The sequence below is a fragment of the Phoenix dactylifera genome, chromosome 7, assembly GCF_051530095.1.
Source record: "Phoenix dactylifera cultivar Ajwa chromosome 7, Ajwa_hap1_PhDact_Kaust_v1.1, whole genome shotgun sequence".
Taxonomy (NCBI): Eukaryota; Viridiplantae; Streptophyta; class Magnoliopsida; order Arecales; family Arecaceae; genus Phoenix; species Phoenix dactylifera.
This window is the reverse complement of record NC_143196.1, coordinates 6,549,884-6,694,062: the sequence shown is the minus strand read 5'-3', so window position 1 is coordinate 6,694,062 and position 144,179 is coordinate 6,549,884. Positions and strand designations below refer to the sequence as shown.

General features: G+C 39.9%; 8 protein-coding genes and 1 long non-coding RNA gene across 10 annotated transcripts; 2 read left to right on the top strand and 7 right to left on the bottom strand.

The window, feature by feature from the left end:
• Window positions 1–371: 371 nt before the first annotated feature.
• Window positions 372–3,613, bottom strand: LOC120107791 (protein BZR1 homolog 1). Its single transcript, XM_039121246.3, has 2 exons — window positions 3,064–3,613; window positions 372–1,431 (listed from the first exon to the last, which is right to left on the bottom strand). The coding sequence occupies exons 1-2, from the start codon at window positions 3,280–3,282 to the stop codon at window positions 721–723; spliced, it is 930 nt and encodes a 309-aa protein (XP_038977174.1). The 5' UTR covers window positions 3,283–3,613; the 3' UTR covers window positions 372–720.
• A 30,612-nt stretch (window positions 3,614–34,225) lies between these two features.
• Window positions 34,226–35,725, bottom strand: LOC120107786 (geranylgeranyl pyrophosphate synthase, chloroplastic/chromoplastic-like). Its single transcript, XM_089924239.1, has one exon. It carries the CDS (start codon window positions 35,667–35,669, stop codon window positions 35,079–35,081), a length of 591 nt encoding a protein of 196 aa, XP_089780365.1. The 5' UTR covers window positions 35,670–35,725; the 3' UTR covers window positions 34,226–35,078.
• On the bottom strand, window positions 34,563–34,880 carry LOC149753124 (geranylgeranyl pyrophosphate synthase 7, chloroplastic-like). The gene has a single exon (XM_089924115.1). The coding sequence runs from the start codon at window positions 34,878–34,880 to the stop codon at window positions 34,563–34,565; it is 318 nt and encodes a 105-aa protein (XP_089780241.1).
• A 4,321-nt stretch (window positions 35,726–40,046) lies between the features above and the next one.
• On the bottom strand, window positions 40,047–40,591 carry LOC148702877 (uncharacterized). The gene is made up of 2 exons (XR_015967254.2): window positions 40,371–40,591; window positions 40,047–40,290 (listed from the first exon to the last, which is right to left on the bottom strand). It is a non-coding gene; the product is annotated as an uncharacterized LOC148702877 (long non-coding RNA).
• A 400-nt stretch (window positions 40,592–40,991) lies between these two features.
• On the bottom strand, window positions 40,992–49,897 carry LOC120105052 (Methyltransferase MT-A70 family protein). Its single transcript, XM_039117100.3, has 10 exons — window positions 49,501–49,897; window positions 49,103–49,307; window positions 44,735–44,874; window positions 44,474–44,507; window positions 44,236–44,311; window positions 42,895–43,072; window positions 42,618–42,707; window positions 42,416–42,512; window positions 41,613–41,767; window positions 40,992–41,404 (listed from the first exon to the last, which is right to left on the bottom strand). The coding sequence occupies exons 1-9, from the start codon at window positions 49,786–49,788 to the stop codon at window positions 41,619–41,621; spliced, it is 1,257 nt and encodes a 418-aa protein (XP_038973028.3). The 5' UTR covers window positions 49,789–49,897; the 3' UTR covers window positions 40,992–41,404; window positions 41,613–41,618.
• Window positions 49,898–51,962: 2,065 nt separating this feature from the next.
• Window positions 51,963–59,644, bottom strand: LOC103711312 (UDP-rhamnose/UDP-galactose transporter 2-like). The gene is made up of 5 exons (XM_008797411.6): window positions 59,129–59,644; window positions 58,395–58,579; window positions 58,096–58,296; window positions 53,198–53,359; window positions 51,963–52,592 (listed from the first exon to the last, which is right to left on the bottom strand). The coding sequence occupies exons 1-5, from the start codon at window positions 59,253–59,255 to the stop codon at window positions 52,233–52,235; spliced, it is 1,035 nt and encodes a 344-aa protein (XP_008795633.3). The 5' UTR covers window positions 59,256–59,644; the 3' UTR covers window positions 51,963–52,232.
• A 16,083-nt stretch (window positions 59,645–75,727) lies between these two features.
• On the top strand, window positions 75,728–95,145 carry CLT2 (CRT (chloroquine-resistance transporter)-like transporter 2). Of its 2 annotated transcripts, none has more exons than XM_088701128.2 (10): window positions 75,728–76,361; window positions 77,884–78,029; window positions 78,394–78,431; window positions 84,370–84,485; window positions 89,873–89,972; window positions 90,049–90,084; window positions 90,234–90,284; window positions 90,514–90,637; window positions 93,885–94,010; window positions 94,384–95,145. In XM_088701128.2, the coding sequence occupies exons 1-10, from the start codon at window positions 75,976–75,978 to the stop codon at window positions 94,539–94,541; spliced, it is 1,281 nt and encodes a 426-aa protein (XP_088557254.2). In that variant the 5' UTR covers window positions 75,728–75,975; the 3' UTR covers window positions 94,542–95,145. The 2 variants fall into 2 exon arrangements, with proteins under 2 accessions (XP_088557254.2, XP_089780364.1); XM_089924238.1 differs by having other exon boundaries at window positions 75,765–76,361; window positions 93,894–94,010.
• Window positions 95,146–97,936: 2,791 nt separating this feature from the next.
• LOC103696063 (uncharacterized) lies at window positions 97,937–106,572 on the top strand. Its single transcript, XM_008777576.6, has 6 exons — window positions 97,937–98,092; window positions 98,910–99,079; window positions 102,501–102,751; window positions 102,861–103,040; window positions 103,484–103,826; window positions 105,698–106,572. Exons 2-6 carry the CDS (start codon window positions 98,917–98,919, stop codon window positions 105,973–105,975), a joined length of 1,215 nt encoding a protein of 404 aa, XP_008775798.4. The 5' UTR covers window positions 97,937–98,092; window positions 98,910–98,916; the 3' UTR covers window positions 105,976–106,572.
• Window positions 106,573–120,419: 13,847 nt separating this feature from the next.
• Window positions 120,420–124,370, bottom strand: LOC148702875 (uncharacterized). Its single transcript, XM_088701123.2, has 2 exons — window positions 122,309–124,370; window positions 120,420–121,599 (listed from the first exon to the last, which is right to left on the bottom strand). Exons 1-2 carry the CDS (start codon window positions 123,392–123,394, stop codon window positions 121,045–121,047), a joined length of 1,641 nt encoding a protein of 546 aa, XP_088557249.1. The 5' UTR covers window positions 123,395–124,370; the 3' UTR covers window positions 120,420–121,044.
• Window positions 124,371–144,179: the final 19,809 nt, after the last annotated feature.

Here is a 144,179-nt window from a genome sequence, read left to right as displayed (position 1 = left end):
TCCTCCCAAGGACAGGCACAGAAATCTACTCATTTTAGTGGAAAATTAGGTTATGCAGAGCCAGACACCTACTCACATAAAAGCCATGGCCACTCCCACTGGTAGCTACAAAAAGCCTACTAATATTAACATTGGAATGCACTCATGTAATCACCCAAGGATGACATAAACCTTCATGATCTTAGAGTGCTGATGAGACACACACCTCAAACGTCTAGGTTAGCAGACAGAAAATTTTCATATCAAGATTCTGTTCTCAAAATCACTCGAGGTATTTACAGCCTTTGGAAACTAGAGGTTCGCATGAACTTCTTCCACCTGCAATCGCTGTGCCTGAAGCAAATGTCCACAACATCCCACATGGATTGTACTGATAAGAAAGAAGAAAGAACGATCTAATTCCCCATGGGTTTTTAGCATTTACAGCGACAGCAGCAACACCATCAACTACAGCCATGAAATTTACTCATCAGCTATTGCCACCAAAACCAGTAGCTCATAAAACATTTTGAGCTTAGAAGTAATGAAAGAACAAATCTTTCTGCGTTCATGACCATGTTACTGGAAGCCAACAAAAGAAAAAAATGAGGCAAGAAAACCACCGGGAAAAAAAAACACTCAGAAGAGAACCAAACACCAGCAGCCCAGCAGATACAGCTTTTGATGCAGCAACATGAACTGGAATATGCAATGTTCGCAGCAGCTAAGTCTCAAGCTCTTTCACTTGGATCCACTGCTTCCCACTCCTAATGTGAGCTCAAGATCCTCCACCCCAACCTCGTGAATTCTCTCCCCCACCCAAGGCTTCACCCTCCCGTTCCCGAATTCAAACTCCACACCACCTCGTCCCCTATCAGACATTCCTCCTCCTCCAGGGCCCACTACGGTCTCTGGCATTTGGGCGACCGGGTTAACAAGGTTGAAGGTCGGCGATGCCGGGGCTGTCATTTGGAAGCTGACCCACCGTCCAGAATCAACAGTGGAAGCATCAGACTCGTCGCACTCCGGTATGGTGGCAGGGTGCCCATGGTGGCGACCCCGTGTGGGGCTAGCAGGGGCAGAAGCAGCAAACAAAGGATGGCGGAATGCAGCATAGTCCCAGTCCGGTTTCCTGATTTTCGGAGGGCGGGAGGCAGTCGGCGAGGAGAGCGGCGGGGTAACAGGGGCGCTGTTGGAGATACGAAGAGGCGGGAGGGTGGAGAGGTTCCGGAGGAAGGGAAGGAGATAGGAGGGGTTGACACCAGGGTTGGAATTCTCGATACGGGTGGGGCTCGGGAAGGAGGACGATGATGGGCTGGCATGGTAGGAAGGGACAGGGCTAGGGAAGGAGGAGGAGGGTGGGCTCAGATGATGGGATGAGGAGCAGGGGCTTATGTTTGTCGACTGACCCCCGGCAGCCGCCTCCGGAGGCGATGGCAGTGGTTTGCATCCCTGTCAAATTAGACAAAGAGTTCAGCAGCTAAATAGATGCAACAAGAGAAAGCCCACATAGAGTGAAGGGAGAAGTGCAATTCCAGCAAGTGAAGTGATTACTGTTCAGTCTGTTGCTTTTCTGATGGCAAGGTTGTCCATCAACTTAGGTGAACAAAGGGTTTTCTCTTTTCTTTGTGAGCCACAGGAGAGAGGGGGAGAGAGAGAGAGAGAGGATTTTGTTTTCCTTATGTGATATAACAAATGCAATCAGAACAGCAACGGCCTAAAATAAATTCAGACATGCTTTGCTTTTTTGCCTCATAACTCTTTGATTTGTTTGGATATTTGGGTAACATAGTTTGTCTTGAGGGTGTTACACTTTAGATGGGGATACTTTCCTGTTTTCCTGTTACCCTTTTTCTTCTTTTAAAAGAAGAAATAGGATGGAGAAAGAACAGAAGCCAACATAAAATCAAGTATTCTTCATGAATGAGAACAAAAGGAAAGGAACAAAGTGAAGAAAGTTTGCCAGGAAAGGCACAGATCTCCACAATCCAATCAAAAGAAAAGCATCATCATCTTGGGTGAGATGAGAAAATGCACACACAGAAGACTGGCCCTAAAAAGCAGCAGTCAAAAGAGAAAAGAGAAGCCAAAATTCAGTTTTTTTTTCTTTTTAAAGTCCAAGATCAGAACTTTCAGAAAGAAAACAAAACAAATACTAATAAAAAATTACTAAGGGATTCCAAATTTCTTCAACAAAATCCACATCAAATCTGGTAGAATACTCCATCAAAGACCTCAAAACAAAGCAATCGAAGCAAAGGAAGAAGACTTATCTAAAAGAAACCTACAAACTGTTTTATGTTCTCAAAGGAAAAAAGAAGAATCTAGCTTAAAAAAAAAGGAGAATAAAGGCTATCAACCAAAGATCTCAAAAAAATAAGACCAACTACAGCAGTTCAACTGGTTCACATCACTGCTAAAAGATCTAAATAAAAACATATCCCTTTTAAAAGAAAATAAACAAAATCAGCCCAAAAAATGAATTTTAAATGAGGTATACTACCAATAAAACCATCAAGAAAACATCCTTCTTCCCATTCTCAACACAAATAAACAAAAAAATCTAAATTAAGATCCTTTTTTTTTTTAAAAAAAAAGAGAGGAAGCTTTAAGAACTTATTAAACATCATCAGAATCCATGTTCGTATATTTGATGCAGGTTGAGCTCCTTGCTTCTCTCATGGTACAACCCTCTTCGAATTAGTTCGAGTCGCAAACTCCTAATAAAATCTTTTATTTTCATAATAAACTCCTTATCAGATTAGAGAGATAGAAAGAAATAAGGATGGGAGAAGAATAATAAAATCCATTAATAAAGTGAGATCTATTTGGCATCAAAACCAAAACTTTACTGCGATCCACTAAGCACCAAGTGCTGTAACAGCCATCTCCAATCTCTTCGAATCGCAACAAACATGAAAGTCAAGGAGGGAAATAAAGGAAAATTAGAGGAAAGGATGAGATCTAACATCTAAGAGATAGAGATAGAGATAGATAGATAGATAGAGACAGAGAGAGAGAGAGAGAGAGAGAGAGAGAGAGAGCTAAAATTAAACTAAAGGTGGGATCTTTTTAGTAGCATACCTTTCGGTAGGTGGTGCCGTCGTCCTCCACGACCCAGCCGGCCTCGGAGCAGAGGGCCTTAAGGACCTCGTTGTTGTCGCAGTGCTTGGGGAGTTTGTAGTTCCCGAGCGTCCGCAGCCCCGAGAATATCTTCGCCGCGATCGCCCGCCGCCGCCGCTCCCTCCTCTTGTTGTTCTCCCTCTCCCTCCACGTCGGCAACCTCCCCCCTCCGGACGTCATCCCTCCCTCCCTCTCTCTCTCTGTTTTTCCTCTGTTTTCTTACTCCTTTTGCTTTGTTTTCGGATGGATGAGATAGAGATGGAGGTGCAGAGGAAGAGAAGAAAAGAGAGAAGCTTGGTCCGCCAGTTTTCTACCCTCTTTGCCCCGCTTTTGCTTCCTTTCCTCTCTCTCTGTTTTTTTTTTTTTTTTTTTCTTTTGGGCAGAGGAGTCTGAGATAGCTCACGAGGAGAGTACGTTTTCTTTATTGCAAGTAGATTGGATAGATTCTCTTGTGACAGGAGACACCCTCTTTTCTGTTCTCTCTCACTCTCTCCTTTTGAGGAGGGAGGGTGTTGGGCGCCCAGCGTGGGCCTCGTTAATAGAGAGAGAAAGTTGGTGCGAGCGAGAATGACATGTATATCCTCAATGTTCTACTGCTAACGTTAGCTTTGAAAAAAATAGTGGATTCCTCCGTCATTTTCCGAGTGCAAACAGGAACGCAGAAAGCAACAGAGGTTTTCTTCTTCTTTTTTTTTTTTTTTATCTCTATCTATGGGGTGGGAGGAGAGTCTTCGAGCCTGTGGTTTGACTGTACGTTACGGGAGGGGAGGAGGAAGAGAACAAACAGAGGAGGTTGGGATGCTTACACTTGATGTCGGGTGGTCTTCTTCCTCGCTCATGGCATATGGTCCCATGCATGGTGTTACCTGCATTTCATCGAGTGCCCTCCTCTGTGTGTGGGGTTCGGCTGGATTGGGGGATTGCGTCTGGTTTGTAGCAAAATTGGATTAGACCCAAAATGTTTTGATTTGATTACAAAATATGCTACCATGGATCTAATCTCTTGCCACCAAAAAAAAAAAAAAAGAGTTGTTCCATTGATGTAAGCTTTTCATTGCTCCAAGGATCTGATTTGTTTTTTTAGTGAAATTCTTAATTGCTAAATTAATTTTAGTTTGACTGTTGTATTAATCCTAGCGATTCGACATGAAGAGCACTTGGATATGATAGCAATGCTAAAATTGCTAAATCTAATTAATGTCAAATTGCTAAACTTTTGAGTCTAATGATTTAATGCAGAGAATTGGTGATCTATTGGAAGAGTAATTGATTAAAATCATTTGACCATGATTTGCTATTGAAAATTGTTATTTGCATCTCTATACTATCTGTTGAATCGATATTATTTGATAATAATTATTATAGTGAGTAGTACTGCTATTGAGTTCCTCTGTTTATGTTTGTTAATATTATGCTTTGATTTCTTAAGTTATAAAATATATATAGGATACTTTATTTTTTTGTTTGTGGTAATGTGAGTTAAATCATGTCTGTCACTATTCCACTTGGATTGAGTAGCATATGAGTGGTTAAAAACTTTCAAGCTTGCCCATTGATTGAATGGTAGATTGCAATTTGATGATACTTTTACGAAACCAAGTGCCCATTTTTACATACCTTGTTATTTATTCTACCATATTGTACATAAATTAGACTCTCGATGCAAGTTCTAGCTTCAATATTTGTATCTTTCTGTCTATTATATTAAATTGTTGAAATTTTGTAAATGTTCTTGTTGGAAAAGTAAAGAATTTACAAAGTAAATTATGTCATCAACATGGTATATAAATATATAAAAACCATGACCACCCTAATTCTCAAGGCAGGACTAAAATCAGAGGGAAAATTATATTAGATAGCTAAAAAATAGATATGTAAGGATTTTCTTCTTTAACTTTGTAAGTAAGGGTAGCCTACATTAGGGGATCTGTTTATCTTATTTGTTATACACCATATGTCAAGAGCATGTGCTTAATTCTTCATTTGGATTTCATATTGAGAATAGTAGTTATTTAAAATCTACAGTTTTAAATATTTTTTTTTGATATCTTTTCAAGATATGTTGAATGATACATATACTGATAAGAAAATGGAAAAAGCGAACCAAGTCTGATTTAAAAAGTAGACTCTTGATGTTAAAGTCCTATCTAAAAATTCAGGTTTTTAGATAAATAGGCCCAAGAGTATATAAGTATCATCAAGATTCTTAACCTATCCCAATGCGGAACTATTATTTCTCAATACTGTCTCTCACATGTAGAGCTTGAGGAACGAAATCCAGAATGAGAGGCAATATGTCGACTAGTAAGTAGGAGTGTGAAGGTTTCAGCAGACACGAAAAATCAATGGGCTCTGATACCATGTTAAGGATCAATGGGCTCTAATAGCCCCATATCGGATAAGTTAAGGACTATCGTGGTGCTTATATACTTTTGGGACTATCTAAAAAGCTCGGAATTTTAGATAAGATCTTAACTTAGTATCAGAGCATTTTTGCCTACTAAAATCTTCACATTCCCACTTACTAATCTATGTGTTTCTCTTCATTGTGGATTTTGTCCCTCGGTCTCTACACATGAGAGGAGGTATTAAGTAATCCTACATCAAATGTGAGGTCCAATAGTCCCACATCGGAAAAACTCGTTTCAGAGCCTGAGCATATGAGGCGGGTATCTCCAAATTCTGCAGACGCATTTTGGAAGAAAAACAAAACTGGAGAGGGGTGAAAGACGCTTGCGTGAAGCTACAGAACCGGACAATATCTAGCAGGAGAGCCCCGTATTTTCTCCCTTATGTGGCCCCCACGTGGGCACTGGGTGCCTCACGTGCCCCGCGGAGACAGGGGCGTGACATTTAGTATCAGAGCCGAGGACGGCTCTTGTCCGATAGTGGAAAGGTGTGAGGCCCAATGGTCCCACATTGGAAAGACTCGTTCCAGAGCCTGGGCGTATGAGGCGGGTGTTTCCAAATCCTGCAAACGCGTTTTGGGAGAAAAACAAAATCAGGAAAGGATCAAGAATGTTTGTGTGAAGCTCCGGAACCGCAGGGGAGCTCCGTGTTTCCCCCCTCATGTGGCCCCCACATGGGCACTGGGTGCCTCATATGTCCCACGGAGGCGGGGGCGTGACATCAAATAGATTATTGACTCTTGGGGTGCTTATATGCTCTTGGACTCATCGAGCTAAATATTCAGATTTTTAAATAGAATCTTAACTCTTGAAATATTTACTGATATGATATATTTTTATGCCATTTTATAAAGCTCGTTATATGTAGTTGTCATTTATCAAGTGCATCTAAGAACTAATGACTCTTATAAACAATGAAAAATAAGTAATTGTGGTGGGGGCAATACTAATAAATATCAAATTTTGTCAAGATGAATAATTTGATTGTATTTCACTTTTGTTTTCAAAATTTAAAAAAGTTAAGACACCCTAAATCCCATAACTAGCCAAATCATTTTCCAAAGTTCAAGAAATCAACTAGGATTTTATTTTCAAAAAGTCATAAAACACTAAAAATTGCACCTTCATATTTGTAGCACTACATATTTCAATACACCATCTAAGATGAAAGTGGATCCAACCAAATGTTAAAACAAATAAAAAAATTACTTAATGATCTAAAAAAATTAAATATTAATGAAGTGGAAGATGTAGATAATTTCTTTGTATATCGAAGCTGACACTTATCTCTTGAAGACTTTATTTAACTTGTGTTTAGAGTTGTGTATGGTATCTTAAAATAACTGTATTGTAGCATCATTTGGTGCAAGTACAATTATCTCAAGCATAAGATGCAATGCTAGAAACTCCAAATAAATTTATTTTCATTAGAAAAGGAAGGACAATAATTTTTGAAGCTAATTTTTGAGACCAGTGGTAGATTTGAAGTTGTAGTCCTTGATATTGGTGGTTGTCACAGTTACTTAAAGATCAGGTTTTGTTGTTACAAAAAAAATATAAGATATTTTTTAGTTATATATATTATTTACTTGATCCAGCATCTCTTTTCAATTGATTGCAAAAAAAAGCCACATGTATCTTCATGTATCTTATTATAGAGTTACATGAAATGCAGAAAAAGAAAAACAATGCAAGCGGACTTTGGAAGCTTATATTCTCTCTAGTCATTGAAATATGTGATGAAGTCCAAGGATTGTCAGCTAGTTAAGCTAAAGTAAGCTAATTGATACCATGATCAACCTCAATTTGTTTTATGATTATATAGAGCATGAACCAACACACTTGTTTGTGAGCCAAACATAAGTTGGCAGCTTGTGAGGCTCCTTAATCCCACATCGGCTAGAGAGTCGTTTGAGCCTGGGCTTATGAAGCGGATGTCCCAAATCTTGTAGACGCATTCTAGAAAAAAGCAAAATCTAGAAGGAGTTTAACTCGGAGCGTGCACGCGCGCGTGTAAACTCCAAAATCGGACAATATCTAGCAGAAGAGCCCCGTGTTCTCCCCTCATGTGGCGCTACGTGGTGGCGCGCTCGATGGCCACATATCCTGTGCAGGCGGGTCATGACATTTGGTATCAGAGCCGAGGACGACTCTAATCTGATTGTGGGTGGAATGTGAGGCTCCTTAATCCCACATCGGCTAGAGTTCTTTGAGTTTGGGTATATGAGGCGGATATCTTTAAATTCTGTAGACGTATTTTGGTGTTCTTCTCTTATATGGCGCCATGTAGCGGCGCGCTCGATGGCCACATATCTTGTGCAGGTAAGTCATGACACAGCTTGTTTAAACCATTGAGAGAGGAGAGATCACTAAGTATTTTTTAGCTACTGTGATTAAATACTTTCAATACATTATTTTTTAGGTAAACAATGTTAGATTTTTTTTTTAGCACTACGATGATGTGGAAGTCTAGCCAAATATATGAAACAATCAGAGTTGATTATATTAAGAAGTTGCACAATATATAATTTTCTACCTCATGAAATATATATTTTAATATAGTTATAAAAATATATTTATTACTTGTTTATTTAGAATTCATCTTTTTAATTGAGCCAAACATGACACTACCTTTCTCGCATACGGTGGGCACACAAGCCTTAATTCTATAAGGATTAAAGATTTTTAAGAGATCGCTAAAAGAACTACTTATCAGACGACCAGGATGGATTCAACTTTTTGGACCGCCAATAGCGAGAAGCTCATAATTGCTGTGGACCGCAAAATCGTCGTGGTCCGCAGCCGTCGATATCAGAAGAGATCTCCGTCGCCACAGCGGCGCGGCCGGGCGCTACGCACGTGCGAGGCGGGACCTACTCCGGCCACGCGTCGGCTCCGCGCCGGCGGGACCACAGACATCACACGTGCCGATAGCACTCGAGTTGGAGGAAAGTAACGGAACTCGGAGGGCTCCCGTTATGCCGACATTGGCCTTCAGCAAAGAACAGAATGACTTCCATGTCCTCCGCAAAACTGCCCTCAAGATATTTATATGATCGCTTACATGAGTTCTTAGTATTTTTGTTTGTAGACCACAATCCTTATTAAAATGGTAATTTAATAATCCCAAATATTAATTTGGTAATTTAATAACCAACCAACATCCCATGTATCTACAACTTACACTAGTCTCTTCCATCATCGTAAAAAAATCGTTCTATTTATGCTCTCTGTATATTTTTTTGGGTTTTTTCTGCCTTTTAAAAAAGAAAAAAAAATAATCTCCTCATCTGCAAGTGATAGATGATTGATAGAATTTATTGCTACCCATCCTATTTAAGCATTCATGGCTTAAATAGAGAGCTATAATTTAAGCACAAACTAAAAAACTTTCGGCCATTAAAGATGATTGATAGAATTTATTGCTACCCATCCTATTTAAGCATTCATGGCTTAAATAGAGGGCTATAATTTAAGCACAAACTAAAAAACTTTCGGCCATTAAATCTAGGGTTTATACTTTATAGCGACCGCATTGCATTATGTTAAGAAAATTAATTTATACCGTAACTACTAATGGCATACCGGGAGTTGGAATGGGATCGAGAGCCAATATAAATCCAATCATTTATATGTGAACATACATGATTATATAAAATTTATCGTGAATAAAAATTTTTGACCCATGGCTTCCACCATACGATGGACGATAAACTATATTAATTGTGATATAAAGTGTTTGATTACCGTGGCAACATCTTGTAGCACGTTACACTCAATTAGTTGTGACATCGCTGGTGAATTAATTAATTAAATTAAACTATACGAGAATAAATATATTTATGAGAGTCGGCAAAATTTTATAGAAATGTTCATGCATGCATATCGGGAGGTGGCTCCGATATGGCCACCTTGTCTCGCCACAAATCTGAAGCCGCTCGATCATAATCGGACAGCTAGGATCTTACCGACAGAGGGCCGGCGGATGCGGGAGGTAGCACACGTGTGGGTCCAGCGAAGCCGAGAGCGACGTGAGCGAGATGCCTCGCCATCATGCACATGGGAACGCGTGTCGGGAAGCGAGCGGATTCATTTGGGGAGGCGTGCTTTGTTCAGGCTTCGCAGCGACCTAAATATAAGTCGTTGAAGCAGTTGCCGAGTCGTTTGTTTGATACCAGCAATAGCGATGGATTGTTTTCTTAATGGTTTAAGAAATGTTTGGTTACTATACGGTGATGATGATGATGATGATGGAACTTTGGAGGATTATACATTAAATTATTAATGAGAGGATGCCAGCGAAATCCACCGTCTGGTTTGGGAGAGGCAAAATGCATGGTATAGTTTGATGAGTAACCATGGTTACAATATGGAGATGTCATGATGTGGATTGGTCTACTAGCAAATCTAGATATGCTTCTGTTTTGGATCTTTTGGTTTTGGAAGTGCCAAAATAGTAGCAACCAAGTTGTGACCACTTTTTTTTTTATCAATGATTGGATTTGTGGGGGGAAAGATATAAACCTGATCCATAGTCATCAGAAGCAAGTGTGGGTACCAAAGCAAATTAAGTATAGGAAAGTGAATTTTTTTAATAAGAAGGGAGATTATCTCTCTGAAACAACTATGTAATTGGAGTGATATATGTGGATTTTAATTACTCGGCAGGTTGCATCCAACAGTATAATTTAAAATATGCTGGACCATATTGAATCTGCATGACTTTATCCCATGATTTGGTATTGATATCTCTTTGGTTTGAGGAGGTGTATTGTCTTTTTATATGCTAAGGTGACAACCTAAAACACAAGCAACTTGAGACTCATATATTTTTTCTAAAAAAAAAACTTCGATATGTTTTCAACTTAGGGCCACTTTATTTAGTACCTCTCAAGTTTAAATAGTTTCAAAATAGTCATTGAAGTTAGTTAAATGGTTTAATATGATTTTGACATTCATTTTTGCTTATTTGGGCTCACTAGATTCCATTATTTAATGGCCATATAAAACTTTTAGGACTGAAATACCTTTATTTCGGTGGCACTTTCTAATGGTGTTATAGATAAAGATGGTGAAATCAAAGCCAGTGTGGTCCTTGATCTTTATGTAGAACATAACCATAGGGATAGAGCAAAAAAAGCAGAGAATGACAACAATGAAAGCGAGCATTTTAGAGGATGTTGAAATTGAAGGCAGCAGTAGAGCAGTGAAGGTGACAGTAGATAAGAGGAGCTTGGTGATGGGGGAAATGAGGGGGTGGGGGGAGAGACAATGAGGCTGTTGCCCAGATAGACAACCCAAGAGGGGGGGGTGAATTGGGTTTTTAATATAATTTGGCTAATTAAAACTTTGTGGATGATTAATTAAAAACTATAGCAAGTTATTTAATTAAAGCCTAGTGCTGTGAGTAATGTGCGGGGAAGGAGATGAGAGACAATGCACTACAAACAACAAGTTTTATAGTGGTTCGGAGCTAACCCTTGCTCCTACGTCCACTCCCCAAGTCTCACTTGGGAATTTCACTATAACCCCCTTGGATTACAGCCGGTTGTTTTACAAGCTCACAACCAAACTTGTTGTTTTACGAGCTCACAACGAACTCGGTCGGTTTTCCCAGGCTCACCGACTAGAACCAACCCCGATTGTTTTCCCGGGCTCACAATCAAACCCTTACACATGTTGGTTTTAACTTGGCTCACCAACCAACCTTAAACCCCTTGATTCAATCCCCCGATTGAATCAAGTAAATACAAGAGATAGAAGAAAACAGAAAATAGCTTCTCAAAAAGCAGATTTAAGATAATATAATCGTAAAGGAGTTAGAAGCCCTCAAACACTTTTAAGCTGGTGAAGAGGTATGGCTTCTGGAACTCCGGTCTCCTCTTGAAAGAGTGGTCGACTTGAATGCAGGAGGAGGAAGCTTTGATTGTTGGGAAGAAGTTGTTGGAGCAGTAAATGCAGATCTCCCCTTTTTCGTTTAAGAGCACTTGGAGAGCTTGAAAACTTGAATGCTTGGAGTGGAATATCTGTTCTCTACCTTGCTACAGTCCTCTGTGGCTATTTAAGCCAACCCCCACGGAAACTAGCCGTTACTCTGCTTTTTCTGGCCGTTCTGCACACTCTGCGCAGCCTGACAATATGACCGTTGGTGGGTTGGAGTCGACTCGCGCGATCAGGAGTCGACTCGGCTGTAGCAGGAGTCGACTCACGCTTTTCCGGAGTCGACTCGGCAACTGTTCCAAATTTGAATTAAAGTTGCCGTCTTGACTGGGAGTCGACTCGTCTTGACCTGGAGTCGACTCGCCAACTTCTAGAGTTGACCTGGCAATTTTTGGAGTCGGCTCATCCACTGAAGTCCGTGGATCCAAATTTGAATTTTGTCCACTCGAGTCGACTCGACTGTCCTGGGAGTCGACTCGAATCTCAGAGCCCGAACTCTCGATTCTCTGTCGTTTGGCTCATCCAGTCTTGGAGTCGACTCGAACCTCCTTGGAGTCGACTCGGCTCTCAGTTTCCGAAAGTTGGTCTTCTGCCTTTTGACGTGTAGCTTGTCTTGGAGTCGACTCGAGCTGTCTGTGAGTCGACTCGAATCTCAGAGGCAGTAACATGGTCTTCTGTCTGTTGATGGTCACTCAGTCTCGGAGTCGACTCGTGTACTGCGGGAGTCGACTCGAATCTCAGAGTCCGAAAATCGTTCTCTGACTTTTTCCTTGTGTTCCTCTGAGAGTCGACTCTTACCTTCTTTGGAGTCGACCTGCCAACCATCGGAGTCGACTCGCGTTCCACTGGAGTCGACTCGAATCTCAGACCCGAAAACTGCTCTCTGACTTTTCTGCCTGTGACTGCTTGGAGTCGACTCTTACTTCCCTGGAGTCGACTCGGTGAACATTGGAGTCGACTCGCGCACTTCAGGAGTCGACTCGTTGACAGGTTCTGAGATGAAGCTTTCTGTTCTTCTTTCTGTTCTCAGTCGGAGTCGACTCGTACTAATCTGGAGTCGACTCGAGCTCGTGCCAGTGAACTTGATACGCTTGGAGTCGACTCGTGATACTCGGGAGTCGACTCGAGTCTCAGACATTGGTTTATGCAGACTTCTTAACTTATCCAAAATACTATGAACCAAGTCTAGAAACACTTGGACAGGATTTTCACTGAAACGCTCAATTGAATTCATTAGTAATCACAAGATATACTCAATTGCTTTGAGCTCATCAAAATCAAATGGGGTTTTAATCAATCACTCCACAATCTCCCCCTTTTTGATGATGACAAAACTTTGAGTATATGTAAAATGAATTGCTCATAAAACAATGAAGTAAAATCCATAAATGAATTCAAATGTCTGATAATTTAATTTATCCAAGTTTGAAAGGAGTGAAACATTAAATTTCGGAGTTAAAGCTCCACCTTTCATTTGGAATTATATAAGCCTTCATATTATGCAATCAATTGTTTGGCTTATATGTCATTAATGTTTTAGCTTGATTAAAATTCAGATTCTCCCCCTCAACATATGCATTCAACTATATTTTGATTTTCTGAATTTCCTCTTCATGCTTTGAAGTTTTTTTTTTTTGAACTGAATTTTATCTTTTTAGAGGAAAAATCTGTCAATTTGTTCTTGAGTAGGATTCAGCTAATCTCCGAATATCCCTTGAATAGATTCTGGAGATTACTCCATTAGGAGCCCCAAAAGAGAGATAATGAGCCTCGAGGTACCGAATCCACTTAGAACAAATTTGTGTGTGTTTTTAAGAGTTTATCGTTTTATTTATTTCCATTGATTTCTTTTACATAGTTTTTTCAATATTTCTTCCCTTTTACATATTTTACCATATTTTATACATATTTCTCCCCCTTTTTGTCATTATACCAAAAGGGAGGTAATCACACACAATCAATGGCACAATCAACAAATGGCACATCAAATGGCACATAATTGAAGATAAAATGTCTACTCATTGTATTGATATGAATGTGAATACATTTGAGCATACAATAAGTAAGGTAAAACAAGACAAAACACAAAAACATCTATGGCCTCCTCGAGGATGAGGCTCCCCCTCTCGAGGATGTGGCACCTCCTCTCGAGGATGGTGCTCCTCCTCTCAATCGGCTCTGCTCCATGAGGAGGGTGACTGCATCTGTCACATGTCCGAGCTGCGTGATAATAGACGTGGTGGCTCTGCTATGTGTAGTGGAGAGCTCAGTCACCGACGCCTGAAGCCCAGTCACCGATGTCTGTAGTGCGTCCAGCTTGTCGATGAGTACATTCGACAAGCGCTCGGCCCCCTCGGTGGTGGTGTGCATGTCACGACCTATCTCCTCTCGCATCTGTCGAGTGGAGCTCGTGACCTCATTCATGCTTTGGAACTGGGCCTGGACCAAACTCCGGATATTGTAGATCTCTTCCCGTACATGAGCCGTCATGTCAGTCACGACTGTCAAGGAAGGGACCAACTGAGAAGATACGGGTGCAGGAGTGGGAGCAGGCACCGCACCTCGGAGCTCCCGAAGCAGCTCGTCCCTCAGATCTCGGACGATCTCCTGCCGCAGCTCCCGGAGCTGCTCTGGATCAATCCGAACCTCCATAGATGGTGTAGCTGAGGAGGAAGGTCCGGCAAAGGTGGTAGGAGCAGGAGGAGTGGATGGGAGGTCTGGATGGTCTGGAAGGTCTGGGTAGTCTGAATCTGGCTCAGGACTGGGTGATGGTCTGGTGGTCTGAGCAGTGAGAGTAGACTTCCTAACCCAGATCCCTTCTCTCTTCCGAAATCCCATCCTGTGCATAGTCCCCGTACACAAGCGATCAGTCCATCGCAAGGCACGAGAGGGTTCCCTCTCAGGAATGGGAATCTCGTACTGCCTAAAAAGAAGAGTGAATAACATCCCGTATGGGAGTGAGAGCCTAGGTCTATCTAGGGGCTCACACATATACCTATAAATGAGCTTTGGGAAGTTGATCGGGGTGTCCTGAAGGATATAAGACATAATAGCTAAGTCCCTCTCATTCACAAAATCAAATCTCCCTGTCTTAGGGAAGATGGACCTGGACAGAATGCTCAAAAGGATTCTCACTTCAATAGGAAGTGAGCTAGCAGATACCTCATCTAGGGGGGACTGAGGTGGATGCCCTAAGACGACCGTAAGGGCCGCAACTCTATCCTCAGGGTGTGCGGGAGCCACCCCTACTAATGGAAGGTGAAGGATATGGGCAATGAGGTCCTCTGTGACACGCAACGGGACACCTACTACCGTACCCTCGATACCTCCATCTCCCCAATGGACGGTACTGTAAAACTCTTGAACTAGGCCAGGATAGGTGGGAAGGTCCAAGGTGAGGAAGTACTCTAGGCCCTGGGCTCTAAGCCTATCGCCTATGGTGAACCCCTCCCGGGAGAGATAGTCGAAATCGACAAACCTTCCGGAGGTGACGGCCTTCCCGGCCAACGGCCTAACGAGAACCACCCTAGGCGGGGAACGATCCGGAGGTGGTTGCCTCGCGGGATCGTGCCGCGCCTTGGAGCGTCGCTCGGGACCGGCCTCGGGACGGGACCTCTTCCTAACGACGGTCTTACGAGGCATCTTGACTTAAACGGGAAGAAAAATACCTAGAGGACGGTGAAGAACCGACAGAGGAAGCTCGGGACGGACCGGAAATGACCTAGGAACGGACGGAAACTCAATGTCCGGCGAAGAATCGACGGGAAAAGGGCTTGGAGACGATCGGGGATGACCTAGGAGTCGGCTCTAGGGCTTTGTGAACAGTGGCGGCTTGAGGAAAAGTGTTTGCGAAACGACAAACCTAGGGTTAAAAAGTCGGATCCCGACTGCGAGTCGACTCCCCTGATTCGCGAGTCGACTCGACCTCGAGTCGACTCCAGAATATGCGCGAGTCGACTCTCTGTTAGCGCATGTAGACTTCGAGTCGACTCCCGACAGTGTGCGAGTCGACTCCCCCTCAGCTGCCAACTTTGCGAGTCGACTCCCGCTAATGCGCGAGTCGACTCCCCCTTAGGAGCCGGCTCTGAAACTTACTCGAGTCGTCTCTAACCTTGGCATGCACCTAAAAACCATGCCATAATCGTGCCAAATGAGGGAAAATCACCTAATTAAGGACTGATTTGATGATCACTGCATAGAAACTCTATTTTAACCTCATTCTAATCATCAAAATCAATTAATCTAGTGAAAAAACTCCCACTAGGATGGATCAATCACTCCTAATCCCCTTCTAAGCACACTAAACCTCTCTTCACTTAGGGGTTTTGTAAAAATGTCTGCTAATTGATTATCAGTACACACAAATTGGAGTGACACATCACCATTCAATACATGATCTCTTATGAAGTGATGTCTTATCTCAATGTGTTTAGTTCTTGAGTGTTGAATTGGATTTTTAGTTAGATTTATGGCACTTGTGTTATCACAATTAATGGGAATTTTATCTTGTTTAATGCCATAATCTTCTAATTGTTGTTTAATCCATAAGATTTGAGCACAACAACTCCCGGCTGCAACATATTCAGCTTCTGCAGTGGATAATGCAACCGAGTTTTGTTTCTTGCTAAACCATGAGATTAGGTTTTCTCCTAGAAATTGACAAGACCCGCTGGTACTTTTTCTATCAAGCTTACATCCAGCGAAGTCTGAATCTGTGTACCCTATTAAGTTTAGGCTAGATTCTTTAGAGTACCACAGCCCTATGTTCTTAGTTCCAATTAAGTATTTAAAGATTCTCTTAACTGCAGCTAGGTGTGATTCTTTAGGATTAGCCTGATATCTAGCACACATGCACACACTAAACATAATATCAGGCCTACTTGCAGTAAGATACAGTAAAGAACCTATCATACCTCTATAAAGTTTTTGATCTACAGATTTACCTGATTCATCTTGGTCTAACTTGCATGATGAGCTCATGGGGGTGCTGATTGACTTGTTTCCCTCCATATCAAACTTCTTGAGCATCTCCTTGATATATTTTTGATGAAGATGCCTCCTTCAGATTGTTTGATTTGAAGCCCGAGGAAATAGTTCAGCTCTCCCATCATGCTCATCTCAAACTCACTCTGCATCAAATCAGCAAATTCCTCGCAGAGGCGATTGTTAGTAGCACCGAAAATGATATCATCAACATAGATCTGTACTAATAACATATCCTTATTTTTCTTTTTCAGAAATAATGTTGTATCTACATTTCCCCTCGCAGAGGCGATTGTTAGTAGCACCGAATTCATATTCTAATAGGAATTTACTAAGTCTCTCATACCATGCTCTAGGTGCTTGTTTTAGTCCATAAAGCGCTTTGTTCAGTTTATACACATGATTAGGGTATTGATGATTTTCAAAACCAGGAGGTTGTTCTACATACACCTCCTCATTAATAAACCCATTTAGAAAAGCACTTTTTACATCCATTTGATATAGCTTGAAGTCCTTAGAGCATGCATATGCTAATAGAAGTCTAATCGCCTCAAGTCTAGCTACGGGAGCAAAGGTTTCATCAAAATCTATGCCTTCTTCTTGATTATAACCCTTTGCTACTAGTCTAGCCTTATTCCTTATAACAATTCCATTTTCATCTAGTTTATTTTTATATATCCATTTTGTACCTATTATTGGATATTCAGAAGGTCTCTCTACTAGATCCCACACTTTGTTTCTAGTAAATTGGTTTAGTTCTTCTTGCATTGCATTTATCCAATTTACATCATTTTCGGCTTCTTCTATATGTTTGGGCTCAAAGTGTGAAACAAAAGCTAGATGGTTGTTCAAATTTCTAAGAGATGCTCTAGTCCTAACCGGTTGTGATGGATCATCTAGAATTAGTTCCTTAGGATGCCCGTGAGCATACCTCCAAGCTTTAGTTAACCCATGATCCACTATAGGCTCTTGGTTTGATGATTCTCCTTCAATCAACTTTTGATTACCATCTTGTAATCCCACCTCATCTATCTTTTCTTCAAGTATTTCAATATCATCATCAAGATTGGCTTTCTTACTAGAGGAGATGTCACTAGAGTCATCAAATACAACATGTATAGATTCTTCTATAACTAGTGTTCTTTTATTAAAGACTCTATAGGCTTTACTAGTTGTAGAATAACCTAAGAATATTCCTTCATCAGATTTAGGGTCAAATTTCCCTAGATTATCTTTTCCATTATTATGTACAAAACACCTACATCCAAAAACATGAAAATAGTTAACCTTTGGTTTTCTGTTTTTCCACAGTTCATAAGGTGTTTTCTTTATGATGGGTCTTAATAGAACTCTATTTAATATATGGCAAGAAGTATTAATGGCTTCTCCCCAAAAGTACTTAGGGAGGTTACTTTCACATAACATCGTTCTAGCCATTTCCTCTAGTGTTCTATTTTTTCTTTCCACAACTCCATTTTGTTGTGGTGTCCTAGGTGCAGAAAAATTATGGGTTATCCCCTTTTTACTACAAAATTCATCAAATAATTGATTTTCGAATTCGGTACCATGGTCACTTCTAATGGCTATGACTGAAGACTCTCTAGCATTTGTTACTTCCTTATGGAACTTTTTAAACATGGAAAATGCTTGGTCCTTATGTGCTAGAAACATGACCCATGTGTACCTAGAGTAATCATCTACTATGACTAGACCATATTTATTTCCACCTAGGCTTGTTGTTCTAGTTGGACCAAATAGGTCCATGTGTAATAATTCTAGAGGCCTAGAGGTAGAGACACATTTTATGGGTTTAAAAGAATTCCTAGATTGTTTGTCAAATTGACATGCTTCACAGATTTTGTTCTTTTCAAATTTTAACTTTGGCAAACCTATCACGGAATCTCTTTTAACTAATTTAGTTATTGTGTCCATGCTTGCATGACCTAACTTACGGTGCCATAACCAACTAGCATTATTATCTTTAGTTTCATTAACAACTAAACATTGGTTATGTTTTGCAAGGTCTTCTAGGTCTACCACATATACATTTCCACGTCTAATCCCTTTAAAAACTAAACTATTATCATTAGTATTTGTTATAATGCACAGTGATGGTTTAAACATAACATCATATCCTTTGTCACATAATTGACTAATGCTTAACAAGTTATGCTTAAGACCATCAACATATCTAACATTATCTATAAAAGTAGAAGGGGTGATTTGAACTTTACCAATACCAATGATGTGACCTTGGTTGTTGTCTCCAAACGTCACAGCACCTCCCTTCTTAGCTTCAAGGGTGAAAAATTGGTCTTTATCACCCGTCATGTGCCTTGAGCAGCCACTATCCAAATACCAGCAATTTTTGTTGACCTTGGCTGCAAGACACTCCTACACAAGCAAATCATGTCATCTTAGGTACCCAAGTTTTCTTGGGTCCTTCATGGTTAGTCAAGTTGGTTCCTTTTGGAACCCATACCCTTTTAATTTTTCTTTTAGTTTTACTTTTCCTAAAATTACATACATTTGCTTTATGGCCTACTGTACCACAACAAAAGCAGGTTATTTTCTTAGTTTTTGTTTCCCCAGCTTTAACAAAGAAGTTACTAAGAAGTTTTTGCTTATTCCTTGGTTTATATCCTAAACCGGCTTTATTAAACACTGCACGTTGACTATTTAGTATCATGTTTAATTTTTCAGAACTATAGGTAAATCTTTCAACTAAGGGTTTGTATTTGTTAAGTTCTTTAGTTAGTGTCTGATTTTCGGCTTTTAGATCATTAAGTTCTTTAGTAAGATCCTTATCTAAGATTTGTTTATATTTTTTAAGTTCTGAAAATTCCTTAGTTAGTTTTTCATTTTCTTTAGTTAAGGTGTTGGTCTTTTGAGTTAAAAGTTGGTTGCTTGTTTTAAGTTCTATATTTTCTTTGGTGATTAAATCCTTATCCTTAACTAATTTATCGTATTTATGTAGGTATGATTGATTAGTTATTTTCAGTTCTTTATTCTTAAGATTTATAGCCTTATATTCTACCATTAATTCATTAAATGCATCATAAAGTTCATCAAAAGAAAAATCAGGATGCGTGTCGGAAGTTACCTCGTTTTCGTTGGCCATGAAACAGAGATTGGCCTTCTCTTCTTGTTCATCATCTGATGAGGAGGATGATGAGTCGGAGTCCGATAGGGTAGTCACAAGTGCCTTTTTCTTCTTGTACTTACTCCCCTTCTTCAGTAAGGGGCACTCTGCTCTTATGTGACCCGGCTTCTTGCACTCGTAACAACCAATCCCCTCATTTTCCCTTTCCTTATCTTTGTCCTTCCGGTAGGAATTTGAGGGGCCTCTCCTTTGATGATAGGACTTCTTGTGGTTGATGAATTTCTTGAACTTGCGCACAAGAAGAGCCTCACCACCATCTTCCTCATCTTCTTCATCTTCGCTGCTGCTGCTGCAAGACAAGTCCTTGTTAGAAGAAGTAGATTTAAGGGCTATTACCTTTTTCTTATGGGAGGACTCTTCCTCGTTGTGTTGTTTCATGGTGAGCTCGTGCGTCATGAGGGATCCAAGAAGCTCCTCAAGTAGTAGCTTGTTCAAGTCCTTAGCTTCTTGAATTGCTGTCACTTTAGCTTCCCACGACCTCGGTAGACACCGAAGGATTTTCCTGACAAGCTCACTGTTAGTATAGTTCTTGCCAAGGCTTTTTAGGCCATTGACAATATCAGTAAACCTAGTGAACATGGATGTGATTGTTTCATTTGAATCCATTTTAAATAGTTCATATTTATGAACCAAGATGTTTATTTTGGATTCCTTGACTTGATTCGTGCCCTCATGGGTCACTTCAAGTCTGTCCCAAATTTCTTTTGCTGAATTACAAGTTGAAATCCTATTGAATTCATTATGGTCTAAGGCACAATAGAAGACATTCATTGCTTTAGAGTTTAATTGTGCCTTCCTCATGTCATGTTCATCCCAGTCCATTTCAAGTTTAGGTACCTTAACACCATCTACGTATATGGATGGGATGTATGGCCCATTTACTACAATGGACCACATCTCATAGTCTTGGGCTTGGATGAATATTCTCATCCTAGCCTTCCAGTATGAGTAGTCAGATCCATTGAAGAAAGGGGGTCTTTGGGTGGACTGACCCTCAATGTGAGAAGATCCAAATGGGGTTGTCATTTTGATCTTTTAACTCTTGAGTGGAAGAGTTTTTGGCTCTGATACCACTTGTTGCCCAGATAGACAACCCAAGAGGGGGGGTGAATTGGGTTTTTAATATAATTTGGCTAATTAAAACTTTGTGGATGATTAATTAAAAACTATAGCAAGTTATTTAATTAAAGCATAGTGCTGTGAGTAATGTGCGGGGAAGGAGATGAGAGACAATGCACTACAAACAACAAGTTTTATAGTGGTTCGGAGCTAACCCTTGCTCCTACGTCCACTCCCCAAGTCTCACTTGGGAATTTCACTATAACCCCCTTGGATTACAGCCGGTTGTTTTACAAGCTCACAACCAAACTTGTTGTTTTACGAGCTCACAACGAACTCGGTCGGTTTTTCCAGGCTCACCGACTAGAACCAACCCCGATTGTTTTTCCGGGCTCACAATCAAACCCTTACACACGTTGGTTTTAACTTGGCTCACCAACCAACCTTAAACCCCTTGATTCAATCCCCCGATTGAATCAAGTAAATACAAGAGATAGAAGAAAACAGAAAATAGCTTCTCAAAAAGCAGATTTAAGACAATATAATCGTAAAAGAGTTAGAAGCCCTCAAACACTTTTAAGCTGGTGAAGAGGTATGGCTTCTGGAACTCCGGTCTCCTCTTGAAAGAGTGGTCGACTTGAATGCAGGAGGAGGAAGCTTTGATTGTTGGGAAGAAGTTGTTGGAGCAGTAAATGCAGATCTCCCCTTTTTCGTTTAAGAGCACTTGGAGAGCTTGAAAACTTGAATGCTTGGAGTGGAATATCTGTTCTCTACCTTGCTACAGTCCTCTGTGGCTATTTAAGCCAACCCCCACGGAAACTAGCCGTTACTCTGCTTTTTCTGGCCGTTCTGCACACTCTGCGCAGCCTGACAATATGACCGTTGGTGGGTTGGAGTCGACTCGCGCGATCAGGAGTCGACTCGGCTGTAGCAGGAGTCGACTCACGCTTTTCCGGAGTCGACTCGGCAACTGTTCCAAATTTGAATTAAAGTTGCCGTCTTGACTGGGAGTCGACTCGTCTTGACCTGGAGTCGACTCGCCAACTTCTGGAGTTGACCTGGCAATTTTTGGAGTCGGCTCATCCACTGAAGTCCGTGGATCCAAATTTGAATTTTGTCCACTCGAGTCGACTCGACTGTCCTGGGAGTCGACTCGAATCTCAGAGCCCGAACTCTCGATTCTCTGTCGTTTGGCTCATCCAGTCTTGGAGTCGACTCGAACCTCCTTGGAGTCGACTCGGCTCTCAGTTTTCGAAAGTTGGTCTTCTGCCTTTTGACGTGTAGCTTGTCTTGGAGTCGACTCGAGCTGTCTGTGAGTCGACTCGAATCTCAGAGGCAGTAACATGGTCTTCTGTCTGTTGATGGTCACTCAGTCTCGGAGTCGACTCGTGTACTGCGGGAGTCGACTCGAATCTCAGAGTCCGAAAATCGTTCTCTGACTTTTTCCTTGTGTTCCTCTGAGAGTCGACTCTTACCTTCTTTGGAGTCGACCTGCCAACCATCGGAGTCGACTCGCGTTCCACTGGAGTCGACTCGAATCTCAGACCCGAAAACTGCTCTCTGACTTTTCTGCCTGTGACTGCTTGGAGTCGACTCTTACTTCCCTGGAGTCGACTCGGTGAACATTGGAGTCGACTCGCGCACTTCAGGAGTCGACTCGTTGACAGGTTCTGAGATGAAGCTTTCTGTTCTTCTTTCTGTTCTCAGTCGGAGTCGACTCGTACTAATCTGGAGTCGACTCGAGCTCGTGCCAGTGAACTTGATACGCTTGAAGTCGACTCGTGATACTCGGGAGTCGACTCGAGTCTCAGACATTGGTTCATGCAGACTTCTTAACTTATCCAAAATACTATGAACCAAGTCTAGAAACACTTGGACAGGATTTTCACTGAAACACTCAATTGAATTCATTAGTAATCACAAGATATACTCAATTGCTTTGAGCTCATCAAAATCAAATGGGGTTTTAATCAATCACTCCACAGAGGCGAAGGTCGATGGAGAGGAGATGAGACAGTGGCAGAGTTTAAATAGGAGGAGAATGAGGTGTTGGAAGAGGAGGATGTAGGTGGGAGTAGGTGGGGCTCGAAACCAAGTTAGATGAAAAGGATGAATGATGTCCTTGGCAGAGTTTAGATTAGAAGAGAAGGAGGTGGTGAGAGTTTTTGGAGCTCGGGTGGGACCGAGTTAGATAGAGAGGAGACATGGAGAGGAGAAATGAGGACGACGACAAGATTTAGAGAGATGGATGAGATGGTGGTGGGAGTGAGGTGGAATAAGACAAAAGAGAAGAGATGATATTTTTTAATAAATGCACATTTCAATGAGGATAAAATTGTCATTTATGATGGTATTTTAACGATATTGGATGCTAGATGAGACTCGGGATCATTTTGAATCACTTAACTAACTTCCAAAACTATTTTGAAACTTTTAAACGGACACTAAGTTAAACTAGTGCTAAGTTGAGGGAGTATCCAAGTAATTTTTTTTTCAAGTAAAACCACCTGACATATAGTTGACAGTTGATGCTTAATAGAAGTACAAGCTTCCACAAATACTTAAGAAATTTTATGGTGTATGATGCATGTTCAACTTTAATTATAAGCAAACTTTTTTTTTTTGAGAATAAAGTTAGTTGTTAAGCAGTAGAGAGGGACCACTCAACTTCATGAGGTGTCAAGCAGAAAATGGACTTTTTTGCCTTTTCTTTCAAAAAAATATATCTTTTTTAGTGCATTGCAAGCTGGTTGTAAAGAACTCTATTTGTATACTATTTTGTGAGAAGATGTCCAACACAAAAAAAAAAAAAATTGTATAGAATGACAAGAAGAAAATAATAGTAAAAAAAATAGAAGAAAAAAATAAATTTATTCAAAAAATAAAAGCTGAAGAGTTTGACTCTTCTTACAAAAATGCTTTGTTGAAGAGGCTCCACATACAAAAAAATTCTTTCCACCTCTTCATGTAATTATTTCCCTTATGTATAACCAAACTCTATCTCCCACTACAAATACTATCCCACTTCAACTAGAAAACAAACTCAAATATATTAAGCTCAAGGCTCAACCTAACTAAAATAAGCAAATACTAAAAGAGAACGAGAAATAGAATCCTACCATAAATAGGACAGGCAATAGATTCTCAACACTCTCCCTCGTTACGAAGTTTATATCGATAACATTGGACTTGTCGATAATAACGTTTGTCATTATCATTGTAGTAACAGCAATATGTAACAATCTATCGAAACGTACAATTGAATAGCAAAACTCCTTTATTTGCTCGAACAATAATTCCTTCATTTGCTTATACTCTTCGATGCATATCTTAAAGTCGATGATATCCTGCAACACTTTTTCTTAGTATTGCCTCTATAGTCACTATACCACTATTTCATAGAACATCTAGCTTATCCAACAAACATCAAGTTACAACTGTTGCTCACTATAGTACGAGTCTTTGCTTGTACGCAAGTTAAATCAAGAGCAAAACTTTGGCTATTGAATAGCTTCATGTAACTGCATATCGTTTGCTCTTAAATAAGAAATCAAATTGTCATGCATAAAGTCTTCTAACTGTTCAAACTTTGGAGTAGCTCCAAAACTAACTGATGCGTAATGTTTGTAAGAAGAGCTAAACTCTTTGGCTTTTTTTTTTTTGAATAAATTTAAATCATATCCTCGCTAAAGAGGCTCCATGTATAAAAGAATTTTCTCCACCGCTTTACGTAATTCTCTCCCCTATTTATAAAACCAAACTCTCTCCCACTACATGATAAAGCACCACCATCTTTCATTAGATGATGAAAAATATCACTACCTCACTTCAACTAAAAAATAAACTCCAATATATATTTAACTTAAGACTCAACCTAACTAAAATGGGCCAGTACTGAAAACAAACTATCCCAACTAGAATTGAAATAGGAAATTAGGATAAACTAGGAAAAGAATCCTAGTATAAATAGGACAAGCAATAGAATCCCAAGAGAGGGGGGGTTGAAATTTTGTTTTAATTACATTTCGCTTACTGGGGCAAACTATCATCAATGAAATATGACAAAAGCAATTCCTGAATATTGAACTCTACTCACTATTAAGGTATGTTATGGATATGTACCAGATATTTGGCAAAGTAAAAATATGTGCTTTTCTTCAGTTTTGAGACCAACAAATTTAGCATATGCATGTCTACAACCAAGCATCATATGCATGCATGCAGTCCTTTGCAATTTTGGAAGCCCATCTCCTTTCACTCCTTTATGAAAGAAACTCTAGATGCTGATTATCCAAATCTGGCCTTGTGTATTTGGACAGGAGAAAAATGTAAACAATCATAACTTTAATATCCAAAATGTAATCCTTATTATTCTTAGAAATTGAGAATCCCAATTTTTTTTAAAAAAAAATCTCCAGATATGTTGCAATTCATCACAATCATGGATCACTTACAAAATGCAACTACTTTTACGAATCTTTTGAGACAAGAATACTGAATAAAGTTACAAAAATTTGATCAATGCTTGCGGTCTAGATAAAATGCCTGAATTAATTAGCTTTGATCTGTGACTTACATCTTAGCTTACTTGCAAATGGCGGGTCTCATGGATTGTTTTTTGAAACAAAAACAATGGCATTTCCATATAGCAATGCTGAGGGTGTTATATATTATATAAAGTAGATGGATGGTTGCTCTCAACTTGATGTCCCATCTTGGAGGAATCAATTTTTGGATGTTCTTATAAGGAGGGCTATTTGGTGCAAATGAAAACTAAGGATGTTCACTGTGGATTAGCTAATTAGGTTGCAACATCGGTCTTGTTTTTAAAGTTTTACTTACATATGAATTTAGAATAGGAGAATGTTGAAGAGTGTAAAATAGATGGTATGTCTTGTGTAAAAAAATTCATTGTGCTTATTCATATTAAGGCGTTTCTGCTCTTAAAGTTTCCACTAATGCCATGTCAAGTGTAAGATGGAATTAGAGAGAGATATCAACTCAAAATTAAGGGAACAAAAACCTAGAATATATAATATGGCTCATATTTTTCCAATGCTTGATGACACAGCCCACAGGGGTCTGCAAACAAACTAATTTACGTATATGGAGCGAATAAAATATTAACAAAGTAGGTTCCTTAATTTTTGTCCTATAAATGAGGGGGACTCGTATTTTCTTGGGTAAATAACTCGACATGGAATGGTTGCATGTAGAATCTTGTAAATCGGTGGAAAATTGATACACTAGCCTTGTCGCAGCTACAATTGCTAAACAATTAAGCTGCTATCAAGCTAGCTCATGTTTGTGTCCTATTTGGCTTATCCAATTTGTGAACAAGTTGAACTACCATTAGATTTGGTTGGTTTGAGCCAGGCTAGATTAAATTCAAAATACAATTATAGAAATAAATTAAATATATTATTTATTTATTTTATTTTTTAATAAAAAAAGGTTATAAAGATCGAAATTCATTCAACTCTTAAGAATAATTACATCCACTAGGTAATGCCAAACTAAAAACTCGAGGCATTGAAAGCTTTCGGAGTAAGAATATGAGCACTGTGATTTTCAAATCAAGGTATATGTTTCACCTTGTCAAGATTTTTGAAGAAGGCTTTTGCAATATGAAATGATATGAAAGATGCACCAAGGATAAGCAAGATCTAACAAAAGCCTTGCGAATTATATTTGCATCATGCTCCAAATTATTAGCATTTGAGATACTAGTTTTTTCTAATGCTAATAATCCTTTTGTGAGAGCATATGCTTCTACTTTTTTTCTTTTTTCGGTACAAATATGCTTCTACTTCTTTAGATGGACATAATAACAAAAGAATGGACATGCTAAGATTTCATTTGACATTACTTTCATTTTTTCCATTTTTGAAAAAAATAAAAAAAAATTATTTCGATTTTTTAGTAATTTGTAAAAACTATAAATATGTTTCATGTAGTCAATTATTTTTTAAAATAAATTTATTGATGGTGATGGATATGAAAATAGTTGCAGCAAAGGTAATGGAGATGGTGATGTTGTTGGTAGTAGGAGATGATTATTTATTTAATCAAGACTTCTGTCAGCATGTAAAAGTGTGCTAGCTTTCCAACCAACAGTCTTTATTGAATTCTTCAATAATAAAATGAAAACCTTTTTCTGTTTAGAAAGGCATGAAAAAGAGGCTCTCCCAAAAAAAATTTCTCTTTGTCCATTTGTCTCACTCCAAGTAAAATAAATAAATACAATCTATATAAAAAAAAAAACAAGTAGATAATTTTTTCAAAACATATGTATGAAAGCCTTTGATGAATCTTACTCTCACCGAATCTTCTAAACAAGTTGTTCATGACCAGCTAGAGCTTGATTTGAAAATCGAAAAACTTCGCTTGAACATGGTTTAATTAAAAAGAAACCTAATCTTAAGCTAAATCTAGCTCACTCGATCTTGGCTTGTAGACAAAGCAGCTGCTTGTCCATTCAAAGAAGAACATTGCAATCGAGAAAGAGAGAGAAGAAACATTGCTAAATTGATGGTCTAAGACCTTCCATATATGATTTAGTGGGTCAAGAAAGAAATCATTAGCTAATGCACCCATTGTGCCCTAAGTTTTAGCACCATTATACTTACCTGCGGATAATGTATCGTAGGTCAGTGCTATCGTAGGTCAGACGTTATCATGAGAGGCCCAAATTTGTCTTCAATTCGACCCATCTAAAGCCATCCTGTGTGCACATCAAGACAAATAATGATCCATTTCTCATCATGTCTCCTTTTGACCAGAAATTATTTGAAAATTATAGCAAAGGATTGATCCGGACAATGCAGGGCTTCCAGTGCATGCATCCAAAATTTTTCCCTGCCATGGCTTTTCTTGGATATGCTTCATTTGATGGAGGACTTGGTTTATCCCTTTCTCCCGATGGGATGGCTTTTGCTAAGATGTTTCAGAAAAAGCCAAGTGCTAATTATTGAAAGAGATGTTAGAGTTTGTAAAATTTGTGGGAGAATAGTTCCACAAGACATTCAGGCTATGGTCAGTGATGAAATAGCTTTGCAGGCAAAAAACGTGTATCGTGAGACCAAAACAACAGATTAGGTAGTCTCATATATGGCTAACTATTCTGGGGAGATCCTGTGGCCAGAAAAGAGTATCTGATGCATCCCAAGACTTGTTATCTTTTGACTTTTTTGGATGTATTCGTACACGATATGTATGATACATCCGCTTCAGTAAAAAAAAATACCATCTAACAAAAAAATTCAAAAAAAAATAAAAATAATTTGAATAAACTAAAATTTGAAGAGAAAAAAATAATAATATATGAATAGAGGTGGCATGAATTATGAGGGCATCAACAAGCTACAATTTATCAATATAAGTTTTTTTTTCTGAAATACTTAAAAAAATATATTTTTTTAAGAAATAATTTTATGAATATTTTATAAAATTGATGAATAATTCAGTATTTCTAGAGCAATGATTATTCAAGATTAGAATTATTTGATCACAAAAAAGTAATTACAAAAGCAATTCAAGATTTTTTTTTTCAGTAATTTGGAACGTACTGCTAATTTGACTCAGCCTTGGTCATTGGGTTTTCCAGGGAAAAGTGAGACTTCACGTGGGGTGGCCGGTCCACTTGCTAACACTACTCCGAGATTTGGGGCTCCACGTTATCGAATTGCTTTCCTAGGAAACAAAAAAAATATTCTTCCATGATGTTCCTCTCTTTTTTTTCTTCTATATTTTATTCACTTCAGGATCAGATGGAGCCATGGAAGGAATGGTGTTGGTTTGTTCATTTATCCGTGGGCTTCTCTAATGATGAAACCGTGTTTGGATTTCTCTAATTTTTCTAGTTTGGAGGAGCGTGAATGATGGCGTTTGGAGTTTTGGGTTGGCTTGATTGCAGTCTAACAATTGGCAACTTGGATGGGCTAGATAGACCTATTTTGCAAGCTTACGTGATCTTCTATTAGGTCGAATCTCGATGGTTCGAGCCAAATTGCAACATCTTAGACCTAAATGGAGTGGTCGCATTAGTTATGGTGGAGATTGCAAATTGCTTCCAATTTTGTTCCATCTATATGCTATCTAGTACTGTTTCTTCCTAATATGAATGGAAGATGATGTATAATTGAGAAGGAAGAATGTCCATACATGGTATATTAAAATAATTGAGAAAACGTATGCTAGGATATTCACAAGTGTTGGGATTTGCTGCAGTCCAATAAGTATTTTTCCAATTGCTTATATCAAGGATCGGCACTAAACCTCTATCTATTTGTATTAATTATGGATGAACTTACAACAAGCTATATGCTATTTGTGAACGATATAGTATTGATTGATGGAAAGAACTACATTAACTATTTAATTGAAATTATAGAGGAAAATTTCAAAAGTCCAAAGTTTTGGGCTACGATGCATGTGAAACTTGATTTAATCATTGCAAGAGAAATACTTTTACGAGGGAAATTTTATAGAAGAAATTTATGGATGATAATTAACTTTTTTATTTTTTCCTAAACTTTACAAATTGTATGGTGGCCACTATAAAAGGAGCTAATAAGAGAGTAGAACATCAAGAATGAAACATTTTTTGTGAGAGATTTATGTCAACAATGTTCTAATCACTAATATAGGATTCTATATGGTAGTTGATTTATTATAGTATACATCCAAGGACATAGCTGCAAACTTTTTAGGTTATGATCATCTTATGTTAAAGAAGATGGTTCCATGCTTAGACAAGGTGACATGATATACAAGGACAAATGCTTGAACTTGGGATTTCAAATACTCTTTGTCAGCAAATCAGATGATTAAGTTACTACAAAAAATAAAAAAAAAAAAATATGAGAGGCTTCAGTAAGTGGATATGCCTCCATTGTAATATCATCTAAAAAAATATTATACAATTGATAGTAATATTTAAATTTGACCTCACCTTTACCCTAATCCTAATTTATGATCTCATTGAATACTGAAAGAGAAGTAGTTAGAAAGTCACATACTGGTTGAGCAATTATTTATTACATTAGTATTACTCTTAGTTGCAGAGTGAATGTGAAGTATAGTTGAAGGAGTGTACAGAAAGAAAGAAAAAAGGATATAAGGATTTGGGATAAGTAAATCCCCCCGCCCCCAACAAAATCACCCAAAATAAATAATAATAATAATAATAATAATAATAATAATAATAATAATAATAATAATAATAATTGGATAATTTTCTCTATAGGGTAGAGAAGAAAAGAAATAAATGGGGTCGAGAGAGCTTGAGCATTCCTCTTATAGGATAAGTAAATCCCCTTTCAAATTTATTTATCTTACATCTAAAGTTCAAGATTTGAAATATGAGACAAACATTTCCTCAATCCTCGTATTTCTTTTCTGAGTAATGCTACACTGCTTCTCTTTAATGTATATGACAGGTCAGCTTAGATGTCGGAAAATTATGTTGTTCTAATAAGATTTTTCGGTAAGTATCTTACATTATGCAAAGATACATTTGAAGCAATAAAAAAGAAAAGGAGAGGAATGGGAGGGATTAAGCAATCTTGTGGAATTCTACTTATTCTGATCTTTGGGTTAAATTAGATCACCCTTCAATCTTAAATGGCTAAAATAAATGTGATTATGTAGACCACTTTAGAAAAATTATTTTTATGAAATTAAATAATTTTCTAAATAATACACCTCCTTAAGCTGTTAAGCATCGAAGAAAAAGGGCACTTACTGCCACTACTACTAATAATACCATTCTCATTGTCGTCGTCGTATTTAAATTTGCAGTTGCACCAATTCATTCCTGATAAAACTATTAGCATATCGTGGCTAAGAGGATACATAATTTCTTGTGCAAGAAAAGGTTAAGTTCATAGCAATTATTGAATCCTGCATCATTGTTATGAGTCACTTATTAACACATCCTTAAAATACCTCCTTTAGCATTGGCAATAGTGGGCAAATATTTAGTCTTGCAGCATGAACATCTATAGCTACCTCTAGCTCCAACTGCCCGATCATTTGTCCTTACAAAATTTGCTCTAATATACTCCCATCACCTTTCCATGGTTGAGTCTGGGCTTGGTTGATCTTATGCTCGAATCCAAGAAAACTAGTATACATTAGACTTAAACGTTCCATAAAAGTTTGAATCTAGGCGAAGAATATATGTACACTTGACCAAGTGACTTAGATTATGATGAATGGGGAAAAAATATTATTATTCAAATCTCTTTAGGGTTAAAAAAGCACGTAAAAAATTTGTAGCATGAATACTTGTCTATAGCCACAACAAATGTGATGTCCCATGATGCAATAAGCTCACCAAGAAAAAATCTAACAGCTATTAAGTTGCCCACTTACTACCACGGAAGTGATCACTCCATAATGGAGATCCCAAATCATGTCATGAAGCACTAAAAGCTTATGCAACTGATGACTGTACTTAGGATTTAACTTTAGCCATCAATCTATTATATTTTCTTTTATTTCAGATTATTTATAGCATTTAGTAAGCTATATTGAATTAAGGGAACTATTCATGGCAAAGTTCATGCTACATTAACTTGAACAAGCATATATTATGAAGGGTATTTTAAGGAGTTGAAAAGTCCTTAGGGCTTTCCTTTTCCTCAGGAAAATTGAGTTGTGTTGTGAGGTTCTTTGGTGTTACTCAAAGTAAATATACTTTGATAATCCTTATTTAGATTTCTCCTTCCTCTTCTACTTCATTGTCCTCTCACTTGATATCCTTGATTCCATATAAATGTTTGCCAAATCTGAATATCTACATCTCCATTCATTCAGAGGCCTTAGGACTTTTCTGCTGTTAACTACATTATTCCTGAAAAGTACAAACTGCACGTATTCGCTTCCTATATTCCTGTGCCAACAAGTTTCACTACTACGAGTAAACTTGGGCACTGTACATAGGAAACTAGCAACCGACCAACCAAATGCTAATCATTTACAGCAAACATGGAAATCAATCGCTCAGATCTCTCAATGCCTGCCATCCATTCATTCAGTCATAAAATATGGCAAAATCACTAGGGCAAGCATTCTCTGTGCTGTGCATTAAAAATAGGCAGAATAACTTGATTTTGGTGAAGCTGCCGGCCTGAAATGATGATAAGATTTCAAAGGTATCTTGTCTATCATTCCTAAATGTGGCAGGCATGGGCCAGTATTGAGCTTGGCATTGTTAATTACACACTATTTGTAGCAGCCTAGTTTTTTTTTGGGCTTGTGGGCCGGCCCGAGGAGGCTAGCCCAAGCTCGTCATGCCCTGTGGCACGATGAAGCGGAGTTTCGGAGTCTTCTTCCTCCTCCGCTTCCGGCGGAAAACGGGGACTCCGAGTTCAACTAGAACTCGGAGACTTCCCCTTATTAATCCCCATCCTCCTCCTTAGATCTCCGCTATCGGAATCGTCAAGAGTAGCTGCTGATTTCAAGCCCTCTCTCTTCTCCCCTCTTCTCTCTCTCTCTCTCTTTTCCCCCTACTTCTCTCTCTACTTACTCTCTATTCTCTCCACTTCCTCTTTCTCCATGGGTGCCTAGGGTCGCATACTGAACCGATCACTCGGCCTTGTCAAGATCCATAGAACCCATTGATGATGAACTATCCTGGCCCTGATCGAGTTTATACCTATAATTTGTTGACCAAATCACTCAGGCCTGACTCATCCGAAATCGTCGAATGCTCGTCCCTATTTCTTGTTACTTTAATTCGATTAAAATTATCAAATAAAAAGTAATTATATTTTTATTATTTTTATAGGATTAACTGAATTGCCTAGTAAAGTTTGACGATTTAAGACAAAAGAGGTAAGTAGATCTTACAGTTCTTATTATTTTTAAATAATTATATTTTTCGTGCATAAAATTTACTTGTGGAAATATCATGCTATTCTTAAAATTATGGATTAGTATATGTATTATGAAAATCATGTTCTATTATAAAAAATAGTTTTATGAATATGTTGATAAAAATAGCTTTGTTATAAAATATCAATCTGATCATGTCATTTAATGATTTTCACCTATTTATATGTATATTTTAAGAAAAAGATATAAGTTTTCAAAACTCTTAGATTGCTATGACCGCATTTAGATATAGGGGTCAATCGACACCCTGGAGCTAGCATCCAATGAAAACAGCCCTCTGCAAATGGGTTAAAGTTGGTAACGAATATGAATTATGAAATTTCGTCGATTACAAAACCGGCCTATCACGAGTTATAGTAACCATAGCACGAATAACTATAAGCAATCTTCTGATCCATGATAGGATTACATGACATGAAGAACGATTTACGAATTTGATTTCAAACTTGGCACTATATTTATAAAAGATGGATGATTTGTTCATGCATGATTTGCCTTATGATTTATTTTTAATTTCCTTTCAGTAAGTGGTTTAGGGCAGTCCAGTTCCGTTCAAGCGCTCCTTCAAGCGAGAAGCTAGCTCTAAAGTCAACAGGTGCAGGCTGACTGGGAGAGGCAGACGACTGGGCGAACTGTTCTATCACAGGAACATGTAGAATGCTCAGGTCCCCACGGGAGTACGTCTGCAACGGAGTTGATGGTCTGGCGGCATCGACAGAGGGATCTATGGCATCTGAGACGGCTGATGGCAAGGTAGGCGGGGCAGCCTCTGATGCTGATGAGTCGTTCTTTTACCATCAATCATGCGAAAGTTTGCCAACTTCTTGGTCAATTGTTTTTGCTCACCATCCAAGTCCCATATAGCTGAGAATTTTCGAGCAATTGAAAGCCGCTTTCGATGACGGGGCCGAAAAATGGATATTACGCAAGTACAGACTCATGGCATATTTTTTTTGTCTTTGATTAATGAAGTATAGACTCGACTTTGGGCTTCATACGATTTTCTTCATACGATGTATTATGAAACGCTTATTTTGGAATATTTGTTATTTTCTTCATACGATGTATTGACATGAAAAACTTATGTTTTATCCAGTAAGGTAGTGAAAAGTTTACTTACTGAGCTGTGTCGCTCATATACTTCTATTTTTATTTTTCTCTCTTCAAGCAAATAGGATTAGTAGGGATGAAGGTTGATCCAGTTTGCGCTAGTAAGCTTGGCGATATTTTTTAGAAGAATTTTATTATTGACTATAAATTTGTAGCTAATGATCTTTTGAATATTGAGGGCGATGGGTTTGGTATTGATGTTAGATTTAGACGCTCTGAACCAATTATAGTTTTATATAATAAATAATAAAATTAGATATTTAATTATTATATTTTGTTGTGATAGAATTCGAAAGCTAAAAATAACATTCGCTTCATGTTTTTTTGGGTTGTACCCCTTGGTAACACGGTCATATCATGTTCCGGATTTGGGGCATAATACTATTAGAATTCTTATCTAGTATCAATCCCAGGATCAACATCCCACAGCAAAATTTTTACCTCAGAAGAGAATTAAACATTACCCTTATTGCACACTCACCTAGTCTCACCAGCATTGAACACAACTTATTCATCAAGAAATAAACTACCAACTACTATGCCGCAGAGTAACAGAACCTTTGGACATCAAAAGGAATGAATTGAGATTTAAGAATTTAGAATCACAACAGAGGAATGCTGCAGAGTACACTTTAATCAGCAATTGCAGACACATGCAAATGAGCAAAGAGTAAGTTGATATGGATGTTGGATTCCAATACTGGTGGTAATCTCAGCATGCTAATCACTATGTATAAATTATCAAACTCAAAATCATCTCATAAAGAAGGTGACGAGTGATAGATATGAAGCTAAAAGAACTGCGGCGCATCGACCTGTAACCGAGAGGAGCAAGAGGACGAGGTAGCTTCCGACTTCTGCGACTCCCAACCATCTATCACTGCTTTCGAAAACTCTTAACTCTGCCGGTGGGCAATGTAATCGGCCAGATGAAGCAAAGGCGCCACCTTTACGGGATCAAACTGTGAAAGCGATTCTTTTGCATCCTTGAGAAGCTCCCGGGCGTAATCCCTCGACTCCTTCAGCCCCATGAGCTTTGGATATGTGGTCTTATCGCTGACCAGATCCTTCCCGGCCGTCTTCCCCAGCTCCTCCGACGACTGGGTCCCGTCGAGGATGTCGTCCACCACTTGGAACAGCAAACCGATACGCCTAGAAAATCGCCGGAGCAGCTCGATCTGGTCGTCGGAGCCCCCGCCGACAATCGCTCCCATGACCGCCGAGGCCTCCAGAAGGAAGGCGGTCTTGTGGAGGTGGATGAATTCGAGCCGGTCGAGGCCAACCGGGACTGCCAGCCCTGTGGACACGAGGTCGACCACCTGGCCAGCGACCAACCCCTCGGGCCCGATGGAGCGGGAGAGCTCGCTGACGGCGCGGATGATGCGGGCGGGGGCGACGGGGTCGTCGGCCGGCTAGGAGGCGGGATCGGCGAGGTGGCCGAAGGCGAGGGCGAGGAGGGCGTCGCCGGCGAGGACGGCGATGGGCTCGCCAAAGACGCGGTGGTTGGAGGGCTTGCCCCGGCGAAGGTCGTCGTTGTCCATGCAGGGGAGGTCGTCGTGCATGAGGGACATGGTTTGGACCATCTCGACGGCGACGGCAGAGGGCATGGCGTGGCTCTCGCGGCCGCCGACGAGCTCGCAGGCTGCGAGGCAGAGGATGGGGCGGACGCGCTTGCCGCCGACGAGGAGGGAGTAGCGCATCGCCTCGTGGATGCGCTCAGGGTGAGCGAGGGGGACGGCGGCGTCCATGGCCCGGTGCACGGCGTCCGCCTTCCGGAGCATGTACTCCTTGAAGTCGAACTCCACCGCCACGGCGGCGGCGGCGGCGGAGGCGTCGTTCTTCATTGCCGCCCGGGGCGGGCAGGCGAGGTGGCCCCGGGGGGTGGCGGAGGCGGAGGAGAGCGGGGGCGGGAAGGAACGAGAAGGGAAGGAGGAGGAGCGGGTGGAGGGATGGGCCGAAAAGCTCACCACCGAGCCGCAGAGGAGAGGAGCAATGGAAGCCATTTTGCTGCTCTGCTGCGTTCTTCTCCTCTGTTTTTTTTTCTTATTCTTTTCCTATTCGTAATAGGGGAAGAGTAACAGAGAAATGGGATTACATTAATACGGGGCGGAATAACAGAGGAATGGGAATTATAAAGGAATGAATTGAAAGGTTGATTGGGAAGGAGTAACGTCGGAAATTTTGGGTATTAATTATGGGATAAAAAATGGGGTCTATGGATGCAGTAACTTAAATAAAAAATCATCTAAAATATCATTAAGATTTTAAAAATAAAAGTTTTTAAATATGATACATTTACTTAAATATGTTACAATTACTTCAATATGTTGAACATATTTATATATGTTAAATTTATCTAAATATGTTAGAAGTTCTCTTTGTTAACCAAACTTTTTTTATATCAGTTGTCTAAATCTATTATACCTAATTCTATTATATTATAAATTGGAGAAGTTGATCAATCTCATTTCCATCAACAATTAAAAAAAAAAATATTTGCAAACTCCAAAATCGAATAACAATTTGATATGTTTGTACAAAAAAAATAATTTAATATGATCCAAATTTTTTAAATATGAAATCACTGCAACAAATAAAGTTGCAAGGTTACTAAAAAGTTAAAACTCCAGCAATCTCGAAAGACGCTAATAACAAACAACAATAAAAAAAAATCCTATAATAACAAGAGAAAATGGCTACAAAGAAAATAACTATTAAAAATTGCATAAAATTATCCTGGTCTCTTCACTTTCTTCAAATTTTAAGTTAATCCTTATGTTTTCTTTTATTATCATGGAAACTTTGACAAAATGAATTTGGTCTACTAATAGCCAAATGCTGCAAAATAAGAAATATTTTATTGCTATATAATCTTAAAAATCAAGATCGCTTTCTATTCTAAAATACATACAACTTCATACGAACATATATAATTTAATAATGATGCAAACATTATTTCTTATTAAAATTTTTACTTTTTATTAGGTAGGAAAGATTAGGAAAAACTCCAAGAAAATAAGAGAAAAATCAACCCACCTCTGGAGACCATATAATCCATGATTATATGCCATAATTTTGCCACATCATCTCAAGATTATTTGTTTTTAAAAATGACTTTCTGACCAATTATTTTGTTTGACCTGGACTCTGCCTACAGGCTTTCTATAAAAATAAATGTTAACGAAGAAACTTATTATTAAGGCCATGTTTGTATAAGTTCCTTAAAGGTTCATTTGGTTATGGTATGTTAAATTATGGGTAATTTGACAATTCTTAGAAATTATTAATCTAGAAAATTAATTACAATTAAAAATCAAATATACCATATTTGGTTGATAGAAAATTATTCTCACAAAAAGTACTAGAAAAAGATTAGTATCTTTGGTTGGAGATAATCTTATATAGAAAGATTATCAAATTTCTAATAATTTTCTTGAATAAATAATTTAAATAATGATATTATTTTTGTTTAGTGCATTTATTGGCCATTTATAACCCACTTACATGTAGACTGTCAATATGGACCATTTTGAATATTGAAATATATTACATGGTTTAGTAAATATTTTTAATAAATTATTCATATACCAAAATATATTTTGATTATAAATCAATATATTTTTGATATATTAATAAATCCCATGTCAAATTTATTAAAAATAATAAATATTTATTATTAATTAATTATGAAGAATTACTATTCATTACTAAATATATTAATATGTGAATTATATTATTATTTATAAATAATAATCTTAATAATTTAATATATTAATTAGAATAAATGAATTTAATATATTAATTAGAATAAATGAATTTATTATATTACTTAGAGTAAATAATTAATATCATAATAATGAAAAATTAATATATAATTAATACATTTATTGATATATTATAATTAATATATATATATATGAATTATAAATACAAATAATTAATAGAAATAAATAAGTATAATATTTAATTATATATGATAAATATAAATTACATTAATATAAATAATATATTAAATACTAAATACATATTAATATTTAGTATAATCAATATACAATAAAGAATTAATATAATATATGAATATATTTACATTATCTTAAGATAATATTAATATAATATAACTAATATAATATTAATATAATTAATATACTATTAATATAATATATTAATATAATAATATAATATTAATATAATATAAATAGGGGTATTTATATGAAGCAATGATAATTTCAGAATATCTCCACTTGGTAATCTTGCGTGAGAAAAAAGTATTCTTTGGTGGTATTTATTTTACTTTCTCTCTCAATAAATTAGGCATGAATTTCATCATTTATTTTACCATCTCTCTCATTCTATTTTCATATGAAATATAGTAATCTAATATGGGATTTATTTTTTCATGCCAAATTATCTCTAACCAAACGAACCAAATAGCTTTTTTTTTAGCATGAAAATTCCTCAACAACTAATTTTTCCCAAACATTCTTAAAATTGATGTGGGCTCATCCAAACCAATTATTTTGTTTGACCATGACTCTCCCTATAGGGTTCTTTTAGAAGAAAGAAATATTTGTGAAAAGTCTAATATTAAATTTGTGCTCTACGAGAGAATGATCATACCAGCACTAATGCACCGGATCCCATCAGAAGGCTACTTTCTACTCATTCGTTAATAGCTGGCTTTCCCTTATTTGTGAAACAATTCCATGTTCTCCATATTGTTAACCACTAGATTGTATAGTAGTTCAAACATTATTGTAGTCCATATTGTAAAACAATTCCGTGTTCTCCATATTGTTAACCACTTCCACTCAAAAAAAACTAAATCAATCTGTTAAGATTGAGGCCTACTATTTAGTAAGAAATGGAATGAAATTGCTAAGAAAATTTATGTGAAAATAGCTAAGTCCGATTATTTTTGCAGGTATAGATGTTGGGATTATATTTAAAATATTTTAGTATATGATGATTATCTGCATGGACTCTAGCTACCGATATATTTTTTTCCAAAAATCAATTACAAAGAACCTGCTATTTAATTCACCTTCTCCGCATCCTTAACTAATGGATTTTATTTAAATTCAATGTAACTTGGTCTCTTCAAAAAGAAAAGTAAAGGGTTCAAGATAAGTTTGATATGAACCGTCGGATGTAAGCCAATCTTCCTTGGAGTGATTTAAGCTCTTTTAGGTTTTTTGGAGGCGGCATCTCCTGAGTTAAATTCCTTAATAGTCACTTTTATTATATAATCATTACTTGAACTCTTCCTAGCCCATGATTAATGGATGAAAAATGGAAAAGGAAATCCATAACAACTAGCTCTTCTTAAAATCCTAAGCCCTTTAAGAATCACTTATGGCAGATCTATTAAGGATCTTAACAATCTATAGATGTTGGAGCCAAAATGATCAATAATTATTAAATACATTCCACTCATAATTTATTTTTTATTTTATTTTTGAAGAATTTATTTGTTCTTCTAATATATAAATTTATATTTAAATTTTTATCAGGGTATCATTCTCATACTATACCTATTAAACAGAAAGGAGAGAGAAAGTTAGACCCTTCTTCAAAAATTTCAGAAAAAATGGAAAGAAACTTGTAGAAAATCAGAAAAAAAAAAAAAAAAAAAAAAGAAGAGTCCTCTTACAAAAAAAAATTAAAAGAAAGGTGTCCAAGAAGCTGCAATTTTATTTGGACTCTTCAAATATCCATTAGCAAGGAGTTAGAATTTTTTCTTTAATTATTTCTGTTATTTTTTTATACAATTATTTTAATTAAGTATTAACTTCTACCGGGGATAAGAAGGGTGACGGGAAGGGGGCTAATATTCTGAGAGAGATAACAATGACTTTATGGCTATTTAGGTTTCTGTGAGAGACGATGGGTATGAATGAGCATGTGATGGTGTTACTCTTGGTATGATATAAATTTATTAAATGTATAGATTTATTTTGTGCTAAAATAGTTTTATTTTGCATTAAAATAGAATTATTTGGATGCCGAATAATATACATGTATATTATTCTCTTTAAGATTTTTTATTAATTGAATTTATAAATTTATTTATTTATTTAGATGATATATTGCTAACACATCTTATACGAAGAAGTAGCTTGCAGGGGTAATTGCTCTAATTCTGTCTTCAGATTTCTTAAACAATATGTCTATGGATCTGAGCAAGTCGGGGAGATCAATTTTTCGAGTGAAATTCGATGGAAACTTATGGTTCATATCATTCTGAGATGCCACATTGCTCGCCTCGGTGCCATCCTGGACTCCCACAGAATAGCTCCCCTCCGCAACCTATGGTGAAGCCGAAGTCATATGCCCCCACCTCAAACCGGAGTCAGCTGCTGCTCATGGTTTGGATAAAATTATTTGACAGAACAATTTAATAGCACAGGCATTACAAAATTCGAAATTAGGTGTGAATATAAAATGAAGATCCAAAGCCTAATAGAATGATACATGCTGCCATTCAAAATCCGATCTGACAGGCAGATGAGCTGACAGGCGAGCTATTCTGCTCAATTAAGTTGGAGAAGCATGGCACGACGTTTGAACTGATCTTCTACTACAAAAAAGATCAAGAAATCGTCGGAACGTGTTCGACTAGGAACCCTGCACAGTTAGGATCGGATGATTCGCAAACAAGTAGTTGAGCATTTTTCTGATGTATCATAATCGTACACTTTTCTTACCTGCCGATTAGGTCAGCAACCAATCACGCTGATTGTTCAAAGATTTAATAGGCCATTGATTTCGCTGGACATACGTCGTCATCTGATTAGCGAACTAAGTTATTGGGCGAGATTTTAGAAACGGTGAACCCGAGCCACATCAATACACATCAAGATTGCGTCCAATAGTATATCCACTCTAATTAAAACTCCCTCTTATGTACTCCATATGCTAATTGTAACTTGAAAAAAAAAAGAGCTAGTCACTGATACATGGTCCCAGACCTGAAATATTGGTTACGTAGGAATATTTTGATAAAAAAAAAGGAGAGGGAAACGGGACCAAAGCCTCTACCTTTCTTCGGGATTAGTCGATAGATGTTGCGGCAAATGAAAAAATATACTAGAAGATGCCATCAGTCCGCACATATTTGCATCTGCAGGTTAATATTAACATCATATATAATAGTTGAGCCACAGAAAAACATGAGATATGATACTAATCAGATTTAAAATGCATATTCCAACATCCAGGAATCCCCCAAAATTTCTATTTTTCTCCTCTCTTTTAACCCAAACAACCCCAAACTTCAAGCTAAAGAACTACCACACTAACAGGTCTCCAACTGCAACAAATTCGAGTTCCAAACACAACAGATTTATTGCTCCTGCTTGCAGAAGGCAAAACATGTCTACATTTTTAAATCAAACCTTCAAACAGGAAATTCCCCCTTCTATTTTAGAATTTCCTTTCCAGTATACGGGATCATTATGTTGAAGAACATTAATCTATCATGCATTAGACCTCATCATTTTCTCTGTTCCACCAACCAGCCATTTAGGTTTCATTGCATCCCCTCTTGCCTGGAGTTGCTCATTCAGGCAGGGCTCCAGGAAAGAATTGACAGAAGCTGGTTATGACTATCTTCTTCTTCCATGTAGTCTTCTTAAGAGTTGTATTTTGATGGAAAAAGCCATTGATTATCATGACAGTTCATCTCCAGAAAGTTTTCATGTTCTCATACAGCAACAGACTACATTCTTCAGATCCTCATCTGCAGAACAAAAACCACATCTTATTGCATCATAGGAAATCCAAGTATGCAATCAAATTCCAGCAGAATCAGTATTGCAACTTGCAAGGAAAAGGAACTTTACTGGGTGATTTGGGGAAGCCTCCAAATCATGTAAAGAATGAAAAATAGTTCTTTCCTATATCTTAGATCAGTTGTCCAAATGAAAAAGGGCAATAAATTCCATCACCTCAGATCATCTTTCTTGTCTCTCCATAAAGTATCTCGAGTCTTGAAAGTGAAGCGGTTCGTTGCCCCAACATGTCCAACCAGCCACCAATTCTCTAGCAAAAAGCTCAATACATTTCACAGGTTTGGTGCCTGGTATATGATCCCATAGTAGTTCTTAAGATGGTTAAGGTTTGACACAAGAAAGCAATGGGGCACACTAGATTATGTGAAGAACATAGTAACATGATATATGCTGTCTCAGATACTTCGTATGAAAAACAAAATCCACCAGCTAAATAAAGGATAGACAAATTAACATTTTTGAAGTAGATATGCTAAATAACAAGGTGAAGAGTTTTTGCAAGAGAATCAGGGGGAATTTCTATACAACTGCTATAGATGAGCAAACAGCTACTAATGGGCATTCCAAAAGCATGATTAGCTGTTGGAGAATAATATTGAATCTTTCTTTTGATAATACACTCCCTTTATGATAATAAATGTGAATTCTAACAGCATGATTAACTGGTGGGAATTGATTATGTACTTCCCTCTGTGTTGGTTCCTGCACTGCCTAAACGTGAGGAATTAATGAGCTAAATTAATAAATATTGTCAGTAAGCATGATAGAAAAACCACCTTCACATGCAGTGTATGTGGAATTCATAGACATGCTCAGGTTGCTCAAACATAGCAAGGGATTTCGTGTAGTAAATGGTGTCTTTAAGTGGTTCAAAATTAAACACATCTTCCAGCAGATTTAGAAGACCATATAGTTATACGTAACATTCGGAAATTTTGGCCAGTTACAGGCATGGATACTTCCTAAAGGGGGCTTCCTTGAGTGAACACCTGGAATGCTGATAATAACATGAGCATCTTCCAAATTAACTGCTGGTGTGCACGCTGAATTAATATTCTGCAATACATCACAAAATTTAAACAAAATGTCTCTTTACATCCATGAAATGGAACATAGAAGTAGTAACCGCCATGAATACTCATAAGTGTACAGAAAAAACACCTCCATATTAACGTAGCCGAGTAGAAGGTATTCATATGGTCTATGATGAAATAAGTCCAATTCACCAATCAAGGACCCATCTGGTTTCACCTAAATCATGTTTCAGCATTAAATCAACTTCTCAGCCACCAGAGCAGAAATATAAATGTTGTAATCTGACAGAATAAACTGCTAATTCATATCCAGAAAGCAGAAAATATCTCAATGTGTACCACTTGTAGTATAGATCAAAAAAATAACCAGCATGATAGGGGATACACCAGTACGATAAATTTACCTTCAGCCAGTAACAGAGTGTGACATTGCTTACTCCCCAAGCAGGAAACAGATCTTTCTCAACAAACATACGCAGCTTCTCTCGGTTAGTCATCCATAAAGCCACAAGGGCACCTTCAGCATGAGCAAGTTCTTTAACAGGAAGGTACAGAAAGTATCGGTTGGGTAATGTAGGAAACCTACAACAAAAAGATCTATCACAGTCTCATCTCAATACCATAGCCTGGATGTGAGATACTGTACCAATATGACCAAAAATTATGGCAGGAAAATATTCTTTGTAGTTAAGTAGAACAAATAATTGATGGTCCTATCAAGCTTCGCAGAACAATAGTCCCAAGGTTGGCCAAGTTTACATTCCACTTCAACTCTTCCAAATAAGAATCCCCAAGATAAAGCAATCAATATCTATGTATGGTAACCGTACAAAAAGATTTAAACTCAAAAATAATACTTAATAAGTGTATCGAAAGAGGTGCAACATAATTTAAAAAGTATATATATGCACATAATATTGAAAATTCAGGGTTAGACACATTAGGACATATAGCATACACTAAAGTACATTTTAATAATTATTCAAATTCCTGTTCCATCAATAAGTTATTATAAAGAAAGATATTTTGACCAACAAATAACAGGTTCCAAATACCATAAGCTGCTTGAGATTCTCTTCCTAGGAGATAGTGAACCAGGGGTTCATATCTCCATCCTGCTCTGTAGTTATCTGTGATGAAGCAGGATAATCTTAAAGAAGAAAAGAAAAAATGTATATTTAATCGTAGAAAACCTTGAATTAGATAACATGTCTTCATTGAGAACAAGAACATGTGATCAAATGATATAATCACATAAACAAGCTAGCGAACTAGAAAGATCGAAGCTTATCCATGTTAATCTGAAGATTCTGTTTTACATTTAGAAACACTTTATACTGGCTTTTATAAAATTAATGTTCTTCTTTTTTTCTTATTTATACTTTTTTTTTGCTTCTGATATATGAAACAATCAAAAAATGTTCTTTAGGATTTCAAACAAGTTAAAATTTGCATGATGCAGCACGCAGGCTACTTTTGGCACAAGTATGCAAGTACATGATGGTATTTGATTCATCTAGCAAGCACCAAAGAAATCTCGCATCTATTTTCGAAAATTAATCATAAAATTTATGAGCTTTTCGGTTCCTTAGAGATGTGTTCATACATAAAGATACATGCCTCAAGCATTAATAATCCTTTGGCAACGTAAAAGAAAACCAGAAAACAGTTCGACCAAATACATGTCATAATCTGCATGCAGAACATAAATACAAAACCATCAAGAAGGAAATGAGGGAAAATACACTGCTTTCTGGCGAACACTTCCGTTTTCCCATGGCGGATCAATGACAATGAGGTTAAAGCCCTGATCAGACTTAGCTGCATAAAAGATACGTATCCAGCATGTTATAAGGAAGTGGGGAAAAACAAGTTTGCTTTTGGTAGTGAGGAATCAAAAATATTAGAAAGCTGCAAAAGCGAATTCATTTTTAGTAGAAATACATTTGATTTACAAGCAAGACTCTGATTCATGAAAATTACCCGGGATGAGGTTGCGAATTTGTCTCAAGTCGGACTGCATGCCATTATACCATCAAAATTAACATGGATACACAGAAAAATGTATAAATGAAAATGAAAATTAAGACAATACAGACTTGACAATAAAAAAACACAACTCACATCCCAACTATTTGGGGTTTATTTTGTGGATCCCGCTAAGGTAAGAATAAAACTAGAAAAGAACTTAAAACTTCACTTTAATCAATAATCAAAAAATGAATGACAACGCCAACTTCATACCATGTAGAAGCAGCTTCTTCCAGGTAATATGTACTGGCTGTTGTTGAATTCAGCCTCCACCTCATCATTTGTTTCATTGCTAATTAAGTTATTAAAGAATGGAACCACTGTCCTCCCAACATGGTTGCCAAGCCATGAATCTGATAATTTACAAGGATAAAAAGTGTTATGGAATACTATAATATTTGGTAAAATGTCAATGTAACATGCACTCAAGGTCAGGAGTTTGAAAAGAAAACATCACTATATATGGAAAACAGAACATATCCAAGAATCATATGATAAGATTTACAAGGATATGCATTCACAAATTATAGTTATTTTCAGGGGCTCATACTCTAGATTCAAGTTGCCCTAAAGGTGGAATTGAAGCCAGTGCTATATCTGCTCAACAAAAGGCTTATTCCAACTAATTGGGTGCTGAAGTGTTACTCCAGCTTTGCTATTCCACTTATAATTGGGAAGTCAAGAATGAAAGAACAAATAAATTGATCAATCACATTCAATTTATTAGGTGCCTATTGCACATGTATTATATGAAATGAAGAAGTTCACACCTATATGAATAGGTAAGCTAAGACAGGATTAGCAGATTATATAGTTTCTCGTCCCTAGAAAGTGAAGCACATTTTGCAAAGAACAAAAATGGGAACAAAGACAATATCGAGATGGTCAGAGCAATCTTTTTTGATGATATCAGTTGGTTACTCATCTGAAGGAATATATGCAGTATGAAGACAATAAGGTTCCACTTTTTTACATTTATCAAAAAGCAAAAAAAAAGTGGACCAGCTGAATGTATATGATATATGCATATGAAATGTAATTGTGAGCATGTTAGCATGCCTAAACTCTGCAATGGAGCTTCCGGCAAAATTCAGCTTACAAGTTGGATGTTGTGGCTGCTATAGCAGTTTCGGCCAAAACGGCTATGCTTATTCTAGTGGCGCTATATAGCACTTGGATATGAAGCAGCTGATACGGTGGAAAAAACTGCTATACCAGGGAGCAAGCAATTTATTCCATAGAGGGCTGGATTAATGCCCAATTGGATCGGTCCAAGGAGTTTAAAGCATGGGCTGCTCTAGTTATTTCAGGCACTAGCCAAATGAAGAATGTGAGAGAGAAGGAGAAACAGAAGTGAGGAAGATGGCGGCCCGGCGGCCCTCTTCAACCCCTTCCCCCTTTGGTGCTCCCTTGCCAATGCATTGTAGCTGGCAGACCACCATGGACACCAAAGCAGGCTTGACCTAAAAATGCTGGATCTGTTTCATCTTCACACAGAAGGAAATCAAAGAATCAGAGCAAAACATTGATGAGATTGAGTCAGCGGAATTAGGCAAGGAGGAGGAGAACAAGGAGGCATATGATGAGATGGATGACTTGGACACCTCTAGTTCTAAAGCTCAAGGAGTAGACCACTCAGTACTAGCAGATGATGACTGATCATTAGGATAGTCAAATTTGACATTTAACTTTTTTGTCTAGATCTTAGAGAAGTCTATTATCTATTGATGATAATGTTTTGCTTGGTGAATTTGTAATATGATTGTGGAGATTTTCTTCTATAGTTGATATTATGTGATTGCAGATATTTTTATCTTATGAATGATGTTACTATGTTTAGTGGATGATGATATCTGTCATTAGATTATGGACCTTAAGTTATATGGATGTTAACATAATATTATGGTGTTAAGTGTACGATGTCTTATAGCTTTGACCTTGGTTTTTTTTTTTGAATTATTTTTCGCATGAAGTTGATGTAAAATATTGTCTTTGATACTAAGCAAGAATAGTATTCATATGTTTTAGCAGTCCATTTACATATCACTTGCTATCCACTATGAAACCCCTTGACTACTATGTGCCCGCTATCCACTTTTTGATACATTGATTAGGACTTGAATTGATGCAAGACTATCCAGAGGCGTAAAATGTAACTAGCTAAAGCATGTTACTTCAGCATAAGTGGTCTGCTTCGACATTGAATTAAGCGGTTGTTCTTTGCTTTCGAAGGATCCATGAAATGAGATGATGGACAAGAAGGTTGTAATGTCTGCTCTTAGATCCTAAAGTCAACATTGGATCAAGCGGTTGTTCTTTGCTTTCAAAGTGTCCATAAATGAGATGATAGGCAAGAAAGATGTAATGTCAGCTCTTAGATCCTAGAGCCGCTAGATCACCATTTGAATTAGCATCAATAAGATTAACAATGGAAAATTTTATCAAGTGTCAGCAAAAAGAGGGTGGCATGGGAACAACATTAAAATCACCCCCTCTCATTGATGGAGTTGTAACATCAAAAACACCTCAACACATTATGGGAACTACCTCTTCATCCTACACCTAGCTCCTCTCATATCAAATCTCTATATATGAATCATTAAGGTCCCATAGCATTATCAAGTCTGAAAAATCACTTTTTTAGTACATCAAGACAAGAACAATAGAGAGTTCCACTCTCCACTAGTTTTCAAATACATTGTGGTGCATGGAAACCTTTTATTCAACTACCCACTAGCAATCAAATCTTCCAATTTTCGTCTTTCAACTTAGTTTCAAACTGTGTTTTATACATATTCCATGTCTATCCCTTCAGCGCATGAACTGTCAAGATTGTTTTCTTGATTAGTTATCTCACTGTCTTTTCCTTCATATAACAAACTCATGATAGTCCACAAAAGGACAAAGCTTTGGCAAACAAATGTTTAGAATTTCTGCTGGGAGAAGAAAGATCTTTGTAATGACCATGACTCATGGTCATCTTGTAGGTTCAGAGGAAAAAAAAGTCATCTTTAGCATTTTTAACATACTTTTATTTAATAAACTATATTATGCTTGGGCATTTGAAGTGTCAATTTAGTTGTTTTGGTTAAAAGAATTTTTAACATGTTTCAGCTTTTTCTGACTAAAATATATTATTTAATGAGTGTGAGTTGGCAAGGAGTAGGAGGCCCACATGAATGCTTTTAAGTTTTAATTTTTGCATTTTCACACTTTCTGCATCACAGTTGAGACTTTCTCTTTGGAAGGAAACTCCAAGATAATGGAATCCTACCTCTCAAGTTCCCATATCAGGAAGGAAATATCCTTGGAGCATCCAAATACCGGCAAGAGTGGACTTGAGCACCGATCATACCTGGGAGAGGGGTGAGAAAGTCTTTTAAACACATTGATGGATGCACCAAGATTTTAATTCTTTTAAATACATCTATGGATGCACCATGATAGACAGTGAGTCACAGGTCATGATCACAAGAACCCATTTGAACTTCTATATTTTCAAACAAATACATTACGATTGATCATTTTAGTTGTTATTTATTCATTCTTTAACATTCATCCATAACAATTATGATGATTATTTTCTTTTGATACTTTGCGACTGCAGGACCGTAACTGCTTTATAGCAGTTTTAGACACTAATTTTCTGGTTTGTCATGATTGTCTCCGATACAGTTAGCTGAGCAGATACTCTTAGAACATTGGATCTATCTAAACTTAGACTGTTGAAAAAGTAACCTTATTTACTAGTTCCTTTCAAATATCTAAGGACCCTGAGTAACACAGTCCATTTGAACCAATCTTGTTGACTAACATATCCATCAAGTCTTCCTACAGGATCAGAAATGTAAGACCTAGTATACTTTCCTAAATATCTCAAGCAAAAGCAATGTAAGAGTAGTTCAGTTGAGATGCACCTCCTTTATTGTTCTTTACAAGTTTTACAGCAGGATCATGTGTGTCCAACCAATTCACACTTGAATTGATCAGGCTGTTCAAGAACCTTTTCTATGCAATGAAACTGGGTTCTGTCAAGTCCTAAAGGAGGTTCACAAATTTCAACTCCTAAGTCCTCCATAACACAGTTACTAGGAAGAAACTACATAACTTCACTTAATATGTTGGTGTTGGTTCCAAGGATCAATATATCATCTACATGAAGAAAGATTGCATCATTGTCATTTTGTAATTTACAATAGAGACATTTCTCATTTCAAATACCATAAACCCATTGGAAAGTACGATTTGGCCGACCTTTCTTTAGGTTTAAGGCCATTAAAAGATTTTATCATAATCATTAACTAGTCTAATGCTTCGTTGCTCTAATGCTTCAAATAAAAAATATGTTCTGACACTACCATCGTAACATCTGAAATAATTCGATCCCCAAATTTTAGACTGCAACAAGCTATAATTTTGCTTCATCTAAAACTTCTTTTATAAACCTCATGCTTCACAAACAATCAGAAAAACATAGCCAAATGCTTCAATGAGAAAAGAAGTCCAAGCCTTTCCACTCAAACATTAATCACCCGGACAAGATTATGCAATTCTCTTAACATTTCAATCGAAAACCCTGACCTTCTCCTTCATTTGACTTGGGAAAACAAAGAGCAATCTCATAGAGTGGCGCTTGCCAATGGCTTCCAAGCTCAATAAAATTCTTTTCTTCGGTTTCACCATCATGTGTAAATTCCTCGCACTTGACTAATTTCGGAAGAAACGCTTGAAGCCCGGCAGCTTCAAGAAAAGCTCTGTGTGCTTTGAGTAACAAAGATCTCGCTTCCTGCTAGGAATCAGAACTAAAATGAAAACTTTTCAAAAGAAATGGGAAAAAAAATATAGAGAGAAAGAGGGAAAGGCGGAGGAGGAGAGACGCTTCCTGGTAAAAATCAAAATTAAAAATGAAAACTTCACCAAAAAAATGCGACGAGAAACACAGACACACACATAACACAGAGAGAGAGGAGGCGGATTACTTGATGGCGCTTCTCCGCGGACTTTTCTCTCTCGTTTAGATCGCGAGGCCTCTTCTTTCGCTTCCTCTTCTTCTTCGAAATCGAGGGGGCATTATCTTCTTCTTCCACTCTTTCTCGATCCGTAGATTGGAAGGAACGGGAGTAGTAGGCGGAGGGAGAAACCCCAAAGCGGGAGTAGGAATCGTTGAGGAGGCGAACGGGATCTACGAAGACCACCTTCGATCCATCCAGGCGGTAGATACCAGAATCCAAGAAGGATTTGAACTCCTCAGAGATACTTTCCTCCATTTCCTTTTTCCCTCCTTTGGAAGCTAAAAGTTTCGGGGGACGCCCAAAGGAGGGTTTAAAGGTGGGAAGAACAAGAAGAAGACCGGAAGCTCAGGTTCAAACAAAGACCAGGAAGGAGGGTTTCGGTCGGATCAAACCGTCCGGGCTTGGATGCGGTCACATCCAAATTTGGGTCCAATTTGGATATTCTGAAAATCCGCACTATCAAAATTAATATTTGGTAGTTTGATGATGTATCCAATGATTCCTCCAGATAAGAGGAAAAAAACTTCAAGTGTTTGACAGGAGACATGTTCAAGTTTTTGGATGCAAACATGACTCTTTTTCAGGAATTTTTTTTGTCACACTTACAAATAATATTTATATGTTATTTTTTTGGTTAACTATATTTTTAATGTTTAATTGAAAAATAAAAAGTAATAATATGTTGGAATATGCTTAAGTACTTGTACTTAACTTTAATTATGGCACATCTTTTGATTTTAGGATCCCTTTTTGTTATATACTTAACCATCAAATACAGGATGTACATGCAAAACAAGTATTTTTTAAAAATATACATACAAAATTAAATTTGGAAGGATATTCATGTAAATTTTAATATTTAGAAGGATATGTATGCAAAAAAAATCTTTTAATTTTTGTGTAATGTATTAGATGTTTATAAATTTTTCAAAGCATGGATTGTTTAACTTGATAAACTCTTTACAATATTTAATACCCAATGGTTCCTAGACTTATCCCATCTGAGGCGAACTTGATACTTGTATTTAGTACTCAAATTTGGATCTAAGTTTTGGCTTCAATGAATATAAAACAAAAGTTAGACGTGAAACCTCAGGAGCATAGATTTGGATTTAGTAAAACTAGGAATTTGACTTGACTCAATAGCACTTATATACATGGCTAGATATGAAAACACAAAATAGTTAGACTACATATTATAAGTTAACTCTCTGTAAAAAGAGTTAATATGTTTGGAATCAATAATGGGCCAATCAAATTGAAGATTCAAATTATTGAACATAAATTGCATACAAAAAATTCTAAAACCAAAAAAGTACCTGACCTTCGCATCAAATCAGTAAAAAATTAAATTGTATCTATTACACAAGTATGATAAAATATATGATATGATATATAAATTGAAAATCCACTTCATTCATGATCTGTGCATCCTAAAATATAGATAAATTAAAAATTCATTAGATTTTATGATTAAAATATATAAAGCAAAATGCCATGCTATTAAAACAGTCCATTTTGATACATATTTGATAATTAAGTTAGCAACAACCAAAAAATATATATTTGATTTCTATGTTTTCTTGTAGCATATAGCATGTTCAATAGTTTGGATCCTTAATTTGGATAATCCATTATTAATTTTGAATTATTAACTCCTTTTGCAATGAGTTAATGTAAAATGGGTAGCCCCACTTAATTTTTTTCGTATTATAGCCCAAATTGCATACACAGATAATTCCCTCTCCTATTTCCTTTAAAGAATTTATATTTTAATGATAGAAAAATACAATTATTCATTGACAAATAGTGACCAACTAAATCAGTCCTTGATTGAAAATCATGACCTACTTTGTTTTGTCAAAAATCAGGATGCTAAATTTCCTTTTGCAAGAAGGATTGCTTTGGAATTGGGTGGGAAAAGGAGATCAATATCCTGCCATATTGTTGCTCCAAACCATATTGCATGAAATCTAAGTATTTTTTATCATCATGGTACCTGTTTGGCTGTTTGATCTCAGAACATATGGACAAAGTAATCTGATTTAATATCCATTGTTTGGGTCCTGGTCATTACCTGATGGCCTTAGGTTTAAGTTCCAGATGAGTTGTGCTTCAACATTTCCACTCTCCCAAATGCCAAATTTTGGTTCTTGATTGATAGAGCAATAAAGATATGCTGCCACCTGGAACATAAATTGCCCCAAAAATTTCAAACTAGCATAATAAGTGGGGTGCAAAAAGGGGAGCCTGGACCCAAAAACAGTATGATGTTCTATAATTTCCTAGCTTCTACATGAGGACACCATGCTGTCAACATGTTCCACAATTGAAAAACATGGTTGGGACTTCAGAACTTAAAATTTCTAGCTGAAGTTACCAAATCATCACAGGGAAATCAACATCTGATTAAAAGGGAATACAAGAAATTTTATGAAAAATGAGTCTTCCTGGGGGGGAATTATCATTACAATGGGATCGACCCTTGTTGTCTGTATAATACAAATGAACACACTGATCCTGGATAAATTGGGTATAAAAGAAAAAGTTCCCGAAAACACAGTCAACCGGGAGCTTTGATGCAAGAAAAAGAATTAAATAATTAACAAGAATTGAATAATTAGCAACACTACACAGGGGGCAAAGAAGAACCAATTTGAGTAAACAATAATGAACAAATCAAAAAATGAATAAAAGAATCAACTCTTCGTCTGTGCGAGCTCTAGATCTGACTCAGGAAGACTGTTTACTTTCTCCTTTAGGAGACTTACATCCTCCTCATCCAATCCACTAGCACTTTTGATATGTGAAGACAATTTAGCCTGTTTTTCATGCTCCACAGCCCAACTGTAAACTATCATTCCCACCACAGCAAGCAACATTCCTAGCACCTTCCTGAGAGTGAGCGCTGAGTCAAACAGTATCCATCCTAGAATGAGCACACATACAGTTTTCATGTGACCCAAGACTTGGAAGGATGTTGCAGAAAACCGGCCAATGCAAAGGTATTGGCTAATGTTGCAGAAGACTGATAGGGAACAGGAGAGGAGTATGAACAACTGCAAGAGAGTGTAAAGGAAGAAATCTGATCATGGCTGGCCCAAAAAAACTTTAATAGGGCAGCTAAAAACAGAAACAAGCAAAAAGATGCATATTTACAAGTGTGTGCACGTGTGAAAGCAGGAGCCTTTCCTATGTGTAATTATATAAGTTACTAAAGAAAACCGTAATATAAATACAAGAAATTTCCATATAAACATATTCATGATATATAGCATCGGTTGGCCTATGCAAGCAACTAGAAATCCTGTTAAATTTTCTAAGGCACCCATTTTATCCCCCAACTTGATTGCCTAATCCCTCATACATGTCTCCATCGCTAAAACTGTGTCATCTCCTCAAGAATGAATATTTCCTCTTTATGCACCTATATTTTCTGTCTATTAGTCTTGGAGACAAGTCCCATATTATGCATGCTGTTTTAAGTTACTTTTACTGGTCGTCAGTTAGTGCATGCTGGGTATTAAAAATTGATGGCATAATTATATTTTGTGAAAAATTAAAGCATAAAGTATTTAACCAGCAGCAAAAACTATCTACTTTTGGGATACAATTTCATAGGAACTCAAGCGGTCCAATTCCAAGGGAAGATTTTAGAACTTACAGTTGCTCCTGTAGAGAAATGGTACTTCAACAGGGACTTCCCGTTCAGGTAGTAGTCTGCAAAAGGGCCAAATAAAAGAAGAGAGAGAGCCTGAATTGGTGCAGTTTGGCTCAGGAGCTCAAAAGAACCAATGTTGTACTTTTTCTGAAAAGACCCGATGGTCTAGAAAGATGAAAGTAGCATTAGATTATTTATTAACATAGTGACCAGAGTATATATGAAATATCAGAAAAGCATTTCCAAAGTATCATGGTATGCAAAATCTAACATAGGCAAGAGCATGGTATGCTATACCGGTCGGTATCGGGCGTACTGTACCTATACTGATGGGTACCGGTATCGGTACGTCAATGTCGGTACGTCTGATGTACCGTATATCGTACCATACGGACACTCAGTACGCCATACTAGTGCGGCACCGGTACGGGTTCAGTACCGATACGGCAAACCTTGGGCAAGAGTATATTAAATGTATTCCAGTATGTGATAAAGAAAACAAAGATTCAACAAAAACAATAAATAGATCATCCTCTAGGTTCTGAAAAACTAAGCAGTCAACATGAGCAATATTGACCACAATAATTAAAATTAGGGGAATAAATGAAGGAAACCAGCATAGCGGTTCCCAAGGACAGTGTAAAATACAGAAGTACAACATGAAAGTATATGAAAAGATAAAGCCTTGGCTAAGGGGGAGCCATGCAAGAAAAAGAAGAAGAAGAAAACTTGGTGCAACAGCGAAGATTTCAGCTCCAAGAAAGAAGAAAAACAAAAGGTAAACAACTTGTGCTTTATGGCACAAGAAGATGAGGTAAAACCTGGATCTCATTCTGATTTTACTTTAGATAAGTTGCAAGATGCTTTTGAAAATCTTCTTTTTGAATTAGAACAATTAGGAAAGAAAAATAAAGAACTTAGAAAAATAAACTATAAACTTTCCAAAGAAAAACAACTGTTTTCGAAAAAAAAAGATCAATTGATTGTAGAAAATAATGATCTGAAATCAAAAGACTTAAATGCTAACCTGTCAAAATTCACACATATAGAGAAGAAATTAGATATAAAAATAATTAACTCTAATCACTCATTCATAAAATGTAATTACCGTAGAAGAAAGGGATACATGGCACATTCATGTTCACTTAAAAACAATACTGCTAATGGAAATAAGACAATCAGGGTTCCTAAAGGATCAATAACTACCGGTCAACAAGGATCTAAAAGAATTTAGATACCCTAATCTAAAACTTGATTTGATCAAACATAAATCAATACTAGGGTATTCTGATTTGAACTTGAAATTATTGTAAAAGCTGGAAATTAAATCATGCACATATGAAAGAAACAAAACCTTAAGATGGAACAAAATGAATTCTGAAAAATGAATGAATGAATCTGAATTTGTAAATTAGGTAGAATGGATTGATTTTGATATACTTATTTGTGATGCCTAATATGCTTTAATTTATGATATTTGTACTTAATGCCTTGATACATGTTACTATACACTGATACTTGCTGAAACTTATCAATATTAGCTCCTTATTTGATTTTAGTTCTATATTTATATTTTTTAAATGAATATGATCTAATACTTTGCAATGTGTTTTCTATATCCCGATACTCAAAATCTTAATGACCTAAGATGAGCTGCAATGCAACGAAAACATATATCTCAAATAATTAATCTGAAAGTTTCTTAAAACTATGAAACTTTAAATGGAATGATTAATTAAGGGGGAGAAAGAAAACTTGGAGGAGAGATTATATGAAACTTAATAGTATAAGTTAAAAACTTTTACGAAAAAGGGAGAAAGAATGCTAAACAATGAAAAAATAAAAAATGATTCTCTCCAATAAGCCTCTTTTGAAATTTAATTCTGAAATTTGCTCAAATACACCTTGAAGCTTGCTATTTGGTTGATATATCATGTGCTTAGATCTTAAACTAAATTGCAACTCTCATATTTGAAATTTTTTGCACCACTAAAATTGATCTTAAATAGCTCTAATTTAACGAAAAGGGGGGGAGAGAGAAAGTTAGGTATTGTTAAATCCGAAATTCTATAGAAAATTTTCTCTTGAAGCCAAAGTGGTCCGATACATTAATTTCGAATGTCTAAAAGCTCTAAATCTGATCTTTGATGCTTGCATCTTCATTACCTTGAAAAATAATTGGGATAAACTTGAAGTTGCTATAATTTTTTTGGCATTTTCTACATTTTAGAATGCAACTTTTTGTTGCTGTCAAAAAGAGGGAGAGAGTAGGTTGAGTATATGCTTAATTGATTATATATTAGCTTGGGTTAATCTGAATATTTTATGAAGTATTCATGAAGTATGCTCTTAAGGCATATATTTATTTACTTCATATTTTGCATAAATGAATTAATTATAAATAAATTCTAGAAACACAATATTCTTTATTTTGTATATACTCAAAATTTTGTCATCATCAAAAAGGGAGAGATTGTTGACCCAATAGATTGATTTGATGAGGACAAAACATTTGAGTATGATACTAATAATTTTGTATTTTTGGAGTGATTAATTTGTGGTGTAGAAAGCTCAACGAGTTTGAGAGGTCAGAGAAGCATGGAGAAGTTTTATGAAGAATTTTTGAAAGTTTCTGCAGTGGACGGGTCGACCCCAGCATAAACGAGTCAACCCCTAAATGGCCACAAAAAGAAAATAGAAAGCAGTCAAAAACAGGCCTTTTACGAGTCAACTCTTGAAGATCACGAGTCGATCTCTGAGATCACAAGTCGACCTCTGAAGAATTCGAGTCGACCCGTTTGTGCCTAACAACGGTAATGGCTAGTTTTTCTGCAAAACTAGAACAACTATATTCACTCCCAATGGCTATTTTAGCCTCTCTAACAACTAGAAAGATCCTCCAACTAGTTTTTAAAGATATTAATGCATAGAAACACCCAAGAAAGACAAGAAAAAGAGGGATCAAAGAGAGTAAGTGGATGAGGCAAAGAAAAAGGAATACAAGTAAACACCACTTCTAAAGCATCAACTAGAGCATCAATTTAAGGAGTGACCATTCAAAGCCTCCTTTCACTTCAGAGTGAGCTTCCAAAGATCCATAAAGAGAGAGCTTCAACTGTCAATCATTGAATTCCATCACAAGATCAAGATCGAGCAAAAAAAGGAAAAGGAAACAAACTGAATTCTGTTCACCAAGATCCCAACTTTCAAAGCATTCAAACTTGAGCTTTAACGACATTAATCCAATTTTTGAAGAGGTTACTTTGTATGTATTTTCTATCTTTCTTTAGTGCATGAGATTAGAAAATCTAGTGTAGGATTTTTGGTATAGATGACACCGTGGAAAAACAACTGGCTTGTATGGTTTGGTTGTACCTGTGAAACAAATAGGTTGCGGTTGATTGCCCTAGAAAACCGACTAAGTCTTGTTGAACTTGAAAATCAGCAAGGAGTTCCTAAGTGTTGGAACTCGGATTTGGTTTTGGTTGATTACCAGAAAAATCAAATGGATTTAGTTGTAAACTCGAAAAGTAATGCATCTATAATCGATTTATAAATTATAGTAAAATTTTCAAGAAGAAAGTCTTGAAAAGTGGATATAGGTGCAGAGTTGGCACCAAACCGCTATCAAATCTTAGTGTTTATTTTTTTTTGTGCTTATTCTTATCTTTTACATTTATTTATCATTCATGTTGTTGTGCAAACTTAAATTTCGTATTAGTTTTAATTAAAAATTATTTAAGTTTATAAAAAGATTTAAAAAATCCAATTCACCCCTCCCTCTTGGGTTGTCATTTTGGGCAACAAAAGGACCTGTCTTTTTTTTCTTCCTTCCTGAGGTGCTCAGGCTTCTTCCCCTACTGTCCCCACTTGTTCTCCCTACTCCCTCCCTCCCCCTACCTATCTCCGATTTGGGGTATTTGATTTTCATAGGATTATCCAAACAAGCTCTTAAATGATAGATAATTTGCAAGCACACCAATTGTCTCTCGATCAAAACACAATATGACGCCAGCATACTCGCAATTGAAATTCATGTTATTTTTTTAAAAAATGCGAGTAAACATTTTAGTAACAAATCAAAATAGGGAGGCCTATCTTCAGGTGCATTTGGATGGCACATGGATGTACTGTCATATTATTATTTTACATGTGTTTTTGAAATTGTGAGTTATGGTTTTAAAAATTTAGGTATGCATTTTCCCAACGGACATTTAGACATTTAGACATCTATGTGTTATACTATCATCAAATTATAATATGTGCATGTACATACAACCTTACAGGCATATGTATATACACACATATATAGTATTATTCTCAAATGATGTAAGCTTGTGATGTAATAGATGTTTTTTTATTTCCATATTACTAGTGAGCCTTGGTCCAATGGTAAGATTGCTCCATTGTGATATGGGTGTCACTGGTTCGAAACATAGAAGAGTCTCTTCACACATGGGAGTAAGGCTACATAGATCTGACCCTCTCCAGACCTCGTAGCGATAGGAGCTAAGCCTCCTACATGCGCAAACCAGAGAAGAAGATATCTATTGTTGACAGAGCATTCATTTTCAATAACGAAAAAGCCAGTTTTTGGACCAACCATTAGCATCTTATCTGGTCAATCAACTATTAGATAAAATAGACTGTATGAAGTTGTCTTCCCTCATTTTTCCTTAAAGGATAGGAAGCAAATTTTATATTGCAAAATGAAGTATACATCATATAAGCTATGGAATTGTTAAACGATTTAAAACAGAAGTTTCCTACATTCAATTGTGTTTAATTTTAAGTCCCCAGCATATGATACCAGCAGAAATAAATGAAAAGTGAAGTCATGATCATTTCTGATTAAATTTAAAGATATATGTTTAAAAAAGAGAGAATGCCAAGATGCTCACAATCTGCTGCAGCGATGTGCAAAACACAGCTACACATGCACAAAGAAAACCCTTGGCATTAATGTCCACATCAGTGACCGTGCAAACTCCAACACCAAAGGCTACCCCAACTACAGACATTATCACTCTCGAGGAGTAGTGTTTGCTGTTGAGTATCCATTCCATCATGCAAACCACTGGTATCATGCTCAATTTTGAGATCTGCATGTTTAACAGGAGAACGCAGGATAAGAAATATATTTCTCAAACACACACAAAAAAATCATACATTTCTAGCCAACAGGCATAAAACAACAGACCTGGTAAAACCCCACCGAGTTCAGCATGAGACTAAGGTTCATCCCTGTAATTGATAGATTAGCAACAATGGAGAACCACAAGAGCTCCCAAAAAGGAACGTGCTTGGGCACAGATAAACCAGATGCATTTGAAAGGTAGCCGATAATGCCCGTCAGGGTAAAATGAAACCCTGTTAGCGTGGTAGCTGCAGAAATTCATGTACCCTCAGTAAAGTTCAATTATATTTAAGAAAACTAATAACAAAAACAAATCCAAAATGGTATAGAAAAGCGTGGCTTTCGTGTATCCTAATTAACTCATAATTTCCAGCAATTAAAAAAAGAGGTAATTTCGACATCACCAGAAATCACCCCATGCTGCGGTTTTTATGCTCCAAATAAAATTACATCCAAGCAGACTCATTCTAAAACCTTATCAACTAACCAAATTTAAGATTTCCAACAAAGGGTTCCAGCACCAAATCTTTTTGTGCCTCACAGGTCATTTAAAGTCAAGTGAATTCCGGTAAGTCAAAGATCTTGACGGACAGGTTTACAAATAGATCCGAGATCAGTTTAATTTATCAATCCATAATAGAAACTCACATTGAGATCTATATCATCGGAAACTCTTCAAAAGAATAACACCCAGATTAATCATCTTTTCAACGTAAAAGTTGAATCTTTATACATTAATTCTGCCCTAATATACCAAGATAGAAAGACATATAAAGAGAGAGAGACGAAAAGGATACCGAAGCTGAATCCATAGCCACCGGCAGACATGAGCTGCTTGTTGGCCATGATAAGCCCCACGGAACTGACCACATTCATCGCCCACGCCCCCATATCCGAGACGACGACCTTGTTCTCCATTTCCATCGCCTATTCGCCTTCTTCCAATCCCCTCTTCTCAACGAAAACCCAATCCCTGATCCCTTCTCCCACCGCCCAAATCCCCAGTCGGCTGCAAATGAATCCTCAAGGAGACGAAATTGGGAGGGCAAGAGGGAGAAGAAATCAGCTATTGGGAGTGAGACCGAGGGTTTTGAGAGAAGAATTATATAGAGAAGACGAGGAAAGACCGAAACTTTCCCCGCCTTGACGCTGGCGCCGAAGAATAAGCATTCACACCATAGGGAAGAAAATGGAGCTCGGGGAAAACTGGGGGAGGGAATTAATAGGTCTCCGAAGGTTCCGAGATGGAGGGAAAAGGGAAGAACGCGTGCACCGACGGACAGCGCGCGTTTTAGGCGAACCGCGTTGGATGCAGCTGGAATTGTTCCGAATCAGCCATTTAGGCTATCCGGGAATCGGACAAGCGGACCATTTGGTCGTGGTTGGTGGGAGGTACTGGTCTCATGGGATGATCCCTGGTCTCAAGGTTTATTTTTTTTAATTCAATTTGGTTGTGGTTTGGAAAGTCTTGAACCAAGAAATTTAATCAGCTTCGATTTAAATTTTCAGAAAACTGATCCGAACCAATCTGGACCGACCCAACCCCGCCCATATAGATATATATTCAAAACAATTTGATCCGATCCATATATGTCTATATATAAAAATTTTAATTTTAATATATATATATAATAGAATTTTTATGTTTAGATTTATTCCATCGCATTTGGTCCAATCCATTGGATGCCAATCCTATTTAAAATAGAATTTGGGATTTGTTCTATCCCTTGACACCTCCTTGACTCACGAGGCATTGTCTAGAGCACAGGTGATTTAGGGGGATGTGCCCCCAGAAACTGAGGATTTAGGGGTTAGAGTCCCTGACTAGTTTAACCAAAATGCCTTTCTTTTCTTTCTAAACTTCTTTTTTTATTCATGAAGTTAAGTGCAACCGCATTTCGGATTGCACGAACATCCCCCGCAAAAGCTTCTTTTTGATAATCATATGCCTTTTTCAAAATCAAAAGTATAAACATGTATGCTTTTAATATAATTCTTTTGTTATAGATAATGATTGATGACCTGGCTACAGAGGATCTAAATAACATGAGCACATGAACATTTTATTCTAACTTAATTTACATGCATATTCTTATAAAAAAGCAATGGTCATCCCTAATAATATTATTTTGGCAAAATGGTGATTCATTCACCAATAATTCATTAAGAAACGAAAGAAAAAATGTTGCCAAATTTAAGAAGCAGATTCCATGTTTTGGTTAAAAAAATAAATTTTAAGATTTTGCAGAGGAATTTGTCCCGGACATGCACATGAGGAAGAAATGGCGGTGGTGTCGATGCTCCATCGGAAAATGGATGTTATCGATGATCATAAAGTTTTTGTGGCAAATAATGGTTGTGATTTATATAATGTTGTATATTTAATAAATTAGAATTTGATTATAAACTATTCAGAAGCTGTAAAATTTGATGGCTTTAAGCCTAGTGAAGTAATGAATGCATGAGAGTTACTGATATGTTATGGAAGGATGCAAGGTAAATGCAGGATCATTGTTATACTGATGAGAGAAGACTCTTTTTGATCCTAGGGCACTAACTTCTTTTACAAATGACAATAACATGGCTAACTAGCTAAGAAAGGATATAAGATTTATGTGACTAGAATTTAATTTACAAAGTGTCAATTGAATTATGTATTGGTGTAACTTTCTTTGGTTTGTCCTTCTTTCCTGTTTGTCAAAACTCTGTAATTTGTCAAAGAAATTTCCTATGGCCTTTGTAAATGTAGAAAAAGAAAATAACTATTTTAGCAGTTTCAGGACTCCACTATTACATGTCTTCGCATAAAATAATTGTGATGTATATTCTATGATCATTGTGATGCTCCTGTGTTACCTGAAGTTGGCCTTTGAGATATATAATTTAATAATTAGTAATTATTTCCTAATGTGCGATGCTTCTAATTTAATGTTATCACATGAAGATGTAACATGCTCATTGTGGGCCATGGTAACAGCTCATAAGAACCATCATAACGGCAATAATATATATCAAGTGAGTTTTTAGTGCTGGTTAAAAAGTCATTAATATTTTAGGACATCTGTAAAAATAATATTAGTTGTTTTTTTATTTAACAACAATTAATAATAGTTTCCAAAATTTTATTTATCACTCAAGACATATTGATAAGATAAATTATGGGAATAAGATAAAATTATAAGTCTCGATAAATTATGAAATAGTGCATAGAAAGATTGGTTGTCAAAATTAATAGCATAATAGAATTTTTTAACTACCTTGTTGAGAAAAAATAGTTTAGTTATTAAAAAATAGTTTAGCAGTATACATAATTATAGTCATGAACAAGTAATAGCAAACTTTATTTTAAAAAAAAACTCAAATAGAAATAACAGATTTAAGATAGCAAATGAAACCATAAAATATTTTAAACTTCGCATCCAAATCTTGAAAAGAATTGGGTTCCATTATTGTGAATAGCATCCGGAGTTGTATCTCTAACTTCTTCCATTACTTCCTGGTGACTTGGTTGCACAGTTGCATCTAGATAAAGAATATCGTCAGGAATTACTTCCTGACTTTCACAACATACTTTTCATCCTGAAATTGCTCAAACAGCTTATCATTCATGTCCTCTTAAATGATGTAGTTGTGGATAGTCATGGAAGCAACTGCAATAAACATTTGTTTCCCTTTGAAATTCATATGAAGCCATACAATGCAAGATTGGAAAATATGCTTCCAAGACAGTAAAACAAGCACAAAAAATTCTCTAGCAAGCTCTGCATGGTCAATCATATGGAGAGCATTGTCCAGATCACTGCATATGCAACAACACCAATCTAACTAAAGGCGAGTAGAAGTGGCATTTAAAATGGAGGAATAAAGAAAGCTAATGGACCCTCATCCATTAGTTCTAGGAAAAGAGAAATGCAGTTATTTTTCCTCTTTTCTATCTCTCAACTTGGTCTCTCCCTGCTCTTCTTTGCCACCAAGCAACATAGCACCATCTTGTCATTAATGTCAAGATAGTGGATGGTGCCCAAAACCGATGTAATAGTTGTTATGTAACAACATAGAACCTCACCCAAAAAAGTTAGCCAAAAGATATTATTTGATTCCTTCATTTTGTATAAGTATCCAAGATCTACTAAGTGCATAGCTGATGTGAAACTAAACATATGCTTGTACAGATCCTCACATACTTTTTCCACTTAAGTCATGGTATCCTCGCCACTCTAAGAATTCAGATCTATTCAAATCTAATCATATGCACCACGATTGGTATGGTCAGCTTTAATAGGCATATGCTGCAGTGTCCTCTAATCCACATAGGCTATAAATCGGTCCGCTCTGATACCATTTGTCAGAACACAGGACCTCGCCCAAAAAGATTAGCCAAAAGGTATTACTTGAATTTTTTAGTCCTTTATAAATATCTAAGATCTACCCAGTGCATAATCGATATGAGATTAAACACATGCCCAAATAGTTCCTCACATTATTAATGTCATAATAACTGTTATTTTATACCTTGATTGCACTTGTGCTAACAAGAAATAGCCCTACATAAAAGAAGGGGAGTACCTCCCTTGAAATTCATTAAAATAATGAAAGCCTACATGGAAGAAAGAAAAAAAGAGAGAGAGAAGCACATCATTCCAACAACTAGTAAGGCCTCAAAAAGAAAATTCAGGTAAAAAAGTACAAGGAACCTGTTGACCCCCTAATAGATTTTGATGAATACAAAACACTAGAGTAAAATTCCATTATATCTTAACAATTTAATTGAGGAATTCATGTGTCTTATTAAGAATATTGTTAAGAAATGTCTAGGCAAGTTTCCATAATTTTTATGAATTTATTGAAGAATATTTTGAGTTAAAGAAAACAGATCAGGGACAGCCGAGACGTCTCCGGATAGTTTCAGAGACGTCTCTGGCACAAACAGGAAGAACCGGCACACTTGGAGACGTCCCCGACACCTGCCGAGTCGTCTCCGCGTTAGCGGAGTCGACTCTCTCAGTAGCGGAGTCGACTCTCTCAGTGGCGGCAGAAAGGCAGTTTTCAAGAGATATGCGCGAGACGTCCCCACAGTAAGCCGAGTCGTCCCCGCAAGTAAAAAGGAGACTTCCCGAGTCGTCCCCAAGATAGCGGAGACGGCTCTCTCAGGGTTTTCCAGAGAATGGTTTTTTGGGTGATAAGGAAGCGGAGTCGACCCTGAGACAGCGGAGTCGTCCCCATGCATAAAGTGCAGACAACCCGAGACGTCCCCTGAAGGAGCGGAGTCGACTCTCTCAGGAAATACCAGAGGACATGTTCTTCGGAGATAAAGAAGCGGAGTCGTCCCCAGATCAGCGGAGTCGTCCCCATTCAAAAAGTGCAAACAAGCCGAGACGTCCCCTGAAAGTGCCGAGTCGACCCCAGACAACGGAAAAAGTAAAATCTTGTAGCCGAGACGTCTCCCGTTGAAGCGGAGACGTCCCCGGAGTGACTGGGACGCGACTGACAGCTTTTCAGGTTTGGTTTGAATTTCAAATCCTTCTTTCTTTGTCTCTAACGGCTATATTTGCTTTTTGGGCTATAAAAGGGACCTCTTAAGTGCTTCTCAACAACTCTTCACCAACCCAAAACTAGATCATTCAAGAGAGAAGTAAGAAAGAAAAGTTCAAGGGAGTGAGTGCATTCAAGTGAAGAAATCAAGTGTTTTCAAGCTTCCCAAGTGATTTCAAGCTCAATCACTCTCGTGCGCTTGGGATTCAAAGCTCACACTCAATCCTACGCGCTCCACATCGGAAGAATCAATATCTCCCACGCTTCCAACGGCAAAAGGATTCTTCCGGGTTCTATTGTTCATAATTGCAATATTTGCTTTTTAGAGCTTTTCCTTTCTTTTGTAAACTCTTTCGTTGTGGTGCTTGTTCCAGTCAAGGGACTTGGAACAAGGGAAAGGCGTCCCAAGCCTAAGTGAAATTGGGGGTTTTAGGGTTTGTTGTGAGCCCGGTGTAAAACAACGAGTTGGGTAGTGAACTCGCAAAACTACCGTACTGTAATCGTGGATTATAGTGGAAATTCCCAAAGGTGATTTGGGGAGTGGATGTAGGAGCAGTGGAAGCTCCGAACCACTATAAAACCTTGTGTTTGCGATTGACCTTTTTCATTCCTCCTTCTTTACTTTAGTGCATATATTCGTGTGTTTTATTTTTAATTAGTCAAAAATTTTTAAAACACCCAATTCACCCCCCTCTTGGGTGACCATCTCTGGGCAACAAGTGGTATCAGAGCGGGTGCTCTGTGTATTTCTTGAAAGACCTAACCGTCTTAGCCAAAGATCTAGATGGCAACACCCTTTAACAATGTCCCTGCCGAGGGGCAAGCAACCAATAGACCTCCACTCTTCAATGGGACAAATTATACCTATTGGAAGACTAGAATGAGAATCTTCATTCAAGCACAAGACTATGCCCTGTGGAGGGTTATAGTCAAGGGACCACAAGAACCATCACATGTGGTTAATGGCATTCGAGTTCCCAAACCTGAGGAGGATTGGGATGAGAATGATGATAGGATGGCTCAACTCAATTCTAGAGCCATGAACTCACTATTTTGTTCTTTAGATGTAAATGAGTTCAATAGAGTCTCTACATGTAGTTCCGCTAAGGAAATATGGGATAGGCTTGAAGTTACCCACGAGGGTACAAATCAAGTCAAAGAGTCCAAAGTGAACATTCTAGTTCACAAATATGAATTGTTTAAGATGGAACCTAATGAAACCATCACATGCATGTTTACACGTTTTACCGAAATTATTAATGGCCTAAAAAGCTTGGGCAAATCTTACACTAACCCCGAACTTGTGAGTAAAATTCTCAGGTCACTGCCAAAAGCATGGGAAGCAAAGGTCACGGCGATTGTAGAAGCCAAAGACCTCAACACTTTGGGGCTAGAACAACTCTTGGGCTCATTGATGACGCATGAGCTCACGATGAAGCAGCATGAAGAAGAGTTGCCAAAGAAAAAGACAATCGCACTCAAGGCTACCTCAAGTGTATGTGAAGAAGAGAGCAGTGAGAGTGAAGAAGAAAGTCAAGATGAGGACTTGGGTTTGATAGTAAGGAAGTTTAAAAAATTCATGAGAAGAAAGAAACCCTTCCCATGAAAGAAATTTGGAGGGAGAAATGATTGGGAAAAAGAAAAGGAAAAAGAAAGAGACCCAATCGTATGCTATGATTGCAAGAGACCGGGACATATTCGTTCCGAATACCCTCAACAAAAGAAGTATTTTGGAAAGAAGAAGAAGAAGGCATTGAAGGCAACATGGGATGATAGTGACACATCATCCTCCGAGGAAGAGAAGGAAGAGACTGCCAATCTATGCTTCATGGCGTTCGAAGACGACGAGGTATGTCAAAACCCAACCATAAATTTTACTTTAGAAGAATTATATGAGGCTTTTCAAGAACTTATGGGTGATTGTAGTATGTTAGGAGCAAAGAATAAAGAATTAAAAGCCTCCAATCAAAAACTAAAGGAAAATATTGAAAACTTATTAATTGAAAAGGAGAGCATTAAAAATATTAACACTACTAACCTAGAAATCAAAAATTCAAAACTGAGCATTGAAAATGAAAAGGCAAAAACACTAATTAAGGAATTAAATCTAAAAGTAAAATCCCTACTCGATAATAATACCTCACTTGCACAAAATGTTGAATCTCTTAAAAAGGATAAGGAAGAACTAGTCAAAGAAAATTTGAATCTTAAGAATGAGGTACATAAATACAAACCAATTATTGAAAAATTTACACAAAGCTCTGAAAAATTAAATCTTATTCTTTCAAATCAAAGAGCAGTTTTTAATAAAGCCGGATTAGGATATAAAACTAATGAGCAACAAAAGTATCTAAAGAATTTCTTTGTAAAAGCAAAAGACGTAAAAACTGAAAAACCAACATGCTTTCTTTGTGGAAAGAATGGACATAAAGCCTACTCTTGTATTCAAAGAAAAATCCAAACTAACAAGAATACATTTGTAAAAGCTAAAAGCATAACTAAAGTATGGGTGCCTAAGGGAACCAACTACACTAACCACGAAGGACCCAAGAAAACTTGGGTACCTAAGAGCTTCACATGATCATTTTGCAGGTATGCCTTGCAGCCGGAAATAAAAAGAGAATGTGGTATCTTGATAGTGGTTGCTCAAGGCATATGACCGGTGACAAGAGTCTCTTCGTCACCTTGGAATCAAAAGAAGGAGGAGTAGTCACATTTGGAGATAATGCTAAAGGCCGAATTATTGGTATGGGTAAAATCTCCATATCACCCTCCTCATTTATTGATAATGTATTGTTAGTTAATGGACTAAAACATAATTTATTAAGTATAAGTCAATTTTGTGACAAGGGCTTTAAAGTGTCATTTGAATCATCACTATGCATAATTAGTAGTCCAAATGATAATGAGATCATACTCACAGGACATAGGCATGGAAATGTTTACATGGTAGATCTTGATGATCTCACCATGAAGGATGGCCAATGTCTTGTAGCCATGAATCCCAAAGTCAATGAGACTAGTTGGTTATGGCATCGTAGGTTAGGGCATGCTAGCATGGACTTAATCTCCAAATTAATTACAAAAGATCTAGTCAAAGGACTACCAAAAATAGACTTTGAAAAGAATAAAATTTGTGCTGCATGTCAATTAGGGAAACAAACAAGAAGTTCTTTCAAGTCTAAGAACATAGTTTCAACATCAAAACCCTTAGAACTAATTCACATGGATTTGTTTGGACCCACTAGAACTGCTAGTCTAGGGGGTAAGAAATTTGGTCTTGTAATTGTTGATGATTTTTCACGTTTTACATGGGTTTCATTTCTTGCACACAAAGATGAGTCCTTTCCCGCTTTTATCAAGTTTCATAATAGGGTTTCAAATGAACTCAATCTTAAACTAAAAGCAATTAGGAGTGATCATGGTACCGAGTTTGAAAATCAGTATTTTGAAAAATTTTGTGACGAAAATGGTATCAATCACAATTTCTCGGCACCTAGGACACCCCAACAAAATGGGGTGGTAGAAAGGAAGAATTGCACACTAGCAGATATGGCTCGTACCATGTTGTGCGAATCGGATCTACCAAAGTATTTTTGGGCTGAAGCAATAAATACTTCATGTTATATCTTAAATCGTGCTTTAGTTAGATCCATCTTAACGAAAACACCGTATGAGTTGATAAAAGGTAAGAAACCAAATATAAGTTATTTTCATGTTTTCGGTTGTCGATGCTTTATTTTGAACAATGGAAAGGACAATCTCAGTAAATTTAGTGCTAAATCAGATGAGGGGATTTTCTTAGGTTACTCCTCATCTAGTAGAGCATACAGGGTCTTCAACAAGAGAACTCTCGTTGTTGAAGAATCCATTCATATTGTTTTTGATGAAACTAATGGAGATTCTTCTAGAAAAGAAGAAGATGGTGATGTAGGTATACTTGAAGACCAAATGAAGGAACTCTCCACTCAAGACAAACAACATGAGGATGAGATCAAAGAAGATACAAATCGGCAAGATGAAGAAGATCAACCTCCATCAAGAAATCAAGATCTTCCTAAAGAATGGAGGTATGCACATGGTCATCCAAAGGATCTAATCCTTGGTGATCCTTCACAAGGTATAAGAACTAGATCCTCTTTAAGAAACACTAGTAATTATCTTGCTTTCGTTTCACAAATAGAGCCTAAATCACTAGAAGAAGCTGAAAAAGATGATAATTGGATGAATGCTATGCAAGAGGAATTAAACCAATTCGAAAGAAATGAAGTTTGGACTCTAATGAAAAGACCCCCTAATGTTTCAATTATAGGCACCAAATGGGTATATAGAAATAAACTAGATGAAGATGGGATAGTAATAAGAAACAAAGCTAGGCTAGTGGCCAAAGGATATAATCAGGAGGAAGGAATAGATTTTGATGAAATTTTTGCTCCTGTTGCTAGGTTAGAGGCTATTAGACTGCTTTTAGCATATGCATGCTTCATGAATTTTAAACTCTATCAAATGGATGTAAAAAGTGCATTCTTAAATGGCTATATAATGGAGGAAGTTTATGTAGGACAACCTCCAGGTTTTGAAAATCACTTACATCCAGATTATGTGTATAAATTGCATAAAGCATTGTATGGACTTAAGCAAGCTCCTAGGGCATGGTATGAAAGATTAAGTAATTTCCTAATTGAGAACAAATTTAAGAGAGGAAATGTAGACAAAACCCTCTTTATTAAAAGAAAAGGAAATGACTTATTGCTTGTACAAATTTATGTGGATGATATAATTTTTGGTGCTACTAATGATAGTCTTTGTCAAGAGTTTGCCAAGCTTATGCAGGGAGAATTTGAAATGAGCATGATGGGTGAGCTCAACTTCTTCCTTGGGCTGCAAATAAAACAATCAGAGGAAGGCATCTTCATCAGTCAGACCAAGTATATCAAAGAAATGTTGGAGAAATTCAAGATGAAGGATGCAAAAGAAATCAGCACACCCATGGGCTCAAGTTGCAAGCTTGACAAAGATGAAAAAGGTAAAAGTATAGACTGCAAATTATACAGAGGTATGATAGGCTCTTTACTTTACCTTACTGCTAGTAGACCAGATATATTATTTAGTGTTTGTATGTGTGCTAGATACCAAGCATGTCCTAAGGAATCACACTTGCAAGCTGTTAAAAGAATATTTAGATATCTAGTAGGGACATCTAATGTAGGTTTATGGTATTCTAAACAATCTGACATAAACTTAATTGCTTATTCCGATGCTGATTTTGCCGGGTGCAAACTCGACAGAAAAAGCACAAGTGGCACATGTCAACTCTTGGGTGCCAATTTGGTTTCTTGGTTTAGCAAGAAACAAAATTCAGTTGCCTTGTCCACAGCTGAGGCTGAGTACATTGCAGCTGGAAGCTGTTGTGCCCAAGTTCTTTGGATTAAGCAACAACTTGAAGACTTCGGTATCAAAATGGATAATATACCAATTAAATGTGATAATACAAGTGCAATTAACTTAACAAAAAATCCTGTCCAACACTCTAAGTCAAAGCATATAGAGATTAGGCATCATTTTATTAGGGATCATGTGCTGAAAAATGATGTGATGATTGAATATGTATGTACTGAAAATCAATTAGCTGATATCTTTACAAAGCCCCTTTGTAAAGAAAGATTCAATTTCTTAAGGAATGCCTTGAGCTTGTATGATCCTAGCAAATGAGTTGAATTTGTATTGCATTGCTTTGCTACTCAAACTAATAATCAACCTCAAGGTAAACATAAGTGAAAACATGAATTCATCTAAGCTAAATGACGAACTGTTTGACTTTCCGGAGGATGGTTACCCTCCCTTGGACTCTTCATGGAGATATTTTCAGAGCCTATTTCATAGGTATTCGAAATTTGGTCAAACACTCCTCATTTCAATATTAATAATTCAAAAATCATTATCAAATTATTATAGGATGTATCATTAAGGGGGAGGATCACAAACAAATTCACTCTAAGTTTATCAAAAAAAAATCATGTTGATTAGGGTGATTAAACAAAAATTGGGAGAAGATAGAATTCAGTCTGAAATTTTTCAGTGCCGGAGATGTCTCTGGCAAATCGCAGAGACGTCCCCCCAGGGGAGACGTCTCGCCTTAGTCGCGGAGACGTCTCGGGGACCGAAGGAGGGCTTTTTAAATAGGTCGAAATCGCTCGAGCCGACTCGAGCTTTCTCCTTCATTCCCGACCAAAACGAAAAACCCTAGCCTCCATTTGCTCTCCACCTCAAATCCTAGCCTCCGTTTGCTCTACATCACAAACCCTAGCATCCATGGCACCAAAGAAGGCTAGGACGACCCGTGGAAGGCGACCTAGGGTAGCGGCCGACGGTGAGGAACGACGGGAAGAACCCTCCGCGCCGTCTCCTCCGGTTGCTCCGCCAACCACGACTATTTCCTGTGCAAATCGCACAGTCACGACAGGAAGGTACATAGATTTCTCCTTTTTAGATCATGAGGGGTTCTCTATTGGAGAGAGACTCCGAGCCCAAGGGTGGGAACACTTTTGTACCCTCAATACCTCGACCTACCCCGGCCTAGTTAGAGAACTTTTTAGCAATATGGCCTTAGGGGACCTAGGGTACACTGGATATGTCCAAGGGACATTAGTAGAAGTCAATGAAGATGTCCTATCCACTGTCTTACAAATTCCTAGGGACGGTGAGGCTCCAACCTCACATCCCCAAAGGGAGTCAGCCCTAAATTTACTTTTAGGAAGAGAGGACTGCGGCCCTCTTGATGTTGTCAATTCCCAGGACCTAAATGCAGAAATGAGACTTCTCTTAAGTATTGTCAACCGGGTCCTATTTCCTAAAACCGGTCGCTTCGATTTTGTTTCGGAGCGAGACTTAGTTATAATGCACCACATCCTACTAGGGATCCCTCTAAACCTCCCTAGACTCATGCTAAATTACATTGCCCTATGTCATAGGTATTCTAGGTTTAGTATACCCTATGGCATGATCTTTACCTTAATCTTTAAACACTTCAAGGTTCCCATTCCAACAAATGAACCTGCAAAGCCCTTGAGAAACACCGACTATTACAATGAGGGCACAATGAGAAGAATGGAATTTCATAAGATAGATGGATCGTGGGTCAAGGTACCAAAGAGAAAAATCCAAATCCTAGAGCCTGAGATCCCACATCATGAGTCTGACCATCACTCTCCTCCACCTAGCCACATGGATATCCCTGATATTCCCTCCAGCTCAGCTGGACCTTCCACATCCATGCCACCACCTCCTCCAGTTAGTGGGCCCTCCTTTCTGTCAGAGGATCAGATGCGCACCTTAGCATCTGCCATTTGCCAGCAGATGAGGGAGGAGATGAGATCCATGATCTCCACAGAGTTGGCCCCCATCAGAGCTTCACATGAAGGGCTTCTACAAGAGATGAAGGATATTAGAAGTCAAATTGAAGCTACAACACAAGAAATAATTGGTGTGGGTGCCACCCAAACCATCAGATCATTAGAGCTCAAGGACAGCTTGAAGAGCATTTCCAAGAGTCTTAAAGAGCTAACAAAACCAGATGGCAATGTGAGCACCTTAGTTGCCCAACTCAGAGGAAGAATTGAAATGGCAACTATAGAGTTTGAGGCACTTGTGGCAGGTTTCCACAAGTCACAGGGAGATCAATTTAAGACCCTCATGGATTCCATCAACACATTCATAGATGCAGCTTGTAAGGTTTATGAACAAAATACAGCTGGTAGGGCCCATGAGCAACGTCGCCGATGATGGATATCTTGTAGGATCTTCTTTTTGTAAATCCTAGGCTATTTTTGAAACACTTTTGTATTAGAAATCAATACTTGTAATGATTTCTTCTTTTTGACTATGTACTGACTTCAAAGGTTCACAATGATACATGAATACAATCCCTTTTGAAAACTGTGTACATTGCCAACTCTATGTATGTGTTTCTATGAATGTGAATGTGCCTCTTGATGTGTCATAAGCATCTCATAACATACATTAAGTATTCAGATTTGGCACAACGTATCAAAGCATATGAAACAGGGGGAGCACAACCTGAATATCAAAGGGGGAGTAAAATGAACACTGAATATATTGAATATAGAGATAATTTGTCCCCTTCATTGTTGATGACAAAAAGGGGGAGTAGATATTGAATGTAGAGATAGTGAAAGGGGGGAGCAGTTATATATATGGATATTGAATATGGAATGCAAAATTTATAATCATAATCCAAAGTTGATTTAGAAAAGATAAAATTGAAGAATATTGACCTTAAGATAATTGCCCTTCCGGAAAAGAAAGGGGGAGTCAAAAAGAATCTAGCTTTCAATTATCCTCAGCATCAATACTTCATTTTAACTTGATTCAAATTCAGTTGATATGCTAAAATCATTTAAGAACTATAAAGATCAATCTTATGCACAAGGAAAGAACTGAAAATTGAATACTTTGAGTGATGCACATTGTATCTAGTTCTAATCAAAACATTATACTTGTACATCTGATCAAATACTGTGTATATGTTTAAATCTCAAATTTTGCATATACTCAGTGTTTTGTCATCATCAAAAAGGGGGAGATTGTTGACCCCCTAATAGATTTTGATGAATACAAAACACTAGAGTAAAATTCCATTATATCTTAACAATTTAATTGAGGAATTCATGTGTCTTATTAAGAATATTGTTAAGAAATGTCTAGGCAAGTTTCCATAATTTTTATGAATTTATTGAAGAATATTTTGAGTTAAAGAAAACAGATCAGGGACAGCCGAGACGTCTCCGGATAGTTTCAGAGACGTCTCTGGCACAAACAGGAAGAACCGGCACACTTGGAGACGTCCCCGACACCTGCCGAGTCGTCCCCGCGTTAGCGGAGTCGACTCTCTCAGTAGCGGAGTCGACTCTCTCAGTGGCGGCAGAAAGGCAGTTTTCAAGAGATATGCGCGAGACGTCCCCACAGTAAGCCGAGTCGTCCCCGCAAGTAAAAAGGAGACTTCCCGAGTCGTCCCCAAGATAGCGGAGACGGCTCTCTCAGGGTTTTCCAGAGAATGGTTTTTTGGGTGATAAGGAAGCGGAGTCGACCCTGAGACAGCGGAGTCGTCCCCATGCATAAAGTGCAGACAACCCGAGACGTCCCCTGAAGGAGCGGAGTCGACTCTCTCAGGAAATACCAGAGGACATGTTCTTCGGAGATAAAGAAGCGGAGTCGTCCCCAGATCAGCGGAGTCGTCCCCATTCAAAAAGTGCAAACAAGCCGAGACGTCCCCTGAAAGTGCCGAGTCGACCCCAGACAACGGAAAAAGTAAAATCTTGTAGCCGAGACGTCTCCCGTTGAAGCGGAGACGTCCCCGGAGTGACTGGGACGCGACTGACAGCTTTTCAGGTTTGGTTTGAATTTCAAATCCTTCTTTCTTTGTCTCTAACGGCTATATTTGCTTTTTGGGCTATAAAAGGGACCTCTTAAGTGCTTCTCAACAACTCTTCACCAACCCAAAGCTAGATCATTCAAGAGAGAAGTAAGAAAGAAAAGTTCAAGGGAGTGAGTGCATTCAAGTGAAGAAATCAAGTGTTTTCAAGCTTTCCAAGTGATTTCAAGCTCAATCACTCTCGTGCGCTTGGGATTCAAAGCTCACACTCAATCCTACGCGCTCCACATCGGAAGAATCAATATCTCCCACGCTTCCAACGGCAAAAGGATTCTTCCGGGTTCTATTGTTCATAATTGCAATATTTGCTTTTTAGAGCTTTTCCTTTCTTTTGTAAACTCTTTCGTTGTGGTGCTTGTTCCAGTCAAGGGACTTGGAACAAGGGAAAGGCGTCCCAAGCCTAAGTGAAATTGGGGGTTTTAGGGTTTGTTGTGAGCCCGGTGTAAAACAACGAGTTGGGTAGTGAACTCGCAAAACTACCGTACTGTAATCGTGGATTATAGTGGAAATTCCCAAAGGTGATTTGGGGAGTGGATGTAGGAGCAGTGGAAGCTCCGAACCACTATAAAACCTTGTGTTTGCGATTGACCTTTTTCATTCCTCCTTCTTTACTTTAGTGCATATATTCGTGTGTTTTATTTTTAATTAGTCAAAAGTTTTTAAAACACCCAATTCACCCCCCTCTTGGGTGACCATCTCTGGGCAACAGAACCCAAATGATCTGAATTTAAAATTTGAAATTAAAAGTTGAAATTCAACATAGAGAATTTGAAGCTGCGATATACAGCAAAATACACGACTTCATGACTACCATCCAATCCCAATATCTTACCACCGCTGATATCACTTGTCATCAAGCTGAAGAGAGAGCAAGGAAGAAGAGGAGGGAAAGAGAGAGAGAGGGTGTGAGAGAGAGAAGGTGAGGAAGGAGGGGAGATACAAATGACATATGAAGTGAAAAGAATAAATGAATTTATTGACTATACTAGTAGTTTAACACCTCGTATTCAATTTAAGAACACACCATTCTGGTGTTAAATGGTTTCCCTACATTGACTGATATTTGGCATTCAATTCAGCTCTCAGATAATGAGTACAATCAATAAACTTTTGACATCCACACCACCCCAAATAAAATGAAACTAGCATCAGAGCATGATCAGGTCGATGTGCAGATGCAATCACAAAGATTTCATATCAGAAAAGTCTGAATCTAGACCAACATTTTATCTTTATCAGGCCATGGATCCACTGAAAGCCAGGGAAAGCAAATTACTACCTACTGACATTACCAAGCCAGAACAGCAAACGGAGCTGAACTGCAGCCATGAAGAGCAGAAGATAATGATGCCTGGCAGAGTGTAAGCATAAATGTTTAAGCAAATATATTCCTCTAGTTTGAGTGTAATCAGAACAGGCTGCATAATAGTAGCGATATATATACACACACACATGAAACCTAATCATGCAGGCTTGAAATCTTTGATGAAGTATCCGTAAATTTTCAAAGAAAGTGGACATCAAAGTGATTTTTATAAAAAGTTCCCTTGGATTCACATTTGAGCAAATAATTCTCCAAAACTGAAATGTAGCTCATCGATGTCTTAAAGAAGCTTTCTAGTGCATATGAACACTAGAAAAGTTACACAAGTATTAGTTTTGGGAAGACTATCAAATCCTTTAGAATTCTAAAATTTATACTGCAAGCCAACCGTTACATTACATTTCTCATGAACATGATGAAACTGAACATCAAAGGTCAGAAATTGTATGAAAAGATAAAGGGAGAATGTTCCATTCATAGTTGGTTTAAGCACAACCAACAAATTACTCGGTGTACTCTTTATAAGAATGTTCCATTCATGTTTAGAAGAAGAATCTCCTTCTAAGGCAAAGGCTTTTAGGCTACTATGATTCTCTACATCTAGTTGCAGAGAATGTGTCATAGCAAAAATCATTTTGGGCTTCACACACCAGCCTGCCCTAATTCCCACTAAAACTTGCACCAAAGCGTAGTAAAAAGAAATGATGAAATTGATGCTGCCCATTTAACTATAATTTTGTTAGCTTTGATCTGGAAACAATATCTGTTTAACTACACAAAGACATTTGGCCGTTAGACATTTTCTGTCACCCCAATTTTGGCCGAATTTTAGACCAGTGAGTTTTTTTTTTGGTACATCGGTGACTCACACACAATAGATGAGAATGTAACTCATAAAATCAGAAAAAAAATCAGAAAATACAAACAAGATGGTATAGAATGTGTCTCTTCCAGAAAACATCTATGGAGTAATGGACCGCATAAGAAGCCATCCAATCTGCAGCATTATTATTTTTTTATCCACGGCAGACTGCCTGGGATTCGGAATCAGTGGGGTTTATTATAATTCCTCTTCGTGAAAAAAAAGCCAGGGGCAATATTTACATGGAAACATCAATTCCCATGCGGGTGAAATGCGGTCGCACGCAAGCATGTAGCTGTCCTGTAGATAACTCCAGCGGCCGTACATATGAAGTTCCCCTTTCCCACCTGCCCCTGGGGGCGAATCCATGCCCACTTGCTCCTCAGAGAAGTTCCCAGTGTTCTTCTCCTCTCCTTTTCCTCCACGTACATAGCCGCTGAGCTCCAGGATTCAAATTAAAAAGCCCATCCATTCCATGGAAGCCTCTCGCTGTCATCTCCATCTCCTCCCGTCATACACTCCCCTTCTCCACAGAACCATTTCCAAAGCCAAACTGCCACCCCTCCTAAACCCTAGGACTCGTCTCGTGGTTCCCTCGGCAATGCGCTCGCGGATATGCGATTCTAGGGTTTACAGTAGCCGGAGCTGGCTGTTACCCAAATCTTCGAGGAGACCACTGGTATTTCCTCCGACTCAAGCTTCTGACAGGCAGGCAGAGCTTGCCGATGGCTTCGACGGCCGGATTTTGGTTGGATCGGGGGTCACTGTTCTCTTCGCCGTCTTGAATCGGGTTCTATATAAACTGGCCCTCGTTCCCATGAAGAATTATCCCTTCTTTCTGGCCCAAGTCACCACCTTTGGGTAAGCTTCTTTGGTAATTAGAAGACTGTACCCGTCGCTGCTTCTGTGGGCCTCGTTGTGTGATTTGATTGAAGTTAAAAGGCACGATCTTGTTCGAGTAGTGCAGATTGTTTTCCCTTGTCCCACTGTTCGTTTCAGTTGGTGTTGCACAAGAATATCTAGTGATTTTTGTAACACGACCTCGTTTATGGGTTTTTGAGTTGAGTTGATATCTTTTCTGATTTGAAATGTCTCCATACACTTCATATTGGTTGGTGATTTTTATGGAATTACTCTGCTAATGGGCTTTTGAGTACATATATGTCATGCTCTTGATATCTTTGGTATCAATCTGTCAATTTTCTGGCACCACTGTTGATGGATTTTGGGTGGACGTATGTTCTTATTACTGATATTGATTGGTGACCTGCTGTGTTTTATGTACTGGTTGTTGATCAGCTTGATGCAAATGGGCATGCTTATTTTGTTTGTCTGATGTTTACTGCGTGCTTTTCTTTATTACCAGATGACGGATGAAATTTATGTGGCTAATGTTCTTCACTTGGAACTTTCCTTGTCTTTCTCCCAAAGATAATGATAGTAGTTTCAAGATTTAGCATTTAAAATGTCTTCTATAGCAGGTGATTGGCTGTTAGAGAAAAAGAGAGAATCATATGATATCACGGGGTAGAAAACTTCTACTCAAAATAAAATTATTGATTCATTGCATTAGGGTGAATTTATGTAACAAGAAACCTATTTGTGTATCTGTGAGACCCATGTGAGCATGTGTTTAGTCCTACATCGGTTATTCGCCAGAAAGATTTTGGATACTTATACAGGACTAAGAAATTTAAAAAATACCTTTTGGTTAGCTATTTTAGGTGAGGTCCTGTGTTGTTACAAATAGTATCAGAACAGATCCAGCCCATGGCTTATATGGACTAGGAGATATTGCAATATGGACTTATTGAGGCTGACCATGAGCCGATCGTGGTGTTTGTGATTAGATTTGAATGGATTTAGATCCCTATCATGATGTGGACATCAAGTCTTAAACGGGGGCAGTATGTGAGGACCCATGCGAGCGTGTATTTAGTCTCACATCGATTATTCGCTGGGAGGATCTTGGGCACTTATACAGGACTAAGGAACCCAAAAAATACCTTTTGGCTAGCCATTTTGAATGATGTCCTGGATTGTTATAGTTGTAGCCATCAAATTCAGGAGAATATGCAAAATTACAAAGTATAACATTTTGCACGGTATACAATGGCATCCAGATGATGAATTTATGCATTATATTTGTCGATGTGATTTGTTGATTATATATTTTTAAATTTATTTTTGTCAAGAAATTAACATATTGCTTGTTGCAGTTTCTTATTATATATTGCGAATACGGGCAAATATGTTATGAATAATTGGGGAGTTTTCCATTTCTTTTTCACATGATATCTTTACTTCATTAAGCAGTTCTTCATCTATGAATTAGCAAGTTTATATTTGTATAATATGCCAGAATTAACATAGTTTATCACAGATATGTGGCGGTATATTTCTCTATTCTCTACATCAGATACCGTGCTGGGACTGTGACTAAGGAAATGCTGGCCATCCCAAAATCTCGTTTTATAGCAATTGGTTTCCTGGAAGCCCTTGGCGTTGCTTCAGGGATGTCTGCTGGAGGTAACTGTAGATTTTATCCTTTTTCCTTTTAAAATGTCTTAATTTTCTCTTTAGTTTTTCTTTTGATGCTGGATATGACCATTGATTTTTCAGTTTGCTTAATGTTAAAATTGATGCCTTTTGTATTCTTTTGGAGAATGTTGGCAGAAGGTTAACTCACGGTAGTGAATGTGTGCAAAAATAAAGTTAATCAAAGATAAGGTTCTTTAGTTTTTTGAATGTATAATCTTCTTTTTGTAATCATTAGTGCTATTTGTTTTTGATTGATCTCTTTGTACATGGACATTAGCAAAAGAAGATGAAATTGCTCTATTATATTGTAGACTGTATTTACAAATAAGACCTTCTTTCATATTCCATGCAGCTATGCTTCCTGGACCTGCCATTCCTATATTGTCTCAGGTAATGCTGGTCTTGAGTGAGCTAATTATTTCAAAAATGATAGTTTCTTTTTCCTCAATTTTCATCTGCTTGGCATATTATTTCTTGAGCTATTTGTTTTATATTTATCTACATTAATAGACTTAGCTATCATCATATATCTGGACATGTTTACAGAAAAGTTTGCATCTCAGTTATCACTCTTGAGGATACCCTTAAAAGCATTTTGCTCTGTTCTTTTTTTGGCTCAAAATAGCCCCTTGTGTTTGTAAACCCTAGGCATGAGTCAAGGACAAAATCTCCATGAGCAGTGATTTCTTGTCTTACAGAAAGAGGCATAGTATCACTCATCATCTCTAATTATTCTGCAAGACTTTTTTTTGATAAAAAACTGGGCGAACAGTTTATCAAAAACTGGGTTTTATTACATGTCATTAATGACACAAAAAATGTGTTGCCTTTGTATAATTAAACGTTTTGGCTTCTGCCAAAGGACTTTCCAGCGAGCAGTTACATCCTGCTGAAGTTAGTACTTCTGCTTAAAGTTACAAATTCTATTACTTGCTAAAATTCTGTAGGCAATCCAACTTAATACACCCCAATTATTATTTGGTAAGTAAAATCTACTTCCACCAGGAAAATCTTTTGTCCTGAGATGTCTCCTCAACCTACTGCATGAATTTCTACTTCAAGAGAATGAACTAAAACAATTTTTCCGATCTTGATAATGATGATCGGTTATCTTTTAGCACCGTCTTTTCTGGAACTCAAAAAAAATGAAGGAAAGAGAAAGAAAAAGAAAAAAAATAGAGACCTTATTGATGTTTAATTGATGGGATGGCATTGTTCCAAATAGCCTTTTCTTCTTTCCACCCAGTTATTTTAAAAAAACTATAAATAAACTATAAATACATTCTACAGTAAACACCCTTTAATGCAGAATTTTTAATACAAGTATCCAAATTTGTTTTACCTTTTAGGGCTGGTGTGGCATTTAATTTCTAATCGCAATAAAGGACAAATTAAATGTCTTATGAATTAAGTTGATGAAAGTCTAAACACATACAAATAGATAACTCCTTGATCTTCGGGTTGCTAGACTGCAATGTTAATAGATAGCATTCAAAATTAAAAGAAAGAACCCGTATGCAACGTTCACCAAATCGATACCGGAGGGTGTATTAGCCAGCGACTGGTTTGGCTTGATCAAGGTATGTACCATGCCATTCGGGGCGTATTAAAATAGGGAGAGCCAGAGAGGAAGGGGGAGAGGAAAACGAGGTGAGGGAAAGAGAGGAATAGAGAGAGAGAGGAGGGAGAGGGAGACAGACAAGCCGAGAGGTTTCGAACAACCCTCCACATTGTCGTCAAGGGGGGAGAGAGAGGGAGGGGAAGAGAGAGAGGTCGAGAGAGAGAGAGAGAGAGGCATAGTATCACTCATCATCTCTAATTATTCTGCAAGACTTTTTTTTGATAAAAAATGGGTGAACAGTTTATCAAAAACTAGGTTTTATTACATGTCATTAATGACACAAAAAATGTGTTGCATTTATATAATTGAACGTTTTGGCTTCTGCCAAAGGACTTTCCAGCGAGCAGTTACATCCTGCTGAAGTTAGTACTTCTGCTTAAAGTTACAAATTCTATTACTTGCTAAATTCTGTAGGCAATCCAACTTAATACACCCCAATTATTATCTGGTAAGTATAATCTACTTCCACCAGGAAAATCTTTTGTCCTGAGATATCTCCTCAACCTACAACATGAATTTCTACTTCAGGAGAATGAACTAAAACAATTTCTCCGATCTTGATAATGATGATCGGTTATCTTTTAGCACCGTCTTTTCTGGAACTCAAAAAAAATGAAGGAAAGAGAAAGAAAAAGAAAAAAAATGGAGACCTTATTGATGTTTAATTGATGGGATGGCATTGTTCCAAATAGCCTTTTCTTCTTTCCACCCAGTTATTTTTAAAAAACTATAAATAAACTATAAATACATTCTACAGTAAACACCCTTTAATGCAGAATTTTTAATACAAGTATCCAAATTTGTTTTACCTTTTAGGGCTGGTGTGGCATTTAATTTCTAATCGCAATAAAGGACAAATTAAATGTCTTATGAATTAAGTTGATGAAAGTCTAAACACATACAAATAGATAACTCCTTGATCTTCGGGTTGCTAGACTGCAATGTTAATGGATAGCATTCAAAATTAAAAGAAAGCACCCGTATGCAACGTTCACCAAATCGATACCGGAGGGTGTATCAGCCAGCGACTGGTTTGGCATGATCAAGGTATGTACCATGCCATTCGGGGCGTATTAAAATAGGGAGAGCCAGAGAGGAAGGGGGAGAGGAAAACGAGGAGAGGGAAAGAGAGAAAAAGAGAGAGAGAGAGGAGCGAGAGGGAGACAGACAAGCCGAGAGGTTTTGAACAACCCTCCTCATTATCGTCAAAGGGGGAGAGAGAGGGAGGGGAAGAGAGAGAGGTCGAGAGAGAGAGAGAGAGGGGGGGCTTAGGGGGAGGGGGAGAGAGAGGGAGAGGGAGAAGAGGGAGACTTACTTGGTTGGTCAAGGATGATGATAGAGAACATTCTCAAAGCGGGCAGCAAACGGGGATGATGGGGGTATTAGGGTTTCGAAGGGTGAGGAGTGAATAAAGCGAGCAATGGACAGTTTCAACCCTTGAAGGAAGTAGTGAGCCAGCTAAGCCCTCAATCCTTTTATGCCCCAAATCAAACCCTCGAACCATACCAGTAATCGACCGGTCCAATTTGCACGGTTCGACAAACTATGCTTATATGGCTTTAAGTTTGAAGGATAAGAGACCAGTCTAGGAGGATTAGATTGAAGAAAAGCTTGACTATATGATGTTACTTGGAGGATAAATTTAAATAACTATCATGCAGTTAATTTGGAGGAAAAAAAAAAGAAAAAGGAGTAATATTCATGACAAAGGATGAAGGATAATTCTTTATGCATATTACGCTAACGTCGATGGTAACAACTCATAAAAAGATAGTTTTGCGGACCCTAAACAAAAAGATAATCTAAATAAATAGATAAATTAAAGATCTTATGATTTAAGTTGAAGAAAATCTAAACAAATACAAATATATAACTCTATGATCTTCAGGTTGCTAGACTGCAATGTTAATGGCTTTAAGTTTGAAGGATAAAGGACCAGTCTAAGAGCATTAGATTGAAGAGAGGACTCCGCTTTATGATGTTACTTTAAGGATAAATTTAGATAAATATCACACAATTAATTTGGAGAAAAAAAAGAAAAATGAGTAACATTCATGACAGAGGATGAAGAATAATTCTGTATGCATATTATGCTAAGGTTGATGTAACAACTCACAGAAGATACTTTTGCAGATCTTGAAGTTATATACAGGAAAAGAGAAGACAAACTCACAGAATTCTTCCCGCTGTAACATAAGCTTTAAAATTGGATAAACAGTACTTTCTTTACCATAAATAAGCCTGAAATCAGTACCAACAACTTCAATATAGAAGTACACCATAAATGGGAGAAGCAGTTATATGGAACTCTCATATTTAGGTTGAGAAGATAAATACAAGAGAGACCAGCCCATAATTTCATTACGTGGGCAGTGACATCTTAGTATCACCTATTATTTAACTAATTATTGTAAATAATAGGTAGAGAATGAATAAAGCATTTATAGGACCCTCAGCTAAGCGAATAACTATAAATATGTTGAGCAAAGTTGGGTTAAATTTGACTTCTAGCTCAAGATTATATGATAGATCTTCAAGTGCTAACTGGTTGGATAAATCAGATTCTATGAATCTAAGATAGGTTTTGGTCAGGCTAGTTGTGATGTAGTTAGATATGATTAGTTCGATTTTGAACGGTCTTCTTTTGTTTGTGGGTGCTTTTTTTTTTTTTTTGGATTGTGTAGATTTGTTTTTGATGGATGAATTACATTTGGTCATATTTGCAACCCAGTTATGATTGATCTGAAATGGTTGGATCAAGTGGCCATTGCGAACAGTTTTATTTTAGTCATGGGTTACTCCTGTCCATGTGCCTATTTATCTGTTAAAGTGGGTTCTCAGTTTAAACTCTGTTACAAGCACTGTATGGTTATCTTTCAAAAATCATTACCTCATAGTCCTATTGCAAAAGATATGGTGAGATAGACTTGACCCATCTCTATGAAGCTGGTTTTTGTAAACCCCCATAGGATCAACTAAACTTTGGGAACACTCTGTGACCAACGTGTGACCTAACATCAGTCCTCTATACATCAATATCAAATTCATGGGCATTATATTGATGCACGATAGAAGTTGCCTTCGAATGCAGAAGGCATAGCTGGTAAAGAAACCTGCCATATCAATTGTGTAGTCTAAGCTCAAATGAATCAACCAAGAAGCAATGTACTTCAAGGTTACTCTAGACTTAGAAATGTCTAGCGAATAACTATTCTGGTGAAATAGACAGCCCATTCGATGATCGAGGAAGACAAGGAGTATCAGGGAAATGCGTGTGCTTTATTGTAGCCCCAAAAACCAGGTTATGATGCTACCCCTTTGAATTCATGGACCCAACCCATTGGTAAAACGTCACATGATAACTTGATCTCATGTTTGACCTGTCTACAAGATTATCTTGAGATGAATTGAAAACAATTTAAACTTAATAGGATGAAACATCTGAACTACCTATAGATACTACACCTCAACAGAGCCCCATAACTCTTCCCTTGCAGCTGCACCTTGCTTGCTGACTGAGACCCCGATAGAACTATGTTCCTCTTCTTCCACTTTCTTTTCTGTGCTGTGGACAAACTTTTTCTCAGGCTTCTTTCATCTTCTTTTCAATTCATTTGCACAACAACCACCCTTGTTCCTGTTCTACATGTACTAGCTTGGTGTCCAGCTAAAACCTTGATAAGGTCGCCATTGGATTTCTTTACATATAGTTTCTGGTATTTGACAGCAGTTATGAAAGGCAACTATAGCATATTTAACGATGACAAATAATGCAAACCATATTGATATGATTTCTTGGACAATGCTATATAAAATCCATACTCTTACCGATTGTCGTGATGCTATCCATTTTTTACCAATTGTCATAATGTTATCCATTTTCTAGAGAAACAAATTGCTAAAGTTGAATGCATACAAGATAACACCTGATTCTAGTGCTAAGGAAGTATTTCCATGCTTTTCTGTTAATGAATGCCTCGACTAATATTTGCATTCCTCAATTGATGCTGGATGCCCAAATCTGAGGTTTGGATATTTACCATAAAATGTTGTAACGCTGCCATGAAAACTATTATACTTACCGTTGTTTGCTTGCAGCAATTGGTGGCATGTATAGCATGCTGAAAGGTTAAAGGATATTATTTTTCCCTCCTCTTTTTCTCTTTACTGCAGATGATTTTTCAAAAATCGTGGTAATTGTTCTCTAGCATCAGTATAAATGATGAGCTTTAAAAGTTTTGACTCTTGTTTTCCTTTGTTTTTCCATCTTTAAATGCCTTCTGTTTCGCAGTAAGTTCCTGATGTTGTCTTTGGACCCCTTCTTTTTTTCACTATTTCTTTATATACCTTTTTGTCGTTTTATGGCTTTCTACAGCATCTAGTTAATGTATGGGAATCTAAATAGGTTGCACGCTCTGATTAAGTAGGATAAGATGAAGTTCTTTTTCCTATAGATTTTTCCCAAAGAAAGAATGCCACCTTCATGGTTGAGTGTAGCTGTTACCTTTTTTACCTAATTCTCTTACTGTGTAGTTTACAGTCTTTCCAGTATAGTTACAACATGCTGTCTTCATAAATGAACAGGATTTTTTTATGGAGTTAGCAAGCAATTCTATGAATACTTATTCAAAGAGTGGAGCGCTTTATTTATTTATTTTTTGTTCTAATGTTTTGTTATATCTCCATCTTCTATTATGCATGTTGCAGTCATTCTTGGTGTGGCAGCTTATCTTATCTGTCATAATTTTGGGAAGAAAATATTCATTCAACCAAATCTTTGGTTGCCTACTTGTAACTGTAGGAGTGGTTCTAGCAGTAGCAAGGTATGTTATTAGGGGAATTTGAGATCAAGCCTGATACTTATCATCTTTATTTCATTTGGTTATTCTTTATTTGCAAAGTTTAGTGCTCAATTCATTTTATTGATAAAAAACATTGTTGTAAAGACTATGATTGTATTGATTTTTTTTTCTTTTTTTTTTCGCTAATTGCTTGGGTGTTCACTTGAAGTTAATATTGGTCAGGCAATTTTCTTGATATGGTTTTTTTATGCAAATTATTGAGCTTTCATATAATGAGCTCATTATTCTCCCATAAGTTAGAGGGGAAGGTTTTAAAGCACTAGTTTATTCTCTTTCCTAGCAGGGTTATATATGTAAAGATAAGATTTTTTTTAATAGACCAAGGCTTTTTTCTAATTAAAATAAAAATAATCGAAGCCTTTATCTAGGTTCATCTCTTTGCTCTTCAAATATCTTTTAAAGCACAACTGTACCTGCTCTCATGTGAATTGTGGACTAGAAAGTGCTATAGCTCTTCTTTTTTTTTTTCAATTACATAGATGGCTTAAACCCATCTATAGCTCTTTAAGATGTACTTTTCAATGCTCATGTTGCCTTGTCACCTTAATAAGCTAACTGAAGTGTGGACCCCAGCATACCCATAGTGCACCTAGGAACTAGTTTGAGGCTTAGGATTTGACCATGAACTCAACGCAGTCTAGCCTTTGTGCGCGCTCTATTGCATCATGGGCATGAGATTATATTGCATGCATTTTGCACAATTAGTTACTAAGTATTGACTTGACACAAATTGCATGGGCTAGCATGGGGCACTGGTGTCGTGTGCTTGTTGGAGTAAAGCTTTCCTTGCTAGACTTATGCATAGGTGAGACGAAGGATTTAGGTCCCTTTGAAATGGGATCCCATCGTTGGTACCGGATAGTTCCATAGGAAACCAAGACATGGACACCTACAAGACACTGGTCTTTTAATAGGCTGGGACATCTTGCTTATCTTAACTGAAATCTGCTGGTACCATCTGGTATCAAAGCCTACTTGGCCAACACCAGGATTGATCCGACCAAGTTGCTTAATTTTGAAATAAAAATGAGAACGAGAGAAGTGGGGGGGCACATTCTCTTTCTCTTTGGCTAAGTCAAAGAAGGGAAGTGCAGATAGAGACCACACTTGTGTGTGTGTGTGTGTGAGAGAGAGAGAGAGGGAGGGAGGATAAAGAAGGGGAAGAAGGGCAAATCTGCCCTGCCCTCACACCTATTTGGCCTTCTCGACACCAAAAACTCATAGAAAGCATATCAATATTCACTTTAATACTCATTTAGGAGAAGAAAGTTTAATGAATGCATAAATATATAGAGTAAAAAATATAAAGCAAAAGATTTGGCATCCCAATATGCTATTAGGATGCAGACAATCCTAAAAGTCGATGGTGGCTCCTGATACTATCCAGACCTAGGACAAAAGCAGTACGGAGCTCGTTATTAGTATTTTAAACCTTGGGTGAGATATTCTTTTTCTTCCTTTTTAAAGTTTATTCAAAGGGTAGGGAAAACCAAGTAATTTTTTAGAAAAACTATCAAGAATATCCTAGTGCACGCCACTGCAAGGTCCGGGGAGGGTCAGATCTATGTAGCCTTACCCCCACATGCAAGAGACTATATCCATATTTCGAACATGTGACTCCGAGATCACCATGGAACAACCTTGCTGTTGCACCAAGGCATACTAGAAAAATATCAAAATTCAAAAATAAAGAGAAGAGAGGGGGAAGAAATATGAAAGCTAGAGAACACTCAAGTACTGTGGCAACTAATCTTTCTCCAGAGATATGTGACACTTGTTAGTCTCTTCTTGTTGCAGAGATTCAACCAGGCCGTTAAAAGCTTCACAGCCTTTCAAGCTAAAGCAGAAAGAGAGCTCGATTTACTGTGGAAATTTCTTCCATTCCATTTTTCCCTGTGTACTCCTGCAGATGGCAATCACCTACTGATCAAAGTTAATCTTATAATGCGATTCTCTTGTTTCACCAAACTCTCAATAGTGAAGTGAGAGATGAAGGTCTACCTTGAATGACTATAACTCGAAGATAGATGTTGGATACTTGTTGAGTAAAAGAATGGAAAATAAACAAACGATTGCCATTTCCTCTCAATGTCCACAAAGTTCAATGTCCTGTGCTTAATCATTTCTGATGCAGGTTCTTTTGTTGTCAATATTATCTTAAAGTGCCAGCCATGTGAAGATTTTAGTCCTGTTTGAGGCACTTGATTTTGGAGAGTGTTGAATAAAGGGCAATCAGTCCACCATCATTTAGAAATTTATAACAATCTCTAACATAAATGTTCAATTTTTATTCCTCTCCATGATAGCTTTATCCATGTCGCTGTTGGGCCTAATATTTGTTAGTAAACAAGAAAGACGAGTCCATCTTTCATTTTCTCTTTAGAGTTTAAAGATCTGTTCAATTTGATGTTTGAATTTCTAGTTCTTCTGTTAAACTATGAAGCTACAGTCACATCTCTCCTACTGGCTGAAGGAAAAGATTTGGAAAGAGGGAACAGGGAGGAATGCCAGCTGACATAGGGAGATAGTTGTCTTGGTTAGCTTTCGCATGTATTGGCTTACTTCGTGCTTGACCGACCTTACTCTCTTCCTAGGTCTAGTAAGAAAGAAGCCCCATCCATGTTATTTTTTTCATTGCATAAACATTCCTTACATGAGAAGTCCAACATACTTAATGAACCTCTGTTATGTTCTCATCCTTCTGAATCTAAGAAAGAGCTTTTATCCAGAGATTTTTCTTACAATAATTGTTTTAAACTTTAAATCTCCTATCTCTTCTCAACTACCTGGTTGATCTATTGTGCTGGAGTATTGTATTTTTTTTTTGTGTGCTATTGACACTAGACCAATGTCGGACCGTACTGGTTCTCTGGCAGAACGAGTCGGTACGGGCTTATGCCGTGCCGGGCCCGTACCGACACAGTAGAAGAGGCGGGGGAGAGGGAGAACAAGAGAGAAAAAGAGAGAGCGAGGGGGAAGGGTGGGCGGGAGGCCGGCGGAGGGTGGCGGCCTCCTTCACTCTCCCTATCCCACCCTTCCCCGCTTGCTTCCTCTTTTTCTCTCTTTCCTTCTCCTTCTTCGGTTCCGGTAATGGTTTTCATTTTCGTTGCCGGAACCATACTGGTGGGCCACCAGTATGGCTCGGAATGGCTGGAACCATCCGGTTCGGGATGATTTCGCCGACCCTGCACTCGAATATAATTAAAATCTAGCTTTATCTTCAACATTTTGACACTTGATAGCTCATAAAATAGAGTGTTGTTCCACCTTTTGAACTTAGATCTACTAAATTATGTGAAATCTTCCAAGGTACCAGATTGGCGCATGGTGCCCTCATTTCATTTTTGCTTTCTCAGCATGTTTGAGTGCTGGTCCTGCTGGATTGAGCCATTTGTTATGCTTATCTAAGCTGTAGACTGGCATGTGCTGAATTTAGAGTGTTGACTCTGATTATTGTCCATGCTTAGATATCAAAGTGATTCATTTAAGTTTGCCTGCTCCTAGAAAGCATCTGCTAGGAGTCAGTGTTGGTGTAGGAAAGCTAGTGAAGGTTAAAGCATGTTGTTTACCATTACTTATGCAAGACATTGCATTATATCATTTAATACTTAAAGAAGTTTTTGAACTGTTACCTATTAGTCTAGTTGGTCCTTTTCCTTAAAGGCCTAATGTTAATGTGAACTTCAAGAACTCGATCATTGATGTTTGGTCTCAGCATATCTCCATAGTGCGGAAGGTGGATACAGCTTTTCAGAAGCACTTGCTTATTGGTTCCATACATGGAAAGAGTATTTTTCTTGGCTAGTATCATGGAGCTAATTAGCCCAAAGCCCCAAACAAAGTGCACTGTGGGTCTGAAGTTTTGGAAACAGCATAGCTAGTGTGTCTCAACCGTCTACTCTGCAAATGTATCTTAGAAAATCAAAAGGTCTAGACTTGTTCGTTCTTTGGATTTTATGTTCAGAAATATAGCCCACATTGTTATCCTATGCTGACATTTTGGTATGCAAAGAAGCTTTATTTTTCCCCCTTAAATGGAACTAATGAAGACATTCCGATAACCCCATTACATCTGCTTTTTCTTGCTTTTCATGATTTTTGTTTTATCTTAAAAAATAACAATGAGATGGACAAAGTTTGGGGGTGATTCCCTTAGTGGCAAAGTAATCCAAAAATAATTCCATATTTTTGTATCTTCTTTAAAGAAACGATAAATGCATGCATCTTGAGATTGGAGTCTTTTGAAACCATATTTGACACTTATTGCTAATTTCACATATCTTTTCTGAAGAATTTTTAACTTCATCTGTATAAGTATAGTATTGAATGCAGCTAAAGATAACGTAGCATGATCATGGGCCTTGATGAAATGATATTTATTTGAAACCTGGAAGGAAGGTTCATCGTAACAGGGCACATACCGCCTCGTACTAGGAAATACCATACCCATACCAAACGAATATTCGGTATAGGGGCATGCTGAGTGTCTATACGCGAAACAACCCATATCGACACTGTACAAACATAGTACCAGTACAGGTACTGAAACTGGTATCACAAACCTTGCTTGGAAGTGACTTTCTTGAAAGAATTAAGCTTTGATGTGAATAACTTATTCTAGTACATGAACCAGTGAATGTTTTGGCTCCTTCATCGATCAACTCTGAACAAAATGTCATAGATTAAAATGAGGACATTATCATTGATATGATGAATTCATATTCACAAATTTGCCAGAGACACTCCAATTTTCATGGTTGATGAATGATTCTGCACAATGACCATAGGCATTTGCAATTGAGGATGTTCTTCTATGCTGCAGAAACTAACTTAGCAAGCATTTTTTTTTGCTTGGCCAGGATCAATATGATAAACTATATAAAGATCGTCCGACACTTCTTTTTTGGTCTAATTGATGAGTTTCCTTTTGTTTATATTGTTGCTTAGTTTTTTTAAGAGATTTGACTTGCTCCCAAACTTTGAACTTTCCTATATCATGCCTGGCCGTATGTCAAACAATTTTGGCAAGTAAATTAGTACCAACCAATTTAGGATTTTAAGATTGTAAATTGTGATATCACTAGACATTGTTAGCTTTTTTGCTTCCTTTTCATGTTACATTATTTGTCCAGATTAGTTTAGTTATGATATAATTAACTAAGCATGGTGTGCCCATGGACTCTGAAATTTGATTGCAATTATGTGTATAAGTTATCATACAGTTTATGTTATTATTGGACCTTTATTTAAGTATAAGGTCTGTTGCTGGCATCTTTTTTTCTTTCTTTTTTTTTCTTTCATGATAAAGATTATAAAGACTTCAACTTCTTGTTGCTGATTGACTGTAGTGGGGCAAATGGGGGTCAATTTCTATCTGAAGTTGAATTTCGCTGGCCAGCGCTGATGGTGGCCTCATCTGCATTTCAATCTGCCGCATCCATTCTCAAGGTTTAAGCCTCTGCTAGTTATTAGGTTTACATTAGTATTTCATATTGAAAAAACTCTAAACCACATATAATGGCAGGAGTTTGTTTTCATTGACAGTGCAAAGCGCCTTCAGGTAATTTTTGCTTGTAATTTCTTCAATTAAATATGTCATTTATTGCATTAAGACCATAGGTGAAGTGATGAACTAGTGTGGAATGGAATGTCGTTGTATTTTTTTTTTCATTTATAATTCTTTACAACCTTAAGCTTATCTTTATGCAGGGAAAGCCTCTTGACATATTCGTTGTCAATTCTTTTGGATCTGGGTTCCAGGTGAGTTTAAACCTGTATGGTTATTGTTCCCCCTTTTCTGTATTTATTTGTTTCTCAAAAACTGTAGCAAATGCAGCTGGTGTGCCTACCTGCATTTTAGTTATATCAAGTTTTGCCAAAATGCAAGGTTTGAATTTGCAGTGTTCATGTTTGTTTTCCTTCGAATATCTTATGAGCTCAATTTTAAGAGGAGGTCTAAGTTGAGGTTCCTGATCCTTCGCATATGCAGGCTCTTTTTGTGTTTCTTCTTCTTCCTTTTCTTTCAAACATGAGAGGAATTCCTTTTCCTGAACTTCCCTCATACATAAAAAGTGGAGCTGCATGTTTTTTGAATTTAGGAGGCAATATGACAGGCAAGTTTTCTTAGTACAGAAATAACTCTGCAGTTAACCTTTGCTTATGTCTATTTCTTTAATATGTTCAAGATACGGTTGAGATATGCAGGAAATGAATAAATATTTATTAATATGTTTAAACATCAGTATCCCTGTATAGGTTGTTTAGAAAATAAACTTTCTATACCATTTCCCTCCTGATCCAAATCCTTTACTGTTTTTAATTATATTGAATGTAAAACCTCAAACTTGCTAGTTAATATTATCCATACGCTAGTTATCAGATGGTTTGCACTGAAAGTTTATGAAGAACAAAGTAAAATGCAACCCAAAACAAACAGAAATATCAGGAAAAGAAATGTTGATGCAGAACGATTATGAAGTCAATCAGCCTTTTTTCCTTTTTGTTTGAACTTTTACCATCATGAAATCGACAGCAAAGATTCCGTGTATAAGTGCTCATGTGATGTGCATAATGATTTTAAAGAAACACTGGTGACATGACACTAGCGTTATAATATGGTTTTCATGCAATAAAGAATATGTTGAGCTACAAGACAGAAGTGTAATTTGAACTGATGCAAGCGAAACTCATTATCTCATTTATCACATTTTCATTTATAACTGCTACATTTTTTGTTGCATTGCATGTCTTCTACAAATTTGACTGTATGACTAGTTTTGGTTCAAGAGAATAGAGGAACAAAAATCAAACTCTTTGCTATTCATGTATGTAAAGAATTGATAGTGTTATGATCAAGGTTCACAATCTCGGTATCAGGCACTGTATCGCTATCTTGTTGGTTTGGTACAGTACGGAATGTCTCTGTGCCGAAATAGCTTTATAACCATTTTTCTTAATTTTTATTTCGGTACGCCTTGGTATGGACCGGTATGCCTTGGTACGGACTGATATGCATCTTGGTACGGGGTGGTATGCCTCGATATGGTTAGTATGGGGCTTATACCGACTTGAAGGTATTTCGTATCGGTTTTCTTCCAGTATGGTACAATATGCCCTGCATCGCTCGGTATGGGGCGGTACGGCAGACCTTGGTTGTGATACTTTCCTTTCAAGATCCTTCATTGCATCAAGACTAGCCATTTGTAGAATCCCATAAAGATGGTTGACCACATGTTATGGGATGTTGATTGTTTAAAGTTTATTTTACAACACATCAGTTGATCTAGGCAACTTAATTGAATATAATCTTATATTACCGATAATCATTATATTAAACTTAAGGATGATTAACAATCATAGGCAAAATTCAAGGTTTCTCATCTACACTAGGAATTATAGTCTCACCCATCATAAGCATTTGTATTAGAAAATTAGTATAAGGTAAGGTATGCTATATGGGCCGGTTCAGCACGTATCGGTACCGGGGCCAAACAGTACGGTTTAACGGTGGAAAACGGTTCTTGCTGCGTACCAGTGCGAACCAGTCTGGTTCACACCGGTACCACTTGGTGCTGGCGCGGGGAAGAAGAAAGAAGAACAGGAAAGACGAGGAAGAAAGAGGAAGAAAGAAGAGGAAGAAGAAGAGAAAGAGGAGAAGAAGAAGAGGAAGAAGAAGAGAAAGAGGAGACTTACGGTACCGGGCCTCGTTAAGGCGATCCTTGTTGGCGCTTACTCGCGGGAGAAGAGCGGAGGAGAGAGAAGAGTGGAAGAGAGAGAGGAGAAAAAACGAGAAGGCTCGGAAAGAAGGAAATTCCGTGCGAGAAACGCGTCCACCAGGGAAATGCGTTGCGCGGTTGCGGTTTTAAGCGGGAAAACGAGGGAAACGCGCGGAATGCGTTTCGCGTGCGGTGGGCGGCTCACCTGTGTGCCCGCGCGCTTTTGCGCGTGCTGTCCCCGAACTGGGTCGGTACGACCCAGTTTAGTTTGGTACATTACCGGTATAGGTGCCTACCGGTACGTCGGTATAGCGGACCTTAACTATAAGGCAAAAACAAAAGTCATCTTTAATAAAACAGATGCCATGTTTGATTAATCTAAGGTTATCATCTACATGTGTATCTGTTTTTCTTTTTAAGAACTTTATGAAAATCCATCACCAAATGAGGTAAATCTTTTAAAGTCTTACAAATTGGTCTTCATCTTGTAGAAATCTGTGATTAATGCAAGGAATAGTGAAAACTCATCATCATATCTGCTAATCGCATATTGTGCTTTTATTGCTAAATAACAAATATGCATAGCAGTTGGGTACTGCCAGAAAAATACATACTCAAGGGTCAAGACCTTTGCATAGTAGCTACATTTTCACTTGGAACCTCTAGTCTGATCAAGAATATTAAATTCTTTCTTTAGATGCTGTTGTATGTTTTAAACGTTAAAACAGTTATGAATCTCATGAACATAACTCAAGCTAGCAAACTGGTGGACATGGATGCTATTACTAATGTACATGACTGAAACTTGCATTCTACACCAACCCCCAAGCAACACAAATATGACACTACCACTGATATTTTCTTTAATAGGAGAACAGTTTTTAGATAGTCTGACTCTGACAAATTTCTTTTTTTTTCTTTTCCTTTCTTTTACTGGTTGGTATATATAGTTTTGCAGAATTTGTTAGGGTGTGAGACCACAACATTATCGATAGATATAGGTCTAACCTCATGATCTGTCTTCAATCTATGAAAGAGAGCGCTATGGTATTGAACTTGTCAAAAAAGAGTGGCTAAAGGGCTATGAAGAGGAAGAGATGTGCAAGAGAAGGGAAGAAGAAAGGGGAAAGATGAGGTTGAAGAGATAAGGGAAGATGTTATGGTCACTCTTCTTAATATATTATTGCTTCTATTAACTACTGCCCAGATAATGTAAATATATTTATTGTTAGATCACATAGAATGGGTCCAAAATCCACATGAAAAGAAAGCTCTATACAAAATTGAACCAAAGGTGCCGAAACACCATTACCACCTCTTAACTCCAGATCTCTCCTTCAATCATAACCTCTAAGTTCAGACCTTCAATCATGCTTTCAACTCCGTTCCCCTCCTGATGACAGGGGTGACATGCCTAAATTTTGGAGTAAATGACCTTTGTATTAGCCTTCACAGGGGTGAAAACACTTGCATTGAAGTTGATTTCACTTAATATTCTACTTGCACCGCCACATATATTTAAAGATCATGTGCTCTCTTTCTTATAGGAAAACCTAGTCTGTCAAAGATGTGGATGCAGTTAAAGTTATTATCTTTTGCTTGTCAGCAGATTTATATGAATCAGTCTGTTAACCCTGTTTTTCAGGTTGTGCAGGAGCTCCATTATTACCTCTACTTTTTATAACAATGAATATGGCTTTCAACATATCTTTGCTTGGTCTGGTGAAAATTTCATCTGCATTAGTTGCTTCTCTTGCAGCAACACTAGCAGGTTTTCTCTCTCTCTCTCTCTCTCTCTCTCACACACACACACACACACACACACACACACATGGACACATGCATGCATGCGAACAGGCACACATACCCAAGTGCATGCATGGCCCATCTGCAAAGCCAATTTACCAAATCAAAAGACTAAAGATATGTGTTTGTGCATGCATGTGCTACCCAAAGGCACGAACTGCATCACCTGCAAAATAGTGAAATTTCTTGAATCAAACAAGTATTCTCATATGGCATTTGCTTGCTGCATGTGCAAATTTCAGATGTGTCGCTCTACAATTGGCTTATTAGGCATAATATGCTATCGTAAAATGAGTTTTTTTTCTTGGACTAAAAGGTTGTTTTTCATGTTGTTTTAGTGCCCATTTCCATCTATATTCTCTCGCTGCCATTACCTTACATCCCTCAAGGCACAAGCTTGAACACATACTTCATCATTGGTGCTGCAATTGTGGTGCTGGGACTGATACTATACAATCTCCCTCAATCAGCAAATTGTTCCCATAAAATCGACTAACTTTATGCTCGAAGCAATGCTCTGAAGATCCCTGCTATTGAGTAGAATGGCATTCATGCTGCAACTAACTCTATTGACAGGCACGGTATTTATCTATTGGCAACTGTGCTTGTCCCTGCACCACATATTTTACTGCTCTGCATGAGTTGCGACCAGTCTGAGGTGCAGATGGACAGGTTAAAGCCTCATCATCAGGTGTATACATGGACTGAGGCCGGATCATATCATAGACTGTTGAACTTGCCAGCCAGGAATGGTTATGCATGCAAGTAACTCCGCAGTCTTCAGTAATATTGTTACAGCTCCAAACTGTCAATTGCTAATTTGTTGCAAATCGCAATGTAGCAAGGACTTATCATCATCCACGATCTCACAATGAAATTTATGTTGCAATATAATTAATTAATTATGAATGCTCATATTAGAAGTTGGAGCAGAACCAAGGCTTTCATAACACCAATATTCTGATAGTGACTGTTGTAACACGTATAATGCCTGATTTTGTCGCTTAATGTATGTCTTTTAAGCTTTTTAGTATTAATAATCTGTTATAATGACAATTGTAACTGTGATATAAAGCAAAACAATGATGTTGTGCTTCAAATCCCTGTTTACATAAAAGAATATCATTCCTTCTTATATGGTAACTCTTTTAATCTCTGAAATAAAAAAAATGTGTTGCAAGGTGCCTGCCTCTCCCTAGAGTCCCAAGTACCAACATCCAATTATACCATACAAGACCAGAGCATCTATAACTGGGAGAGGTTTGGTGTTAAAAATTGTTACAACGGTTGTTGCACTGTTGTAACGGTCGTCATCATAAATCTTGAACAAAAGCGGGGCGGTTTCATGTGGCGTACGGAAAGCTAAAAGAACCCGACAGAATCTCCAGGTGGATGGGGTTCCCCCGCGCACCGCCGCCCGCCGACTTGGATGGCAAGCAACGCGTAAAAGCCGTGAAATGGTCTAAAGCAGGTGTGAACAGACGAGGGCAGAAAAGTTGGGACGTCCCTTTGTCTTCGTCTACTTTATCTTAATTGTTTATCCATGTTTCTGTCTGCATGCAATGGAGGAATGGATCAGCTCGCACTGTTATTCTCATTTGCTATGCTCTCTCTCTCTCTCTCTCTCTCTCTCTCTCTCTTCTGTTTTGTGTGTGTGGCTGTCCTCTATCACTTTTAATTCTCTGATCAGCTTCTCTGTCACTCTTTCTGATGGTCTTTTCTCCATCAATGTCAAGTCTGATCTCTCTCTCACACACTCTCTGGTAGCCTTCTCTCTATCACTTTCAAGACACTATCTCTCTCTCTCTCTCTCTCTCTCTCTCTCTCTCTCTTCAACTTTTCTGTTCAACCACCTTCACTCAAGGTATTGTTCATCAGAAATTATGGTCATTATTTAGACAATTAATTCTGAATGAATTGTTTAGAAATTAAATATTGGCAATTGTTAATGATATAAGTGTCATCATATGTGATTGTAATTCTTTAAAAGAAAGAACAATAATTATTATTATGTAAACTTTTAAATGATTATTATGGATAATGTTGTGAGAGGCTTGTGAAACTACTGCAAGGCCTGTCCTCCACTGCGGTGGTAGGACCCTGGGCAGATCAAGTCATTGCTTACGGAATCCGGATGCTAGTGGAAAGTCAAAATGAAAAGCTAAGCTTATCAAGAATTGGACACCATCTTTTATTCAGGGCAAGAAGCAATACCATCCAATATAGTTAGACTCGATCATATAAAATAAAATTCATCATGTTGGTACCGAATTTTTTATGGATGCCATACTAGCACAGTATTAGTACGGCATATTATAAAAATTCTTGACATACCAAGTATCGATATGTCATTCATACTGAATATCATTACCAAACTGATGTGATACAATATTTCTGTAGCGTCCAATTTGGATTGCACGGTGTATCATGATGCAACGTGTTTGGTTTAAAATAATAAAAAACTATCCATGATGTATCATTTGGAAGAATCTTTCTGCTTAATAGTAATTATAAAATTGAGAAGCTTTTAAGTTTCCATAGACTCGATCAATGGGCAGATGAGAGGATCCTGATTGTCCGCTAGTGGAAGACTCTAGAAGCGATGAAAGAATAAAGTTAATGTCACCAAGTTGAATTCGACCCGGATCACCTAACCTCTCCACGTCGATTACCTCTTGGGGCGTCCTTTGGGTCTTCGGGTGGGTGATTCTATTTTATTTGTTTAAAGTAACACCATTGCTTATTTTATTTGTTTAAGGTAAGCCTGCCATGACACCATTATCTTCGTTCGATGGTCAAAGTCGTGTCCGGTCGGTGCAGTGGCCTAGAAGAAAAGAAGAATACAAGAACTAGTGTATTTTATTTCATTATTTGATGGGAGCCACTAATTTTAAATAGATCAAACAAATTGGAATAACAACCTCCTAGCTTTACATTTAGAATAATATGTTATATTAATTTAAACTATTAACTATCAAAAGGAATTAAATAATCTTGTAACAAAAGATAGTTCATGTTGCTAAGAATGACAATATATCAAGCTCCATGACAAGCAACATGCTTGTTGGTATATTATATACATATTTCTAGTAATGCATCTTGCAAAGTCGTAAAATTACCAACTGGTATTTTTTTCTTATATCATTAATGCCCTGCAACTTAAACTATTTTAGTAACCACAATATGTATGCAAATTACAAAACTCATGTGAGGTATTTATCTTGCCAAAGTTAAGTATCAAAAATACAATTAGACACGGTTGGATAAGAAATTTTGTTGTGGCACTTGCTATATGCCATTTTTTTCCCACTTATATACCATATCATCATCATATGTTGCATCATCAAAATAAAAATTTTCATCCATTATATCACTCATTATCTATATATACCATATCATCATCATATATTGGTGTCAGTAAAAAAAATGTCATATTTTTGTCATGTATAACTTTTTATTATTGAAAATGGTTCAAAAATGGTTGAAAGGATGACATTATAACACCAATAAAATTCTTTAGTCATTTAAAAAAAATGCGACCTAATTTTGAAGCACTGAAAACATAATTTATCTTAAAATTTGATATCCTAATTGATGTCCATAAATAGAACAAGTATTCTTAACATTGCTAATTATTAGTTATTATCAAAATTTATGCTCCAAGATTCCATCCATGGAATGCGAATAATATGATAACAACCGTAAGGACAGCCGTTACACTTTACGGGGAATGCTGATGTATAAAACGGAGGGCGAGGTTGACGTCATGGGGCGGCGGCGGTAAAATGGGCGAAATTTTAGGGGGAGTAGGCAGGGGATTGCATTAACTGTGTTCTGGCTTTGGTACGAACCGTGGTTAAGAGCCAGAGTTAGTGACTTAGTACTGGCTCCTCGCTCCATAAATACCTCGTTCACTCACTTTTTCCGTCTCGTCATTTCGGCCCCGGCGAAGCCATGGAGTGAGTCTTCCAAGCTGCGGCGGGGGAGTAGGAGTAAGAAGAGAGAGAGGAGTCGGAGGTCGCCCATTGTCGACCGATCAGCTTTGAGGTTAGATTAGAGAAAAATTGTCGAATTTCTTCGGTTTCGATTCTTTGTTTGAGATAATTCGACGGGAGGAATCCGGGAATCGTTCTCGAATATGCTCTCTCTCTTATTCTGTTTTTCGGATTTATTTGATTTTTTTTGGGTGTTGATATGGGAAAGAGGATTCGGGGTTCTTTGATTGTTTGGGATTCTCGAAGTGGATCTTTTTCTTTTGGTTGATGGGGATATTGCTTTGAATCATCGAAGTGCTGCGACAGAAAGATTCGGGCCCGAACTTGTCGTTTGTTTGCACATAATGGAGAGTTTTATAGCGAATCGTGGCAGCATATTCAAAAGTTTTGAGGAATTGATTCTTGAATCGAGCTATTTATTTGGTTTCGGGTGAATAAATTGGATGGAACCATGTCGATTTTTCTAATTCTTTTGAAAGAAATGTAGAATTTTCTTTTTTTATGTCGTGTCTTTTTTGTTTTTTGGCATAGCTTTTGAGAAGAAAAAAGTCATGATTTTGTACCCATCTACGATCATGGAATTGATTCTAATTGTAGAATTTTTTTAAAAAATTTCTCGGTTTATCTCCCTTTTCATCTTCTGGTCTTATATTAGAATTTTACTATTTAGGGCAATTGATATAACTAATGCGATAAAAAAATAATCAACTTGGGAATTGTATTATATCTAACAATGTTTAAGCAAAGAAACTTTGGATTTCCTTTTTTCGTCTTTCCTCTTTCCATGAACCTACTGATTAGATAAATTGGGGACGTACTAAATATACGACCTGTGGCTGCCCTTTATTGGGTTTCTTGTTCCAAATCAGGGTTGCCATGTGTCCTTCGGCGCCTGTCTCTGTACCACTGGATATCAATATATTTTCAACTGATGAAGAACTCGTACTGCTCTTGGGAGAAAGGAAGGTTGGGGATCCTGTCCCAGCCAACGCGATCACTGAAGTGAATCCTTTCAGCATCGAACCATGGAATTCTCCTGGTTAGCATTGGATCATACTTAAGAGTTGCCTCTTTATTTCCGTATCCTACTTTGCATTTATAGTGAAGGTACTTCAAACTTAAATAGATTGATCTATGCGCTTAGTTTTTCCTTCGTGGTGGTATTTGGTTTTGATATTGGTAGTATTTAGATCACTGTATCATTAAGGGATCATGGTTTTCGCTGTTAGAGGAGTTGGGGGGGGGGGGGGGGGGGGGGGGGAACTAAGATGTTCTTCTATTGTCTTGTGTAAATGATAGGATTTCTGGGCCTACAGGAAATCTAGAAGATGTATGGAAACAAGGTTTCTTTACAAGTGATTAAGGAGAGTTTCATCTTTCTGGTTTAATGCTTGTACTTGTTTCGTTCCTATGCTGCCAATAAATTTCTGTTATAAGAACTAAATTTGCAACTGTCTTTTAGATACTTAGGATAGTGATTGTGATCGAGGACCATCCATTAATAAGGAAATTAGGCGCACTTTTCTTAGGCGGCAATGTAGAAATTAGGAAATTATATTTTTTATGTGGATTTCAGAACTAGAATTTTGTGGGCTCTAGAATTAGAATTTTATATGGACTCTAGTTATTTATTTTTATATGGACTCTTGTTAAGGTTTTGGGTATATAAACCATTGCTATGTAAACTGAGAATACATATTAAATTATTGAGATTACAGAATATTGAGATATCCCTTTTGTCTCTTCCTCTGCCTTTGTCTCTCTTCTTCGCTTTCTCCTTCTTCTTCTCTTCTTTTCCCTCTTCTTCTTCTGCTTTCTCTGTCCTGCATCAGATTGTCAGTATATAGACTAGTTAAGGGAAATATATGAGATTCTGTGTTAGCTTAGTCATCAACTAGTAGATCTGATTGGAATGAAGTGCAAAAGGATGGAGGATCTTATGTGTTCTTCATGCATGGAGCACAATGCCTATATGCACTAGCTGTGTAATTATGTATCTGAAGTCTTTAAGGGTTTTGTGGATGCATGAATCTTGAATATGAAACTGGAATAGTTTCTTTCAAAACATTTATGGCCTTTTTTCCCCTGTGTTCAGACAGAGAAATCTTTTTCACTAATTTAATAAGCAATGATGACAGAGTCAGGTAAAGACAACGTCTATTGTAGGCTTGAAGCTTGTACCATTAAATAATTTAGATTGCTGATTTTATATTTCGTTCTTCAATTATTGGAAGGGTATCAGTTGAGAAGATTCTTTTTATAATAAAATGAAATTTCTGGTAGACAAAATTGTGGTGCATCTCAAATCAGCATCAAAGAGTTCCTTTTCTTGAGATAAAATGTCAGAATTTTGAGGAGAAATATCTTTCTTTGTTGTTTGTAGTTGCATTTTTAAATCCTCTTAATAATTGCTTTGGGATGCCAACATGTTTGGGGTCCATTGGTTGCTACCCCCCTCTCCTCATGGTTGCATTGGGGACAGTCCAGGGTTTGAACCTGCTTGACTAAGTTTAATCCATCCTTGATGATCACATTATCAAACACAGCCTGAACAGTAGATGACATTGAAAACTAAAAAGAACTGACGAGATACGTCTGGAGGGTGGACAGCTTCCTTCTTCTTGTGGGTGTGTATATAGTTCATTCTTAGATATTCTATTCATTTTTTTTTTTCGTTCATGCACCTTCGATGCAACTTTTCCTCTTAAGGCGTGATTTTTTCATGATTGCTATGTTTGTGATCTATTGGCATCAGGACATTTGCATTCACTTCAGTTTTCTGCATACTACAATTTAGGAATCAAATTCAGCGGTTGTCGAAATTGGGGACAATTCGTGTATTTGCAGATGATGTCTGCTAATTTCATAGCATTTCTAACTTAATTGTGGTAACCTTGCTTGGGATAATTTAGTGAATTTTCATGGAGTTTAAGTCTTGGGACTCTCTTCACCTCCCAAAGGACAACCTGGGGTTGATCTTAGATCGTTCATATTACATGTTTGTATCGATCTTCCTTGGGCAGATAAATAGTGCTTCGAGATTATTTCTATGATGCTCCCTCTATGATTGAAAGAGTATATGTTGTAGTTGTAAAAATTGGTCCGGACTGACTGGTCAGATCGAAAAACGATGAACCAGACCCCTGGCTGGCCCCTTTTCAACCAAGGACTGGAAATGCAGTTCAACCAGTTCAGAAACGTGGTTGAAACGCTAACCTGACTGATTTTCAGGAAATCGGGTGAAACTCAAGTGAATTGGCCCACTTCTACAGCGCTGCAAAAAGTTTTTAGCGTGTTTGGGTAGAGATTCAAACCATGGTCCAAGGGTTTGATTAGCTATATCTCAACCACTAGGACAACTTTTAGCTCATAAAAACTTGTCAAGGGACAATATCTATGTTATGTTATTCAAAAGATGTTATTTTCTCAATATTTTAATAATTAATTTTTTCAATAAATCTAATCATTTTCTTTCTTCTTTGGTGCAAAAGTAAAGTTATAACCAGTAAAGTTATTAAAATATATAGTTCATTTTATGCATTTGGATACTTTTATAACTTTACTGGTTAAAAAATAAAAAGATAATACCTTTATATGTTTTGCCACAGTATATACGACTTTGCTTACACTTTTTAAAATTGAACGAATCATTTTTTTCCATTTATGTTGCAGCTAAAGTTTAGTATTGAATGCAGATCAATGTATTTTGAAGAATAGTATTTTTATACCAAAAACAGAGTGATATTTGGAGTGAAAAATTATAAATAATTATCATAGAAAAAATACAAATAGCCAGACATATTTTTTACATGCTATCTGTTTTTTATATTTTATTTTTTTAATATTTTTTAACTATAACCCTCATTCCGATTGATTGACCCGGTGGTTGGACAGACACCCCAGTGACCCTGAGCCCTTGGTCGGGTTGGCCAGCCGTCCGGCTTTTGTAACTATTATTTATATTCATCCTCTTATGCTTGTCATCTTTTATCACACAGGGTTCAGGCTGATAAAATGTAGATGACTTTCCTCACTAGGTGCATATTGGCTGCATCATATATTGATCTGCAACTCATATCTGAGCTGTTTCTATATGTGGAGCAAAGGACAATCATTTGTAGTGAGCCTTGATCTCCTAAAACTTTAAAAATTCCTGAAATCCAATGCTACCTGATCGAAATGGCTAGATATAATGCCATTTCTAACTATCATCAGGATTGCACAATTCATAGAAAAAGAGGATAAATTTTAATATTGTCACTGGCCATCTCGCTAGTAAAATCCTGGCTGTACATGAAATACTAAAAATAAATTCTTTTTGCATAAGTCCTTTATCATGGTGAAACATATAAGCTTTAACCTCTGCTGAAATTAGAATTTTCCTCAGTTTACCTTACATTTACTAATAATAAATTATAATTAAAATAGAAATTAGCTGACTGTCAGAACTTGTTGTGCAGAAGATATATGGTACTTGTACAATCTCGAGGATCCACAATCTTTGAATGGTGAAGGAGAATTTAAAGTGACAAGAATTGGGTACTGGAAATCCATGGATGATCTCAGAATATTCACAAGTACTCCTACTGTGGTCAGAAAAACAACAAGGGAATTTTATATAGGGAAACCTCCTTATGGAAATAGAACTGGGTGGATGATGCATGAATATCAAGCAGAACAGAAGACAATCAATGGAATTAATAAAGAACAGGTATTATATATTTAGCAACCTATACTCGGTTTTGAGTTGATTCTTTTATTGTTTGGACCTTCTCACTACCTTCTGATGGACTATTGATCTGCTTTCATGATTTTTACAGGATTATAGGTCTCTGTGTAGAGTCTTCTTGCAAATTGATGAAAGGCCAAATCATGAGGAACAACATAATTCTGTGATTGCAGATGGTGTTGATGGTCATTACCTAGAATGTGCATTGCTGAACATTCTAGAACAAGAAGAAAACAATTTATCTTCAAGCGATGCTGCAAACAGATCCCAGGTAGAACTCATTTCTTTTTTTCTTGTTGATGGGCCTTTGTCTGCATTACTTGATTTTCTTATGGTGCTTTGTTCATGTACCGAATACCAATACACTTTTGAATCCTGTCAATTTTCATTCTACCTTCTTGCTTATTTTTAGGCATAGTTTTTAGTTGGTATCTCATAATTTCTAGTTTGATCGTTAGTAGCATGTCAAAGTAAGATTAGAAACTTTGTTTTGTTTGGAACATACACATGCATGATTTGTTTTTTGCCCTTTTGTCATTCTGTTTGCTCATTGTCCTATGTGGGCATTCACTTTTTGGATGATTATTAGCTTACATTGCACCATTTTAGAAGAAGGCACTGAGGCTTTTATTTTTGTCCAATCGTATGAGAGCAATGCTTGGTCAATTTCATTTTCTATATATTCACTTGGGGTTCTATATTATTTCTGTGTAGATGGTTGCTGGTGATGTGCAGGGGCAATCAGTATTATCTGGAACAAGTGTCACTGTTCCAGTAACTGATAATTGTTTTGAGGAAATGTATGCAACTTGTGATTTTTCTAAGGAAGACTACTTGGAATTGAATGACCTATATAGTCCAGAGACATCTTCATCCTGTTCTGACAACTCCAGCCTCATGTCAGTAAATTCCGATGAATACTTTGATGCTGATGCCTTGTTGAGGGATCTTAAGAATGAGCATAACCCGAGGGTGGAAGAAGGGCACGTAGATTGCAGGTACAATGTATCTGCATCCATCAAAGCAAATCGAGTGGTTATCATGCCACCAACACCAGGTATGCTTGTCCTGTTATGTAGTCACATGATTCAAATAACTATGCATTTATCTAAGAGAATTATCTATCTAAACATAGGCATGACAAGAGGCTACTGGCCTAACATGCTTTTCTATTCTGTCTGGTCGTAAATACTTCTTTGACTGTTTTATTTTGACCTCGCTTGCTATCTCTAGTATCCTAGCACATGATAATTTATGTAATTTTAGCAAGCAAACGTCATCTTGTGCCTTTTAGAGTCACTTTTGCAAATACATATAGTTATTTCTTTATATATAATGACTGCACATGGGGTTATGACTTCAACCCTTAGCGTGACTCCACTTTCGGTGTTTTCCAAAATGTCCATTCTCAAAAGTCAAGCCTCTGTTACTTTTTCACTGCTATCTGAACCAGCTTTTACATGCATTGCATGTGTCAAACTCTGAACCACCTAATGCTAACGGAAAAGATTGTTAGCTGCTATTAGATATTCTAAACGGTACTTCCACCATGTCTCCCATTTACATATCCTAGGGCCTCCCTTTCTCTTTCATAATGCTTCAATGTAAATCCAACCCCTCTCCTTACATGCCATCTCCCCAGATCCTTTGTTGCAAATACCCTATCCAGTACAGCTTTTTCTTTATCAGCAGCCTTGATAGGTGCAACTTCGACCTTTCCTCTATGATACTCATTGTCTATCCCATCCACCAGAAGTTCTCACCTTTGCCATGCTTATCGTATTTTTTTAGATGTGTTTTGTCTCACAGATATATTTTTTTAACTGAAGACATGCCAATTACATATCACCTTGAACATATGCCTCTACTTCATTCAGCTCTATTAATTTCATTTCATATCCATTTATCTTTTTTCTTTTCTTTGACAGAGTTTTGTATCCAAAACAACATTAGTGACCCCTCAATTGTATACCTTCACCATCAATCATGACTGAGGGGATCCATTTTTGGTACTAAAACTGCATCCTGTTTATATAGTAGACCCTAACTTGTGAAGGTTTTCCCTGACAAATTTCAATATTCTATCTTATCCAGTCTCTTCAACTAATATCGTCCAAAAATAAGATTATACCAAGTCGCCTCCTAGTTTTGAGCAATCTACTTTATGAAAAAGTGTAACTTTTGTATACACTTGAAATATTTTCATCGTGCCTCATCTTCTGCTAATTCTCATTATTAGCTTGGTCATGTCTTTCACAATTGTAGTATGCTATATATAATCTATATGAAACACCTAGTTTCTAATTATACCAAAGTATGTACTGGATCCTATTATTTTCCCTACTTCAAAAAATACATACATACATTCTCTTCTGCTAATTCTCGTTGTGATTTTCTAGTCATTTCATATCCATTAAATGATATCACAGTACTTCAATCAGTTCTCGCATCCCTATCTTCAATATCTCATTGAAACACTTTAAGTTTACCTGATCTATATCATTAGTTGGTCTCTTTCTTATATTAAGCTAATTTATATTCCTGTTTGATTTCCTTCTTCTTAACCAAGGCCAACCTATATCAAGATAAGCTAATCTTGTGGATTCCCTTCTTGTTTTCGCTAAGCCAATGCGTCACAAACCAAGTCTGTCTTCATTTGCTGATTTGAATATTGCCAAGGTCTTTATTTGTTCCTTTTCATTTGCTTGTTACTTCTTTTTCTTGATTGCCTTGAGATCTGTATCTTTTTTTCGGTACAAGAGATCTATATATTTTAACTGTCTAGTTTCTTTCTATCTATGGTGCTAATCTTTAGATTCTTATTACACTTGTTTGGCACTGCCTCTTGAGCCTGCTACAACCTTAGTTTGGCACGGACAGTTTAAGAAAGACTGGAATTAAATTTTGTTCATTTCTTTGTGGGTTCAGTCTGCAGTAACAGTAGCAGTAATCCCGTGGTTGAAGGGGGCACATCTGCCAATCCAATGCCTGAAGAAGCGCGGGCTTCAGACCCTTCCTCTTCCGCTGATGAGCTATCTCGTAATGGAAAGGCTGCTAATTCTGGCAAATCTCCAGACTGTCTTTCAGATCAATCTTCTTCCGATGGTTCACATGGTAGCAGAACTTCCAAAGGGCAGGGATCAAAATCTGCTGGCAGGATTAAAAAGTTGGGGAAGAAGTATTATTGCTGTTTTGGATCATTTTAGCCTGACCTTCATTCTTATTTTATATTTAGTTTAGTAGATCATAGTTGCGAGTATGAAAGGTGCAAGCAAGCATCTTCAACTTGCTGTTGGTACCAAACCAAAAACCTGGAAACCAACTGCTAACAAGAACTGAGAGGATATCAGTAATGTACACTTCATCTTCTATTGGGTGTAGAATCAAGGACATACTTCTGCGCTGAAGCACTTCAAAGTTAGCTCAACAGTTATGCAGAACAAAATAGTGGTGACAAGTGCAGTCTCTACTTCCTAGGGCAGCTGCTGGGGGAATAATTGCTGCTTGGTGACTTGGATTTTTCTACCTTAATCATATTGCCATCCATCTTATTTACAGTAATCAAATCCTGGGGATTGGACAGAGACTGCAAACATAAGAAAATTTTCAGTTTCTTTCTGTTTGTATTTGCTGCAGCCTATATAATTAAAGTATATATTATGTAAGTGATTTTACAGTTTCTTTCTGTTTGTATTTGCTGCAGCCTATGTAATTAAAGTATATATTATGTAAGTGAGTGTTCTCCTCCCTCCCCCTGCCCTCCTACAAAATATATGCTCAAAATAGATGGTTTGATTTCCTGATGTTTTTTTTTAATTTCTATGGCTATTTATTTATTTAGGGTGGGCACTGGATTTCAAGTTGTTGTTGTTGTTGTTGTTCCTTTGTGATAAAAGGGAAAACGGCCATGTATTGGCCAAGGGTACAGGTCCATGGATTGCTCGTGCTGCCTCGATCTCACTGGGACCATGGTGATAGAGTAATAGTACCAGGCGAGAGGGTACAAGCAATGGAGGTATTTCACCAATGTAAAGGTTTTTCACCTAAAAAAAAAGAAGAAGAGAGAAATGTGAGGGTGTAAGCATGGGGGTGGTGTTGTTTTCTCTCTTTCGAGTATAGAAGAGGTCCTTGACGATTCTTCTCCATGCTTTCCAATAATAAAAAAAAAATTACATGAAAGCTGTTCCTTGGGGAGGGGGATACTTACGCTACCTATTACCTCACAAGAAAAGGGGTGTTCCCATGTTTGTATGAGTCTTCCAAGTAGAAATTTGATGACTGCAGTGGCTTTCCTGGTCCATGACGGTCCAGTAACCATCTGTTTGAAGAATTCAAACAACAATTGTCTATATTTCTTTGCTCTACACTAGCCTAAGGTCTCATGTAACAAAATGCTAATGCCAAGCTAGACAAGCGGAAAAAAAAAAGAAGAGAGAGTAACCTTTGCATCATAGGGTAGATTTGATTGGGAAAAAAAAGGAAGTGGGTGGGTGAGAGAGGTTTTTTCCTCCAAAGACTCCATGTCTTCGTGATATTCAGCTTTGGCGATCTCTTGCATAACATATGGCACACTTTGTTTGATGCAGTAGTCCATCTGCCAGTTGTTTTGATTGACAGGGTTGAAAAGCTAGTTAGAAACTATTGTTTAGTTTTGTTGGTCTTGTATAAGTACCCAAGATATATCCAATGCATAACTGATATGAGACTATACACACACCTGCTTGAGTTCTCACATAATTTCTCCTTTAAGTCCTGATGTCCTCGCCACGCAAAGGATCCAAATCTATTCAAATTTAATCACCATGATCAGTTCATATGTTGTTATGTTCCCTAATCCACATAGACCACGAGTCAGATTTGCTCAGATACCATATATAACAATGCAGGGTCTCACCTAAAAAGACTAGTTAAAAGGTCTTATTTGGATTTATTGGCCCCGTTAAGTACCTAAGGCCTATCCAGTGTATCACTGATATAGATTCTCACGAGTCCTCACTATTTTGGGGGGAGAATTCTAAGTGTAGAAAGAGAGGGTGAGAGTGGATGCTCGTCAAAGGGTCGTCAGAGAAGGATTTCATTGGAGTGGAGGGTGGTTGGAGAAAGATCCTGCCGGAGTGGAGGGTCATCAAGGTTGATAATAGGTATTGGTATCTTGGTCACTTCATAGGGCATAATAAAGAGAGTTGGGATTTACCCTAATTCCTAATTTTCCTAACTAGCCCTTATATGGGGAGGGGTCGGTCATTTTGAGTATATCGTTAATGGCAAGGATTATGTTAACAAAAACCTCAAAAGTTAAGGTGCCTAATTGAAACCTTTAATGTCGAGGGGTTGTACGTGCAAGAAAGTCAAAATCAAGGAGATGTAAGTGCAATTTTTCTGAAAAAATATGTTGAGAAAGATCAATGAAACAACTTAAAGTTTTGAGGTCAAAGGAAGAGGTATTTGCTACAAAGCATGAAATCTGGTTGCTTTCTTGAGGAGACACAAGTGAGCCCGCTCAAGCTTGTGTTGTTTTCTAAGTAAGTTGGTGATCATTTCAACTTTTAGCCATATGGAAAGATGTGATGATGTGATTTCTATACTGAATATGGATAAGCGAAGTCTAAAATGAACATAAAAGTTTCTATTTGGCTGACCAAGTAAACTGCCCTTCTGTTCTATCATTACTAGATTGGCCATGGATTATTTGATGAATGACTTTGATAAAACTAGTGAGGCAGCATATTGGAGGGAAGGAATGAGCTAGGAGTAGTAGGTAGGAATTCATACCCTTGGAAACATATACAATTGATTGCTAAATTGGATTAACAAATGGTTGAAAGACATGGATGAAAAAATGTGCAAGAAATGGATAATAAGGATCATGATATCTGCGAATTCATTGACCCTATTTTTTTCCTTGCTCCGGATAACAACTCATTGACTGTATTAGAATGTTTAAGCATCTCGATTAATGCCTTGAAGGTCAAGAATCAAAGGAGTTGGATAGTCACAGTTAAGTCCTCTGCAAGGTGATTGATATATGCCTTAGGAGTGGAGTGACATCAAAGCACACATGAATATTATAAGAATTTAATTTTCCAAACGATTTTTGTTTTTGATTTTTTTTGCTCATGTACTCATGAGAAAACTTGAAGGATTGAGAAGAATTTGTTAATGCAGAAGAGAGATGATATTCTGATGCTCTTTATTTGTTATACATTTGACATGTTTAGGGATATTAGAGCTTAGTTATCTCCTTGTATATATTTTTGTGATGATGATTGTAATTGATGATCTCCTTGGATTTTATTGACATAGATAAAATTCACGATGACTTAATTATAATGACTAGGTCTTGATGCAGATGAAGTTGTATTTTGTAATGAAAGATATTTAAGGGGATATATAGATTCTTAACAAGGAATTAGCACATGATAAAAGGATTAATATTACCAAAATATTGATGGCAAACTAGTCCAATGGTCATACCTGCCTTTATTCAGCAAGAGAACAAGGGCCATGATCTTCTGCTTAACAACTAAAGATCCTGGATTGGAGACTTAGATGGTGCATCTCTATGTTTTTAGACTTCCCTCCCTTTTTTTGAAAACAAAAATGTCAACTTAAAAAATCAAGAAATCAACAAATTTGAAACAAGATACTTTAATGATATAATCCTGTATAGGTTTACCTTAATACTATAATAAATCCTCGGGATAGCATTAGAAACTTTAGTTCACAGCCAAAATTATTGGATCAAGTTCACTAATCTCCAATCTCATAATGCTAAGATAAAGAATGAATAGGAAAAAATACTATAATAGAGGTCCAACATATGAAACAACAACCATTTGTGGATTGAGATTTGCCTGTCATTTTGGATGATCATTTGACAGCTCTAACATTATTATCAAAAATTTAGATTTATATTTTTGCATGCTAGGGAAAAAAAATCTTATAATCAAGTTATCAGGGTGATTCATAATGGATAAGCTAATTTAGTGTTGCTTGGGCATTTCTCCTTGGTTGGAGTGGACGTATATAAAGTTGGCTGGATATTACCACTTTTATATTGAAAGTTTGGGAGAGATCATAGTAAGATGTCTACAAACAATTAATATTCTTACCACAACTCAAGATCTCATCCAAAAACTAGTCGAAAGATATTATTTGAATTTCTTGATCATATATAAGTACCCAGATCTACCCAATGCCTAGCCGATATGGGACTAAACATATGCCCGCACAAGCCCTCACATATTTCTTCTGTTTAAGCCCTAGCATCCTTACCAGACTAAGAGTCCAGATCTATTCAAATCTAATCACAAGCACCATAATCGATCTATGGTTGGCCCTAATAGATTAATATTGCAGTTTTTTCTTGTCTATATAGGCCATGGGCCGGGTCCATTTTGATATTATTTGCATAACCTAAAATCTCATCTAAAAAAAACTAGCTGAAAAATATTATTTTGATTTTTTAGTTCTGTATAAGTATCCAAGATCTACCTAATACATTGCCGATGTAGAATTAAACACATGTTCGCACGAGTCCTCATAATTTTGAAAAATCTAAATTGAGCTATGGAAGCAAACTATATGTTAAGTCTTGTTTAATTTGTAAGTCATGTTTAAAATAGTCCCAAATAAGATCTGTTACGGGGAAACTTAGCCACCATGCCCCACGTGACCGGTACGTGCGCCCAGGAAGACTACGGCTGCCCCTTGATCCAGCAATCCGACCTCAGGTCGGATATCTTCGGCTCCGCAGCCCGACCCCGAGTCGGCTGCCCCTTGGTCCAGCAATCCGACCCCGGGTCGGATATCTTCGGCTCCGCAGCCCGACCCCGGGTCGGCTGCCCCTTGATCCAGCAATCCGACCTCGGGTCGGATATCTTCGGCTCCGCAGCCCGACCTCGAGTCGGGTGCCCCTTGATCCAGCAATCCGACCTCGGATCGGATATCTTCGGCTCCGCAGCCCGACCCCGAGTCGGGTGCCCCTTGATCCAGCAATCCGACCCCAAGTCGGCAATCTCTTGACAACAACAGACTGTTCCCCTGAGGCACGCCGCGGCCCCCTGCTCCACTATCCCTGCAACGGCCGTATCCGGCGCTGCCCCACGATCCCCTGTAACAGCCGTACAAAGCGGAGCTCCACTACGCCCTGCCATGGCCGTACCCGGCGCTGCCCCACGACGCCCTGTAATGACCATGTCAGTGGCAACCCCATCGTGCCACACGATGACCAATCCCCAAAAAAACCCCCCAGCCTGATATATATGCGGCTGGGGGGGAAGGGGAGGGTAAGAAAGATTTTCCAGAGTATTATCTTACCTGCTACCTCTTCTTCTCCTTCGATCTCCCCTAACTTGATCGTCGGAGGGCCCCCACTACCCCAGTGGTGGTGCGAGGCTTGCTTGCAGGTCTCCCGGCGGAGGGCGGAGCGCAACCGAAGTAATTCCAAGGGAACCCCATTCGCACCGCTGTGCCAATCGTTCTCGGTTTGGACCCCCAGCAACAGTTGGCGCTAGAGGAAGGGCCCGGATCTCAGAGCGATCGTAATGGCACGGCGAGGTTGTCGTGGAGCTTCCAATGCTTCCGGTCGCGGGGCCTCTCGCGCCTCTGGCCGGGAGGCCGTTGCATCTCCAACACACTCTCAGCAACACTCCACCGCCCCACCGCCCATTCAGACGGTCGAAGCCGCCCAGTTCGACCAGCTAACCCAGCAGGTTCGCACCCTCGCGGAGGTGGTGCAGAATCTGCAGGGTGCGATGTCCCGGGCGCCGCAGCGGGCTCAGGAGCCGCCGCTGCCTGAGCGTTCGCCTGTCCTCCTCAACCCGCGCTCCTACCTCTCCCATGGGGAGGAGCGCCGGCGCGAGGAGGATTCTCGAGCACGCTCCATTCTGCCGGGACCTTCCCACCGGAGCTGCGCGGGGTATGAGAGGCGGGCCCGGGCGCGTTCCCAGACCCCCCAGTCCTCGAGGAACCCGCGCTCCAGTCGGTCCCCCTCTCGCCGCTCCTTGTCTCCCACCCACCGGTCGCGCTCCTTGGACCGGCGGGTGGACGATCTCCACCGACAACTCCAGGTCCTGAAGGGCCATTCCAAAGATCCCTTCGCCGACTTAGAGATCTCCTCCCAGCCGGCGCTTGCCTCGAGAATCCTGCGGACCCCGAATCCGCCGGGGTTCAAAATGCCGGCGATCGAGCCCTATGACGGGGCGGCGGACCCGCGGGATCACGTCGAGAGTTTCAGGACCCTTATGCTCCTCCACGGAGCATCAGATCCCCTTCTCTGCAAGGCTTTCCCGGTAACCCTCCGTGGCCCGGCGAGGGCGTGGTTCGCCGGGCTGGAGGCTGACTCAATCCGGTCCTTCGACCAGTTCACTCGCCTCTTCATCACTCATTTCGCCGTCAGTAGCCGGCGGCGACTGGTCTCCGACTCCCTCTTTGATGTCCGGCAAAACGAGGGAGAAAGCCTGCGGGATTATCTTACCTGCTTCAACAGGGCTACGCTGGAGGTCCGGAACCTGAGTCAGGAGGTAGCTCTTTCAGCCCTGAAGCGTGGCTTCCGGAAGGGCAGACTCACCTTCTCCCTGGACAAACGCCTGCCGCGGAGCTTCCCAGAGCTGTTGTCCCGGGCGAACCAGTATGCAGACGCCGAGGAGGCGGCCGCCCACCGGAGCAAGGAGGCCGCCGAGATCCCTCAAAAGCTTGGGAAGAAAAGGCGGAAAGAGGCACGCCAGAGGAGGAGCCCGACGCCTCAGCGTCGGCGCAGAAGCCCGTCGCCGGCGAAGAACCACGGCGCCCCACGCCCTCGTTCTCCGCCCCGACGTTTCAACCGGTACACCCCTCTCCTGACTCCTCGGGCCCAGATCCTTATGGAGATCAAGGGGCGAGAGGACCTCCCGGCCCCGAGACAGATGCGGAGGATCCCTGGGAAGAGGCCCTCCCGGGCATACTGTGAGTACCACCGAGACCACGGCCACGACACGGAGGACTGCTTCCAGCTTCGGGACGAGATCGAGGCTCTCATCCGCCGGGGGCGTCTCGGTCGATATGTGAGCGACCGACGTCCCCCCGCAGACCCGCGTCCGGCCGACCCGGCTCCTCCGGAGCCTCGGGAGCAGAATCGACCCGTTGCGGGGGTGATCCACACTATCACTGGGGGCTGCCCCCGGCCCGTGAGGAACGCAAGGGGCTCGACGGAGGCGTCAGGGGCGGCCGTCGCAAAGAGGCAGAGGGTCGGCAATGTAATCACCTTTTGTGATGAGGATGTAAAGGGGGTTCAGACCCCCCACGATGACGCCATGGTGATCTCCCTCACTATGGCAAACTATGATGTAAGGCGTGTTCTTGTGGATAGTGGAAGCTCAGCTGATATCTTGTTTTACGAGGCCTTCCAAAAGATGGGCTTGTCCAGACAATTGTTGCACAAAATATCCACCCCCCTCATAGGATTCACCGGTGACGCTGTCCCGGCGGAAGGTGTCGTTGAGCTGCCTGTGACTGCGGGCGTCGCACCCGCAAAAGCCACGGTGCGACTCGGGTTCTTGGTCGTCCGTGTTCCCTCGGCCTACAACGCTATCCTCGGACGACCCGGACTGAACGCCCTTCGCGCGGTGGTCTCTACGTACCACTTGCTCATGCGGTTCCCCACGGTGGTCGGGATCGGGGAGGTCCGAGGCGACCAACCGACCGCACGGCAATGTTTCCTAGCGACCCTCAAAGGGAAGAAGCCCGCAGAAGCCCTAAGCGTCGAGTCCCTTGATGCCAGAGACGAGGTGGCCTTGCGGCAGGGGGAGCCGGCCGAGGGTGTGGTCGAAGTTCCCCTCGAGGAAGGCCGCCGGGACCGGGTGGTCCGGGTCGGCGCCAATCTCGACCCGGGAGCTCGGGCCCGGTTGGTGGAATTCCTCCGAGCCAATGCCGATGTTGCCCAGATAGACAACCCAAGAGGGGGGGTGAATTGGGTTTTAAAATTAATTTAGATATTTAAAACATTATGGATGATTAATTAAAAACTATTGCAAGTTATTTAATTAATCCTAAGTGCTGTGAGTGATGTGAGAGTAAGAAGAAAAGAGCCAATCAATCACAAACACAAGGTTTTATAGTGGTTCGGAGCTAACCCTTGCTCCTACGTCCACTCCCCAAGTCTCACTTGGGAATTTCACTATAACCCCCTTGGATTACAGCCGGTTGTTTTGCAAGCTCACAACCAAACTTGTTGTTTTACGAGCTCACAACGAACTCGGTCGGTTTTCCCAGGCTCACCGACTAGAACCAACTCCGATTGTTTTCCCGGGCTCACAATCAAACCCTTACACACGTTGGTTTTTAACTTGGCTCACCAACCAACCTTAGTCCCCTTGATTCAATCCCCCGATTGAACCAAGTAAATACAAGTTCTAGAAAGAAAGGAAAATAAGCTTCTCAAAAGCAGATGTAAAACAATATAATCAAAAGAGGAGTTTAGAAGCCCTCAAACGCTTTTAAGCTGAAGTAGAGGAATGGCTTCTTGAACTCCGGTCTCCTCTCGAATGAGTAGTCGACTTGAATGCAGGAGGAGGAGGCTTTAATTGCTGGGAAGATGTAGTTGGTTGCAGTAAATGCTGATCTTCCCCTTTTTCGTTTAAGAGCACGTTGCAGAGCTTGAAAGCTTGAATGCTTGGAGTGGAATAGTTGTTCTCTGCCTTGCTACAGTCTTCTGTGGCTATTTAAGCCAACCCCCATGGAAACTAGCCGTTACACTGCTTTTTCTGTCCGTTCTGCACACTCTGCGCAGCCTGACAATATGACCGTTGGTGGGTTGGAGTCGACTCGCGCGATCAGGAGTCGACTCGGCTGTAGCGGGAGTCGACTCAAGCTTTTCCGGAGTCGACTCGGCAACTGTTCCAAATTTAAATTAGAGTTGCCGTCACGACTGGGAGTCGACTCGTCTTGACCCGGAGTCGACTCGCCAACTTCTGGAGCTGACCTGGCAATTTTGGAGTCGGCTCATCCACAGAAGTCCGTGGATCCAATTTTGAATTTTGTCCACTCGAGTCGACTCGACTGTCCTTGGAGTCGACTCGAATCTCAGAGCCCGAACTCCCGATCCTCTGTCTTTTGGCTCATCCAGTCTTGGAGTCGACTCGAACTTCCTTGGAGTCGACTCGGCTCTCAGTTTCCGAAAGTTGGTCTTCTGCCTTTTGACGTGAAGCTTGTCTTGGAGTCGACTCGAGCTGTCTGGGAGTCGACTCGAATCTCAGAGGCAGTAACATGGTTTTCTGTCTGTCGATGGTCGCGGAGTCTCGGAGTCGACTCGTGCAATGCGGGAGTCGACTCGAATCTCAGAGTCCCAAAAATGCTCTCTGACTTTTTCCTTGTGTTCCGCTGAGAGTCGACTCATGCTTTCTTTGGAGTCGACCTGCCAACCATCGGAGTCGACTCGCGTTCCACTGGAGTCGACTCGAATCTCAGACCCGAAAAACTGCTCTCTGACTTTTCTTTGTGTACCTCTTGGAGTCGACTCTTACTACCCTGGAGTCGACTCGTTGAACATTGGAGTCGACTCGCGCACTTCAGGAGTCGACTCGTTGACAGGTTCTGAGATGAGGCTTTCTGTTCTTCTTTCTGTTCTCAGTCGGAGTCGACTTGTACTAGTCTGGAGTCGACTCGAGCTCGTGCCAGTGAACTTGATACGCTTGGAGTCGACTTGTGATACTCGGGAGTCGACTCGAGTCTCAAACTTTGGTTCATGCAGACTTCTTAACTTATCCAAAATACTATGAACCAAGTCTAGAGACATTTAGACAGGATTTTCTCTAAAACACTCAATTGAATTCATTAGTAATCACAAGATATACTCAAATGCTTTGAGCTCATCAAAATCAAATGGGGTTTTAATCAATCACTCCACAATCTCCCCCTTTTTGATGATGACAAAACTTTGAGTATCTGTAAAATGACTTGCTCAATAAATAATGAAATAAAATCCATAAATGAATTCAAATGTCTGATAATTTAATTTATCCAAGTTTGAAAGGAGTGAAACAACAAATTTCGGAGTTAAAGCTCCCCCTTTCATTTGGAATTATATAAGCCTTCTTATTATGCAATCAATTGTTTGGCTTATATGTCATTAATGATTTAGCTTGATTAAAATTTAGATTCTCCCCCTCAACATATGCATTCAACTATGTTTTGATTCTCTGAATTTCCTTTTAACGCTTTGAAGTTTTTGAACTGAATTTTTTGTTTTTAGAGGGAAAATCTGTCAATTTGTTCTTGAGTAGGATTCAGCTAATCTCCGAATATCCCTTGAATAGATTCTGGAGATTACTCCATTAGGAGCCCCAAAAGAGAGATAATGAGCCTCGAGGTACCGAATCCACTTAGAACAAATTTGTGTGTGTTTTTAAGAGTTTATCTTTTTATTTATTTCCATTGATTTCTTTTACATATTTTTTTTTATATTTCTCCCCTTTTACACATTTTATACATATTTCTCCCCCTTTTTGTCATCATACCAAAAAGGAGGTAATCAACCACAATCAATGGCACAACCAATCATCAAATGGCACATAATTGAAGATAAGATGTCTACTCATTGTATTGATATGAATTGAAGTAGATTTGAGCATACAATAAGTAAAGTAAAACAATACAAAACAAAACTCAAACACATCTATGTCCTCCTCGAGGATGAAGCTCCCCCTCTCGAGGATGCATCTCCTCCTCTGGAGGATGTGGCTCCTCCTCTCGAGGATGTGGCTCCTCCTCTCGATCGGCTCTGCTCCATGAGGAGGGTGACTGCATCTGTGACATGGCCAAGCTGTGTGATGATAGACGTGGTGGCTCTGCTATGTGTAGTGGAGAGCTCTGTCACCGACGCCTGAAGCCCAGTCACCGATGTCTGAAGTGCGTCCAGCTTGTCGATGAGTACATTCGACAAGCGCTCGGCCCCCTCGGTGGTGGTGTGCATGTCACGACCTATCTCCTCTCGCATCTGTCGAGTGGAGCTCGTGACCTCACTCATGCTGTGGAACTGGGCCTGGACCAAACTCCGGACATTGTAGATCTCTTCCCGTACATGAGCCGTCATGTCAGTCACGGCTGTCAAGGAAGGGACCAACTGAGAAGATACGGGTGCAGGAGTGGGAGCAGGCACCGCACCTCGGAGCTCCCGAAGCAGCTCATCCCTCACCTCTCTGACTATCTCCTGTCGCAGCTCCCGGAGCTGCTCAGGATCAATCCGGACCGCCATAGAGGGTGGTGCCGAGGAGGAAGGTCCGGCGGAGGTGGTAGGAGCAGGAGGAGTGGATGGAAGGTCTGGATGGTCTGGAAGGTCTGGGTAGTCTGAATCGGGCTTAGGACTGGGTGAAGGTCTGGTGGTCTGAGCGGTGAGGGTAGACTTCCTAACCCATACCCCCTCTCTCTTCCGAAACCCCATCCTGTGCATGGTCCCCGTACACAAGCGATCTGTCCATCGCAATGCACGAGAGGGTTCCCTCTCAGGAATGGGAATCTCGTACTCCCTAAAGAGAAGAGTAAAAATCATGCCGTATGGGAGGGTGAGCCTAGGTCTATCTAGGGGCTCACACATATACCTATAGATGAGTTTGGGGAAGTTGACCGGGGTGTCCTGAAGAATGTAAGACATAATAGCTAGGTCCCTCTCATTTACAAAATCAAATCTTCCTGTCTTAGGGAAGATGGACCTGGACAGAATACTCAAAAGGATTCTCACTTCAATAGGAAGTGAGCTAGCAGATACCTCGTCTAGGGGGGACTGAGGTGGATGTCCTAAGACGACCGTAAGGGCCTCAACTCTATCCTCAGGGTGTGCGGGAGCCACCCCTACTAATGGAAGGTGGAGGATGTGGGCAATGAGATCCTCCGTGACACGCACAGGGACACCTACTACTGTGCCCTTGATACCTCCATCTCCCCGATGGACGGTACTATAAAACTCTTGAACAAGGCCAGGGTAAGTGGGAAGGTCCAAAGTGAGGAAGTACTCTAGGCCCTGGGCTCTAAGCCTATCACCTATGGTGAACCCTTCCCGGGAGAGATAGTTAAAGTCGACATACCTCCCGGTGGTGACGGCCTTCCCGGCCAACGGCCTTGCGGAAACCGCCCTAGGCGGGGAACGAGCCGGAGGTGGTTCCCTCGCGGGATCGTGCCGCGCCTTGGAGCACCGCTCGGGACCGGCCTCGGGACGGGACCTCTTCCTAACCACGGTCTTACGAGGCATCTTGACCTAAACGGGAAGAAACACCTAAAGGACGGAGAAAGGTCGACGGAGGAGACTCGGGACGGACAGAAGACGACCTAGGAACGGACGAAAACCCTAAGAACCGGTGAAAAATTGACCGAACAGAGGTTGGAGACGATCGGGGACAACCTAGGAGTCGGCTCTAGGGCTTTTTGAACAGTGGCGGCTTGAAAGAAAAGTGTTTGCGAAACGACAAACCTAGGGTTAAAAAGTCGGATCCCGACTGCGAGTCGACTCCCCTGAGTCGCGAGTCGACTCGACCTCGAGTCGACTCCAGAAAATGCGCGAGTCGACTCCCCCTTAGGAGCCGGCTCTGAAACTTACTCGAGTCGTCTCTAACTTTGGCACGCACCTAAAACTCATGCTATAATCGTGCCAAATGAGGGAAAATCACCTAATTATGATCTGATTTGATGATCATTGAAAAGAAACTCTATTTTAACCACATTGTAATCATCAAAATCAATTATTCTAGTGAAAACCACCACTAGGATGGATCAATCACTCCTAATCCCCTCCTAAGCACACTAAACCTCTCTTCACTTAAGGGTTTTGTAAAAATATCTGCTAATTGATTATCAGTACAAACAAATTGGAGTGTCACATCACCATTCAATACATGATCTCTTATGAAGTGATGTCTTATCTCAATGTGTTTAGTTCTTGAATGTTGAATTGGATTTTTAGTTAGATTTATGGCACTTGTATTATCACAATTAATGGAAATTTTATCTTGTTTAATGCCATAATCTTCTAATTGTTGTTTAATCCACAAGATTTGAGCACAACAACTCCCGGCTGCCACATATTCAGCTTCAGCAGTGGATAATGCAACCGAGTTTTGTTTCTTGCTAAACCATGAGATAAGGTTTTCTCCTAGAAATTGACAAGACCAGCTGGTACTTTTTCTATCAAGCTTACATCCAGCGAAGTCTGAATCTGTGTATCCTATTAAGTTTAGGCTAGATTCTTTAGAGTACCATAGCCCTATGTTCTTAGTTCCTATTAAGTATTTAAAAATTCTCTTAACTGCAGCTAGGTGTGATTCTTTAGGATTAGCCTGATATCTAGCACACATGCACACACTAAACATAATATCAGGTCTACTTGCAGTAAGATACAGTAAAGATCCTATCATACCTCTATAAAGTTTTTGATCTACAGATTTACCTGATTCATCTTGATCTAATTTGCATGATGAGCTCATGGGGGTGCTGATTGACTTGTTTCCCTCCATATCAAACTTCTTGAGCATCTCCTTGATATATTTTGCTTGATTGATGAAGATTCCTCCTTCAGATTGTTTGATTTGAAGCCCTAGGAAGTAGTTCAGCTCTCCCATCATGCTCATCTCAAACTCACTCTGCATCAAATCAGCAAACTCTTCGCAGAGGCGATTGTTAGTAGCACCGAAAATGATATCATCAACATAAATCTGTACTAATAACATATCTTTGTTTTGCTTTTTCAGAAATAATGTTGTGTCTACATTTCCCCTAGAGAATTCATGTTCTAATAGGAATTTACTAAGTCTCTCATACCATGCTCTAGGTGCTTGTTTTAATCCATAAAGTGCTTTGTTCAGTTTATACACATGATTAGGGTATTGATGATTTTCAAAATCAGGAGGTTGTTCTACATACACTTCCTCATTAATATACCCATTTAAAAATGCACTTTTTACATCCATTTGAAATAGTTTGAAATCCTTAGAGCATGCATATGCTAATAATAGTCTAATAGCCTCAAGTCTAGCTACGGGAGCAAAGGTTTCATCAAAATCTATGCCTTCTTCTTGATTATAACCCTTTGCCACTAGTCTAGCCTTATTCCTTATAACAATTCCATTTTCATCTAGCTTATTTTTATATATCCATTTTGTACCTATAATTGGATATTCAAAAGGCCTCTCTACTAGATCCCACACTTTGTTTCTAGTAAATTGGTTTAGTTCTTCTTGCATTGCATTTATCCAATTTACATCATTTTCGGCTTCTTCTATATGTTTGGGCTCAAAGTGTGAAACAAAAGCTAGATGGTTATTCAAATTTCTAAGTGAAGCTCTAGTCCTAACCGGTTGAGATGGATCATCTAGAATGAGTTCCTTAGGATGCCCGTGAGCATACCTCCAAGCTTTTGTTAGCCCATGATCCACAATAGGCTCTTGGCTTGATGATGCTTCTTCAATCAATTTTTGATTATCATCTTGTAATCCCATCTCATCTATCTTTTCTTCAAGTATTTCAACATCATCATCAAAATTAACCTTCTTACTAGATGAGATGTCACTAGAGTCATCAAAAACAATATGTATAGATTCTTCTATAACTAGGGTTCTTTTATTAAAGACTCTATAGGCTTTACTAGTTGTAGAATAACCTAAGAATATTCCTTCATCAGATTTAGGATCAAATTTCCCTAGATTATCTTTCTCATTATTATGTACAAAACACCTACATCCAAAGACATGAAAGTAATTAACTTTTGGTTTTCTGTTTTTCCAAAGTTCATAAGGTGTTTTCTTTATAATGGGTCTTAATAAAACTCTATTTAATATGTGACAAGAGGTATTAATGGCTTCTCCCCAAAAGTACTTAGGGAGGTTACTTTCACATAACATAGTCCTAGCCATTTCCTCTAGTGTTCTATTCTTCCTTTCCACAACTCCATTTTGTTGTGGTGTCCTAGGTGCAGAAAAATTATGGATTATCCCCTTTTTACTACAAAATTCGTCAAATAATTGATTTTCGAATTCGGTACCATGGTCACTTCTAATGGCTATGACTGAAGACTCTTTAGCATTTGTTACTTCCTTATGGAACTTCTTAAACATAGAAAATGCTTGATCCTTATGCGCTAGAAACATGACCCATGTGTACCTAGAGTAATCATCTACTATAACTAGACCATATTTATTTCCACCTAGGCTTGTTGTTCTAGTTGGACCAAATAGGTCCATGTGTAGTAATTCTAGAGGCCTAGAAGTAGAGACACATTTTATGGATTTAAAAGAGTTCCTAGATTGTTTGCCAAATTAACATGCTTCACATATTTTGTTCTTTTCAAATTTTAATTTTGGCAAACCTATCACGGAGTCTCTTTTAACTAGTTTAGTTATTGTGTCCATGCTTGCATGACCTAACTTACGGTGCCATGACCAACTAGCATCATTATCTTTAGTTTCATTTACAACTAGACATTGGTTATGTTTTGCAAGATCTTCTAGGTCTACAACATATACATTTCCACGTCTAATTCCTTTAAAAACTAAACTATTATCATTAGGATTTGTTATAATACATAGTGATGGTTTAAACATAACATCATATCCTTCATCACATAATTGACTAATGCTTAACAAGTTATGCTTAAGACCATCAACATATCTAACATTATCTATAAAAGTAGAAGGGGTGATTTGAACTTTACCAATACCAATGATGTGACCTTGGTTGTTGTCTCCAAAAGTCACAGCACCTCCCTTCTTAGCTTCAAGGGTGAAAAATTGATCTTTATCACCCGTCATGTGCCTTGAGCAGCCACTATCCAAATACCAGCAGTTTTTGTTGACCTTGGCTGCAAGACACTCCTACACAAACAAATCATGTCATCTTAGGTACCCAAGTTTTCTTGGGTCCTTCATGGTTAGTCAAGTTGGTTCCTTTTGGAACCCATACCCTTTTAACTTTTTTTTTAGTTATACTTTTTCTAAAATTACACACATTTGCTTTATGACCTACTGTACCACAGCAAAAGCAAGTTATTTTCTTAGTTTTAGTTTCTCCAGCTTTAACAAAGAAGTTACTAAGAAGTTTTTGTTTATTTCTTGGTTTATATCCTAAACCCACTTTATTAAATACAGCTCGTTGACTATTTAGTATCATGTTTAATTTTTCAGAGCTATATGTAAATTTTTCAACTAAGGGTTTGTATTTGTTAAGTTCTTTAGTTAGTGTTTGATTTTCAGCTTTTAGATCATTAAGTTCTTTTGTAAGATCCTTATCTAAGGTTTGTTTATATTTTTTAAGTTCTGAAAATTCCTTAGTTAGTTTTTCATTATCTTTAGTTAAGGTGTTAGTCTTTTGAGTTAAAAGTTGGTTGCTTTTTTTAAGTTCTATATTTTCTTTGGTGATTAAATCCTTATCCTTAACTAATTTATCGTATTTATGTAGGTGTGATTGATTAGCTATTTTTAGTTCTTTATTCTTAAGATTTATAGCCTTATATTCTACCATTAATTCATTAAAAGCATCATAAAGTTCATCAAAAGAAAAATCAAGATGCGTATCGGAAGTTACCTCGTTTTCGTTGGCCATGAAGCAGAAATTGGCCTTCTCTTCTTGTTCATCATCTGATGAGGAGGATGATGAGTCGGAGTCGGATAGTGTAGTGACAAGAGCCTTCTTCTTCTTGTACTTACTCCCCTTCTTCAGTAAGGGGCACTCTGCTCTTATGTGACCCGGCTTCTTGCACTCGTAACATCCTATCCCCTCATTTTCCCTTTCCTTACCCTTATCCTTTTGATAGGAATTTGAGGGGCCTCTCCTTTGATGATACGCCTTCTTGTGGTTGATGAATTTCTTGAACTTACGCACAAGAAGCGCCTCACCATCATCTTCCTCATATTCTTCTTCTTCACTGCTGCTACTGCAAGATAAGTCTTTGTTAGATGAAGTAGATTTTAAAGCTATTACCTTTTTCTTATGGAAGAACTCTTCCTCGTTGTGTTGTTTCATGGTGAGCTCGTGCGTCATAAGGGATCCAAGAAGCTCCTCAAGTGGTAACTTGTTCAAGTCCTTGGCTTCTTGGATTGCCGTCACTTTAGCTTCCCACGACCTTGGTAGACACCGAAGGATTTTCCTGACAAGCTCACTGTTAGTATAGTTCTTGCCAAGGCTTTTTAGGCCATTGACAATATCAGTAAACCTAGTGAACATGCATGTGATTGTTTCATTTGAATCCATTTTAAATAGTTCATATTTATGTACCAAGATGTTTATTTTGGATTCCTTGACTTGATTCGTGCCCTCATGGGTCACTTCAAGTCTGTCCCAAATTTCTTTTGCAGAATTGCAAGTTGAAACCCTATTGAATTCATTTCTATCTAAGGCACAATAGAGTACATTCATAGCTTTGGAATTAAGTTGTGCCTTCCTCATGTCATGTTCATCCCAATCCGTTTCTAGTTTGGGTACCTTGACACCCTCTACATATATGGATGGGATGTATGGCCCATTTACTACAATAGTCCACATCTCATAGTCTTGGGCTTGGATGAATATTCTCATCCTAGCCTTCCAATATGAGTAGTCAGACCCATTAAAGAATGGGGGTCTTTGGGTGGACTGACCCTCAATGTGGGAAGATCCAAATGGGGTTGTCATTTCGATCTTTTACTCTTGGGTGGAAGAGTTTAGGCTCTGATACCACTTGTTGCCCAGATAGACAACCCAAGAGGGGGGGTGAATTGGGTTTTAAAATTAATTTAGATATTTAAAACGTTATGGATGATTAATTAAAAACTATTGCAAGTTATTTAATTAATCCTAAGTGCTGTGAGTGATGTGAGAGTAAGAAGAAAAGAGCCAATCAATCACAAACACAAGGTTTTATAGTGGTTCGGAGCTAACCCTTGCTCCTACGTCCACTCCCCAAGTCTCACTTGGGAATTTCACTATAACCCCCTTGGATTACAGCCGGTTGTTTTGCAAGCTCACAACCAAACTTGTTGTTTTACGAGCTCACAACGAACTCGATCGGTTTTCCCAGGCTCACCGACTAGAACCAACCCCGATTGTTTTCCCGGGCTCACAATCAAACCCTTACACACGTTGGTTTTTAACTTGGCTCACCAACCAACCTTAGTCCCCTTGATTCAATCCCCCGATTGAACCAAGTAAATACAAGTTATAGAAAGAAAGGAAAATAAGCTTCTCAAAAGCAGATGTAAAACAATATAATCAAAAGAGGAGTTTAGAAGCCCTCAAACGCTTTTAAGCTGAAGTAGAGGAATGGCTTCTTGAACTCCGGTCTCCTCTCGAATGAGTAGTCGACTTGAATGCAGGAGGAGGAGGCTTTAATTGCTGGGAAGATGTAGTTGGTTGCAGTAAATGCTGATCTTCCCCTTTTTCGTTGAAGAGCACGTTGCAGAGCTTGAAAGCTTGAATGCTTGGAGTGGAATAGTTGTTCTCTGCCTTGCTACAGTCTTCTGTGGCTATTTAAGCCAACCCCCACGGAAACTAGCCGTTACACTGCTTTTTCTGTCCGTTCTGCACACTCTGCGCAGCCTGACAATATGACCGTTGGTGGGTTGGAGTCGACTCGCGCGATCAGGAGTCGACTCGGCTATAGCGGGAGTCGACTCAAGCTTTTCCGGAGTCGACTCGGCAACTGTTCCAAATTTGAATTAGAGTTGCCGTCACGACTGGGAGTCGACTCGTCTTGACCCGGAGTCGACTCGCCAACTTCTGGAGCTGACCTGGCAATTTTGGAGTCGGCTCATCCACAGAAGTCCGTGGATCCAATTTTGAATTTTGTCCACTCGAGTCGACTCGACTGTCCTTGGAGTCGACTCGAATCTCAGAGCCCGAACTCCCGATCCTCTGTCTTTTGGCTCATCCAGTCTTGGAGTCGACTCGAACTTCCTTGGAGTCGACTCGGCTCTCAGTTTCCGAAAGTTGGTCTTCTGCCTTTTGACGTGAAGCTTGTCTTGGAGTCGACTCGAGCTGTCTGGGAGTCGACTCGAATCTCAGAGGCAGTAACATGGTTTTCTGTTTGTCGATGGTCGCGGAGTCTCGGAGTCGACTCGTGCAATGCGGGAGTCGACTCGAATCTCAGAGTCCCAAAAATGCTCTCTGACTTTTTCCTTGTGTTCCGCTGAGAGTCGACTCATGCTTTCTTTGGAGTCGACCTGCCAACCATCGGAGTCGACTCGCGTTCCACTGGAGTCGACTCGAATCTCAGACCCGAAAAACTGCTCTCTGACTTTTCTTTGTGTACCTCTTGGAGTCGACTCTTACTACCCTGGAGTCGACTCGTTGAACATTGGAGTCGACTCGCGCACTTCAGGAGTCGACTCGTTGACAGGTTCTGAGATGAGGCTTTCTGTTCTTCTTTCTGTTCTCAGTCGGAGTCGACTCGTACTAGTCTGGAGTCGACTCGAGCTCGTGCCAGTGAACTTGATATGCTTGGAGTCGACTCGTGATACTCGGGAGTCGACTCGAGTCTCAGACTTTGGTTCATGCAGACTTCTTAACTTATCCAAAATACTATGAACCAAGTCTAGAGACACTTGGACAGGATTTTCTCTGAAACACTCAATTGAATTCATTAGTAATCACAAGATATACTCAAATGCTTTGAGCTCATCAAAATCAAATGGGGTTTTAATCAATCACTCCACAGCCGATGTATTTGCCTGGTCGGCGGCTGATGTACCTGGGATCGACCCGGAGGTCATTTCTCACGCCCTCAACGTCGACCCGACCCACCGGCCAGTGAAGCAGAAGAAGAGACACTGTGCCCCGGATCGGATCCGGGTGGTCGACCAGGAGGTAGACAAACTCTTGGAGGCAGGATTCATAAGGGAGGTGAGTTACCCGAGTGGCTGGCAAATGTTGTACTTGTCCGGAAGGCGAGCGGGAAGTGGAGGATGTGCGTCGACTATACCGACCTGAACAAGGCGTGCCCTAAGGATAGCTTCCCGCTTCCGCGGATAGACCAACTGGTCGACGCGACTTCCGGATATCAGCTGCTGTCTTTCATGGACGCCTTCTCCGGTTACAACCAGATAATGATGGCCCCACAGGACGAGGAAAAAACTGCCTTTATAACGGACCGGGGGCTGTACTGCTACAAGGTAATGCCCTTCGGTCTGAAGAACGCTGGCGCCACTTACCAGCGCCTTGTCAACAAAATCTTCAAAGAGCAAATCGGCCGGAACATGGAGGTGTACGTGGACGATATGCTGGTGAAGAGCCGCCAGGCAGACCAGCACATCGTGGATCTGGAGGAGACTTTCACCACCTTGCGGAAGTTTCGCATGAAGCTGAACCCAGCGAAGTGCGCCTTTGGCGCTTCGGCCGGGAGGTTCCTCGGTTTCATTGTCAACCAGCGGGGTATCGAAGCCAACCCGGACAAAATCAAGGCTATCCAAGGTATGTCCCCTCCGACCAAAGTGAAGGAGGTTCAGGAGCTCGCTGGAAGGGTCGCCGCGCTCGGACGATTTGTGGCAAAATCGGCCGAACGCTGCCAACCATTCTTCAAGGTGTTAAAACGCCCGAAAGACTTTCTCTGGACGGCCGAATGTCAAGCAGCGTTCGACCAGCTCAAGGAATACCTAGCGTCTCCTCCCCTGCTATCCAAGCCGCAGGAAGGGGAGATGCTCTACCTCTATCTGGCGGTCTCCCCAACCGCGGTCAGTGCGGTGCTGGTTCGGAAAGAGGCAAAGCTCCAGAAGCCTGTGTACTACATCAGCCGGGTCCTACGGGACGCCGAGACGCGGTATACGAAGGCTGAAAAGATCGCCTTCGCGCTGCTGACCGCGACCAGGAGGCTCCGCCCCTATTTCCAGGCCCATTCTGTCACCCTCTTAATTGATCAACCGTTACGACAGATCCTCAGCAACCCCGAGAATGCGGGACGGCTGGTGAAGTGGGCAGTAGAACTCGGTGAGTTCGACATCCGCTACCAGCCTCGACCCGCCATCAAGGCCCAGGTGCTCGCGGACTTCCTCGCTGAGTGCACGGTGCAGGAGGCGGAACCTAGACCACCGGAAACGCCCAGCCTCGACCTCCCGACCTGGACGCTTCACATCGATGGGTCGTCGAACCCCGAGGGTGGAGGGGCCGGGCTGGTCCTTACCAGTCCTGATGGAGTGATAGCCGAGTATGCCTTGAGGTTTGGATTTCCAGTTACCAACAACGAGGCGGAATACGAGGCCCTAGTCGCGGGACTCAAACTCACCGGGGAGCTCGGCATCCGGCGTTTGAAGGTCTTCACCGACTCCCAGCTGGTGGTCGGGCAGGTCCGTGGGGAGTTCGAGGCCCGGAGCCCGACCATGCAGAACTACGTCCGGAAGGCGCAAGCACTCATTCCCGACCTCGGCAGTGTCGACATCCAGCAGGTCCCCAGAAGCGAAAATGCCAGGGCCGACAGGTTGTCCCGCTTGGTGGGCGCAGAGGCGCACAACTTGTCGAGGGCAATCTACCTGGAGACCCTGGATGCCCCGAGCATCGGCGAGGCTGGAGCGGTAATGGCGATTGATCCGGAGCCGTCTTGGATGGACCCGCTCGTCGACTACCTCGCCGAAGGAATCCTCCCTGAAGACGAAGATCAAGCTCGGCGACTTGTCAAGAAGTCCGCCCACTACGTACTCTATGAAGGGAGGCTGTATCGGACCTCGTTTACCGCCCCCCTCTTAAGGTGCCTCCGCCCCTCGGAGGCGGCCTACGTCCTCGGCGAAGTCTACGAGGGCGTCTGCGGATCCCACTCGGGGGCTAGGTCCTTGGCGCACAAGATCATGAGGCAAGGCTATTATTGGCCTACCTTGTTGGAGGACTCAAAGGATTATGTACGGAAATGCGACGCCTGCCAGCGCCACGCCAACGTCCAGAGAGTCCCTTCTGTCCCCTTGGCACCAATCACCGCACCCTGGCCCTTCGCACAGTGGGGAATGGATATCCTCGGACCATTCTGAAGGAAAAATATCCCGCAAAATCCGATAAAATCGGATGCCAGGTCAGAAAATCAGTTTTAAAATTTTATCTATTTATTTATAGCAGGTATAAATAAATAACATAACTATATTATGTTTACCATACCTCGATCCCGCAGCGGAAGATGGTCAAGGTACTCAGGAACAGAATCTGGTACAGGGCCAAGTGCTGGATCAGATACTGGATCAGATGCTAGATCTGGTACTGGATCGGAAACTGGATCTGTAACTGGATCTGGTGCCGGATCTGGTACTGATGGATCTGGTGCTATGCGAGGCCCGGATGTACGGACCCTCTACTTCACACGCACGCCAAGAAATGCAGGAAGGTAGGATGATGTCTGTATAGTGCAAAAACCCTTTTGCAAATAAACCCCTGGAAGAAAAGAATTTCAAAAATTCCTTCTTCCCTTTTTCTTTTTCTTTCTTTTCCTCTTTCTTCCCGTTTCCTTTTTCTCTCTTTTACAGGCTACTCAAAAGATCATGAATCTCCCCTCTCCCCAGATAAAATCTCTAGCTCAGAATGAAGAGAAAGCTAGCCTATTTATAGGCAAAGACAAGGCTGAACCAGGGAAGAGAAAACGCCAAAAGGGAAGAGTGAACGCCAAACGTTTCATGATTTTATTGAATTTTTTGAACCGTTTGATTTCAATTAAATCAGTCCTATATTAAAGAGGTTTCAAAACCGAAGAGACACGTCTCTTCGGATCTTCAAATGGTAGCCGAAAGAGGGAAGATCAAGCGGCCTTCGATGTGTTCGGAAGAAGAAGAAGAACGCGGTCCACGGGAGAAGGTTTGCAGAAAGATTGGTCCACTGAACCGAGGAAGAAACCAGAACGTGTCATTCAATTAGAGGGGCAAACAAGTAAATTTCCATCAAATTTGACTTTTCTTAAATGGGTTAATTCAAATGGGCTGAATCAAATGGGCTTGGGTCCATCATTGGTTCTAAACCAAATTGAAGACCAATTTGAAAGATTTTGGATCCCGAAAAATTCCACATGAATCTGATTCATGTGAACTCCAATTAGTTCAATTTTCAGATCAATCCAAGTCACACTTGGACTAGAATAAATATGGAATAAATTCTAATAAAATCATCATTAAGTCCAATTCATCCAATTCAAAACCAAACTCAACAAATGAGTCCAAATCAATTTCAATTACATTAATTGAAACTTGATTAAGCCAGAATACAGACATAATTAAATACACATCCATGAAATTCAGTATGTACCTCATGTTCAGTGCTAGCTGAACATAGACAAAACCAAATCTCAAATGACCCACAATTTAATTCTCAATTAAATTGGATCAAGTCCTTCCTACTTAACTTGACTTATGTGCGTGACTCCGATAGGTTCGAACACTAAGCCGGTAGTACATGGACTACTCCATGCACTAATCGAGGTGACCATCTAGCAATGATACCCGACGTCCGGATAGGTCGAATATGCAGAGCAACATTCAAGAACCTAGACGTATGGTTGTTGCATAATTCATCCCTATGACCATCGATGCTCAAAATGACCTCAGAGAGGACTGTCGACCTCTGGGTCCGGTCATCCATAGTGTATTTCAAATAATCAAATCAAGTGACCTATCACTTGGTTTACCCTGGCCAAGGTTTTACTGAATTGAAATACAGTGAGACATCAACTCCTAAAATCTGGAGCGGTCAATCCCATCTTGACTCATACACAGACTTCGCGAGTACTTGACTGCACCCAGCATCCTTCCGATCCCTGAATTAGAAATTCAGGTCATCCAGTGCCTAAGTACAGTGAGTTGCTTGCAAGTCACTGTGACAGTCTCAGGTCTAAGGGGTACTTATGTCCACACGCTTTGCGAGCTAACTCCCGACAGTGGAGTGCTACGCAGGTGAGTCACTGTTCAGTGATGATGTACTCCTATATCTCACCTGTATGCCATACAGTGTCTCCACACTCCTTGGTTTAAGAGGACAACCAACTAAATGACACACAACGACCTATACTTGATATAGCTATCGTCCAATTGACAGCTCATCATTTGGTCGCGAACTGATTTAAGGACTAAATGATAAAACCTCCTTTACCCACTAAATTAGTCCTAAGGACTTCATTACAATACACAGGAGTTCCTATTTGAAGATGCAACACTTGTGATGAAAAGAATGCCAGAATAGATTTTATTATTCATTAAATAAAACATATACATTATTCTTACAATAAAAATTGGCTTTGGGACACAATTTCCAACAACTCCCACTTGAACTAAAGCCAATTTGTACAGTATCTAATACCCATCTTCGATTTGTGATAATCGAACTCCTTTACAGAAAGGGCTTTAGTGAATGGGTCAGCCAGGTTTTCCTTTCCATCGATCTTCTGAAGATTGACGTCACCTCGCTCCACGATCTCTCGTACAAGGTGGTAGCGACGCAGAATGTGCTTGGTTCTATGGTGAGACTTTGGCTCCTTTGCTTGTGCAATGGCTCCAGTATTGTCACAATACAAAAGAACTGGACCATTGATTGAGGGAGCAACACCAAGTTGATTTACAAACTTCTTGATCCAAACAGCTTCCTTTGTCGCATCTGATGCAGCAACATACTCTGCTTCGCATACGGAATCGGCTACTGAATGCTGCTTGGAACTTTTCCAGCAGACTGCTCCTCCATTCAGGGTAAACACAAATCCTGACATACTCTTACTGTCATCATGTTATGACTGAAAACTAGAGTCTGTAAACCCCACAAGTTTTAAGTCAGATTCTCCATAGATTAACCATTGGTCCTTAGTATTTCTTAAATACTTAAGGATGGTTTTCACCACCTTCCAATGGTTCTCACCCGGATCAGACTGATACCTACTCGCTACTGCTAGTGAGTAAGCAACATCCGGTCTTGTACATGTCATGGCGTACATAATAGAACCTACTGCAGAAGCATATGGGATTCTACTCATACGCTCTCTTTCTTCGGAAGTTGTCGGACAATCTTTCTTAGAGAGAGAAATTCCTTGGCCTATCGGAAGATAGCCCTTCTTGGAATGCTCCATGTTGAACCGCTTCAACATAGTGTCGATGTACGTGGATTGGGACAATCCAAGCAACCTCTTAGATCTATCTCTATAGATTTTCATCCCTAGGATGTAGGATGCTTCTCCCAGATCCTTCATGGAGAACTGTGATGACAGCCAGAGTTTCACATTTTGTAATGCAGGAATGTCATTCCCAATTAAGAGAATGTCATCCACATACAACACAAGAAATGTGATCACTGAACCGTTAACCCACTTGTAGACACAAGGTTCTTCTTTGTTCTTAACGAAGCCATATGTTTTGATAGTTTTATCGAAACGTATGTTCCAACTTCGAGAAGCTTGCTTAAGTTCATAAATGGACTTTTGTAGCTTGCATACTTTGGACTCGTCTATGGATGTGAAACCCTCAGGTTGTATCATATACACCTCTTCTTCCAGCTCTCCATTTAGAAAAGCTGTTTTCACATCCATTTGCCAGATTTCATAATCCATATATGCTGCTATAGCTAGCATGATCCGAATAGATTTTAGCATTGCCACAGGGGAAAAAGTTTCGTCATAATCGATACCATAACGTTGACGATATCCCTTGGCAACCAGACGGGCTTTATAGGTCTCCACCTTTCCGTCTGCGCCTCTCTTTCTTTTGAAGATCCATTTGCACCCTATGGGTTTTATCCCTTCGGGTGGATCAACTAGTGTCCATACACTATTGATATCCATAGACTCCATTTCGGATTTCATGGCATTAAGCCACAACTCAGAGTCGGACCTCTGCATAGCATCCATATAGGTGATCGGATCCTCATTATTCTCATCGAGCTCAATAGGATCCGCGTCATGGACCCAGAAACCGTAGTATCTATCCACTTGATGCGGTACTCTACCGGATCGCCTTAATGGTGCTTCTACATTGGGCTCCGGGTTTGATCTAATCAAAACCGATTCTGTGGGTTCAGTAGATTGTGTTAAATCTTCCACCTGCTGAACTTCACTAAGTTCAACCTTAGAGGCAACAATTCCTTCACCAAGGAATTCCTTTTCCAAAAATGTTGCCTTAAGTCCTACGAACACCTTTTGTTCATTAGGAAGGTAAAAGTAATAACCCCTAGTTTGCTTGGGGTACCCTACAAAATAACACTTATCGGACCTAGGACCCAGTTTGTCAGTTTGAGAACGTTTAACATAAGCCGGACATCCCCAAACCCTAAGGTATGAAAGTGTCGGCTTACGCCCAGTCCATATCTCATATGGAGTCTTCTCAACAGACTTACTTGGAACCTTATTTAGTATTATACACGCAGACTCTAAAGCATAACCCCAAAAAGATAGAGGCAGACTAGTAAACCCCATCATGGATCGAACCATGTCTAACAGAGTTCGATTCCTCCTTTCGGATACACCATTGTGCTGAGGTGTTCCTGGAGGGGTCCATTGTGAGAGAATCCCATTCTCCTCTAGATAAGTCAAGAAATCACCGGAAAGGTATTCTCCTCCTCGGTCTGACCGAAGGATCTTAATACTCTTTCCAGTCTGTTTTTCTACTTCATTACGAAATCGTTTGAACATTTCAAATGATTCCGACTTATGTTTCATCAGATAGACATACCCAAACCTGGATAGGTCATCTGTGAAGGTTATGAAGTAGGCATAACCACCTTTGGCACTTACGTTCATAGGTCCACATACATCAGTATGTATGAGGCCAAGAACATCGCTGGCTCGTTCACCCTTTCCTGAAAAAGGTGACTTGGTCATTTTACCCAGAAGACAGGATTCACAAGTTGGCAATGATTCACAATCATTGATTTCTAAAATGCCTTGTTGGGCTAACCTGTTTATCCTGTTTTTGTTTATATGACCAAGCCGGCAATGCCATAAATAGGTTTCATTGACTTTATCTAATTTAGGGTGTTTATTAGATGTGTACATTACATTCACAGGCAATGATAGAGTATAAATGCCATATTTCATTTGTCCACTGAAAATTTTAGTATCATTCAAAATGATATCACAAAATCTTTCATTTATATAAAAGGTATAACCATTCTTGGCCAAAAAGCCTACAGAGATGACATTCATCAAGAATGCTGGACAAAAGTGACAATCATCTAACATAACTACTCCAGACTCAAAAAACAACTCAATGACTCCTAAAGCTAGGACTGGAACAGATCTTCCATCACCAACATTTAGGAATCGATCGCCGTTCTTGAATCTTCTACTTACTTGAAGTCCCTGCAAAGAATTGCAAATATTAATTGGACTTCCGGTATCCAATACCCAGGTAGTAGAATCATAAACAGAAAAATTACAAGGTGTTATCATATAATTACCTTGTGCAGCAACTGTTTGCTGCATTTTCTTCTTTGGCCTATTTGGATCAAGGGACGCTAAATAAGCCGGACAGTTCTGCTTCCAGTGACCCTGCTTCTTGCAGAAGAAGCATTCTGCCTTACTTTGATCAGATTTCTGCTTCATAGTCTGTTTGGGCTTAGAAGCCCCAGCACGAACTTTATTTACCTTCTTTTTCTTTCCTTTCTTAAAGGAAGAACGACCTGCAGAAGTTCCACCCACCACATTCACCGACCCCTTAAAGAGTTGGTGATCCTTCTCATAGGTCTGCAGTAAACCTAGCAATCCATGATAGGATACTGCAGGTTTAGTCATTCTATAATGACTAAGGAAGGTCAGGTAGGATTTGGGAAGTGAGTTCAAAATAGCATCCTTGCCCAATTGCTCGTGCAAAGGAAAACCAAGTTTACTCAGGAGATCAATTTTCTCGACCATGTACAATACATGTTCTGTGATTGATTCCCCTTCCCTCATGCGGGCATTGAAAATCGCACAGGAGGTCTTATGTCGTTCAACATCATCAGGTGTCCCGAAAGACTCTTTCAACATTTGAAATATTTCCACAGGCTGTGCTTCTTCGAATTTACGACTAAATTCGTCATTCATCGAAGCCCTCATGATGCAGCGTACGGTAGTGCGATCATTAAGCCACTTCTGATAAGCGTCTTTGATTGCACGTGGTGCATTTGCTGCAGGTTCCTCAGGTGCTGGATCCAATATCACATATAGGATCCGCTCGTGCTCTAATACAATTTTCAACTTCCGATACCAGCTATCGAAGTTAGGTCCATTAAGTTTATCGTTGTCTAAGAGTGTTCGGAGGGACAAAGAGTTAGCCATATCTGAAAGGAAAAAAATCAGAGCTAATTAGTATATGATTTATTTTAATTCTAAAGACTTGGACTTCAGTCTAAAGATTTCTCCCACTATTTTAGTCAAATTTTTAGCCTCTACCTTTAATTCGAGGAATTACTTTAATTCCTTAGCGGGTACTAGAATCCACATGGACTGTATACAGGCCCGAGGAAAGCTCGGCCAACCCATATGCATCTAAGGGTAGGTACATTACCAATTATTTCTCTAAATAATTTCTAGTATTTTATTTTGCCCCAGGTGGTAATCAGTAGGCGGAGGCCTCCACTGAAAATCCTGGTCAGATCCAACCATTAATGAACTAACTCGATGACACTACCTAATGTATGATCAGGCCCGAGGAAAGCTCGGCCAACCTAATCACAATCAGATAGCTCAAAGAGCTATCATATAATGAAGGATAATTCCAATATTCAGATGAACACCAGACGGAAGCGTCCTGCATGTCCAACTGAAATACTGGACCAATTATCATCCATTTTAATGGGAGGCTATGACCTAGTTATCTACATAACTATATCATTTTAAGGACCTAATAATTTAGAGGATTTTAGAGAGACCGATAATTCTATATCCTCCCACTGACTGCACTGAGTCATATAGAGGACATAGAATTTCATTGGTCTATGGACATCTAAATCAGTCATACTGATTTCCTTATTGACATGGGTGAGTACCAAGTCTCAAGATATCTAAATCAAAACTTGAACGACCACATTGGCCAGGTAAGAGAGATCACTGGAGGGTTCCGCCATTAACCGTCTTTCCTAGACACCAACAGAGTTGGCCAGGAAAGAGGTAGCCCCAATTAATAACCGAAGATCCAACTTGCCTTAGACACCAAATGGTATGTCAAGTTGATTTAGATAGTCATTGAGAACTCAGGCTCGACCACTGAGCCACAATCAGATCCAATTGAAGTGTTTGGACATGATCAACTAAACTATTGAGTTTGATCAAATCAGAAAAATGAATTTAGTCTAATACAACTATTGATTCCAATTCAATTCTAACATTAGGTCTAACCTAATCAACTAATCTGATTGTGCTAACCCATGCCCCAAAACCCATGTTCAAATTTAAATTTTAATTCGAATTTCAAATTTTGAATTTTAAATCTTTATTTGAAATTCAAATTTCAAATTTTAAATTCAACATTTAATTCTTTATTAAATGTATTATGATCATGGATTCAGGGTGTCAATTTATTCCAAATATAAACAATTTATATTTAAACTTTGTGGTCATAATAAATTTAAAACTGAAATTTCATAAACATCAATTATGCATAATTTCACAAAAATAAACTATTTATTTTATGATACAAATTAATCTCAATTTTGTGCTAGGACAACCTTTTCACTATAAGGGGTTAACCTTATAGCAGGACAACCTTATAATTCAGCACAAGATTGATATTTTATCAATAAATCTAGATCTAATCTAAATTTAAAAAATTAAATCATGCATAATTCTAGATATTATAGGCCAATTCCATCGGCCAACCTGGCTCTGATACCAATTGAAGGAAAAATATCCCGCAAAATCCGATAAAATCGGATGCCAGGTCAGAAAATCAGTTTTAAAATTTTATCTATTTATTTATAACAGGTATAAATAAATAACATAACTATATTATGTTTACCATACCTCGATCCCGCAGCGGAAGATGGTCAAGGTACTCAAGAACAGAATCTGGTACAGGGCCAAGTGCTAGATCAGATACTGGATCAGATGCTAGATCTGGTACTGGATCGGGAACTGGATCTGTAACTGGATCTGGTGCCGGATCTGGTACTGATGGATCTGGTGCTATGCGAGGCCCGGATGTACGGACCCTCTACTTCACACGCACGCCAAGAAATGCAGGAAGGTAGGATGATGTCTGTATAGTGCAAAAACCCTTTTGCAAATAAACCCCTGGAAGAAAAGAATTTCAAAAATTCCTTCTTCCCTTTTTCTTTTTCTTTCTTTTCCTCTTTCTTCCCGTTTCCTTTTTCTCTCTTTTACAGGCTACTCAAAAGATCATGAATCTCCCCTCTCCCCAGATAAAATCTCTAGCTCAGAATGAAGAGAAAGCTAGCCTATTTATAGGCAAAGACAAGGCTGAACCAGGGAAGAGAAAACGCCAAAAGGGAAGAGTGAACGCCAAACGTTTCATGATTTTATTGAATTTTTTGAACCGTTTGATTTCAATTAAATCAGTCCTATATTAAAGAGGTTTCAAAACCGAAGAGACACGTCTCTTCGGATCTTCAAATGGTAGCCGAAAGAGGGAAGATCAAGCGGCCTTCGATGTGTTCGGAAGAAGAAGAAGAACGCGGTCCACGGGAGAAGGTTTGCAGAAAGATTGGTCCACTGAACCGAGGAAGAAACCAGAACGTGTCATTCAATTAGAGGGGCAAACAAGTAAATTTCCATCAAATTTGACTTTTCTTAAATGGGTTAATTCAAATGGGCTGAATCAAATGGGCTTGGGTCCATCATTGGTTCTAAACCAAATTGAAGACCAATTTGAAAGATTTTGGATCCGGAAAAATTCCACATGAATCTGATTCATGTGAACTCCAATTAGTTCAATTTTCAGATCAATCCAAGTCACACTTGGACTAGAATAAATATGGAATAAATTCTAATAAAATCATCATTAAGTCCAATTCATCCAATTCAAAACCAAACTCAACAAATGAGTCCAAATCAATTTCAATTACATTAATTGAAACTTGATTAAGCCAGAATACAGACATAATTAAATACACATCCATGAAATTCAGTATGTACCTCATGTTCAGTGCTAGCTGAACATAGACAAAACCAAATCTCAAATGACCCACAATTTAATTCTCAATTAAATTGGATCAAGTCCTTCCTACTTAACTTGACTTATGTGCGTGACTCCGATAGGTTCGAACACTAAGCCGGTAGTACATGGACTACTCCATGCACTAATCGAGGTGACCATCTAGCAATGATACCCGACGTCCGGATAGGTCGAATATGCAGAGCAACATTCAAGAACCTAGACGTATGGTTGTTGCATAATTCATCCCTATGACCATCGATGCTCAAAATGACCTCAGAGAGGACTGTCGACCTCTGGGTCCGGTCATCCATAGTGTATTTCAAATAATCAAATCAAGTGACCTATCACTTGGTTTACCCTGGCTAAGGTTTTACTGAATTGAAATACAGTGAGACATCAACTCCTAAAATCTGGAGCGGTCAATCCCATCTTGACTCATACACAGACTTCGCGAGTACTTGACTGCACCCAGCATCCTTCCGATCCCTGAATTAGAAATTCAGGTCATCCAGTGCCTAAGTACAGTGAGTTGCTTGCAAGTCACTGTGACAGTCTCAGGTCTAAGGGGTACTTATGTCCACACGCTTTGCGATCTAACTCCCGACAGTGGAGTGCTACGCAGGTGAGTCACTGTTCAGTGATGATGTACTCCTATATCTCACCTGTATGCCATACAGTGTCTCCACACTCCTTGGTTTAAGAGGACAACCAACTAAATGACACACAACGACCTATACTTGATATAGCTATCGTCCAATTGACAGCTCATCATTTGGTCGCGAACTGATTTAAGGACTAAATGATAAAACCTCCTTTACCCACTAAATTAGTCCTAAGGACTTCATCACAATACACAGGAGTTCCTATTTGAAGATGCAACACTTGTGATGAAAAGAATGCCAGAATAGATTTTATTATTCATTAAATAAAACATATACATTATTCTTACAATAAAAATTGGCTTTGGGACACAATTTCCAACACATTCTCCGTCGCTTCAGCCCAGCGGAAATTCTTGATTGTTGCAATCGACTACTTCACCAAGTGGGTGGAGGCAGAGCCGCTGGCCACTATCACGGAGGCGCAAGTCCGGAAGTTCGTGAAGAAAAACATCATTGTCCGATTTGGGGTACCCCGGGTCCTCATCTCGGATAATGGTCGACAGTTCGACAACAAGCATTTCCGTGACTTCTGCGAGGAGTTAAGGATCGAGCATCGGTTCACATCTGTGTCGCATCCCCAAACCAACGGTGAGGCCGAGGTGACAAACCGGACAATCCTCCAAGGAATTAAGGCGCGAATCGGTCGGACGGGGCAAGCTTGGGTCGAAGAACTCGAGAACGTCCTTTGGGCGTATCGGACCACGCATCGGACCCCTACCGGGGAGACGCCTTTCAGCCTAACCTATGGCACGGAAGCGGTTGTCCCCGTGGAGCTCGGACTCCCCTCGCCCCGGGTGGCTGCGCACCGACCCGAGGCCAATTCGGAGCAACTCCGAGGGAACCTGGACCTCTTGGAAGAAGCGAGGGAAATGGCGCAGGTCCGGATGGCGATGTACCAGCGGAGGGTGGCCCGATATTATAACTCCAAGGTCCGACCAAAACTTTTCAGAATCGGAGATCTGGTGCTAAGGCGAGCCAAAGCATCTCAACCCGCGGAAGGTGGGAAGCTGGCGCCAAATTGGGAAGGCCCGTATAGGGTTCGCTGGGTAAACCGACCTGGCTCCTACCAGTTGGAGGCCCTAGATGGTCGAGAAATTCCAAGGAGCTGGAATTCCGCTAACCTGCGGGTATATTGCCAGTAGAAAGACAAAGCCAGAAAGACAGTTCAAAAATTCATCTCAATAATTCCTGGTTACAATGGCGTGTTCGTGTGATTACAAAGAATTCCCGGAGGGGAATTGGGGAGTAAAGAAAGTAAGGAAGAGGTGGGGACTCCGTGGAGCTGAAGATCCGGGATCCCGAACCCTCCATCCGAAGCAGCTGCAATCCCACCGGACGTGGGTGCTTCCCCCCGGAGGCGCCATCGACGCCTCACGCAAAAGACGAAGAGCCGGCGCGGACGAAGAAGTTCGCACTGCTTCTAGAGGAACGCCACATCCAAGGGATATTCCGGTCCTCCCCAGGAGAAGGGGAGGAAAGGAATACAAGGGAGAAGAGCGCGAGGAGGCGCGATCCCGGATGAAGCGTCTAGCGCAGAGCTCAATCGGGAGGTGCGACTGAAAAGAGGGGGGATGTGATCCCGGATGAAACGCCTAGAGCGGAGTTCCACCGGAGAGAATCTCCCTGTTGATCCCAGATGAAACGACTAGTTGGCGGAAGTTGCGAGGGGCGCGCCTCCCGTTCCTCCGGCGGGGGTTTCCCAGCCACGCGCCGGAGAGGAGGTCCACGATCCATGGCAACCTGAACAGCTCCGGCTTGGCAGGCTCCACCGCACCTGCGCTTATATTTATAGCCAAACTGTGGCCCCCTGGTCGTTCCGATGCGGGTGGCTCCAATAAATGCGGGCGCATCGAATCCGGAGCCGTTCCAGCTCTCGAGGCGTATCCTCCCACGACTTCCTAAGCGTCGTTCTCCTTAATTGCATTCTTCATGCAGGACACTCCGGGCGGTGTGTATCCCACGGCCCACGTATCTCCGCACGCGCCCAGGCCGCATCCGCCTCGAAGAACGCGCGTATCGCGGCCGCTTAACTGGCACTCCTCGCAAGCAGCAACTGGCCGATCCGATTTCCCAGGTAACGCCTCAATTAGCATTTAATAGCCTTCTGGTGTTCCCCAGGCGACGCTTCGAGAGGAGGAGAAATACGATCGCAGCTGGCCACGGAGAAACCCCGTCGAGCGGCAAGTGATAGGCGCGCGACCAACGAGTGGAATTTCCCGAGGCTCGGCCCTCGGATGCCAGGCTAACCCGATGATCATCCCGGGAACAGACTAGCCTGAAGCCCCGACCGGTCGCCTCGGCTTGCGCCAGCCTTGGCCGACCAACGAGCGGAATTCCCCGAGGCTCGGCCCTCGGATGCCAGGCTAACCCGATGATCATCCCGGGAGCAGACTAGCCTGAAGCCCCGACCGGTCGCCTCGGCTTGCGCCAGCCTTGGCCGACCAACGAGCGGAATTCCTCGAGGCTCAGCCCTCGGATGCCAGGCTAACCCGATGATCATCCCGGGAGCAGACTAGCCTGAAGCCCCGACCGGTCGCCTCGGCTTGCGCCAGCCTTGGCCGACCAACGAGTGGAATTTTCCGAGGCTCGGCCCTCGGATGCCAGGCTAACCCGATGATCATCCCGGGAACAGACTAGCCTGAAGCCCCGACCGGTCGCCTCGGCTTGCGCCAGCCTTGGCCGACCAACGAGCGGAATTTTCCGAGGCTCGGCCCTCGGATGCCAGGCTAACCCGATGATCATCCCGGGAACAGACTAGCCTGAAGCCCCGACCGGTCGCCTCGGCTTGCGCCAGCCTTGGCCGACCAACGAGCGGAATTCCCTGAGGCTCGGCCCTCGGATGCCAGGCTAACCCGATGATCATCCCGGGAGCAGACTAGCCTGAAGCCCCGACCGGTCGCCTCGGCTTGCGCCAGCCTTGGCCGACCAACGAGCGGAATTCCTCGAGGCTCAGCCCTCGGATGCCAGGCTAACCCGATGATCATCCCGGGAGCAGACTAGCCTGAAGCCCCGACCGGTCACCTCGGCTTGCGCCAGCCTTGACCGACCAACGAGTGGAATTCCTCGAGGCTCGGCCCTCGGATGCCAGGCTAACCCGATGATCATCCCGGAAACAGACTAGCCTGAAGCCCCGACCGGTCGCCTCGGCTTGCGCCAGCCTTGGCCGACCAACGAGCGGAATTCCCCGAGGCTCGGCCCTCGGATGCCAGGCTAACCCGATGATCATCCCGGGAGCAGACTAGCCTGAAGCCCCGACCGGTCGCCTCGGCTTGCGCCAGCCTTGGCCGACCAACGAGCGGAATTCCCCGAGGCTCGGCCCTCGGATGCCAGGCTAACCCGATGATCATCCCGGGAGCAGACTAGCCTGAAGCCCCGACCGGTTGCCTCAGCTTGCGCCAGCCTTGGCCGACCAACGAGCGGAATTCCCCGAGGCTCAGCCCTCGGATGCCAGGCTAACCCGATGATTATCCCGGGAGCAGACTAGCCTGAAGCCCCGACCGGTCGCCTCGGCTTGCGCCAGCCTTGGCCGACCAACGAGCGGAATTCCCCGAGGCTCAGCCCTCGGATGCCAGGCTAACCCGGTGATCATCCCGGGAGCAGACTAGCCTGAAGCCCCGACCGGTCGCCTCGGCTTGCGCCAGCCTTGGCCGACCAACGAGCGGAATTCCCCGAGGCTCAGTCCTCGGATGCCAGGCTAACCCGATGATCATCCCGGGAGCAAACTAGCCTGAAGCCCCGACCGGTCGCCTCGGCTTGCGCCAGCCTTGGCCGACCAATGAGCGGAATTTCCTGAGGCCTAACCCTCGGATGCCTGGCCTAGCGCCGGAAGAATTTCCTGAGGCCTAACCCTCGGATGCCTGGCCTAGCGCCGGAAGAATTTCCTGAGGCCTAACCCTCGGATGCCTGGCCTAGCGCCGGAAGAATTTCCTGAGGCCTAACCCTCGGATGCCTGGCCTAGCGCCGGAAGAATTTCCTGAGGCCTAACCCTCGGATGCCTGGCCTAGTGCCGGAAGAATTTCCTGAGGCCTAACCCTCGGATGCCTGGCCTAGCGCCGGAAGAATTTCCTGAGGCCTAACCCTCGGATGCCTGGCCTAGTGCCGGAGGAACTTCAAGAGTCAGGAGTCGGCGAGACGCTACCAAGAGTTAAAAAGAGGAAGGACGAAAGTGAAATGGGGAAACACTTTGTTTGCATTAACTTTCGTTGCATCAGGGCCGAGATCCATACAACATGGCAAAACGCCAACATACAAAGAAAAGAACAAAGAAAAAGTACAGAGGGTCAGCTTGGAGGAACCCCTGGATCGGGAACGGCGAGCACGTCCGCGAAGGGTAGGGAGACGGTTGGAGAACCGGCAGGCAATGGCATCGGAGGGGAGTCGAGGAGGGAGACCCCACTCAGGTCAATTCCGGGGTATTTAGTGGACACCCTTGCCAGGCCTTCATCGAAGCCTAAGGCAAAGGAGTCGGACCCCGCATCCGACATGTCACGGATGAACTCGGCGGACTGACGATAGGCCTGTACCGCCTGACGCCCGATTTCTGCGCTCTTCTCGGCCAGCGCCGCCTCCGCTCGCTCCGTAATCTGAGCTTTCGCTTCCATGACCTTCGCCACAATCCGGTCGTCCGCCTCGGAGGAGACCCTCAGCAGATCAGCCCGAGCCTCCATGTGCTTCGCCTCGGCAGCGACGCGAGCAGCCTCAGCCTCCTCCAGGCGCGAATGAAGCTCCTGGTTGCTCGCACGAGTCCCCTCCAAGGCCGACTCCAATTCGGCCATCTTGGCTTCAAGAGATCGGGTTCGGTTGCGGGTGTTGTCGGCCGACTGCTGGGCCTTCTCCCACCTCTCCCGGAAGTCGGCAGCCTTCCGGGACTGCTTTTCGGCTCGCTCCTCCGCCTTCCTGATCTCGCTTTCGAGACCCGAGGCAACCTTGAGTTGCTCCTGAGCCTCCAACAGTTGCCTCTCGAGGGCGGCGAAGCCGAGTGCCCGCTCTTCGGCCACCTGGAGCCTCGTCTCGAGGTCCCTGGTCGTTCTCCCCGCCGCAGCCTGGCCTCCCTCCTCTACAGCTTTCAGTCGGCTCTCGGCCTTCGCCAGGAGCCTCGCCTGTTCCTCGTGGCTCTCCTCCAGACGGATCATGTACTGGGCGAGCTAAGAGACAGGAAAAATGAGAGCGTCAGACGGGGATCAATAGAGCCTATAAATGACGAAAGCGACCAAAAGAACACTCACCGACATGAGACAGACGCAGCTGGCAGCTCCAACTTCAGGGATACCCATCTGCCGGACCTGCCTACGGTCCCCCTCCAGCAGCACCGTCTCGACGATGTTTCGGGCGCCGGCGAAAGTGAAGGCCGACCCCGACTTCGCCCCAGAGCCGGATGGTGGTTCTGCAGCCTTACCCTTACCCATCGCTTGGGGGAGAGTCATGCCGACCGTGCTCGGGGCGGGGGCCGCGCCAGAAATCGACAGGGTCCCGCTCGGCCGGGGCCTCGGCGCGCCCCTCCTTCCCGTATCATCCGAAGCCGACCGAGTCGAAGGCCGGGCTGGGGACCGACCGCGTCCGACTCGGCCGTCTCGGGCGCGCCCGGATGACACCTCCAGAAAAATGGTAGTCTCATCACCGGAGGGCTGATGCGGCGTCAACTGTCGGTCCGAGCCCGCGGCGTCCCCCTGATCGGTGGGCCCGGACCCGTCTGTCGGCGTCGGAGTCGCCTGCTGGCGGGGCTTCTTCGCCGGTGGGACCCCGCTCGGAGGAGTCCGTTTCTTCCTCCGGACCGCTTCCAGTAGGGACGCCCTACTAACAGCCATTGCCTTGTCCGACTGCATGACGTCGTCGATTTCTGCAAAAAGGACGAGATGGTTAGAAACTGAGAAACTGATGGAAAGAAGAAATGAAAGAGGAGAAAAGAGCTAAAAAGAAGAAGTAGTGGCGGGCTCACGGTCGGCGGGGACCGAGCTCAGACCGACGTTCACCAAGGCATCCTCGGAAATAAGGCGAGCCACCGGGGGGAGCCGGCCCTCGGCAACCAACCCCCTCAAGACGGCGACGCCATCGGACTCCTCCCTCGACAACCTCGATAGACCGATCGGGGACTTCATCGGCGTCTCCCAGGTTGTCCCGATTCCCCAAGAGGGATCTACGTCGATGAAAAAGAAACGCTCCTTCCAGCCATGAATGGAGGAAGGAGCCTCCTTGACGAGGCCGCACCCTCGCCGCGCCGCAAAGCACCACCACCCTCTGTCCCGGGGGTGGCCGTTCAGGCCGTAGCATTCCCAAAAGACGTTCAGGGTGGCGAAAACCTCGTGCATGCGGCAGAGAACCTGGAAGGCCGTCAGGGTACGCCATGAGTTCGATACCAGTTGCGTCGGCGCCACTCTTAAACCTCGAAGCACCTGCACGACTAAGTCCGAGAGGGGAAAGCGGAACCCAGCCCGAAGGATGTCCTCATTGATGGCGACCTTCCCTGGAGGAGGATGGGACATCCTCTCCTCAGGCCCCGGAAGCGTAACGTTGCAGGCTTCGGGACGGTGGTACCGGGCCACGAACCTATCTAGGTCTTCGGGGACCAGCTCCGACTGAATGCGGTCCGCTCTTACTTCGTCCATCCCTAACGGCCAGAGAATCTACGGTCAGGACGGGGTCAAGAGGGGAGAAGGGACCGGAACGACTGGGGTACACTAATACGAAAGGAGAAAGTACGGAGAGCCCTAAATTGAAGAATGGGGCAACTCACCGGAA

Excerpts from the sequence above, each read along its gene's own strand:
- LOC120107791 (XM_039121246.3), bottom strand. The coding sequence starts at position 3,282 with ATGACGTCCGGAGGGGGGAGGTTGCCGACGTGGAGGGAGAGGGAGAAC. Across the intron at positions 1,432-3,063 it reads ACGGCACCACCTACCGAAAG|GGATGCAAACCACTGCCATC; the intron begins GTATGCTACTAA and ends CTAATTTGACAG.
- LOC149753124 (XM_089924115.1), bottom strand. The coding sequence starts at position 34,880 with ATGGGAGCGATTGTCGGCGGGGGCTCCGACGACCAGATCGAGCTGCTC.
- LOC120107786 (XM_089924239.1), bottom strand. The coding sequence starts at position 35,669 with ATGGCTTCCATTGCTCCTCTCCTCTGCGGCTCGGTGGTGAGCTTTTCG.
- LOC120105052 (XM_039117100.3), bottom strand. The coding sequence starts at position 49,788 with ATGGAGGAAAGTATCTCTGAGGAGTTCAAATCCTTCTTGGATTCTGGT. Across the intron at positions 44,508-44,734 it reads GAAGAAGCTGCTTCTACATG|TCCGACTTGAGACAAATTCG; the intron begins GTATGAAGTTGG and ends AATGGCATGCAG. Across the intron at positions 44,312-44,473 it reads AATTCGCAACCTCATCCCGG|CTAAGTCTGATCAGGGCTTT; the intron begins GTAATTTTCATG and ends TCTTTTATGCAG.
- LOC103711312 (XM_008797411.6), bottom strand. The coding sequence starts at position 59,255 with ATGGAAATGGAGAACAAGGTCGTCGTCTCGGATATGGGGGCGTGGGCG. Across the intron at positions 58,580-59,128 it reads TGGCTATGGATTCAGCTTCG|CTACCACGCTAACAGGGTTT; the intron begins GTATCCTTTTCG and ends GAATTTCTGCAG. Across the intron at positions 58,297-58,394 it reads ACTCGGTGGGGTTTTACCAG|ATCTCAAAATTGAGCATGAT; the intron begins GTCTGTTGTTTT and ends TTAAACATGCAG.
- CLT2 (XM_088701128.2), top strand. The coding sequence starts at position 75,976 with ATGGAAGCCTCTCGCTGTCATCTCCATCTCCTCCCGTCATACACTCCC. Across the intron at positions 76,362-77,883 it reads GCCCAAGTCACCACCTTTGG|ATATGTGGCGGTATATTTCT; the intron begins GTAAGCTTCTTT and ends AGTTTATCACAG. Across the intron at positions 78,030-78,393 it reads TTCAGGGATGTCTGCTGGAG|CTATGCTTCCTGGACCTGCC; the intron begins GTAACTGTAGAT and ends TATTCCATGCAG.
- LOC103696063 (XM_008777576.6), top strand. The coding sequence starts at position 98,917 with ATGTGTCCTTCGGCGCCTGTCTCTGTACCACTGGATATCAATATATTT. Across the intron at positions 99,080-102,500 it reads CGAACCATGGAATTCTCCTG|AAGATATATGGTACTTGTAC; the intron begins GTTAGCATTGGA and ends CTTGTTGTGCAG. Across the intron at positions 103,041-103,483 it reads ATGCTGCAAACAGATCCCAG|ATGGTTGCTGGTGATGTGCA; the intron begins GTAGAACTCATT and ends ATTTCTGTGTAG.
- LOC148702875 (XM_088701123.2), bottom strand. The coding sequence starts at position 123,394 with ATGACAACCCCATTTGGATCTTCCCACATTGAGGGTCAGTCCACCCAA. Across the intron at positions 121,600-122,308 it reads TCATGGCCAACGAAAACGAG|GAGTGTCTTGCAGCCAAGGT; the intron begins GTAACTTCCGAT and ends TTGTTTGTGTAG.